We start from the raw sequence: 143500 nt of genomic DNA, 5'->3' as shown, positions 1-143500 counted from the left end.
TGACAAAAAAGAGGCTTCCCTGTTCACTGTGGAAGCACCCTGAGATTACAAAAAACCAAAGAACCTCTTAGAAAGCAAGATTTTACAAAGACCTTCCACTTCTCACATGGGAATCTGAAGCACAGACAAGAAAGACCATCTTGGCCGGAAGAATTCTGGGTGTTGATGCTCCATCTGGTTATTGTATCCATGGTAACAAGTGTGGTGCATTTACATCTCTCTGAATAACAGGCACAGGGAGGTGAAGGCACTCAGAAAGTCACAAGGCAGTAAATGGATCATAAGCCAGGATTCCCATGTGTACCCTTATAAACTTTTTAAGATTGCATGTATTTGTTAATGTAGGGGTGACGGCATGCATGTGTGGAGGTGAGCGGACAACTTACCTGAATCCATTCTCTCCTTCAACCATGTGGGTCCCAGGGATGGAACTCAGGTTTAAAAAAACAAAAACAAAAACAAACAAACAAAAAAAAAACCAGACTTGGTAGCAAGTGTTTTTAACACCAGAATCATCTCACTAGCTCCCAGTTGTATCATTTTGTGTGTGCTCTTTGTGTGAATCTGCATGTATAGAGCTCACGGGTCAGAGTTGGGCATCCCATAAATTGATATTATAATCCAAGTTGACTTTATGGGTTATTGAGCATGACAAGGCAACTCCAAACTTTAGTGTTCTCCAAAATGTACCAACAGAGACCCTAAGGACAGGGCAGGCATGGTTGCTTTCTGTGAATGGCCAAATAGACAAAGTATTTGCTGGCCTATGGGCCAGACAGTGTCTTGTTTCTCTGTGCTGTGAGTAGAAAGGGCCTTGAGTCATTAAAACATAATCTGTGTTTTTCATTGCTGCAACAAATCACATCCCCATAAATTCATGGTTATATTATCCACACACTGCTTTAATTTTCCTGTTTGTCATTCTGGCCCTATACACTTGACCCCTTTTGCAGTTTATTTTACCTGAGATCAAGTTTGAATCCCTAGAAGCTGAATATTTCCGTCCTCAAGAGTCCAACCTAGATGTCAACATTTGATGAACATCAAAATATGATCTGAAATCCTTTCAAGGGTAACAAAATAATTCTATCTTTGAATATTTTTTCTTTCCAAACATTTTAATTTCTGAGGAACATTTTTAGCTTCTGTGGTGTACAAATACAAATTCTGAGTTGGGTCAGCTCCTGTCTTGAATCTAAGACCTGTTCCAAGTGAAGAGGTCCCCCTGTTTTCTCCCTGGCTCAGGATGGCTGGTCATGAATCCCCTACCAGATCACAGAACTTGCCAAAGAATTCTTTATGTCAAATGAGGCTTTGAAGGTGTACCAGGCTATCCTGGCTAGCTCGGAGGAGGAGGAGGAGGAGGAGGAGGAGGAGGAGGAGGAGGAGGAGGAGGAGGAGGAGAAGGAGGCACTGAGATGCCAAATGACAGTCTTGCTGCAGAGAATCTAGTTACTACTGGCTCTGTGAAGCACGGTCAAGTGATGGGACATAGAGCAGGTACTGTACAGAGAGGGATAGCTTGCTGGATCCAGTGTCGGCATGGTGGCCCAGGGACATGCCCCTGCTTCAGCCATCTATGACCACGGAAGGTATAGTTTGATTTAGGTGCAGAGGTGTGTGGTTGTGTCTTGCTATAGATGCAGCTGATGTAAGCCCAGGGCTGTTGAGGACTCAGCACAGCCATTCAGTCTCTATCATTCACCTCTGGAACCTTCCCTAGCCTGTAGGATGCTGACCTGGACTCACCATACACTGAGAAACCAGCCTGGGACCTTACCAGTGGTGCTTAGCTGATTCCTTCATACCATGACTCCCTATACTCTTCCTGTGATTCCCATTACTCTGCAACACCTCACATGTTACAACTTCTGATATGCCACCTACATCACAAGTATTCACCAGGGCGTGTAAGCTCACTGTGAAAGGGAAACATAACCAGTGTAGAACATGGGGTGATGGCAAGAATGGGGCAGATGGGCTCAATATAGGTTGAGTTTCTGGACCCAAAATTCAGTTATGACAATATTTAAATAATCCCAGGAATGTGGCTCAGGGGTATAGCCCCTGAATAGAAAAACCCATGGTATTTTCTGGAGATAGTTCAAAAATAAGGTCTCAGCCTTCTGAAGTATGCAGAAGGTGTGGCCAAGGCTCAGATTGAACTGATGAATGCAGATTATCAAGGGACAGACAAGGTAGCCCTTTGTCACTGGGAAATGCCCTGAGTGGCCCTGCCCGAGGCCCCAGTATCAAATTCAATACAGTCATTCCCTGTCAGCATCAAGACCCCCAGAGTTAGATTACACAATGCTTTATTAATTTAAATTTTAAATGCTAATGAGAATGAACAATAACTGCAGGGAGACATTGTATAGTACAAAAAAAACCTCCTGAATTAAATCAGTTTGTATATTTTAAATGTGTTAACCTCAGAATGGAAACTGAGATATATGTTCCATTGGGGAAGAGATTTTTGCCTCTGTTTTTACAGGAGACGAAAAACAATGGATACCATTGAGATTGATAAAAGATTACATTTGAACAGGAAGGACCTGCTTAATAAGGAGAGGTGATAGTTCATTAGACAGCTTGGTCATTCAATCCAAACTAACCTATAAACACAAACAAATGCCTTTCATTTGATCAGGCAAGAAAAAAGATAGTAAAATTTTTCTTATGATAATTTACCAAAGGCACACTTGCCTTGCTGGCATGAAATGAAACGTTGGTTTTCCTATACTACAAGTCTTAATTCCATGTTCCAGTGCTAGACTGTAGAACAACATTTTGGACACCAGCTTTTGAGTTTTCCTCTTCTTCTTTTTTTTTTTTTTTTTTTTTGGTTTTTCGAGACAGGGTTTCTCTGTGTAGCTTTGCGCCTTTCCTGGAGCTCACTTGGTAGCCCAGGCTGGCCTCGAACTCACAGAGATCCACCTGGCTCTGCCTCCCGAGTGCTGGGATTAAAGGCATGTGCCACCACCGCCCGGCTTGAGTTTTCTTCTTAAAAAAAAAATAAAAAAGGATAAAATAAAGAAATAAAAAGGATATTTTTATTGTTTGCTGTTAAAATCACAGTTAAGAGACTTAAATTTTTAAAAGTAAACTCAAGTGGTTACTACAGTTCAAACTTGTTTCCTAAATCTGTAGGAATTGGAGTGTCTTGGAACAGAGTGATGGTAGCCCATACTTTTCATCCCTGCTGAGACAGACTTTCATGACTTTCTAAATTCTATATGTGGTGGTGGTTCATACCTTTAATCCCATTACCCAGGGACAAAACACAGATACCACTCCTAATTGGTATGTTTGTACACTAGAAAAATCAGATACCATATTTACAGAATATTGTAATAAACCCTCTGTAGAATTACTAGAAAGGTAGCTAATTTCCAGTGGGGACAGGAGGAAATAGCAGCTTTTGCAGCAGCCATTAAGCTCTTCTCTGTGCATGCAACTCTGACCATTATTGAACCAGATGATGCCCTAATGATAGATATCATAGTTATTGGTGAATTGGCAACTAGGGACTCTTCATAAAGCCTATATTACCTTTTGGATTCTATTGCAAACACTTTCCATATAAGTAGGATAAATATCCTCTCTTTGAGAAACAAATCTGGACATTTTATGAGGCATGGAGAACCTGATAGTGAAGGCCAACTATCCTATGGTGATCTGGGCACCCCTTACAATGATAGAATGGATCTCTTCAAAGGCAGAGTCCTTAGCATGGATAGAAAGGCGTTGCATCGGAACTGGTATATATCAAAATTCCTTAGTGACTGGGATATGAGGCACCAAGGGGTCTGTGTCTTCCCACAGTAAAGAAATATTTCCATTGCCTAAAGTGTTCACCCCTCTTCCAAGAGAAGCAACTATTGAACTGTAGGGACCAACAGAATGGTCACATCACTTGGCTAAGTCATGGTTTATTGATGGTTCATCAATCATTGAGGAATCCCAAACTAATGGAAAAATGGCAGCCTCTAGACTTGGGATGGAATGGCCAAGTCTGAGGAATGCACCACAAAATTAGTGAACCACAATTGGATATAAGACCAACAGCTGAGGAAGACAAAAGGAACATCTATCTTCTCCAATTCATGATGCATGTGCAGCATATAGTAATAAAAATGGAAAACCACTAACTGGCAGATAAATGGCAAAGAGATCAGGTCATGGGAGGCAGAATGGAAATGGCAACACCCAGCAAAACTTAGCAAAGATATGAAATTTCATGTATCCCATGCAGGCAAGACAGATAAAACATCTTAAAATAATGAAATAGTGGGCAAATTGGCATAATGTTTAATTAAGACTAGAAAATTAAAATTTGCCAGGTAACAAATTCAGAATAAATAATCAAAAAATGATAGATTACACATTTGAAAAATTTGAACATTTGCCCTTAACATTAAAATATAAGGAAAATGTAGGACCAAATTAAGCCAGGACAGCCCTATGAGAATAACTATTTTAAGAAATCCATAGTGAGGTGGTGGTTTACAACTTTAATCCCAACACTTGGGAGGCAGAGGCAGGCACATAAGAATTAAAATGATTTAAATGTAGAAGCTGCTTGCAAAATGCAGGCTGAAATTCAAAGTGGATGTTGTTGCAGAATATTCCTTTACTGTGAAGATGTGTTACCATGACTGGTTTAATAAAGAGCTGAATGGCCCTTAGATAGAAAGGAAGAAGTTAGGCAGGATGTCTGGGACAGAGAGGTCTCTAGGAAAAAGAAAGGTGGGATCACCAGCCAGACAAAGAGGGACAAAGACATGCAAGAGGAGAGGTAGAAGCCAGAAGTGGCAGCAACACACAGATGAATAAATATGGGTTAAGGTAAGCTATAAGAGTTAGTTAGAAGCCTAGGAAGTCTCCATGTATTTGTGAGCTAGTGGCCCAACAAAAAATATGGCAACTGAACATCCTTTGTGATCTAAAAATAAATACACTTAAATTTTGAATTCATATAAAAAGAGAAATGGGGATATAGAGGGGTATATTTATACATACATACTAAGGCATATTAATTTCAAAAATATTTTCAATTGAAAGATAATACTTTTTTTTTTGGCCTGAAACCATTTTGCTCTAGGAACGATATAAACTGCTGAAAAGGAATCCACCAGAGTTAGATTTGGGGTATGCCTTTGCTTTTATCTTTCCAGGAGAAGAAAAGCATCCAACTAGGGAAACCAGAGACCACTAGACAAGTGAAACATCTGAAGAAAAGATGTCCCATGCAAAAGAGTCAATTGTCCAAGTGATGAATGGACCAGGTGCCCTTTCCACCATGAGGCAGGTGGATGACTCCACATACACAATAATGGTCTATGCATGCTAGAGACAATGTTCTCAGGAGGAAGAAGCTGAAGCATCTACTGAGTGCAGGAAAACTGCAGAGTTGACTTTTGAAGGCCAGGTGCAAATACTAGCACAACGCTGATCCCTGCAGGTCTGAGAGAGTCCTGTGGCTGGGGTGGAAGTACTGTGTCCCTTCACAGCAGTCTTGTCTCTAAGGAAGCTGCTCCTGTCACTTAGGTCTCACCAGCCAAGCAGAGCTTCCTGTCAGAATGTTGGAGGGCAATTTTAACCTGACATGCTGTAGTCTGGGATCTCTGGTTGAGGGGGGCACTAGTGGTCCTTTGTGCAGCTCTATAACCACTGCAGGGAGCTGGAAGTATGGTTTCTTTTGCTGCAGTGAAACTTGTAACCAAAAGCAAGTTGGGGAGGAAATACTTTATCTGGCTTATACTTCCATATCACTGTTTCTCATCAAAGGAAGTCAGAGCATGAGCTCAAATAGGGCAGGAACCTACAGAAAGGAGTTGATGCAGAGGCCGTAGAGGGATACTTCTTACTGTACTGCTCCCCATGGTCTACAAAGCCTACTTTCATAGAGAACCCAGGACCACTGACCCTGGGATGGCACCACTCGAATGGACTGAGTCTTCCCCCACCATTCACTAATGATGAAAATGTCTTCCAATCCTGCTTAAAACCTGATCATATATAGGCATTTTCTGTATTGAGATTTCCTCTTCTCAGATGATTTCAGCCTATATCAAGTTGACACCAAACAACCCAGCCCACTAGACTGGACATGCCTTGTACTAAGTCATTGAGAGTTGCTTGAACCCCTAAAACTGCCTGTGCCACTCAGTGCTGGGAACACAGAAATGCAGGTCAGTGGGAAGGAGAATGAGACCAGGGAATGAATGTCCTCCTACAGCCCTGGCTGTTGTTGTGGTGTTGCAAATGCATAGGGACCTGTGTAAGAATCAGAGTCCATTGTCTACTTGCAAGCTGGTAGAGTCAAGAAAATTAATTTTTGATGAAAAACTTCAAAATGATCTAATTTTATTGATTTTATTTTTGGCTTAACTCCTTTTGACCTCCCAGGAGATTTAAGACACACAGAATTATGCTTGCATTTTTTGCCTCTCATATTATCCAGAAGAACTTTCTTGATTCCTATTGAGTCCTAGTTTTGAAATCCATCCTAAGCCTGTTTATGTTGTTATTATTAATTTTTGGTTATGTTTTAAGAAATATAAATTTAAAAAAACTATGTTTTATTAACAAAAGACATGATAAAAATTCTTTTTCTTAAATATTTATTTAGATGACATTTGTTATTTTGGAATGATCCTATGAATTATTGGATAGATGCATAATTTGATTAAGCAGTCAACTATTAAGGATACTTAATTTTAGGTAACCTTGTTGTGTTTTTAGTTAATTGCTTTAGGCTTAGTTTTGACAGAATATATAGAAAGGCAAATCTTGTCTTTTAAAATGAATCATAGCTGTATGCAGGATGACTGCAAACTTAGTTTTGAGCATATTAGAGAATTTGATTATTTATATTGTAGGGAAAAGGGGCTGGCTAAAGAAACCCACCATGAACCTGGAGCCCAGAACTAGGGAAAGATGACTAAGATCGGGGCTGAAAGAAACACAGTTTGGCTCAGTCAGATCAGAGCCATCTCTGCCCTGGCCAATTGACTTGTGAAACCAACCAATCAGAGCAGGACAGTAGAATCCTGGGCCCCAAGTCAACCCTTGGTTGACTCCACTCCCAAGACTTCTTGTGAAAACTGCCCTGCCTGGTCAATTAGAAAAAAGAGGATGTTCTCTCCACCCTGGTAGAGGTAGCTACTCTGCTGAACTTCCTCCTTCCCAAATAAATCTCTTTCTCAAAAGTTTTGGGTGTGAAGATCTTCATTCAAGGCATAGAGAAGACCCTTGCTTGGACGTCCCTCAGTGGACAAAACAAGGGAGAGCTGAAAGAGCAGAGCAAGGAGGAGCTGAACAGATCTTTGCTGAGTCTCTCAGTGGACAGAGCAAGATAGAGCTGAAAAAGTAATACTTTTTTCTGGAGCCAGAGGAGATTGCTACATTTCTGCAGGGGATTCCCTTCTTGCAGAGTGAAGCAAAAGAAACAACATCTTAGGCCAGAGAAGCAGAATTCTGCTAGGAAGCCCCCTTAAGTGGGAGCTGAGCAAAGCTCAGCTGTAGCAGCTCTCCAGGAGAGGAGCAGGGTTGCTATATCCTGTGGGGAGACCATCCCCCATAACACCAGGTATACCTTGAATTTCCCAAACAGTCAGGATACCCTTCCCTGCTGAAGCAGTTCCAGGCCTGACTTTCCTGAAAAGTCAGAAAAATTTTCCTTCCAGGGTTGGGCTGCTTCTTTGCAGTTCTAGCCATCAAAGCTGTGCTGAACAGCTCCAGGTGTCTGGGACACCTTCAGGGCAGAGCTGTTTTTCTGAGCAGCTGGACGCGTCTGGGATACCTCGCCCTCCAGGGCTGAACTGTCTCTTTACAGCTCTTCAGTCATCAAGAGCTGTCCCCAGAGTTGTTGCAACAAATTTACTTACATTGTTGGTGCTAAAACCCGGGACCAAACCCACAGAGTTGCAACCAATTAATTTATTTACATATATCATGATTGGTCATTAATTTACATGTCTTAATTATCTCTAACAATTTAGAACAAGCTAGTAGCTTTTAAAAGATTAGGATTTTACAGTTGTAGACATACAGCTCTAAGTTAATTTTTGTTAGCTTGAGTATCACTTTGTAACATTAGGAATTTACCTTTGTACAAAAATCCATTCTAATCTAAAATATTTTGGAGATTTGCTGTTGCTTCTAAAGCTTGAAAAGAAGATATAATAATAAGCAGAGAATTCATTAGGACTAAGAAATGTCATAGTTGTGCCCTTTACCAATGACAGTCAGAGCTGCCCCTGGCTTTTCTCCATCTGGAAATGGAGATGCCAGTGGTCTTATTGTCATGCTTCAATAAGGTTGGATTTTTTTTTATTTATTATTGTTTTGAAAGTAAGGAAATAAGGTGAAGGAGTACATTAGGTCTTTTTTCCATTTCTTGTGAGTTATTCCTATTAGGGGAAAATAAAAATCATTTCCCATTAAGGGACCTTTAATATTGAGTTATTCTCACTATGAGGGCAAAACAACAACAAACATTTAAACATATGTTCAGTGAACATACAAAAAAATTCTAAGTTCTGGACCATTTGAGCTCCGATTAATTCCACTGATTGAGAATAAGACCACTACCTCAATTTAAAGCAAGCTTGAGTTTTATTGGGGTGCACCCAAGAGCTGGCCAGTGACTGCCTGCTAAGTTGAGTTAAAGAGAGCAGCCATGAATCCAACTCTCAGGCCCCTTTTGAGTAGTTTTACAGAAGGGAGACAATGGGGCAATAAGGAAATAGAAAAAAGACTTAAAAAAACATGTGGTCACCCACCATGTAATATCCAGGGGTCAGGGAGGGTCTGGGAAAGTCAGGGTGTTCTGATGGAAGCTCCACCTCAGCTCCCACCATCCATATACCCAAGCAGTCTGGAATGTTCTGGTAGAAACCCCCGCTTCAACACTCCTCCTTCATCTCTCTCTCTCTCCCCAAACCTTGCCTCATCTCAGAAAGCCCTCCAAACACAGCTCCTCCCCCAGAGATGCTCAAGACCCCTCCCACAGGGTATTTAAACTGTCCCCCAGAAAACAGACATGTGGCTTTTTGGTCTCTCTTCCCTGTCTCCTCTCTAGGGGCCAGAAAATCTTCCTGGAGCATTTCACCCATTAAACCTTTTTAAAGGCTTTTCCTTAATTTGGTTTGATTTGGTCTGATTTGGATTGCTGCATAGGTGGAGAGGTTCATCAGGGGGTGGGAGCTTTTCATACAGTATTCTTAAAAACAAATCAAGGTCATGGGTTGGGGAAGGCCAGGTTCCAGGAAACAGAAAGCAATTCAACTCTCATTTAAATGGAGTCAGGCAGGTTCCTCACTAGCTCATGCTGCAGCAGTGGGGCCCTGCCGGCTCTGGTGGCCCTGGGCAGAAAGGGGTGACAGGCAGCTCACAGCCTGAGAGCTCTGAGTTCCAGTCAGGTCCTATGTAAGGGCAAGTCCCAAACATGCATGACTGGCCTGGAAGCCTAAAGGCTCTGGAGTCCATTTTGCCAGCAGAAAATTCTCTCTCTTCATTAAGAAAAAACTATTTGACAGGAACTTTATCGCCAGAGTCCAGTTTCAGCAGAATTCTGGTCCAAAAGAGGTGAATCAGGATGGCTGCTGCTTTATAATAGAAGGGTACATATTTTATACTCTACCACTGCACAAATGAGTAAATGGGAGTGTGAGGAAGGGGGCTTGTGCACAGGGGTGGGGCTTGTGAGCAGGGAATGAGGGAGCTAGTATTGACAAGTTAATAGGCACTGCAGTCATATGTTAATGGAAGGGCCACAAGCTCTTTTCCAGAGATAAGGAGAATGATTGCCTTTTTAGCAAGCAGGAAGCTTCTCAAAGCCCTTGTGGAAATGGGAGCTATTGATTAAATGACTGATCATGGGAAAAGAACTTTCTTAAGGGACCAGACACTCCATTGTAGAATATTGCTTAGTTTATCCAAATAGCTAATGCTTAAAGTGACCAAAGAGGAAGCTAGAGAAATATTACTGTGAACCTGAGTAGACCTTAGGACTTTACAAATCTTGATTATCATAAATTCATAAATATACCCTATTTATGAAACAAATCTTTTGTAAATTTTCTAGCAGCTTGGTGTTAACTTGTGTGGGAGTAGTTAGAGTTTCATGGTATATGGTTGCACCGTGGCTGGGATTTATCCAAAGGATTATTTTGTTTAAAGCAGCTCCCATTGTATACATCTTCTTCCTCCACTGAATCCCACACAAAATTTCCCAAAGGAACAGGCATAAGGGAACTCCCAAAACACAGAGTGAGAATTATTAAAAATGAAATCAAAAGGTGCTGGAGGATTGTGATCCACAATCGAAATGCTGGAACTCAGTCAAGCAGCAGCAGCAGTGGCCATGCAGTCCATGCCACCATATTAACCACCCGCCCCCCCTTTTCTATCTTTTCTTTCTTTTGGTTTTTCAAGACAGGGTTTCTCAGGGTTTTGGTGCCTGTCCTGGATCTCACTCTGTAGACCAGGCTGACCTCATACTCACAGAGATCCACCTGGCTCTGCCTCCCTAGTGCTGGGATTAAAGGTGTGTGCTGCAGCCACCCAGCTTTATTCCCCCCCCCTTTTCATGGGCTCTCATTGCTTTAGTTCCTATGCATTCTAAAGTTTGTAGACATGTAGCTCTCAATATTTTGTTCCTCTGGACCCTAACAAATATTTCAATAATTGTACAAAATGCTTTATCTCAGAAAACTGAGAAGAGCCCATATTTAGTTCCACACTCACTTAAAGGTCGAGACCCATTACCAGTGAAAGGACCCCTTATTTCTATTCATGGTAAGCTCTTACATTTTCCAAGGGTCATGTGCCCCACATTGAGCACCAATTGTGGGGTCCCTGCAGGATGAGAAGAAAACCCCAGAGTGATTGACTTTGTCAACCTGGAATAGACATTGGGGAGATTATTACCAACTGGATCATTGTCAGCATATTTAAAACATAGTACAATTTGGGAAAAGGTTTCCAGGCAACAGTCCAATTTCAGGTATATAAAGCTTAAGGTGTAATTACATAGGGACTCCTTTACAAAGTACATGTGACCATGAGGGTGGCTTCTGTGAGTTATTTGTGGCACTCTTACCCTGCAAGGAAACATCACAAAACATGACAGAATCCATTAACAAGAGTTTTATTAAGATAAGGGATAGAGAGACAGATGTGCACAGGCCTGTGGAAAGACACATGAGTAAAGTAGGGCCAGGAATCATGGTGCTGGCTCATAAAGGCTGGGCCGCACCTGTGCACATGGGCCCATGTGGCTATTCCACGCATGTGCACAGATCACATGGTTGTGCTGTGCGCTTTACACAACCAGGCAAAGCCATGGGGTCCTGGCCATGCGAGACATTTTGACCCAGAAATGACTAGGTGGAAGTGACCATGATCAACCTTGGGGGAGTGTTGTGAATCCATATCATCCCAGACTCTTTTTTTTAAAATGGCAGATGAGTGGGTATGGGGCATCGTTTCTCTCAAAGGCTGCTTCTGGCTGAATGGTGGACGTTGGTTGTCTCTTGGGGGACGGGGAGAGTAGCTTCTGAAGTCCTGGGGTGATGGTGGGGGTCCTGGGATGAAGTTCTGTCGTCCCTTGTTCTGGAGCTGTCCATCCTTTGTGGTGTGGCTGGGAACCTTTTGTCTGACAAGATACTGGTGACATAGAAAAAGCTTAGAGAGAAAAGAATCATTATTATTTTGTTTTTTGGAGTTGACATTTATCTGAGTTAGATCCAGCCTGTCCAGATGGAGACATGTTAAGAAGTGGCTGTGAAAGAATTAGTGATTATTATGGTGTTTTAGCACTCTGCTTAATTTTTTACCTGAGACAAGCTTTATTAAAGGTAGTTCATTTAAGGTACCTGTTTCCTTCATTAGTTTAGCATTCAGGAAACACAGGTGATCAGTTGCTGAGTATTTAACAATGGTAGACTGTTACATTACATTTTTCCTTACTGCCTGGATATTTTTGATGGTCCTTCTGCCTCCAGCTCTGTGTGGGAAAGGAAGGGGTGATACCTTATTCCTCTGAAATTGGTGAGAAGGCAGTGAGTCCTGATGTCATCTGGAGCTTTAGAGAACAAGACCCTGTTTGTTTTACTGTATATGAAGAGAGATTTTTTTTGGGGGAAAGCCCTCAAGTTTTGCAGCTGTAGGAGTCACAAGAATTACCTTGAAGGGTCCCTGCCATTTAGGGGAAAGGGGTAAAGGACACTGGCTGGAGGAAAGAGAAGAACCTGATCCCCGATGTGGATTAGAGGTGGGCAAGGATTGTCACACAGCTGAGATAAGGAATAGTCTGCAAAGCTCTACAGGATAGACCTTAGGTGACATAAAAGGGGAGTTAACAGGCTATCTGGAACAGTTGGAGAGTTGGATAAAAGACCTGGTGTTAGAACTGGCCTTCCATACATTAGTTCAAATGGAGAAATTGAAAGAGGCAATTTAGGAAGAGCCCTGAGACTGAGAAGAGCTAGAGGCAATAATCTTACCCAGTCGGGGTGAAGTTCCTGTGACATCTTAGTAAGAATAGTTTTTAAAGACCAGTTGGTAAGCTCCACTCTTCCTGAGCATTGAGGATGGGATGGGATATGAAAATGCCAAGGAATGTTAAGAGCCTTAGCTAGTGTCTGAGAAATCTGAGAGGTGAATTCCAGGCCATTGTCAGACTGAAGAGAAGCAGGAACCCCAAACCGAAGGATAATTTTGTCGGAGAAGGAGGTCTGCAACTGTCTGAGCCCGCTTATTAGAAACCAGATATGCCTCCACCCAATTTGAAAATGAGTCCACCATCACGAGGAGATATTTAACTTTCCTGACAGTGGGCATATGGGTAAAATTGAGCTGCCAGTCAATCCCTGGAAGGGAACCTCTAGCCTGGTGGGTGGGAAAAGGCTGACTCCTGTACTTGGTATTGGGATCTGTTTTTGTTGTTTTTTTTTTGGCAGATCTCACAAGAGGCAGTAATAGTTCTTAGGAACTGTAAGTCCTCAGAGGTGGGCTGCAGGTGGGCTTTTAGGAATTGAGACAGAGAAAGATTATTAGAATGAAAGAGCTGGTATAGATAGGAAGGAATTTGTCTAGTGTCGGGAGTTCCCTTTGAGGGTGTAGGCTGTACTGTATGGATTCCCTGTGGTAGGTGGGGTGAGACTTGGCCTTGGAGGGCCACTGTTCTGGCTTCCTGGTCAGCCCGGTTGTTTCTCTTAGATATGATAGAGCTATCGGTCTGATGAGACTGGCAGTGGACAATTCCTATAGCCTTGGGGAGGTGGGAAGCCTCCAGCACAGCCATTATTTGGCCTGAGTTAGATATGGATCTCCCTTTTGCTTTGAGAAGGACACACTCCCTCCAAATAGCAGCATGTGACAGGAGGATATGAAAAGCATATTTGGAGTCTGTAAACATTTAGAGATGGTTCCTGTGCCAATTGGAAGGCATGAGTGAGAATGATCAGCTCAGCCTGTTGATTAATGGTGGGTGTGGGTAATGCCTATGCCTCTATTATCTCAGTATCCAACACTATGGCATAACTCACTTTATGCGTTCCTTCATATAAAAAGGAGCTGCCATCTGTGTACCAGGTATAAGTAGCCTGAGGCAATGTGCCCTCCTGTATGTGTGAAGGTAACAGTCCCTCTAAGGTTTCAGTGCAGGAATGAGAAGGAGAATAATCAGCATTAGTTTGAGGGAGGAGGTTTGAAATATTAAGAGGTGGACAAGTCCAGAAAGCAAGCATGGCATCTTCTAGTAATACCACCTGGAGAGAAAGAACCCAGGAAGAAGGTAAAGTTTGTAAGCCTTTATAACTTGAGATATGGGACAGGTTATGGTGAGAGAAGACAGTAATAGGTAACCCAAAGCTTAGCTTCTTTAATTCTGAATAAGGAGCTCTGCAGCTGATAAGGCACAGATGCAAGGTGCCCAGCCCTGACTGGTAAGGTCTAGCTTCTTTGACAGATAGGCTACAGGTACAAAGGAGGGTCCCAGATGATGCCCTAGAGTTCCCAGGGCAAAACCCTCCTTCTCTGCTACGTAGAGGGAGATGGGACAGGTTAAGTCTGGAAGATAAAGCACTGGGGCCTGAAGAAGAGCCTGTTGGAGCTTTTGGAAACGTTTAGTGACAGGATGGAGGGGGGACTCATGTGGCAAGGCCTTAGCTGCCTTGTATAAGGGGCGAGCAAGGAGAGAAAAAGATGGAACCCAAGACCGTAGGAAAACCAGCTATTCCTGTTTAGTAGAAGGGAATGCAAGAGACTGGATTAGATGCTTTCTGTCTACAGTAAGAGCCTTGTGGGTTGGAGTAATAGTTAGACCCAAATAGGTAATCTGGGGAGTGGACAGCTGAACTTTAGAAGGAGATACCTTGGCTGGATAAGAAATTTAGGAGAGTAGAGGTGTTAGTTTGGCTAACCTGTAAGGATGGGCTACAGAGTAAAATATCATCTACATACTGTATTAGTTTAGAGCCAGGGAGAGACAGAGAAAGCAGGTCAGAGGCCAGAGCCTGACCAAATAGGTGTGGACTGTCCCCGAATCCCTGTGGCAGAACAGTCCAGGTCAGCTGTGTGGACAGGTGAGTGTCAGGGTCAGTCCAGGTGAAAGCAAAGATATTTTGAGACTGAGGGCTGAGAGGGATAGAAAAGAAGGCATCTTTGAGATCCAGAACTGAGAAATGAGAGGTTCCCGAAAGGATAGTGGATAGGAGAGTATAAGGGTTAGGCACTACAGGATGGAGGGGGACCACTGCAGAGTTAATGAGCCAGAGGTCTTGAACCAGGTGGTAGGTTCCATTATACTTTTTAACTGCAAGTATGGGAGTGTTAAAAGGTGAAGAGGTTTGGCGGAGCAGTTTTTTCCTGAGGAGGTCAGAAATGATAGGCTTAAGTCCTCTTAGGCTCTGGAGTGAGAGAGGGTACTGAGCTGGGTGATATTTCTGGGTTTTGTAGGTGGATAGTAATAGGCTGATGGTGCCTAGCAATAGAGGTGTTCTGGGTATCCTAGACTTTTGGGTCTACCTGAGAGGCTGGCAAGGGAAAAGAACTGTTAGAGTCAGTAGAGTGAGTGGCTAGGAGAAGGAGAGGAGCTGCTGGCATGTCTGGGGTGAGGCGAATGTGTGGAGTGAAAGAAATGGACGCTCCTACCTTAGCTATAAGGTCCCTTCCCCTTAGAGGTACAGGGGAGTTCGGCACCACTAAGAATGTGTGTGTGAGAGCGATGCTTCTGAAAATGCAATTAAGTCGTGGTGTCTGATGAGGTAGGTAAGGCTGTCACCCAACCCCGACAATAGGGAGATGAGAAGGAGAGGTAGGCCCCCAAAACTCAGGACAGAGTAGGTAGCTCCGGTGTCCAAAAGGAACGAGATGGGGCGCCCATTTACTTTTATCACTACCCTTGGTTCCCTGTGTGAGATGGGAGTGGCCGGGGTGGGAACTGGGCAGCTTCAGTCATCGCTGTAGGCCAAGCCTAGAAAGTCAGCCAGAATGTGGTCTTCGTCTGGCATTCCTATGTTGCTTGGGACATTAGGACAGTCAGCTGACCAGTGACCCTTTTGGCAACATTTTGGAAAAGGCCCTATAGGTGCCCTTCATGGGGCGGTGGTGCAAGCCCGGGCCCTATGGCCTTCTTTCCCACATGTAAAACTGGGACCAAATGGCTTTCGGGGAGCCAGTCCATAGTGTTTGCCAGCATCTGGCAGCTCCTTTTCTGGGCCTTCTCATCTCTCCCGTGGTACACCTTAAATGCTATTGCTAGCACATCTGCCTGTGGGGTCAGAGGGCTGTTCTCTAAACATTTAAGTTTAGCCCTAATGTCAGGAAGCTCTGTGAGACAAAGTGGGTCATTAGGAGCTACCTGCCCTCAGGGCTCTCAGTGTCTAAGCTGGTGAACTGAAGTAGAGCCTTGGTGAGCCACTCTAAGAAGTGAGACAAATTTTTGTCCTTATCTTGAATTATCATTTTTAGTTTTTCATAGTTTACTGATTTTAGGGCAGCCTTACTGAGGCCTGTCAGGAGACAGGTAATAAACCTATCTCTGGCTAGAGAGCCACCCTGGGTGTTATAGTTCCAGTGTGGCTCTTGGTCAGGAACCGCCTCAGCTCCTGGAGGGTGTGAGGGGTTAGTCTGGTGAACCTCATCTGCATGAGTCCTAGCCTGCTCCCACATCCGCCTGTGCTCCTCAGGAAGTAAATTATTAGAAAGTATCATGTATGTATCATGAAAGGTGAGACTATAAAATTGAGTTATATACTGAAACTGTTTAATGAAGGAAGCAGAATTAGGGGTATAAGAACCCAGCTTAGTTTCTGAGAGAGTTCTGTGAGAGAGAATGGAACATGAACTTTAATCAGTCCATCCACACCAGCCACCTCTTGCAAAGGGAGAATAGTGGATGGGTTTGGATGGCTGGAATCAGGCACTTTAGCAGTTCGAAAATGGGTGGTAGGAGGAGTGAAGGTTGGATCCAGGGCAGGGTCTTTGGAAACGGCCACTGCCAAGGAAGAATTGGCTTTAGAGGAAGAGGAATCCGGAAGAGGAGCTGAAGGAACAGACACCCTAGGAGTAGGGGTGGGAGTGGAAGGTCAGATAGGTGGAGGTTCGTTAGCAGGATCTAGAGCCAGGGATTCCGGAGTCAGAGAATCTTCTGGTTTAGGCATAGCTTGGAGCATATGAGCAGGAGAGAAGGAATCCAGAAGAGACGGTTTAGCACTGAGAAAGAAGAAAGCTATGACATAGGGCAACTCTTTCCATTTGCCTGTTCGCTGGCAGAAATTAAATAACTCCCATAAAATATTAGGATCTAAGGAGCCACTTGGTGGCCATTTTTTGTTATTTTCTAAAGCATATTTGGGCCATCTCTTAGTACAGAGATGGATAAGCTTAGGAATCTTTAAGTAAGGCATTAAGTTATTAAGTTGAGAGGTTTCAAAGCCTCAAGAAGATAGCCTAAGGGAGAGGTAGGACTGATGGGGTTAGAAGCCTTATTTCCTCTGTCTACAGCAGACAAAAAAAAAAAAAAAAACCGTGATCCGGAGTCAAGGCCCCAGGTGTCCCTAAGACCAAGGACGGATCTTCACCAGGCACAGGCTGTGAGACAGCTCGTCAGCTGAAAGGCAGGGGCCTATGCTGTGTGAAGCAAGGATTCCCTGGGAATTCAGAACAGCGCCTACTGCTTCGTCAAGCCAGAAAAGCATGCCACCTTCACACAGCCTCGGGACGTACCCGATGGCGGTGGTCCAACTCAAGGACTATCTCAAACTGCTGGCATGGGAGATGGCTAGAAATTTAAGCCTGTGATAGGGGCCGACTATAGCCAATAAAGACCGTGGTCAGGGGGTTCCCCTGGTTTCAAGAATACTCAGTGAGATGCTGGACGCTCAATAGTCATTCCCACAGATTCAGGAAACCGTTTATGCTGGCTGAAAAGTGGGGGACTCACCAATTGAAGCAGTGGTGTTCCATGCAGAATCCTGAGGCCAGGCAAATGGACAGTGGTCTGTTGTGGATGGAGCAGACTCCCTGGTTTACAGGTTTCTGGGTGCAGAAAGCCTGGAAGTGCCTGTTTAGTCACAACACCAGATGTTAGGTTATTTGCCATGCTCTTACCCTGCGAGGAAACATCACAAAACATGACAGAATCCACTAACAAGAGTTTTATTAAGATAAGGGAGAGAGACAGATGTGCACAGTCCTGTGGAAAGACACGTGAGTAAAGTGGGGCCAGGAATATGGCAACTGGCTCATAAAGGCTGGGGTGTGCCTGCACACACAGGCCCATGTGGCTATTCCACATATGTGCGTAGATCACATGGTTGTGATGCATGCTTTATGCAATCATGAGAAGCCACAGGGTCCTGGTCATGTGAGACCTTTTGACCCAGAAATGACTAGGAGGAAGTGACTAGGTCCCACCATGCATGCGTGACCATGCCCAACCATGGGGGCATGTTGTGAATCCATATCAGGTTCTATAGCTAAAAGGCCTAGAATCTAGTGTGATCTCTGTCCAGGACAGCATAGAGGTCAGCAGACCATAGAGTACATGTGACATCTCCCCTCAAATGCTTAATGGACTAGGGAGAGAAGACTCTGGGATAATTATTCTAGGGAATATTGGTGAGGTCTGCCTTATAGCAAAAGGTGGGTGATGTCTGCTCCACAGATATCAAAAAAGGTTACCAGGTCATTAACAAAATCCACATTTGGCCTTCTGGATGGAATGAACTTATTTGATTTGTATCTCCTTCATTGAGCAGACACCTCTGGATGATTAAGATTCCCAATTCTATTACTGCTTCTCTGTGAATACAAGGACCTCTGTGCCCCCAACTTCTAGCCATTCTATAATCAGCATTAGCATGTGACACTACCTGCTATTTTCCAAGTTCCGGTAGAAATAAGTAGTCCCAGAAAAGTAGATTACTGAGCCAAAAATCATATGGTGAGCCAGACTGAACATGTCAGTCAAGTGTTTCTGTGGCTTTAAAGAACCCTCAGCGGAAGGCCTGCAGGCAGGACACAGGATAAAATTCCTCCACAGAGCAGTGGAGCACAGCAGTAAAGCAGCTAGACAGGGATTCTTCATGCCATTGCCACTGCTGCTGGCTGCTGCTTCAGCACCGTCACAGATGCCAGACAGGCTGTCAAAAAGTGGACTCTGGACATGGTGACTGACCAAGGTGTCTTAGTCTCATATGGACTCCAGGACAAAGACTGACACTAATGGTTCCAAAAGCTGGGATGTCAGAGGCTGCATATGCTTTGTTATTTGCTCTTTTGAGACAGGGTCTCCCTTATAACCAAGGCTTGCATCAATCTCACAGTGATCCTCCTGCCATAATGTCCTCAGTGCAGAGTACAATTTTGTCACAAAGGAGCTCAGCAATGAGCAGATGGCAGTAGAGGAGACTCAGTCTTCAGTCTGGATGCTGTGTAAGCACTGTCTGAGCAGGCCTGAGACGAAGTCCATACCCAGAGACAGACCCTCCCTGTATTCATTATTCTTGCTCACTTTATTACAAATTTCCTGTTTCTATCTTTTCCTTGTTTCTTTTCTTTGACAATTCAAAGAAGAGTTATTTGTTTAACCCAAAAGAGAGTGCCTAAGAGATAAGAAGTTCCATGGAAAACGCTTTAGTTGTTCTTGTTATCGCAGCCATGCAGCAATAACTTGGTAACATGGTGGGAAGTTAACTGTGAATGATTTGCTTCCTGTTGTCATGCTGACAGTGTAGCAAAGGAGTTCTGTTGTGGTCAATGGTTGGACCAATGCATAATTAGCTAATCTATTGGATTGTTTTAGTATTGGTGCTTCTTTTTCCTTATTATTTTGAGTTTTCTTTTTAAAATTCTGAATTTGGGCTATTGAGACATGTATGAACACACATGCCACAGCACATGTGTGAAGGTCAGATGACAAGTTGGAGTCATGGGTTCTCTCCTGGGTATTGACCTCAGGCCCTCAGACTTGGTTTTAAGTATCTACTCATTGAGCCACCTAGCTGCTCAATGTTAACCACCCCTCCTTTTAATTTTTTGGGGTGTGTGTGTGTAGGGTTTCTCAGTGTAGCCTTGGCTTCCTGGAATTTGCTATTTGGACTAAGCTGATCTCAAACCACAAAGATCCACCTGTTTCTACCTCCTAAGTGCTGGCATCATAGGCCAGTGCCACCATAGAAAGCTGGGGAAGTGTTATAGCTTTGGTTACCAATGTCCACCCAGCTTAGAGATTCTTGAGCAATCCTAGATGTGTCTTTTTAAAATTACTGATTCCTGTTGAATATCAATCAGGGTGTTTAAATTTGACCTAGGTGGACTGGTTGTCCTTTCAGCTATGAGGCAGGGGGATCACTCCACTGGACACTGTTTAATGATCTCTGTATTCAAGAGACCCTGTGCCCAGATGGAGGAGAATTGGAATGGAAGAGCAAAGGAAGCTCCTTTGCTCTTCCATCCCAGCCAGCTAGGGATATCCCTATCTCTTCACTGGACTGAACACGGGGCTGTATGCATACCAGGCAAGATCTTTACTGCTGAGCCATGTCTCCAGCCCCTCACTGGGGGATTCTAGGCAGGGACTCTACCACTGAGGCACACCCCCAGCCCCTCACTGGGGGATTCTAGGCAGGGGCAATGAGTGCAAGAATAGTGCAGTGGTGTCTTCTTCAATTTCTTTCTTCAAACACTTAAAGTTCTTGTCACATAGGTTTTTTATTTTTTTGGTCAGAGTTACCCCTAGATATTCTATATTATTTGTGGCTATTGTAAAGGGTGATGGTTCTCTGATTTCTTTCTCAGTTAATTTTTCACTTATCTATAAGAGAGATATTGATTTTTTTTTGAGTTAATGTTGTATCCCACCACATTACTGAAGGTGTTTATCAACTGTAGGAGTTCCCTGATAGAGTTTTTTGGGTCACTTATGTAGACTATCATATTATCTGCAAATAATGAAAGTTTGACTTCTTTCTTGCTTGCCTTTTGTTGTCTTATTGCTCAAGCTAGAATGTGGAGCACTATAATGAATAAATATGGAGAGAGTGGACAGCTTTGTCTCGTTCCTGATTTTAGTGGAATGGCTTTGAGTTTCTCTTCATTTAATTTGATGTTGGCTGTTAGCTTGGTGTAAATTGCCTTTATTATGTTTGGGTATGTTCCTTGTATTACTGATCTCTCCAAGAGCTTTATCATGAAGGGGTGTTGTATTTTATTGAAGGCTTTTTCAGCATCTAATAAAATGATCATGTGGTTTTTTCTTTCAGTTTGTTTATATGGTGGATTACATTGACAGATTTTCAATATATTGAAACATTCCTGCATCTCTGGGATGAAGCCTACTTGATCATGGTGGATGATGTGTGTGTGTGTGTGTGTGTGTGTGTGTGTGTGTGTGTGTGTGTGTGTGTGTGTTCTTGGATAGGTAGGAACAACATAGCAAAATGGCAATCTTACCAAAAGCAATTTACAGATTCAATGCAATCCCCATCAAAATCCAAACACAATTCTTCACAGACCTTGAAAGAACAATATTCAACTTCATATGGAAAAACAAAAAACCCAGGATAGCCAAAACAATCCTATTCAATAAAGGAACTTCTGGAAGTATCACCATCCCTGACTTCAAGCTCTACTATAGAGCTATAGCAATAAAAAAACAGCTTGGTATTGGCATAAAAATAGATATGTGGATCAATGGAATTGAATTGAAGACCCTGATATATATCCACACACCTATGAACCTGATTTTTTACAAAGAAGCCAAAATTGTACAATGGAAAAAAGAAAGCATCTACAACAAATGGTGCTGGCATAACTGGATGTTGACATGTAAAAGATTGCAAATAGATCCATATCTGTTGCTATACACAAAACTCAAATCCAAGTGGATCAAAGACCTCAACATAAATCCAGTTACACTGAACCTGATAGAAGAGAAAGTGGGAAATAGCCTTGAACACCTTGGCACAGGAGACTACTTCCTAAATATAACACTAGGAGTATGGACACTGAGAGTAACATTTTAAAAAAAGGGACTTTCTGAAACTGAAAATCTTTTGTAAAGCAAAGGACATAGTCAATAAGACAGAACAGCAGCCTATGGAATGAGAAAAGATCTTCATCAACCCCACATCTGAGAGAGGGCTAATCTCCAAAATATATAAAGAACTCAAGAAACTAGACATCAAAATACCAAATAATCCAATTAAAAATGGAACAAGAAGTAAACAGAGAATTCTCAACAGAAGAATCTCAAATGCCTGAAAGAAATTTAAGGAATTGCTCAACTTCCTTAGTCATTAGGGAAATGCAAATCAAAATGAATCTGAGATACCATCTTATACTTGTCAAAAACACTGGTGATAGCTTATATTGGAGAGGATGTGGAGTAAGGAGAATACTCTTTCACTGCTGTTGGAAGTGCAAACTTGTACAGCCACTTTGAAAATCAGTATGGCTATTTCTCAGAAAACTGGAAATCATTCTACCTCAAGACCCAGCAATACCACTCTTAGGCATATACCCAAGGATGCGCAATCATACCACAGGGACATTTGCTCAACTATGTTCATTAGCAGCATTATCTGTAATAGCCAGAACCTGGAAACAGCCTAGATACCCCTAACACGAAGAATGGGTAAAGAAAATGTGGTGGTACATTTACACAATGAAGTATTACTCAGCTGTAAACAACAATGACATAATGAAATTTGCAGGCAAATGGATGGAACTAGAAAAAAAAAATCATCCTGAGTTAGGTAACCCAGACTCAGAAAGACAAACATGGTGTGAACTTACTCATATGTGGATGTTAGATGTAAAGCAGAGGATAACCAGCCTACAATCCACAGCCCCAGAGAAGCTAGGTAACAAGGGGAATCCTAAGGGGGATGCATGGATCGTCCTGGGGAAATAGATGAGATCTCCTGGGTAAACTGGGAGTAGGATGGGGGGCAGAGGGGAGGGGATGGAGGATGGGAACATGGGTGAATGAGATGGTTGAGTTGGGAGAGGAACGGAGAGGGAGAGCAATGAAAGAGATATGTTGATAGAAGCCATTATGGGATTAAGGAGAAACCTGGTTCCAGCGAAATTCTCAGGAATCTATGAGGATGACCCCAGCTAAGACTCCTAGCAACAGTGGAGAGGGTGCCTGAACTGGACTTCTCCTGTAATCTGATTGCTGACTAGCCTAATTGTCATCACAGAACCTTCACTAATGGAAGTAGATGCAGAGATCGCCAGCCAAACACTGTGCTGAACTCTGGGAGTCCATTCAAGGAGAGGAAGGAGGGATTATACAAGCAATGGGGGGTGGGGTGGGGTGGGTGTCAAGATCTTGACAGGGAAAACCATAGCGATAGATGATGACCCCAGCTCGTGGGAGCACACAGATTCTGAACCAACAGGTGGGTAGCTTGCATGGGACAGAACTAGGCCCTCTGCACGTGGGTAATTGTGTGGCTTGGTTTGTTTGTGGGTCCCCTGACAGTGGGACCAGGATCTGTCCCTGGTGCATGGGCTGGCTTTTTGGAGCCCATTCCCTAAGGTGGGATGCCTTGCGCAGCCTTGATGCAGGGGGGAGGGGCTTGGTCCTGCCTCAACTTGATGTGCCAGGCTTTGTTGACTCCCCATGGGAGGCTTTACTCTTTCTGAGGAGTGGATGGGGGTGGGAAGGTAAGAAATAGGAGGGGGAGGAGGGGAGAGAGGGGACTCTGTTGTTGGTATGTAAAATGAATTAAAAAAAAAAAAAAGAACGGTGCAGGGAGACTTTCAGTACAGGCGCAAGCTCTACTGCAAGGCCAATCTCTGCAGGTCTGGGACAATTCTGTGCCTCTGGTAGATGTCAGGCCTGGGAAGCACAGTGTGCTGTATCCCTTCACAACATTCTGTTTCTAAGCGAGATGCTCTTGTCACTCAGGAGTCAGTAGCCAATCAGGGCCTCCAGGTGGACTGCCCGTCAGAATGGGGCGAGCGCTTCCAGTCCGCCATGCTGCAGGCATCAGAAGCCCTGGCCTAAGGGAATCTCTGTGTTGCGAGTGCTGTGCTGTGACCGGCTGCCGAGAGCCGTGAGGAGAGCGGCTGAGCTCGGAATCCGCCATGGTGAGCGATGAGCCGCCTTTCCCACGCGGGGAGGCGCCGTGGGAGCCGGTGTGGGGTCCTCACGGGGCTGTGGGAACCGGCAGGTGGACTTGGGGGCCGGAGTGATTCCAAGGTTGGTCCCCTAAGATTCCTGCAAGTCCTGAATAGAAGCGGGACCTCTAAATGACTTCGCTTTGCGGGATACGCCTGCGCAGAGCATGGGGAGCTGTAGCCTTTGTGTGGAAACATCCTTGGCACTGCACTGCGCAGGGCGTTCGCATGTTGTGCTTTTACTGCCTCCCGGGAAAGCCAATTTGCTAACTCACAGAGCCCTGGTCTCTCTAGTGTCTTCTAGAAGTTCTGTACTTGACACTGAACATTCAGGTGTAGATCCGTTTGCAGCTAATTTTGTGCAGGGTGTAAGGTCTGTGTCATAAACACATTTGCATGTAGATGCCAGGGTGGTCCAGACATTTGTATCATTAAGGCCCCACTCACTGGGTTTCCTGGCCTCGTGTGTCAAAACTGACTCTATATTAATTATGTTTTTTTGTTTGTTTGTTTGTTTTTATTTTGAGACAAGATTTCACTGTTTAGTCCTTGATGTCCTGGAACTCACTTTGTAGACAAGGCTGGCCTCGAACTCAGAGATCCTCCAGCCTCTGCCTCCCAAGTGCTGGGATTAAAGATGTGTGTCATCACCGACCAACATTAATTGTCTTTTTATTTCTAAGTTTACACTCACGTTTTGTTGATCTCTTTATTCTTTCCCAGAGAGTACAGTCTTTTTTTTTTTTTTTTTTGAGACATCGTTTCTCTGTGTAGCTCTAGCTGGAACTCTAGCTGGAACTTACTTTTTTAAGACTACACTGGCCTTAAATTCACAGAGATCCACCTGCCTCTGCCTCCCAAGTGCTGGGTTTAAAGGTATGTGCCAGTACTTCCTCGTTCAGTACAATCTTTTTTGCAGTTGTGTTCAATGTTTGAAGTTAGATGGTGTCACTGTGTGTTGTATTTATTCAGTCGTGTGTTGATCAATTTTTCATTCATGATAACCTTTTCTCATGCAATTTCTGTTGTTTGTAGCATAACTTGTTAGACTTTTTATTGGACTTTTGCCATATCTATGGCTCAAATTCTGTATTGTCGTCATAATATTGACATAATAGACAAGATGACAGCAAACTACATGGTTGCTTTCTACTCAGGGTTAGTCCAGCTCCCTGCTAAGGAAGCCCCTCCTCCATCAGGCACAGTTCCCAGTGGGATCCACACCTCTCCACAGTTAAATGGGCACTGTTACACTCTTTCCTCTAAAAGACTCTTTAATTGGGTTTGCATGTATATAGAAGGAGATGGAGCCTGTGGCCTAGGCAGGTAGGCTCCATGCAACTAGGGAACAGAGGAATGAATTCCATGACCCCAACCAGAGACTATGAGCAGATCCACATGTTTCACCAACTGACTGTAACTGTTGAAGCCAATTGTTGTCATCCAGGTCTTTCAATCTCTCCTCAGTCCCCAAACACAAGATGTTGCTTGGCCCCATTTTCTCCCAATTGAGTCTGGTCTGGGCTGTGATCAGACAGATTTGTGACTCTCCATGTTTACTGGACTGAAGACTTTTGGGTTCAGTTTTTTAAAATAGTTAAGTCAGTGGTGGTGTTGCATGCTTTTAATCCCAGCACTTGGGAGGCAGAGGCAGGAGGATCTCTGAGTTTGAGGCCTGCCTGGTGTATAGAGGGAGTTCCAGGGCAACCAGAGCTACACAGTAGCCAGTAGCTTTTTGTGTAGTTACAGTAGGTAATACCTTCCCAGTGTCAGTCTTTCTTAGTTCCCCGGTCCAGGCCTAAGGGCAGTGCAGGTTGGAGCATGACCCTGTTCATACCAAATATAAGACTCAGAAGGAGGTAGAAGGACAGAGAGCAGAAAGCTTTAGGAGCTAATGGAATCTAATTTTAATGGGTCCACAGTCCTGAGACAGTCCATTTGGCATCATCTTTGGCTTTTACTTTCTTGCCGTGATGTGGTGGGATCATGATGTAATGATAGCTCTCTTCACTGCCATAGGAGTGGAGATAATCACGTGTTAGGGTCCTTCACAGGGTAGTTCCACTGTCCTGCTGGCTACTCACTTGACCCAGATGTATCATTGGACTGAAACAAGGGGAAACTCTTGGTGGACTCGGAGGTCAGCTGAGTGTCTAGAATAATCCAATGAATAGACTTTATGGAGGACTGGAGTTCCTATAGTGACTTGAGAAAGTAATAATTAGACTGTTCTGCAAACTGTTGGTCTCTGAGCCTGGGAAGGAGTGGGGGTGCTTTTCAAATATTCTCTCATAGTTGGGTAAATCCCTCCTTGCATGGGGTGTAGCTGGCAGAAGCAAAGCAAAGTCAGGAGGCCTGTCCATTCTTTGATAGACTGAGAGTTTTTTTTTTTTTTTTTTTTTTTTAAATTCAAGTCGTGTTTATTTTTTTTACCTGGCCAGAACTCTGAGGACTGTATGCACAATGAAAATTTCAATCTATGTGTAAAGCTTTGGCTATTAATTGAGTGATTTCTGGCTATCAAATCCAGGACATTGTTGGACCCCATTGCTAGGGGGAGCCCAAATCACGTGACCAGTTCCTGGAGGAGCTTTTAAAGCTACTACTTGAGTTGTTTTAGTCTGGTTAGGAAACACTTTTACCAACCAGGAAGGGGTAGCTATAAAAACTAGCAAGTACGGTTATCCTCCCTGGGCAGGGTGGATCTTGGTGAAGTCATTTTCCCCAGAGATCTTGTGGGTCTTGCTCAGTCATTTGGACACTTTCCTTGGTAAGGGCTCTCTGTTTTGGATTCACTTGAGCACAAACCTGGCATCTGGCTGAGACATCTCTTGCTAAGCTGCCCAGTCTATCTAGGTATAATATACCTTAATCTGAGCAAGTCAGAAAGTTTTGTGAACCCCACATGAGTAGGCTGGTGAAGGTTAGTTAACAACAGTCCAGTCAGTTGTTTTTGGAGAATGATCCTTCCCTCTGTCATACTGTGGTTTTCAACTATTTTTTCCCATGGAGTCTCAGAGTGTAAAGAGTCATGGTATGTTATCAGAGTATCTATTGCCTCCCCTGGTTTTAGCCAGATTATCAGTAGGCCCCCCTGGTTTTGAGCAGAATTTCAAGAGGCCTCACTGGTTTGGTTGGCAGCCAGGTCAGAAGCCCAGCCATGGAAGACAGCAATTTGTAGGAGAGGCTAAATAGCTTCTAAGAGGGCCAAGATTTTTCAGTGCCCCCCCCCCCCCCCCCGCCCCGCCCAGGGGTGAGAAGCCCTCTTTCTCTGTAGACCGATCTCTGCACATGCCTGACAGTATAAGCATAGTGAATGTTTGTGTATATGATGGAAGACTTTCTTTTCCCCACCTGAAACACTTGGTAAGATTGGTCAGTTCTGCTCTCTGGGCTGAGGTATCTGGTATGGGTCTCAATTTTTTCAGTTAATGGAACTGCTACAGCTCCCACATCCCTGATTTCATCTTTTATCTCTTGACAGTCATGGCTGAGCACCTGTGTCATTATGCAAGAGGGTAGCTGAATTGGTGGTGGTGACTTTCTCAAAATAGACTGGAGGATGTGGCAGGAGTAGGGCCTGGGACTGGGTCACACAGCGTTAGACAGCCATGTTTTGATGCTCCTCAGAGTTGGGCCTCAACCATGTTGTGTTTTGCTTTGAGTGTAAGATCTTGTGGCAGAGTTAACTTGTTTGTTTTCTTTCAATCAACTAGCATCAGCTTCCATTCCTCTTAGACAGATGGGCCAACCTGTGGCTACAGGGTCCAATCATTTGTACAGGTACATCAGGGGACATTTCCATGCCCACATTTTGGGTTAATATTCCTTTTGTCTTGTGTTTCATGGAAAAAAAAAAACAGCTGAAAAGGTTTTGAGACTTCTGGAAATTCTATGGCTGGAGCAGAAATGATAGCTGTTTTTAGTGCCTTAAATGACTTTTGTTAAATCTCAGTCCAGATTAGGGGCTCAGTGTCCCCTTTGTGCTGGTGTATAGAGGCCTTGCCATTTCCAGGAACACTGGTATCCAGAGGCATCAATATCCAGATGCAGCTAGGAACTCTTGAACCTGTTTCTTAGGCTTTGGAGTTGGTGTCTCCAAAGACAGCATTGCTACTCTGAGACAGGCTCCTTTGCCTCCCTCAGCTGGTAGCCAAGATAGGCAGCCTTCTGTTAATTTAAGCTTTTTTAGCCAGTGGTTTGTAGCCCAAGGTCTGTAACTCTTGCAGTAGTCCTCAGTGGCCCTTTACAATCTGTTTTCCTAGGAAACCTCTGGAGGAAGAGCAGGAACTTGACATTAAGTGTCTTTAACTCCTGGGGAAACCTGGTCCAGGTTAGTTGCCCACTGTAACCTCCCACTGGGTCTGTCCATTTAAAAGCAAAGGTGGGTTGACTCACCTCTGAATTGGAGAGGCTAAGGAATGGATCTTTCAGGTCTAAGACAGTGCACACCTGTTTCTCAGGAAGAACCAGACTCATGAGAACTAGAGGTCCCGGGTTTCTTCACAGGCAGGAGAGGCATATTCCAGTGTGACTGGCAGGGCACCAGGATGCCTGTCTCTTCAATCCAGGCAATGTGGACCTCAGTTTCCCCTTTTGTTTCCAGGGTCATTTGATATTTTTTATCTTTTGATTGGAGGCATACCTTTCAGCTAGGAGATATTCTTCTGACGGAGGTAAGATATCACAGTTTTGCTTGGGTATCTGTGAGTTAACTTTTCTCCTTGTCAGAGGAGGTGAAGGGGGCTTTCAGTTCATGTAAAAGTTCTTGTCTTGCTGGGCGGTGGTGGCGCACGCCTTTAATCCCAGCACTCGGGAGGCAGAGCCAGGCGGATCTCTGTGAGTTCGAGGCCAGCCTGGGCTACCAAGTGAGTTCCAGGAAAGGCGCAAAGAGAAACCCTGTCTCGAAAAACAAAAAACAAACAAACAAACAAAAAAGTTCTTGTCTTTATCAGATTGTTGTTAAATACCTTTTTGAACTACCTCCAGCAACTGGGAGCAACTTATACCTTTAAATTTTCAATTTTTATAACATTTTTTTCAAATACCCTGGTTGACTGGGTGACAAAGGACATCTTTTTTAACATCTCTCTTTAATATCTCCAAAAAGTATCTAGTGAAATGGTATAAACTCTCCTTAATAAATGTTTCATAGATAGGAATATCTGTTCTTTCTTGGCTGCATTACCCAGCCCAGGCATAGTGTTTTTACTTTTTTGAAGAGACTGCTGAGTTTCACAGATCAGTCATTGATAAGGAGACATAAACTGTGAAAGAGAAAGTAGTGAAACTTTTTTCTTTTCCTTGGGCAGAGCCCAGGACAACTTTCCCCCTTTTCATGACTGCTTGGCGCAGGCACAAAGTAGAGTGAATGTTTACCTGGGGGAGCTGTTTCCCCCTACCCTGTGTGCATTTGCTTAGATGGCAGGGGAGCTGGGACCTGGAGGAGAGAGGCCCTACCCCTACCTCTTCACGTCCACAGGGAAACCAACCTTCGTGTGAGCAGGAGTCACACAACAAAAGAAGCAAGTGCTTCTGCTCCCAGAGTGGGACAGGTGAAGGATTTCCTCACCCCTCCCAGGGGACCTGGCAGAGCCAAAAGGATTCAGGTCCCCAGCCGGAGGGAGCACAGCTTTCCAGCTGGATGGAGGAGGGTTTCACAGCAGAGAAAACCACTAGTCAATACAGGTAAACAAAAGTGATAGAGACACATAGGAAGACTTACAGAGACAGAGATATAGAGAGTGACAGACGTACAAGAAAAACAACGAGGGTGGCCATCACGCTGTCATACACCTGAACAGACAGGGACCCAGTAACATGTCAAATGTTCCTCAACAGTCTATTAGAATCCGCATCTGACCTCTTCTATGTGTTCAAAGAGAAGGCACCTCAACAAGATTTAACCTCCAAAGGTGACAGAACAAGCGACTTTCTAATTTGTGTCCTTTTGGGTGTGGAGGGGTCAGTCCTCTCTGAGGCATTAGGCAGTAATTGATCAAAGGGTCCCCTGGTGCAGTGGTTTAAATAGGAGTGGCCCCCATAGACCCATGTGTTTGAATGCTTTGCCCATAGAGAGTGGCACTTATAGGAGGTGTGGCCTTGTTGGAGTAGACGTGTTCTTGTGGAAGGGAAGTCTGTCACTGTGGAGGCAGGTGTTGAGGTCTCATATGCTCAAGCTAGGCCTAGTGTATCTCAGTCTTCTTCTGCTGACTGTTAATCAAGGTGTAGTACTCTCAGATTCTTCTCCAGTACCATGTCTTCCTACATGCTGCCATTCTTTTCCCCATGACTATAATGGACTAAACATCTGAAGTTTAATCTAACCTATAAAAAGAAAATGTTTTCCTTTATAAGAGTTGCTTTGGACAATATTAAATACAGACAATACGTTATAGTATACCTGGACAAACCCACTTGTATATACACCAGCATACTCCTGTTACTTTACCTAAGCAGATATAAATGGCTGGTTTTTAAGAATTTAGAAATTTCAGCCAGGCGGTGATGACACACACCTTTAATCCCAGCATTTAGGAGGCAGAGGCAGGTGGATCTTTGTGAGTTCGAGGCCAGCCTGGTCTACATATGAGTTCCAGGACAGGCTCCAAAACTATACTACCCTGCCTTGAAAAACAAAAACAAACAAACAAACAAACAAAAATTAAAATTTAAAAGAAAAAAAAAAGTTGTCATGGTCATGGTATCTCTTCACAGTAATAAAATCTTAAGTCACCTGGGGACCTCAATATCTCTGCTTGCCCATCCCCTAGTAGTCCCCTAATCATCCCCAATTTCTCTGATTTTCCAAACATTAATGCTCTAATCCAGCAGTCATAACTTTCTTTTTCTTAAAAATTATTGTTTGATGATATGTGTATGGGTGTTCTTCCTGCACTTATCACCATGTATTATTTGCATGTCTGCAGTCTGAGAAAGCCAGAAGAGGGCACTGAATCCTCTGGAACTGGAGTTACTGATCATTGAGTCTTCATTAGGTTGCAAAGAATCAAATCTGGATCCTCTAAAAAAGATACTAGTAATCTTTAACCACTGAGCTATCTATAAAGTGCCAGAGATCTGAAGAACAAATTAAGTCATGCTACTATACACATTATTTATTTTCAAAACTGTAGGCCTGACATTAATGTTCCCTGTAAAGTCAACTCCTCCCAAGTCCATTTTTCCCCTAGTTTTCTGTTGATACTGCTTTAAGAATGTTTCAATGCTGTGGGTTGTCAAGCACATTATCACCTCAGGGCCTTTGCACCTTGTTGCATGAATCCTAAATGGTCTTATAATAAAAACCCAGAGCCAGATATTGGGGTAAATACTGAAAAATCAGAGAGACAAAAGAATAAGCCACAGTCACATCTCACCTTGCCAACTTCATGAACCCTCTGACTGGATGCCCCTGAGTCTTCAGTCAATATGGTCTCTAGTTCCTATCTCCTCATGCTTTATGTGCATTTCTCCATCCAGCCATTTTATTTCCTATCTCAACCTTCCTAGTGCTAGGATTAATGATGTGTGTGCTTCCCAAATACTAGGGTTAAATGTTGTGCGCCACCACTGCCTGGCTCTGTTTCTCTCCTAGACTGGATCAATCTCATCTAGCCCAATGTGGCCTTGAACTCACAGAGATCCAGATGGATCTCTGCCTCTTGAGTGCTAAGATTAAAGGTGTGTGCCACCACTGCCTGACCTCTATATTTAACTCTATGGCTAGCTCTGTCCTCTGATCTTTAGGCAAGCTTTATTTCTTAGATTACAAATATCACCACATTTTCCCTGAAGTAAAAGGTTATAACTAGTATGAAAAAAAACCATATGCAATAAATACAATAAGTATATGCAATAAATACAGTCAAGAATTACATTAACAATGTCCAGTCCATTAACATTTGACAAATTCAGAGGAAATACTCCATTATTGATATCATGAAATTTGCAGGCAAATGGATGGAACTAGAAAATATTATCTTGAGTGAGGTAACCCAGACTCAGAAGGACAAACATGGTATGTACTCACTCATAAGTGGGTACTAGATGTAAAGCAAAGGATAACCAGACTACAACTCACAGCTCCAGAAAAGCTAGCTAACAAGGAGAACCTAAGAAAGATGCATAAATCGCCCAGTGAAAGAGAAATAGATGAAATCTACATGAGCAAAATGGGGGTAAGGGGGGTAATGGAGGGCCAGGTATGGGGGATGAGAACATAAGGGAATGGGAGTTTTGAGCTGGAACAGGGACAGAGTGGGAGAGTAAGGAAAGAGATACTATGATAAATGAAGACATCATGGGAATAGGGAGAAACAGGGTGCTAGGAAAGTTCCCAGGAATCCACAAGGATGACACCACCTTAGACTTATCGCAATAGTCGAGAGGGTGCCTGAACTGGCCTACTCCAGTAATCAGATTAGTAAATACCCTAACTGTCATCATAGAGCCCTCATCCAGTAACTGATGGAAGTAGATGCAGAGATCCATGGCCGGGCTCCAGGCCGAGCTCTAGGAGTCCAATTGACGAGAGAGAGGAGGGATTCTATGAGCAAGGGACATTGAGATCATGATGGGAAAATGTACAGAGACAGCCAACCAAACTAGTGGAAATGCATGAACTGTGGATCAATAGCTGTGGAGTCCCCATGACCCTAGACTAGGCCCTCTGGATAGGCAAGACAGTTGTTTATCTTGAACTGTTTAGGGGGCCCCCAGGCAGTGGGACCGGGATCTGTCCCTGGTGAATGCATTGGCTCTTTGGAGCCCGGTGCCTATAGTAGGACACCTTGCACAGCCTTGGTGCAGGGAGGAGGGGCTTGGACCTGCCTCAACTGAATGTACCAGGCTCTGCTGACAACCTATGGGAGACCTTGCCTTGGAGGAGGTGAGACTGGGGTGGAGTGGACTGGGGTGGGGAAGACTGGAGGGTGGGAGGAGGGAGGAGAGAGGGATCTGTGGTTGGTATGTAAAGTGAATAGAAAATTTCTTAATTAAAAAAAAGAAAAAAATACTCAATTATTTATCCTATTTTGGTGAGTCCAAAGTGTACCTAATTCATTTTCTATTTATACTTCTTTAGTGAGTTTCTTTTCTGAATTTGTTAACAAGAAAAACTATAACTATAACTATAACTATCTAATCTTCAACTCCCTCAGAGTCCCAAGAGGGAAATAATATTACTTAAGTGAACAGGAGGTGCAAACAAGTGACTTCCAAACAATGTGAGAAATGACATAAACAGCTGGCTGCCTGGACAGTCACCTAAGGTTCCTCTGCAACATTGGGGCATCCATCTTTGACCTACAGACCTGGCATATCTGACAAACTCATCTGTGAAGCAGGATTTTTTAAAGGGCTGTCCTACCTTGTCTTGACTAAGTTCTGCAGTCTTTTCTTTTGTTTCCTGCTTGTCCATTTGGACAGTATACTGTCAGCAGTTGAAGAAAGGGCACTTTTGCCCAGTGGCTAACTTTTGCCACAAAGAAAGTAAACTCCATATGGAGTTTCTTCAGTTCCCATCATCTTCTCTGAAGTAGATTGGTTCTGCCAAGAGCAGACATGTCTCACTGTCATACAAAAAAGAATGTATGTTATTAAAACATCTTAAATGCCATATTCTGCTGATCTCTGAGGTGTTTGAAGACTATCTAAAATATATCTGTTTGACCTTAAAAACATACCTAACATGACTACACGTTCTATTGTAATAGGTAACTACTAACCTGCATATTTTTATTATCCTAAATAGTTGGTAATAACTTTCAAGGACTAGAAAATTGCATTACATTGTTAAATGAGATATATAGGTACAGTACCTTGAACAATAGTAGAAATATATGTACAGTATGTTTCAACAAAAATAATATCAACTTTGTATCAACATATACAATTTATATATAATATACAAAAATCCAGTCCAATGTAAAATATTTAAAACTAGGAGTTGCTTTTTAAAAGTAGATTCAATAATCTACCTTTTTATCTTATCATATCTATATTCTTTTTTCTTTTCATAGTATATTTAATAATCTACCCTTTTATCATTTCTTTCTCTCTTTTTTTCAGAGTAGATTCAATTATCTACCTCTTATATCTATATCCTCTTTTTTTCTTTTTTTTTTCAAACAAGAATCCTGAATCTAATCTCCTTTGTTTAGCTTTTCTCATGACTATTACAAATAACATGTAATCAAACACCCTAAACAGTGACAAATATCCAAAACTCATTGAACAACCAAAACCATCCACCCCCACCTCTTGGGAATGTGGGTGTCATGTTCTTAAATTTACTTCTTGCTGTCTGGGGGTGAATGTGGAAGACCTGCTCTCACTTTTACCCCAGGGTACTCTTGAGGAGAGAGAAATGAGAAATATTTAGATAGAAATATAGAGGGGAGAGAGACAGACACAGGATAGCTCAGGAAGGCCTGGATCATTATCTACCAGCCCCTTCTGTCTCTTCAAAAGGGCTATTTATAGGAGTGCCAAGGGGTGGAGCAAAGACCTTCCCCTAGCTCAGCCAGGTCTAGACCCTTCCAATCACCTAGTAACCATGCACATGATCAAGCAATTCTCTAATGCAATTCTGCTGGATAAAGTGAGCTCAGATCTCACTAGAAACCTTTGTGGGCCTCCACAGGTGAAGGCATCTTTAGAGGATCCTGAAAAGAAAATTTGGGGTTAATTGTCAAGTCCTGTATCATTTGGTGTCCAGTCTCTGCATAATGGAAAAGTGCAGGGCTTGTCTCAAGTCCTGGGTAGAGTAGTCTGTGAGGCTGGATCATCTCAGCTAGCCATATTGAAATTGTCCTGAGCAGTTTATAGTCCAAAGCCAATCTTTGGGTGGTGTGTGTCATCTTAATGGTATTATCATAGTCCATGTATTGTTGTGGGGCCCCATCATCCTTTTGGAGATTTCAAGGGTTGCTGTTATTAGGCATGGTCATGGTTCACTGCAGAAATTCTTTTTCTTGGGACTTTTTTTTTCTGGATGATTAATCTTTTTTCTTCAGATATCTCATTTGTCCAGTGTTCTTCAGATTCCTTAGCCTTCATTCTCCTAAAAGACAAAAACAAAACCCTTCCCAACCCCAACTTTGGGGAGGTTCCCTTTTGGCAAGTTATATCTAATCAAATGAAAAGCCTTTGTTAGTCATATAAGTTAGTTTAAATTGAATGGTCACACTGGTTGATAAACTACCACCTCTTCTAATTAAGAGGTCTCTCTTGTTCAAACTAAAACTTTATCAATTTTGTTCATATCCATAGCTTTTCTTCTGTAGAAACAAAAGCAAAGTTTTATCCCCAATGTAACACATATCCTGGTTTCCATTCTTAGGTCAGCATATCTTTAAAGTATACAGGCTGATTTAATTCTGTAGTTTTTTCCTATTGTCCAATATCTCTCCATAGCTGTTGTTCCTTACTCATTAGCACTGAGAAAATTCAAAGTTAATAGAGCATTATGGAATCTATTTCTGGGGGTTTTTGTTACACCTTTCTGTTTATTTAGCATATCCTTTAGAGTTTGATTTTATCTTTCTCTGACTGTTTGGCCTGTAGGATTGTGTGGTATACTTGTAATATACTTCATATTGTAATAAGCAAAAAAAGTTTCATTTTAGCAAGATATATGCTGGAGCATTGTCAGTCTTAATTTGTACAGGCATACCCATGATGGCCATAACTTCTAGGAAATGCGTAATTATAGAATCAGCCTTTTCAGAACTTAGAGTAGTTGCCTATTGAAATCTTGAATACATATCAATGATGTGTACATATTTTAATTTTCCAAGTTCTACAAAATGAAACACATCCATCTGCCAGATTTCATTTCTTTGAGTACCCTTTGGGTTACTTCCTGCAGGCAGTAGAGTTTGATTGTATAAAGAAGTAGGGCATTTCCTTATAATTTCCTTGGCTTGTTGCTAGGATATGAAATGATCCTTTTTCAAACCCTTACTACTGACATGATTTTTTTTTAATGAAATCCTGAGGCCTCCAGCACATTTCCTATCAATAGTTGATCAATCTCATCATTATCTCATGCTAGAGAACCTGGCAGACCCATATGGGATCAGATATGTGTTATATGTAAGGGATGCTTCCTATTCCTGATTATTTCTTGTAACTGAATAAATAACAAAGTTAATTCTGACTCATCAGGGATGAATTCAGCAGTTTCAACGTGTAGAACAACTCATTCTGCATACTGAGAGTCAGTAACTATGTTGACAAATTCTGTAACATCCATTAATACCATCAGAATGGCATATGCTGCAGGCAGTCACCAGGAAAAGAAAGATGTGAGAGTACAGGTAATGCCAGGTAGATTAATAGAAATGGATTGAATTAAGTTATATGAGCTAGTTAATAATGATCTTGAGCCATAGGCCATACAGTTTGTAATTAGTATAAGCTTCCGTGTGTTTACTTGGGACCCAGTGGCTGTGGATCTGGGCAGGACATAGGAAAACTTCTGTGTACAGCACCTGTTCTTCCCTTTGCCAGGAATGGTCAATTCTCACGTATCCCTTATTTCTTTTCTGTCATTGAATGAGGATGTTCTGCTCTAACCACTTTAAAAACTGCAACCCTAAAGCCCAGAGTGGTGGATTGTACCCATATTACTAACACTTGGAAATGAGAGGCATTTGTAGTCATGATGTAGTTAAAAAAAAAAACTTAAAGAAAAATCTAGTACAATGCTATCTAGATTACAAATGGCAGTCAAGATCAGCTGGGGCTACAGGACACTCTTTTTCAATGATAATAATAACCTGTAGTCTTAGTATTGGGTCTAGAGCTTGTGGGTCTAGAACCTCTTCAAAAGCAACAGGTGATCTCATCTGTTGACTAATCTTTATATACTCCATCATTTTTGTTATTGTTGTTTTATTGTTTTAGGATCAGCATTTACTTTACTAATGTTTTTTGAGAACTCTTTGATCTGTCAATAGTAACTTCCTAAAAATGCATTCTTTCCTAGGAATAATTGAATGCCTTATAGTTTAAAAGGGGTCACTCTAGTTTATGATAGACAAATATAGAACTGGAATGAATGTTTAACTCTTTGGAGAACTTTTGAGTAGCCTGGAGTATTTTTTGTTTGTTTGTTTGTTTGTTAGAGACAGAGTCTCACTATGTATCTTTGCCTGTCCTGGCAATCTCTATGTAGACCAGGCTGGCTTGGAAACCACAGAGTTCACCTATCTTTGCCTCCTAGTGTTTGGGGTTAGAGGTGTGCACCACCACACCCTTATTGTCCATCCTTTTTTTGAAGTTAATAATTTTGATAAAATTCTGCTGATGTATACTAAATAGTGTTACTCTGTTTGCATGTCTCTCTGTATATATTACTAAGCCTTTCTCCTGCTGTGCCATATTCTATTCTGGGGGCACTGGAATAGAAGGTGTCATTCTCTTTTTGTGTGTCCTTTTAAAATAATTTGGTGACTGCATTTGCTATTTAGTGACCCATGTCATAGACTGTCTAGAGTGCACAGAATTATGTAAATATATTATCAATCATGTGGATCCCAGGAATGGATCTTAGGTAGAAAAATAGCAAGTGTCTTTACCATCAGAATGATCTCACTGACCCCCATGTGTACTCTTTGTGTGAATGTGCATGTGGGGAGGTCACAGGTCAAAGTTGGGCATCCCATAAATTGATATTATAATCCAAGTTTACTTTATGGGTTATTGAGCATTGAAAGGCAACTCTAGACATCTAGACCCAAGATGTGCCAACAGAGACCCTAAGAAAAGGGAAGCATGGTAGCTTTCTGTAAATGGCCAAATAGACAAAGTATTTGCAGACCTGCAGGCCAGTGTCTGGTTTCTGTGTACTGTGGGTAGACAGGGCCTTAAAGCATAATCTGTGTTTTTCATTGCTGCAACAAATCACATCCCCATAAATTCATGGTTATATTATCCACACACTGCTTTAATTTTCATATTTGTGATTCTGGCCCTATACACTTGACCCCTTTTGCATTTTGTTTTACCTGAGATCAAGTTCAAATATCAAGAAGCTGAATATTTCCCTCCTGAAGAGTCCTACTTGTATGCCAAGATTTGATGAACATCAAAATATGATCTGGAATACCTTCAAGCCTCACAAAATAATTCTACCTTTGGATTTTTTCCTTCCCAAATATTTAAATCTCTGAGGAACATTTTCCGCACCTGGGTTATACAAATACAAGTTCTGAGTCAGGTCAGCTCCTGTCCTGAGTGTGGGACTGGGTTCCAAGTAGCCCAATGAAGAGATTCCTAGTTTATCCCTGGCTCAGAGCAGTTGGACATGAAGCCCTTGCCTACTCCAGATTACAGAATTTGTCAAAGATGCCTTTCTGCTAAAGGATGTTTTGAAGGTGCAGCAGGCTATCCTGGCTAGCTGTGAGGAGGAGGAGGAGGTGCTGAGAGGCCAAATGACAGTCTTGCTGCAGAGAACAGAGGTACTACAGGCTCTGTGGCGCATGGGACATAGAGGAAGCAGTTGCTGAACAGAGAAGGATAGCTTGCTGGATCCAGCCTAGGCACGGTGCCTCAGGGACACATCCCTGCTTCAGCCATCTATGACCACTGAAGGTGGGGTTTTGATTTAGGTGCAGAGGTATGTGGTTGTGTCTTACTATAGATGCAGCTGATGCAAGCCCAGGGCTGTTGAGGACACCGTTTAGCCTTTCAGTCTCCATCATTCACCTTGGCAAGCTAAAGCTTCATAGCCTTCTATAGCCTATACGGTGATGACCAAGACTCATCATGCACTGGGAGACCAGCCTGGGACCTTACCAATGGTGCTTAGCTGGCCCCATCACACCATGACTCTTCCTGTGATTCCCACTACTCTGCAACACTTCACATGTTACAACTTCTGGTATGCCAGTACTACATCACAAGTATCCACCAGGGAGTGTAAGCTCACTGTGAAAGGGAAACATAACCAATGTGGGACATGGGGTGATGGCAGGAATAGGGCAGATAGGCTCAGAAGATAGTTCAAGCTTCTGGACCCATAATTCAGTTATGGCAATAAACACAAGTACAGTGCAATATTTAAAGAATCCAGGGAATATTGTGGCTCAAGGGTAAAGCCTCTGCAAAAATAATCTTGTGTTTTTTTTCTAGATATAATTCAAAAAGAAGGTCCCAGCCTTCTGGAATATGCAGAAGGTGTGGCAAAGTTCGTCACTGGTGTGCTTAATGCAGATTATCAGGGGACAGACAAGGTAAACCTTTGCCATTGAGAAATACCCTGAGTGGGCCCTCTGGAGACCCCAATTTCAAATTCAATCCAATCATTCCCTGTCTGCATCAAAACTCCCAATGTTAGATTGCTTTATTAAGTTCAAATTTTTTAAATGCTACTGATTTATTACTGCTTTATTCAGTTCAGACTGCTTTATTCAGTTCAGACTGCTTTATTCAGTTCAAATTTTTTAAATGCCACTGAAAACAGATGATAGGGGCAGAGAGGCATTGTATAGTACAAAAAAGCTGTTGAATTAAATCAATTTGTATATTTTAAAGGTGTGTTAACCTCAGAATGGAATTGGGATATGTGTTCCATTGGGGAAGAGATTTTGCCTTTGTTTACACAGAAGAAAAGCAGTGGATACCATCGAAATTGATAAAGGTTATATTTGAACAGGAGGGACCTGCTTAATAAGGAGAGGTGATAGTTCATCAGACATGTGGGTCATTCAAACTAACTTATAAAGAATAACAAATGTCTTTCATTTGACCAGGGAAAAGAATAAAAAATAATATTTTTGAATAATTTACCAAAGTCACACTTGCCTTACTGGCATAAAATGAAATATGGGTTTTTTTTTGTACCACATGTCTCAATTCCATGCTACAGTGTTAGACTGTAGATTGTAACGTGACCCATGACATTTTGGAGTCAGCTTTTGTGTTTTCTTCTTAAATAAAAAGGATATTTTTATTGTTTGCTGTTAAAATCACAGTTAAGAGATTTACATTTTTTGAAGTAAATTCAAATGGTTGCTACAGTTCAAACTTATTTTCTAAATCTCTCTGAGTTGGAGTGATTGGGAACTAAAATATTTGAGCAGAGCAGTGATAGCCCATGCTTCTCATCCCTGCAGAGTCAGACAGATCTCTGTAACTTACTTGTTTTCTAAATTCTAAATGTGGTGGTGATTCACGCCTTTAATCCCACCACCTAGGGACAAAACTCAGACACAGCTCCTAATTGTTGTGTTTGCACAGTAGAGAAATCAGGTACAGTATTTACAGGTTATTGTAGTAAACCCTCTGCAGAGTTACTAGAAAGGCAGCTAATTTCCAGTGGGGACAGGAGCAAACAGCAGCTTTTGCAGCTGCCATTAAGCTCTTCTCTGTGCATTCCACCATTATTGAACCAGATGATACCCTAATGGTGGATATCATATTTATTGGTGAATTGACAACTAGGGATTCTTCATAAAGCAGAAGGGAGTCCACCTACATTTACCTTTTGGATTCTATTGCAAGCGATTTCCATATAAGGAGAATAGATATCCTCTCTGAGAAAAATAATCTGGACATTTTATGAGACTTGGAGAAACTGATAGTGAATGGCATCTATCCTGTGGTGATCTGGGCACCCCTTACAATGATGGATTGGATCTCTTCAAAGGCAGAGTCCTCAACATGCAAGGAAAGGCATTATAGTGGAACTGGTACATATCAGAATTCCTTAGTGACCAGAATATGATATCAAGGGGGCTCTGTACCTTCCTGCACTGAGGAAATAGCTCAGTTACCTAAAGCACTCATCCCTTCACCAAGAGAGGCAAATATTGAGCTGTAGGGAAAAAAAACAGAATGGTTACATCATTTGGCTAAGGCATGGTTTACTGATGGCTCATCACCCGCTGGTGGATCCCAAACTAATGGAAACTGTCAACCTCTAGACTTGGGATGGAATGGTTGGTTAATACTGAGGAAGGCACCACAAAATCAGTGAACCACAATTGGCTGGAAGACAAACAGCTAAGGAAGCCAAAAGGAGTATCTTCTCCAATCTTTATTGTAATCAAAAATGGAAAACCACTAACTTGCAGATAAATGACCAAGATATCGGGTCATGTGAGGCATAAATGGAAATGACAACACCCAGCAAAACTTAGCAAAGACATAAAATTTTGTATTTCATATGGGCAAGACAGACAAAACATCTGAAAATAATGAAATAGTGGGCAAATTGGCATCATGTTTAATTAAGACTAGAATATTAAAATTTGCCAGGAAACAAATTCAGAATAAATCAGCAAAAATGACAGATTACAGTAAAAGTAATAAGGAAAATGTAGAGCCAAATTAAACCAGGACAATCCTATGAGAATAACTATTATAAGGACTCCATAGTGAAGTAGTGGTTCACACCTTTAATCCCAGCACTAGGGAGGCATATACCTTTAATCTCAAAACTTGGGAGGCAGTGGCAGGCACATAAGAATTAAAATGATATAAATTTAAAAGCTGCTTGCAAAAGGCAGGCTGAAATTCAAAGTGAATGCTGTTGCAGAATATTCCTTTACACTGTGTGAAGACGCGTCACTGTGATTGGTTTAATAAAGAGCTGACTGGCCCTTAGCTGGGCAGGAAGAAGTTAGGCAGGACTTACTGGGACAGAGAGGTTTTGAGGCAGAGGAAGGGCAGAGTCACCAGCCAGACAAAGAGGGATGAAAATATTCAAGAGGAGAGGTAAAAGCCAAGAGTCATGTGGCAACAACACGTAGATGAATAAAAGTAAGTTAATATAAGTTATAAGAGTTAGTTACAAACAAGCCTAAGCCATAGGCTGAGCTTTCATAATTAATAATAAGTCTCTATGCCAGTTTTTGTGAGCTGGTCACCCAAGACAAATCCAGCAACAGAGTGTCCATAGTGATCTAAAAATAAATACACTTAAATCTTTAGTTTATGTATAAAGATAAAGGGGAATGTAGGTATATTTATCCATATATCCTAAGGTATATTTAGTTTCAAAATTTCAAAAAGAATTTATTTTTAATTTAAAGATAATACTTTTTCTGTTGCCCAAAACCATTTTGCCCTAGGACAGATATAACTTGCTGAAAAGTGCACCCCACAGACTTAGATTTGTGCAGGCTGCTCTTCTAAGATTTGGCCAACATTCCATTTTTTTGTGTCACCAACTACAATGCCCCAATGCCAGGAGAAGCTAGTCATAGGTAATTACTGTGGTAGTTTGAAAGAAAATGGCCCTCAAAGAGTGGTACCATTAACAGTTATGGCTTTGTTGGAGTAGGTGTGGTCTTGTTAGAGAAAATGCATCACTGTGGAGGTGGCCTTGAGGTCTCATATGCTCAAGATACAGTCCAGTGTCTGAGACCATTTCCTGTTCCTTATGATCAAGATTTAGACAGCACCATGTGTGCCTGAACAATGTTATGTTTTCCACCATGATGATAATGAACCGAACCTTTGAACCTCTAAGCAACCACCTCAATTAAATGTTTTCCTTTATAACTGGTGGGGTGGTCATGCTGTTTCTTCACAGAAATAGGAGCCCTAAGTAAGACAGTTATATCACCCCTTATCATTCATTTGTTATCAACAAAAGATTAGGATGTTAAGATTCAAGTCTGGGACAAGTGGCTAAGGTGTCTATTTAGCATATCAAAGCTGCACCAGTCACCATGTTCTCCCATCATTTCTCGGTCCCTACCTGTTACAGGGTATGGCTGGCATACTCTGCCCTCTACCCTGAACTCTCCAGCCCAGGTACTAGGCTACACTTCCCCTAAAGGATCTTCCCTATATAATTCAGACATTTGGTCACACACCCCTTTTGGACCTTTGGCTTCCTGGCTGCTCCACCTGGTTCCCCTATTTTCTCTCTCCCAGCACATGGCCCAGGTCAGTGTGATAATGTCCACTCTGGTCTCTCCCAGATATCCCTACCTCTGACTATGCTCTCCCACGTATTTACAATAAACTTGCTTCTCTACCATGCCTAGGAGCAGTCATGACCTTTCCTGTCCTTTTTATTTTTTTTAATTCAAGCATACCCAATAATACAGTTCAAAATTATGAACTTTGCTGTGTTAGTTTACTATGAACATTAAGCATTCATTTAAGCATTAACTAAATGATCAGGAGAAGAGAACATTCTCAATATAATGAATGACTAATGCCTCTGGAAATTTAAACAGCATTGGCTTTGTATTTTAAGTCCTGGTTGTGATTGTTTTGTACTAGAAGTTGGGCTTGCTTTAATTTTTTCCCCCATGAAGGGACCATTAATATTGAGTTATTCCCAGTATGTGTGAAAGGAGCAACCACAACAATGAAAACAAAACAAAACAAAAACATTTAAACAAAAATCAAATGAACATAAAACAAGAAAATTCTAAGTTCTGGACCATCTGAGCTAGCTCATGCTGCAGCAGTGGAGCCTTGCTGGCTTTGGTGGCCCCTGGGCAGAAGGGGGTGACAGGCAGCTCATAGCCTGAGAGCTCTGAGTTCCAGGCAGATCCTATATGAGTGTAAGTTCCAAACATACATGGCTGAACTAGAAGTCAAGAGGCTCTGGAGTCCATTCTCTCTGTCCTGCCATGATGTGTACAGCAGAGAATTCTCTCTCTATTTAAAAAACCTATTTAATAGTACTTTATTTTCAGAGTCCAGTTCCAGCAGTGTTCAGGTCTAAAACAAGAGGTGTGAAGTTGTTGAGGGAAGGAGACTGACAGGATCTGAGGGTGGATCAGGATGGCTCCTGCTTTATAACAGAAGGCTACACATTTTATACTCTACAATTGTACAAAGGAGTAAATGGGAGTGGGAGGAAGGGGCTTCTGACCTGGGGTGAGCCTTGTGATCAGGGATTGAGGGAGTTAGCATTGACAAGTTAATAGACACCACAGACTTACGTTCATGGAGGGGTCCCAAGTTTCTCTTTTCAGAGATAAGGAGAATGGCTCCCTTTTTAGCAAGCAGGAACTTTCTCCAAACCCTTATGCAAATGGGGGCTTTTGTTTAAATGACTGACCTCGAGAAAAAAACTTTCTCAGGGGACCAGAAATTCCATTATACAATATAGTTTAGTTTATCCAAATAGGTAAAGCTTAATGTTAGCAAAGACAAAGCTAGACAAATATTAATGTGAACATGAGTAGACCTTAGGAATTTATAAATCTTGATTATCAAATATATTTTATTTATCAAAGAAATCTTATTTTCAAATAGACCTTATTTATCAAGCATATGTTACTCATTTAATTTTTCTAGCATCTTGGAGTTAACTTTTGTAGGAGTAGGCAGAGTTATCATTCTATATGGTTTCACAGTGGCAGGGAATTTTCCAACGAATTTGTTTAAAGAGGCTTCCATTCATCCTCTGCTGAAGCCCTCACAAAGTTTCCCAAAGGAAAAGGCATAATCGAACTCTCACCACACACAGTGAGAATCATTAAGAATGAAAATCAAAAGGTACTAGAGAACTGTGATCCACAATGTTGAAATGCTGGAACTCTGTTAAGCAACAATGGTCACCATGCAGTCCATGACACTTTTTTATCTCTCTTTTCATGGGCTCTCTTTGCTTCAGTTCCCATGCATTCTAAAGTTTATAGACCTGTATCTCTGAATATTTTGTTCCTCTGGATCTTAACAAACATTTTAATAATTGTATAAAATGCTTTTTCTCAGATAACTGAAAAGAGCCCACTCTCTTTAGGGTCACAATTCCTTATCAGTGAGAGAACCCTTAATTTCTATTTAAAGAAATCTGTTCTTACCATCTCCAAGCATCACGTGTGCCACATGAGGTGCCAGTCGTGGTGGTCTCAGCAAGATGAGAGTGAAAACCCGGTGAAGATTGGTTTCATTTACCTGCATCGGACTTTGGGGAGCCTATTAGCAAGTGGATCATTATCAACATATTTGAAACACAGAACAATTTGGGAAAAGGTTTCCAGGCAACAATCAGTTCAGTTCCAGGTGCACAATAAAGGTTAAGGTGTGATTACATAGAGACTCCTTTACAAAGTACATTTGACCATGAGGGCGGCTTCTATACCTAAAAGGCCTAGAATCTAGTGTGATAACTGCCCAAGAGAGCATAGAGGTCAGCAGACCATAGAGTACTTGTGACATCTGTCAAATGCTTAATGAACTGGGGAAGGAAGACTCTGGGATAATCATTCTGGGGAATATTGGTGATGTCTGCCTCTGTAGCAAAAGATGGGTGAGGTCTGCTCAACAGATAGCAAAAAGTTCACCAGGTCATTAACAAAATCCACTCTCAACCTTCTGGATGCAATGCAGTTATTTGATTAGTATCTCCTCCATTGTGCAGACACTCCTGAATGATTAACTTCCTTGTTCTGTTACTGTTTCTCTGGGAGTACAAGGACCTGCATGCCCCCAATATCTAGATATTACATAATCAGCATAAATATGTGACTCCACCTTCTATTTTCCAAGTTCAGGTGCAAATGAGTAGCCCTGGGAAACTACATTCCCTGAGCCAGAAATCACACAGTGTGCTGTAGTAGGACAGGCCCATAGAATCAAGGAAATTGGCTCAAACCAGTTGCCAAGGTGTGTACATAACATACTTCCTTATGAGCCAACCTGGAGTCTGCCTAAGGGCCTAGCAACAGGCACTGTCAGAGGTCCTGATTGTGTGGAGTCTGCCTGAGGGCCTAGCAACAGGCACTGTCAGAGGTATTGATCATGCCAAGCCAATGAGGGATGACCATGCAATGTCACCAGATTGAGACACAACCTGGGTGCTGGGAGGAGGGTATATAAGGCCTTCCCTGTTACTGAGTAAACAAGTCTGCTGTTTACCTTTTATCTGACTCCTAGTGTCTGTGCTGTTGACACTATGTCTTCTCACCTCCTGCGGGAGCCTTTAGGACCCAGCAACATCTGGTGCCCAGCATGGTTTTGGCCATTCTAACCACTTTCAGCCTGCAATGCCATGATCTCCAAAGACCCTTACTAGCAATGGTCCTCTGGACACATAGAGGACTTTTGGGAGTATTATGGTAATCTGGGCCCCTTCTATGGATACATGAAGCACATTCTGATCTGTACAAGGTCACCTCTAAGTTTTACCAGTCCTTCCAACTCGGCCTTAAGGCACAGATGCTGGCATGGAGAACATACAAAGGAGAGACAGATAAGTTTGTCTTCCCTTTTTCTTTAAAGAATACCCAGTCTCTCTGGACAGATTCTATCTCATTCTAGGAAATGGTTGCAGGATTCACAGGAACTATTGACAATCATTTGCCAAAAACCAAGATCTTAGCAGAACGTCCCACACTTCCAATAAAGATGCAGCCCCATGCAGTCTCCTGCTCCACTCCCATGCCTCATGTCACCCTGGCCTTTTCAGATTCTAATAGAAACAGATATATTGTTCTTATCCAGTGTCCTGGCTCCACAGGTGTTACATATGTTATCCATAACCCTGGTTCTGTTCAGTTGGGTGAGCTATTGGCCCTCCTAAAGTTTTAGTGGGGTGCCAGACCGAGCCTATTAATATATTTTTTCTGACAACCAGTATGCTGTAAAGGCATTTGCAAGCTCTTCTCGATTCAAAGACTCACTGTCCCCCATTGCCAGCACCATACTGCTCATACAAAATGTCCTAAATCAGAAGACTGAGCATTGGTACCTGTCACATATTAGATTTCACTCCAAATTACCCAGAATACTGGCTCAAGGAAATGAGGTTACAGACACCATCATATTAACAGCCACTGTGGATCTCCTAGAGCAAGCCAGGGCTCTTCATCAGCAGTTCCATCTGTCTCCATACAATTTTCATAGACTTCTTCCAGAATTACCAGTTTCCCAATGTAAACATTTGTCCTGGGCGTGTGCAACTTGTGCCCCTCTTGTACCCTTAGGACCACTTCAATGTGCAGGGGTTAATTTTGGGGCTTGTTGCCTAACAACATCTGGCAGATGGATGTCACATAACATGCCCCCTTTGGAAATCTTAAATATGTTTGTGTGATAATAGATACTTGTTCCTCCTTTGTTTATGCCCCCACCCTTTTTTGGGAAGAGGCTGTCAATGCTATCATTTTGGTCTCCTGCCCCACTTGTATCTTTGGCCTCCTGACTGCTCTACCTGGTTCCCATCTCTTTCCTTCCCATCCCACTCTCTCCACATGGCCCAGCTCAGTCTGGTCTTGTCCACTCTGGACTCCCCCAGATATCCCTGCTTCTGACTATGCTCTCCCACACATCTACAAAAAACTTCTTCCTCCATCACACTTAGGAGCACTCATGTCCTTTACTTTTCTTTTTATTTCTTTTTTTTTATTCAAGCACACCCAATGATACCATTTAAAATTATGAAATTTGCTCCATTAGTTTATTTACCATGAAAATTAAGCATTCATTTAAGAATTAACTAAAGGATCAGGGAAAGAGTTCTGAGTTCCAGTCAGATCTTGAGAGAGGACAAATCCCAAAGGTCCATGGCTGGCCAGGAAGCCTAAAGGCTCTGGAGTCCATTCAGCCTTCGTGGCCAAGATGTGTTCAGCAGAAAATTCTCTCTCTCTACTTTTTAAAAACCATTCGACAGGGACTTTATTGCCAGAGTCCAGCTCTGTCGAGGTTCAAGTCCAAAAGTGGAGGTGTGGAGTTGATGAGGGCAGGAGGCTGACAGGATCTGAGGGGGAATCTGAACAGCTGCTGCTTTATTAAAGGAGGCTACACTTTCATACTCTACAATTGCACAAAGGAGTAACTGGGAATGGGAGGAAGGGGGCTTGTGTGCTGGGTTGGGGCTTGTGAGCAGGGATTGAGGGAGCTAGCATGGACCATGAGGAGTTAATAAACACCACAGTCATGTGTTAATGGAAGGTCAGCTAGTTCCTCTTGCCAGAGATGAGGAGAATGGCTCCCTTTATAGCAAGCAGGAACTTTCTCCCAGCCCTTGTGGAAATGTCGGCTTTTGTTTAAATGTCTGATCTTGTGAAAAGGACTTTTTTTGGGGGGCGGGGGGACCAGACTCTCTATTATAGAATATTACTTAGTTTATCCAAATAGCTAATTCTTAAAGTTAGCACAAAAAAGCTAGATAAATATTACTGTGAATCAAAAGACCTTAGCTATTTATAAATCTTGATTATCAAATATACATTATTTATCAGAAAATCTTCTTTGTCAAATAAATCTTATTTATCAAGCATATGCTACTCACCTAACTTTCCTAGCAGCTTGATGTTAACTTGTGTAGGAGTAGGCAGAGAGTTATCATGGTATATGTGGCAGGGATTTTTTTCCAAAAAATAATTATGTTTAAAGATGCTCACATTGTATACATCTTCATTCTCTACTGATGCCCACCCAAAATTTCCCAAAGGAAAAAGCATTAGGAAATTCCTATAACACACAGTGAGAATTATTAAAAATGAAAACCAAAAGGTGCTGTAGAACTGTGATCCACAATGTCAAAATGCTAGAAAATTGTCAAGCAGCAGTTGTCACTGTGCAGTCCATGCAACATTATTATCCTCCTTTTCATGGGTTCTCCTTTCTTTGGTTCCTATGCATTCTAAAATTTGTAGACTTGGAGCTCTGAATATTTTGTTCCTTGGATCTGAATAAGTATTTCAACTATTGTACAACATGCAATAGTTGCACAACTATTGTACAACATGAATAAGTATTTCAACTATTGTACAACTATTGTATAACATCTCAGATAACTGAGAAGAGCCCATATTTATTTTAGTCCCACTCTCAGTTTAAGGTCACAATTGCTTATCAGTGAAAGGACCCCTTATTTTTAGTTATGGTAAACTCTTCTTAACTTCTCCAAGGGTCATGTTCCCTGCATAGGGCACCAGTTTTGGGGGTCCCTGCAGGATGAGACTGAATATCCAGTTCAGATTGACTTCATCAATGTGTATCAGAATTTGGGGAGAGGAAGATCAATGTCAGTATATTTAAAACACAGTACAATATGGGAAAAGGTTTCCAGGCAACAATCAATCCACTTCCAGGTGCACAATAAAGGTTAAGGTGTGATTACATAGAGATTCCTTTACAAAGTACATGTGACCATGAGGGTGGCTTCTATACCTAAAAGGCCTAGAATCCAGTGTGATAACTGACCAAGAGAGTTTTGAGGTCAGCAGGCATAGAGTACATGTGACATTTTCCCACAAATGCTTAGTGGACTAGGGAAGGAAGACTCTGGGATAATCATTCTGGGGAAAAGTGGTGAGGTCTGCTTCTATAGCAAAAGATGGGTGAGGTCTGCCTCACAAATAGCAAATAATTATCAGGTCATTAACAAAATCTACTCTCAGCCTTCTGGATGGAATGAACTTATTTGATTTGTATCTTCTCCATTGAGAAGACACCCCTGGGTGATTAACTTCCTGGTTCTGTTACTACTTCTCCATGTACAAGTACCACTGTGCCTCCAACATCCCATACATTCCACAATCAGCATAAGCATGTGTTCTACCTACTATTTTCCGAGTTCAGGTACAAATGAGTAGCCCTGGAAAACTAGGTTACTGAGCCAGAAATCACACAGTGAGCCAGACTGAACATGCCAGTCTAGTGTTCTTGTGGCTTTAAAGAACCCTCAGTGGAAGGCCTGCAGGCAGGACACAGGATAAAATTCCTCCACAGAGCAGTGGAGCACAGCAGTAAGCAGCTGGACAGGGATTCTTCATGCCATTGCCACTGCTGCTGGCTGCTGCTTCAGCACCGTCACAGATGCCAGACAGGGTGTCAAAAAGTGGACCATGGACTTGGGGCAAAGGCCAGGGTGCCATAGATCCAAGTGGACTCCAGGACAAAGACACTAATGGTTCCAAAAGCTGGGGTGGCGGAGGCTGCATGTGCTTTGTTATTTGCTCTTTTGACATAGGGTTGACTAAATCTCACAGTGGTCTCTCTGCAACAGTGTCCTCAGTTCATAGTCCAATTACATGCCACACCTAGCTTATGTTTATTTCATTAGTAAATGTGCAGATTTAATAGAAGCCAGGCATGGTGCAGGCCTTTAATCTTAGCACTCTGCAGCAGAGGCAAACTTATCTGTATGACTGTTAGGCTAGCCTGGTCTGCATAGTGAGTTCCTGTCCAGCCAGGGCTGCAGAGTGAGACCCTGACAAAGAAAATGAAGCAATTGGAGCATGATGTAAAAATAATTATTCTTTGTTTGGTTTACTTATTTTCACTAATGATGCCAAATTGAGAGGAAAACAAATCTGTAGACTTATATGGCAAGTAGGTAGTAAAATATGTATAATTCATTCAGCATATTGAGGCTCTATAGTAAATATCCTGTATTTACATTGATGGGCCTTTTAAACAGAATTAACAGTTTAAGAGAGTGCATGTTAGTCAGTAGTTTCATAAATTAAACTTTGCTTTTACGAAACTGAAAATCATAACACGTTTTCCACAGCTCGCCTGAGGTATGGCTAGCCCAGAAAATGGCAGGTTTCCTTTGTCCTTTCTCAGTTTCTTAGCAAACCTCACTAATGCCCCAGAAAAGAGTCCTACTGAGTGCAGGAATAGTTCAGGGAAGACTTTGCAGTCCAGCCCCAAGATCTGCAGCAATGCCAATCTCAGGTCAGAGGCCGCTTTGTGCCTGGAGGGAAAGCCAGGGATGCTAATCACTGGGCTCCCTCACTTCACAGCACTCTGTCCCTAAGGGAGCTCTTTAGATCACTCAGACCTCAGTAGCCAATGAGGACCTCGAAATGGACTGCCAGTCAGAATGGGGAGGGCACTTCCGGTCCTCCATGGGGCTTGGTCACAGCTGCTGAGATAGATTCCCGTGTTCTCCTAATCCGCTGCCTGGAGTCTGGAGGAGAACGGGTGAGCGCGGAGTCCACCATGGTGAGTGAGGGGTCGCTGTCCCCACGGGGAGAAGCCGCGGAAGCCGGTGTGGCGTCTCCGGGGCTGTGGACATGGCGTCAGGACAGTGTCTGGAGTGATTCCCTTTGGTGTCCTGAGGTCCCTGCAACTCCCAGGCAGAAGCGGAACCTCTGAGTGATTTAGCGCTGCGGTTTGCGCCTCTCAGAGCATGGGGGTGTGTGAGAGCATGGGGGTGTGTGAGAGCATGGGGGTGTGTGAGCCTTTGTGTGGAACCATCCTTCTCACCATGCAGGGCCTGCGCATGCGCTGTTTTTTACTGTGGTCAGGGAAGGCAGATTTGCTAACTCACAGAGCCCTGGTCTCTCTAGTGCCTTCTGGAAGTTCTGCACTTGGCACTGAACATTCAGGTGTGGGATCCATCTGCAGTTAATTCTGTGCAGGGTGTAAAGTCTGTGTCATTAACGCATTTGCTTGTAGATGCCAGGGTGGTCCATTCTTTTGTCAGTAAGGCCATCCTTCCTGGGTTTCCTGGCCTCCTGTCACATTTGACTCTATATTTATTGTGTTTTTATTTCTAAGTTTGCGCTCATGATCAGTTTATCTCTTTATTCTTTTCCAGACAGTACAGTTTTTTATTTTATTTTGTTTTGTTTTATTTTATTTATTTCTGACATAGGGTTTCTCTGTGTAGCCCTGGCTGTCCTGGATTTCACCCTGTAGACCAGGCTGGCCTCGAACTCCCCAGTGCTTTGTTTAAAGGCGTGTGCTGCCACCACTGCCCAGTTCAGTACAGTCTTTATTACAGTTTCACTCAAAGTTAGACGTCAGATCGTGTCACAGTGTGTACTATTTTTTCAATCATGTGATCATTTTTTCATTCATGATGATCTTTTCTCATGACATTTCTGTTGTTTGTAGCATAAATTGTTAGAGTTTTTAATTGGAATTTTGTGGTATCCATAGCTCAAATTCTGTATTATCATAATATTATTGACATGATAGTCACATGGTTGCTATTCAAGGTTAGTCCAGCTCCCTGCGAAGGAAGCCCATCCTTCATCAGGCAGCCCATCCTCCATCAGGCACAGTTGCCAGTGGGGTCCACACCTCTCCTAGGTTAAAGGTGTGCTGTTATACCCTTTTCTTAAAGACTCTTTAATTAGGTTGGCATGAATATAGGAGGAGATGATTCCTATGGCCTAGGCAGGTAGGCCCACACAGACAAGGAACAGAGGAAAGAATTCCACGACCCCAACCAGAGACAGTTGAGTCCATCCATAAGTTCCATCAACTGCTTATAACTGTTGAAGCCTATTGTTATCATCCAGGTCTTTCAGCTTCTCCTCAGTCCCCAAACACAAGATGTTGCTTGGCCCCATTTTCTCCCAATTGAGTCTGGTCTGGGCTGTGATCAGACAGATTAGTGACTCTCCATGTTTGCTGGACTGAAGACTTCAGGGTTTAATTTGTTAAAATAGTCAAATCAGTGATGTTGGTCTATGCTTTTAAACCCAGAACTTGGGAAGCAGAGGCCAGCCTGGTCTATAGTGTGAGTTCCAGACCTGCCAGGGCTACATAGAAAAACTCGGTCGGGGAAAAATGAAAAAAAAAATATGAAACTTAAATAAAATTTAAAACTTTTGTAGCCTTGTGTGGTACACCTACTCAGTTAGAAATGCAGCTTCCAGATGGCATCATCTATAGCAGTCACACGTCAGCACACCAAGAGACTGACTGCCTTCAATGTTTCCATCAGACCTAATCTAAGGTTTCCCAGGTTTTCTAAGAGAATTGGGTAGGGAGGGAAACGGGATAATTTGAAGAACACAGAGAAAAGATATGGACTTAAACCTAGATTTGGAGGCCTTGAATTGTTTAATATTTTTGTAGATGGGGCAGGGCAGGTTTTATTGAGGAAGACTAATCCAGTGAGAGGATTTGGCCCTCCTTATTTGGAGGAAATCATTTTTGCCTTCTCTGTCTTTCCCTTTCCCTTTCTTTCTGTGTCTTTATCTCTTTCCCTCTTTCTCTGTCTCATTCTTTGTCATCCTTAATATCTTTCACTCCTTTACTTTAGAGCTCTTTCTTCTTAGGTTGTATTACTGTCATGGTTTATGTTTGCTCACAGCATCAGGCTCTGTGGGTTTCCCCTTCATGATCTTGACCCTTGCTCATATACTCCCTCCTCCCTCTATTCAGCTGCATTCCAGGAGCTCAGCCCAGTGCTTGGCTGTGGGTCTTAGCATCTACTTAAGTTACCGTATTGTTCTATGATAACAATTAGCATAGTCACCAATCTGATTACAGGGTAGGGATAGTTCAGGTCCATTCTCCACTATTACTTGGAGTTTTAGCTGGGGTCATCCTTGTGGATTCCTAGGAATTTCCCTAGCACCATGTTTCTCCATAATACCATAATTGCTCCTTCTATGAAGATAACTCATTGCTCTCGATATCTCTTTACATCCCTCCCCCAGGTCAACCATCACCATGCCCTCATGTTTACACCACCTATTTTTCTCCCTCCCCCTCCCCCACACTCCCAATTTACCCAGAAGATCATGTTTATTTCCCCTTCTCAGGGCTTTCCATTTCCATGTGTCTCTCTTAGGGTCCTCCTTATTACCTAGCTTCTCTGGGGTTGTGGATTGGAGCCTGGTTATCCTTTGCTTTTCATCTACTATCCCCTTATGAGTGAGTATATGCTGTGTTTATGTTTCTGGGTCTGGATTACCTCACTCCGGATGATTTTTTTCTAGTTCTATCCATTTGCCTGCAAATTTCATGATGTCATTGTTTTTTTACAGCTGAGTAATACTCAATTGTGTAAATGTACCACCTTTTCTTTATCTGTTCTTTGGTTGAGGGACATCTAGGTTCGTTGTTTCCAGGTTCTACCTATTATGAATAATGCTGCTCTGAACATAGTTGAGCAAATGTCCCTGTAGCATGATTAATCATCCCTTGGGGTATATGCCCAAGAGTGGTATTGCTGGATCTTGAGGTAGATTGATTCCCAAATTTTCTGGGAAGTCAACATACTGATTTCCAAAGTGGCTGTACAAATTTGCACTCCCACCAACAGTAGAGGAGTATTCCACTTGCTCCACATCCTCTCCAACATAGGCTGTCATCAGTGTTTTTGATCTTAGCCATTCTAACAAGTATAAGATGGTATCTCAGATTTGTTTTGATTTGCATTTCCCTGATTACTAAGGAAGTTGAGCAATTTCTTAAATATCTTTCAGCCATTTGAGATTTTTCTGTTGAGAATTCTCTGTTTAGATCTGTAGCCCGTTTTTTAATTGGATTATTTGGTATGTTGATTTCTAGTTTCTTGAGTTCTTTATATATCTTGGAGATTAGTCCTCTTTCACATGTGGGGGTGGTGAGGATCTTCTCCCATTCTGTAGGCTGCCATTTGTCTTACTGACCATGTCCTTTGTCTTACAGAAGCTTCTCAGTTTAAGGAGGTGCCATTTATTAATTTTTGCTCTCAGTGTCTGTGCTACTGTTTTATATTTAGGAAGTAGTCTTCTGTGCTAATGCTTTCAAGGCTGCTTCCCACTTTCTCTTCTATCAGGTTCAGTGTAACTGGATTTATGTTGAGGTCTTTGATCTCCTTGAACTTGAGTTGTGTACATGATGATAGATATGGATCTATTTGCAGTCTTCTACATGTGGACATCTAGTTATGCCAGCACCATTTGTTGAGGATGCTCCGCGGGCCTCCCCCCCCTCGCGCCCCCCCCCCCCCCCCCGCCCCCCACTGTACAGTTTTGGTCTTTGTCAAAAATCTGGTGTTCCTAGGTGTGTGGATTAATGTCAGGATCTTCAATTCATTTCCAGTGATCCACATATCTCTTTTTATGCCATTACCAAGCTGTTTTTATTACTATAGCTCTATAGTAGAGCTTGAAGTCAGGAATGGTGATGCCTCTAGAAGTTCCTTTATTGAACAAGATTGTTTTGGCTATCCTGGGTTTTTTGTTTTTCCATATGAAGTTGAGTATTGTCCTTTTGAGGTCTGTGAAGAATTGTGTTGGGATTTTGATGGAGGTTGCAATGAATCTGTAGTTTGCTTTTGGTAAGGTTGCCATTTTTTACTATGTTGATCCCACCTGTCCAAAAGCATGGGAGATCTTTTCATTTTCTGATATCTTCTTCAATTTCTTTCTTCAAAGGCTTAAAGTTCTTGTCATATAGGTCTGTTGTTTAGAGTTACTCCACGATATTTTATGTTATTTGTGGCTATTGTAAAGCGTGATGTTTCTCTGATTTCTTTCTCAGCCCATTTATCGTTTTTTATATAGGAGGGCTACTGATTTTTTTTTTAGTTAATCTTATATCCTGCCACATTACTGAAGGAGTTTATCAGCTGTAGGAGTACCCTGGTAGAATTTTTGGAGTCATTTATGTATACTATCATATCATCTGCAAATAACGAAAGTTTGACCTCTTCTTTTCTGATATTTTTCCCCTTGATCTCCTTTTGTTGTCTTTTTGCTCTAGCTAGAACTTCAAGTACTATGTTGAATAGATGTGGAGAGAGTGGGCAGCCTTGTCTTGTTCCTAATTTTAGTGGAATCACTTTGAGTTTTCTCCATTTAATTTGATATTGACTGCTGGCTTGCTGTATATTGCTGTTATTATGTAGATATGTTCCTTGTATTCCTGATCTCTCCAAGACCTTTATCATGAAGGAGTGTTAAATTTTGTTTAAGGCTTTTTCAGCATCTAATGAGATGATCGTGTCATTTTTTTTTCTTTCAGTTTGTTTATATGGTAGATATAATTGACAGATTTTCAATATGTTGAAACATTCCTGCATTTCTGGGATGAAGCCTACTTGATCATGGTGGATAATTTTTTTGATGTGTTCTTGGATTTGCTTTGCCAGTATTTTATTCAGTATTTTTGCATCAATGTTTGTGAGGGAGATTGGTCTGTAATTCTCTTTCTTTGTTTCATCTTTGTGTGGTTTGGGTATCAGGGTAACTGTAGTCTCGTAAAAAGAGTTTGGCTATGTTCCTTCTGTTTCTCTTGTGTTGAACAATTTGAGGAGTATTGGTATTAGCTCTTCTTTGAAATTCTGGTAAAATTCTGTGCTGAAACCATTTGGCCCTGGGCTTTTTTTTAGTTGGGAGACTTTTGATGACTGCTTCTATTTCCTTAGGGGTTGTAGGTCTATTTAAATTGTTTATCTGATCTTGATTTAATTTTGGTATGTGGTACCTATCCAGGAAATAGTCCATTTCTTTCAGATTTTTCCAATTTTTTGGACTACAGGTTTTTGAAGTATGACCTAATGATTCTCTGTATTTCCTCATTGTCTGTTGTTATGTCTCCCTTTTCATTTCTGATTTTGTTAATTTGGATATTCTCTCTCTACCTTTTGGTTAGTTTGCATAAGGGCTTGTCTATCTTGTTGATTTTCTCAAAAAACCAACTCTGTTTCACTGATTATTTGTGTTGCTCTCTTTATTTTATTTTACTGATTTCAGCCCTCAATTTGATTTATTTCCTTTCATCTTTTTCTCCTGGGTGAGTTTGTTTCTTTTTGTTCTAGAGCTTTCAGGTGTGCTCTTAAATTACTAGTGTGAGATTTCTCTAACTTCTTAGGCACTTAGTGCTATGAACTTTCCTCTTGGCACTGCTTTCATATTATCCTATAAGTTTGGGTTTGTTAGACATTCATTTTTATTGAATTCTAGGAAGTCTTTAATTTCTTTCTTTCTTTCTTGACCCAATGATGATTCAGTTGAGTGTTGTTCAGTTTCCATGATTTTGTTGGCTTTCTGTAATTTGCATTGTTGTTAAGTTCTAACTTTAGGTCATGGTGATCTGATAAGATACAGAGGCTATTCCAATTTTTTTTGTATCTATTCAGGTTTGCTTCATGACTGAGTATGTGGTCAGTTTTAGAGAAGGTTCCATGAGGTGCTGAGAAGAAGGTATATTCTTTTGTGTTTGTGTGAAATGTTCTATAGATTTCTGTTAAGTCCATTTGATTCATAACATCTGTTAATTCCCTTATTTCTCTGTTAAGTTTCTGTCTGGCGGACCTGCCTATTGGTGAGAGTGGGGTGTTGAAGTCTCCACTGTTAATGTGTGGGATTTGATGTGCGATTTAAGCTTCACTAATGTTTCTTTAACAAATGTGGATTCCCTTGTATTTGTGGCATAAATGTTCAGAATTGAGACTTCATCTTGATGTATTTTTCCTGTGATTAATATGAAATGTTCTTCTCCATCTCTTTTGATTAATTTAAGTTTGAAGTCTATTAGGTTAGATACTAGAATAGCTACACCCACTTGTTTCTTAGGTCCATTTGATTGGAAAATTTTCCCAATCCTTTACTCTGAGGTAATGTTTGTCTTTGAAGTTGGGGTATGTTTCTTGTATGCAGCAGAAGGATGGATCCTATTTTCATACCAATTCTGTTAGCCTGTGTCTTTTTATAGGTGAATTGAGTCCATTGATATTAAGAAATATTAATGACAGTGGCTGTTAATTCTTGTTATTTTTTGTTTTTGTTTTTTTGTTGTTGGTGGTGGTGGTGGTAGTGTGTGTGTGTGTGTGTGTGTGTGTGTGTGTGTGTGTGTGTGTGTGTGTGTGTTTCTCTTCTTTGAGATTTGCTGATGTGAGGTTATCTATTACCTGTGTTTTTGTGGTAACTTCCTTAGGTTGGAATTTTCCTTCTAGTACTTTCTGTAGGGCTAGATTTGTGGATAGATACTGTTTAAATTTGTTTTTGTCATGGAATATCTTATTTTCTGCATCTATGGTGATTGGAAGTTTTGCTGGGTATAGTAGTCTGGGGTGGTTTTGTCTCTTAGTGTCTGCAAAATGTCTATCCAGGACCTTCTGGCTTTCAGAGTCTGTATGCACAATGATGTTTTCAATCTATATGTAAAGCTGTGGCTATTAATTGAGACATTTTAGGATATGAAAGCCAAGCCATTGTTGGACCCCTGTTGCTAGGTGGAACCCAAATCGTATGGCCAGTTCCTGGAGGAGCATTTTCCACTTGAGTTGTTTTAGTTCTCATATGAATTGTTTTAATTCCCACTTGATTTGTTTAAGTCTGGTTAGGAAACACTTTTGCTGACCAGGAAGGTGTATCTATGAAAACTAGCAAGTACTGTTATCCTCCCTAGGCAGGGCGGATCTTGGTGAAGTCATTTTCCCCAGATTCTTGGGGGTCTTGCTCTGTCATTTGGATGCTTTTCTGGGTAAGGGCTCTCTGTTTTGGATTCACTTGAGCACAAACCTGGCATCTGGCTGCGACATCCCTTGCTAGGGTATTCTAGTCTAGGTATACTAGACTTTGGTCCGCTTCAACTCTGAAAGTTTTGTGAACACCACATGAGTAGTCTGGTGAAGGTTAGTTACCAACAGTCCCATCAGTTGTTTTTGGGAGAATAAATCTTCCCTTGGGTGTCCTCCATCATCCTGTGGTTTCAAACTGTCCATTTGTTTTTCCTTTTAACCACCAAGTTTCAAGGTCATGGTATACCATCAGAATATCATTTGGCTTCCCTGGTTTTAGCCATATTATCAGTAAGCCCTATGGTTCCAGAATATCAATAGGTCCCACTGGTTTTAGACAGAATATCTATGGGCTCTCTGGTTTGGTGGGCTGTGAGGTCAGAAGCCCAGCAGTGGAGTACAACAATTTGTAGGGGAAGCCAAATGGCCCTCTAGGAGGGCCAAGGTATTTTAATATCCTTTTCCCTATTGGTGAGAAGCTCTCTTTCTCTGCAGATCATAGTGTGGACATGCCTGACAAAAAAGCTTAGTGACTGTCCATGTGTATGGTGGAGGACTTTCCTTTTCTCCACCTGAGACTCTAGATCAGATTAATCGGTTTCTCTCAGTGTGCTGTGGTACCTGGTATGGGTCCATATTTTTTCAGTTAATGGAACTGCTACAGCTCCCATGTACTTGGTTTCATCTTTCATCTCTTGACAGTCATGGACAATCACCTGTGCCATCATACAAGAGGGTAGCCTCAACCATGTCGTGGTATACTGTGAGTATTAGATCTTGAAAAGTTAAATTGTTTTCTTTCTTTAAACTAGTACCATTGCTCTTAGACAGATGGGGCAACCTGTGGCTACAGAGTCCTATCATTTGGACAGGTATATCACAGGACATTAACATGGCCCCAAAATTTGGCTTAAAAACCCTTTCATTTTGTGTTCTGTGGACAAACAGGTGAAAAGTTTTTGTGATATCTGGAAATTCTACGGCTGGAGTGGAAATCATAGCTGTTTTTAAAGCCTTAAATGGCTTTTGTTCAGTCTCAGTCCACATTAGGGGCTCAGGGCCCCATTCGTGCTGTTGTATATTTTCATTGCCATTTCCAGAGACATTAGTTTCCAGAGACAGCAATACCCAGCTGCACTTAGAAACTCTTAAACTCATCTCTTAGTTTTTGGAGTTGGGATCTGAAGGATGGCAGCAATCCTACTCTGAGACAGCTCCTTTTGTCTCCCTTCAGCTGGTAGCCAAGATAGGTAGGCTTCCACAAAGTTGGGCTTTCTTAGCCAATAGTTTATAGCCAAAAGTCTGTAAACTTCCAGGGTCATTTTATAATTTATAAACTCAGTGGTTCTTTTATAATCTGTTTTTTCAGGAAACCTGTGAAGGAAGGGCAGGAACTCTACATTTAATGTCTTTGACTCCTGGGGCAACCTGGTCCAGGTTAGTTGCCTACTGTAACCCCCCACTGGGTCTGTCCCTTTAAAAGCAAAGGTGGTTGACTCATCACTGCCAATGGGAGGCTGAAGAATGCATCTTTCACGTCTGGATAGTGCACACCTGTTTCTCTGGAAGAACCAGACTCATGAGAATTAGAGGTCCCGGGTTTCTTCATAGGCAGGAGAGGCATATTCCAGGGTGACTGGCAGGGCATCAGGATGCCAGTCTCATCAAGCCAGGCATGTGAGCTTCATTTCCCCCTTTTTTCCATTTGGTGTTATTTATCTTTTGATTGGAGGCATAATTTTCATATATTCTCCTGACAGAGGGTAAGATACCAAAATTTTGCTGTGTAAGTCTCATTATCAGAGAGGTGGCTTTCAGTTTGTGCAGAAGTTCTTGTCCCAATCAGTTTTTTTTCTTGTTAACAAACACCTTTTTAACTACCTCCAGCAATTGGGACCTAGTTTACCTTTAATTTTTTTAAAAACGTTTTTCTAATACCATGGGTGACTGGGTGACAAAGAAATCTTTTTAGCTACTATCTTTAATCTTTCTAAAAAGTACTTAGTGAAATTCCTTAAAGTACCCTTGGTCAGTGTTAGGGTACAGGCCCATAGGAACAAAAGGGAATAACTGTTCTTTCCAGGTTTCATTTCCTGGTAGCAATTCCCTAGCCCAGCCCAGGGGCAGTATTTTTACTTTTTGCAAAGAGAAGTGTGGGTTTTTCAGATCACTGGTTCAAAAAGAGACAAATTATGAAAGAAGTGGAATTTTGTTTTCCTTATGACTCAGCCCAAGAGAACTCTTCTCTTTCCCTGGAACTGCTTAGAGCAGGCACAAAGTGAAGGAAATGTACACCAGGAGAGCCTATTTCCCTCAACTTCGTGTGCATTCAGCTTAGATGGCCATCTCCCCACCCCCCGCTTCCTCACAGGGCCCAACACTTAATGTAAGCAGTAGTCAAGTACAACAATACAAGCTTCAGCCACATGGTTCTGGCTTTAGAATCAAAGTTAGAAGAAAGGGCTTATGGAATCTCCCTCCATTTCTAAGGAAAGCTGCTGAGGCCAGGCATGTTTCAGGGGTGCCTTGGTCCGTTGTTTCCTTAGTATGCTTTTTCCTCTATTTTGGGATGGTAGCATATATGCTGTGCCATTGTATGTTAGAAGTATGTGATCTACTTTTTGATTTTGGTTTTACAGGGGATTACAGTTAAGAGAATATATGAATCTCGGAAGAGACTTTGAACTTTGGACTTTTAAACAAGTTTGAGACTATTATGACTTTAGGGACTTTTGAAGTTGAAGTGAATACATTTCTACATTATGGTATGGCTACAAGCCTGTGTGTTTGAATTTTTGGCCCATAGGAACTGGCACTATTAGGAGGTATGACCTTGCTGGAATATATGTGGCCTTGGCGGAGGAAGTGAGTCACTGTGGAAGTGGGCTTTGAGATCTGTGTGTCTCAGTGTCCTGCTGCTGTGTGTGGATCAAGATAAAGAAGAAGTCTATGCTACTTCTCCATCACCTTATCTGCTTGTATACCAGCATGCTTCTTGCCATGATGATAATGGACTAAATCTATGAACTGTAAGGCAGTTCCAATGAAATGTTTTCCTTTATGAGAGTTGACATGGTTGTGGTATCTCACAGCAATAAAATCCTAACAAAGACACCTGTGGACCTGGAATATCTCAGTTTATGTACCCCCCTAGCAGTCACCTGACTACTGCACACATCTTTCCTCCAAGGGGCTCTGAAACCCCTGTTATCTATCCTTCAGTCTGGTCTCTGGCAATTCTGTGGGATCTCCAGAAATGTGAGTATTCACCAAAGAAGACTTCTCAGGCAGAGATTTAAGCAAATACAATGTCTTTATTAGCTAGCCTCGAACTACACTGGTTGTGAAAGACCCCCGGGTGAGATCTTTCTCCGGGAGAGACCCCAAACCCAAGGAACACACCGAAACCACAGATCAGATGCAAAAGCAAGAGGGTTTATTTAGACCAGGTACCTGGGGCGAAGTCTCTTGGAGGACTTGCGCCCTTTCCTAGGGCAAGGGGGACTTTTTATGGGATCCCAGGGGCAGAGGCGCGGTTACAGAAGCGAGAAGCATAGTTACAGGGTCCCTATTGGTTGTTTCAAAGAAGGCCAGGGTGAACTTGGGGTCATATGTGTGTGGCTGATTTGGCCTTGTCCAGGCCAGCTGCTTATTCCTCAAGGCCAGGGGCCCGCCATAAAATATCAACTGTCTTACTCCCAAGGCTGCTGACCACAGTTATCTCTCTCAAGGCTGGCCATAGCTATCTCTGTCAAGGCCGGGTAGCTGGCTATGGCTGTGAACTCCTGTTTTTCTGATTCCTGCAGAATGGCGTTTCTAAGGCCAAGTTATTGGGGGGGCATAACATCGGCCCAACGCCCCATATCCTCATAATGGAGCGGGGGTCTTTCAGTTGTTCTGGATCCCATTGTAGCCCTGAGCCTTTTTTAGGATGAGCTTTTAAGTACAAAAACCATGTTTTATATTTACATCAGTTAACAAGAACAGTTAGACTGAAATGGAACTGTAGGAGGTAAAAAGCAAGGTTCATACATTTAGAGACTTTCCTATAACTATGGACTTTGATGAAGTAGGCCTTTGTTTTTATTTTTGGCATGTGGTGCTGTTTATGTGCTGAGTTTTACATTCTGAATGGCACTTCCATCATGAAGTCAGTTGTGTTAAGGTCTGAGTCCCTATTACAGTGCTGATGTAAAGGTGTATTCTTTTGTGTTTGGGTAAAATATTCTATAAATATCATTTAGATCCATTTGGTTTATAATGTCTGGTAGCTTCGCTAGTTCTTTGTTTACCTTTTTTCTGGATGGCCTGTGCATGAGTGAGAGTGAGGTACTGACATCTCCCACTATTAGTGTGTGAGTCAATATTTGATTTAAGCTGTAGTAGTATTTGTTTTACAAATGAAGTTGCCCTTGTGTTTTAGGAATGCATGTTAGAAATTAAAGCATCATCATGGCAGATTTTACCAATGGTAAACATGTAGTGTCCTTCCTCATCTCTTTTGATTGATTTTTGTTAGAAGAGCCTTAGATGCATTATATATACTTATGGGAATATTAGATGAACAATGAAGCTACATTAGTTTTTTTTCCCCTGTGATCTAGGGATCAAACCACATACTTCACATGTGATAGGCAAATAATATGCTACTATGTCAGCTTTTATACAGAATTTTCTTCAGCCAGTCATGGTGATTTACAACTGTATTTCCAGCACTTGAAAAGCTGAGGCAGGACACCACTACATTTTGGCCATACCAGAGCACAGAATGAGACCTTTTTTCCAAATACACAAAACAATTTCCTCATATAGGACAAGATCTCTCCAGGACATATGCTGTGCAAATTCTATAGGTCGTCATTTAGAAATAAAAGGCAAAGTTTTCCTAGGCCAATAGCAGAACAAGTGGTGATGCTGCTTACATGGTTAGATTTCCCCCTTGGCAAGAGTTCAAAGGTTTTAAAACTAGCCTGTCACTTTCACTTTCTTTTTGCTCTTCTTCCAAACTTGCCATATATCTCTCTATTATTCTTTGATTTAATCAGTACATTTATTTAGCTGAACATGAAGGCTCACACCTGTCATCCTAGTGGTTTGGAGGAAGTTGGAGAAAGTTGAAGACTAATCTGATCCAAATAGTGTTGTTGCATAACTCAAGGTATGAATAGGTATTATTAAATAGATAATTCCTAGAATGAAAATGAAGTGCTTTTACTAGACACTATTTCTCCATTTCTCCTAGAGCTGATTTTAATCAATTGGGACCTTTGTGTGTCCCTTAGAGATACTTTTTTGAGATAGGATCTCACTGGGCTAATACTGGCCATGAACTTCAAATTCTCTTGTTTCTACCTCCTAGTTTGTGAGATACTGGTGTCAGGTGTCCATGCCTATGTGATAAAGACCTCTCACTAAAGGCTTAATTTAGTGAGAGCTCTGTTCTGCAGGCTCTAGTTGTTAGCCTAATACTCAATATTTTATTTTTAGAGCCATACGTATTTATATACCGAATGACATGGATATAACTTGACAAGGAAGGATTGTAGACTCTTGCTTGTGGCCAGTAAATTCCTGATTCCGTTAGGTACAGCCATTGCTGGGGCATTCTGAAAGTCTTCTTACTCTAAGATATGTGTGTATATGTTTCTGCTGGTAATAACACCCAGAAAGTGAAGCTATATTGTAGTCGTACTTAAAGTTTACAGAGCTAGAAAATGGCTATGTTAACGTGCATATGGAGTTTCCTGAAGACAGAGGTCAGTTCACAAGCCCTAGATGACAGTTCTTTTGACTATGAAGGAAATCAATACCTATTCCAGACTTGTGGCCTTTTGTAACTCTTTTGTGATATATATCCCAAATGCTTTGCTTTTCTTTCTCCTAGGATATTCTTGTGTGATTATTTTTCTGTTCTTGTTTCTTGAGGCAGGGCTTCATAGCACAGGTTGCCCAAAAGCTCTCTGTTTACCCACGAATGACCTTGAACTTCTTATCTTTCTACCTCCACTATCAAGTGCTGGAATGACAGATCCCAATCTGTCTTAGTTAGGATTTCTATTGCTGTGAAGAGACACCATGACCACGACAAGTCTTATAAAGAGAACATTCGATTGGGGTTGCTTACTCACAGGTCAGAGGTTTATTCCGTTATTATCATGGTGGGGCATGGCAGCATGTAGGCAGCATTGTGGTGAAAAGTAGCTGAGAGTCCTACATCTTGTAGGAAACAGGAAGTGTCTGAGACACTTGGTGGTGTTTTGAGCGTACATGATACCTCAAAGCACACCTCCACAGTGACACACTTCCTCCAACAATGCCACACCAGCCCAGCAGTGCTAACCTCCTTATAATGCTGCTCCCTTTAGGGGACATTTTCTTTTTAAGCATCACACTATCCTTGTCCCCTTCATAAAATAGGAATTAAACTCAGGGATTCATGCATTCTGGACACATATGCTTCCACCTGAGCTACATCCTGAGATCCTGTAATCTTTTTCTTTTTAATAGGATTTTAATTATCATTTTACTATATATGAATGGTTTTTTCTCCGTATATGCCTGTGTACAGAGTGTTTTCCGGGTGCTATGTAGACCAGAAAAGAGTCTGATTACCTTGAGCTGGAGTTAGAGGTGGTCCTGAGCCACCATGTGCATGCTGGGAAACAAACCCAGGCCCTTTGGAGGAACATCAAGTGCTGGTAACTACTGAGCCATGCAATGGCTGTAAGTGATCTGATTCTACTCATCCCCCAAATCTCTAGTTCTCCAACCATTTATGTTATAAGTCAGCAGTCAGATCTTTTATTTCATTTTTATTTAAATTATTTTATGGTATGCATATGGGTGTTTTGGCTGTATGTATATTTATGTACCATATGAATGTGTATAGTCTGAGAATGCCAGAAGACAGCATTGAATCCTCTGGAATTGGAGTTACTGGTCATTGAGTCTCCATGGGGTTATAAGGAATCAAACCTGAATTCTCTGGAAAAGCTGACAGTGCTCTTTAACCAGTTAGATATCAGTAAAATGCCAGAGATCTAAACAACAAAGTAGGTCATGTTGCTATACACATTATTTATTCTCAAAACCGAAGTCCTGACAGTAAAGTTCCGTGTAAAATCAAGTCCCCCCAAGTCCACTGTTTTCCCTAGTTCTCTGTTGACACTGCTGTAACCATGCTTCAGTGCTTTAGATTCTCAAGTCTGTTATCACCTCAGGGCATTTCACTTCATTTTCCCTTTGCCAAGAATGGTCACCTCCCATGTGTCCCTTATTTCCTGTGTGTCACTGAATGAGGAAGCCCTGCTCTCACCACTTTAAAAACTCCAGCCATAAAGCCCGGAGTGTTGGGTTATATCTATAAACCTAGCATTTGGAAGTTAAGGCAGAAATACCAAGTTCATGGCTATCTAGATTACAAATGGCAGTAAAGGTCACCTGGGGTTACAGGATACCCTGTTTTAAATATAATAATCTGCAGCCTTAGTGTTGGGTCTAGCATTCATGGGGCCCAGTGAAGAGACTGTGAGACTTCCTTTCATAAAGATGTGAGATAAAGCCTCAGTTTCATTTTGAGGTAACAATATGTTGAGCTACCCAGTCTTTGAGACACATGCCATGAATAGCTGCATGAAGGAAGTGGAAGTAGCCAAAGAGAGAGATGTATGAGAAGTTGCAGAGAGAAAGAGCTGTATAAACCTTTTGAAACTGAAGCCCTGGGTGCCTGACACAGCTGCAAGTGTTGGTGTTTGTCCTGCATAGTTTTTCACTTGGCCTGGTCTAATCTTTCCTTAATTCGTTGAAAGAAAAATGTATATTCTGTGCCATTGTGTTTTGGGTTTTTATGATCCCTATTTTGATATTACATGAGGTCATAGCCAAAGATTGTCTTCTGTGTCAGAAGAATCTGTTGTCATTCAAATAGTGTTGGGACTATCACATAATATGGGGATCTTTGAAATCAGACTAAATGCATTTTGCATCATGGTTTGACTATGAGCCTGTCATGACCTGTGTCAAAATGTTGAGGGTTGAATGAAAAATCTTCCAGGTAGTATACTGAGTTTGAGCATTGTCTTTGGTGTGGGCCTTCATTGGTGACTTACAAAACCCTTATGCGAAGGAGCCTTTCTGGAGGAATATAGTCTCACCACATTTCTTTGTTTTGTTTAAAGTGAGTAGCCCCCTTCCTTCTCATGGAGGCATGCCATCACCAACAGTAAACACTCCATTCTTAAATAATATAAAGTAAAGTAGAAACAATTACTTTTCCTCCCTAATCCATATTTCTTGCCTGATATTGTTATGTTTATATTTTTGGTGGATGGAATCTGGTTTTTGTACATGTAGCATTTGCTCTTGTGCTTAACAACCCACATCATGACTTTTGAACTTTGGCAGGTTTGTCATTTTTCAGAGCAAGAATGTATACATTCAAGAAATTAATAGTGATCTCCTGAATCACTGAATTGCAGGTGTGTAATATTGTCCCTACCTTTGTGTATGTTTTTACATTTTTAAATTGTTTTCAATGGCTGAAATTTTTGCCTAGATAGACAGACAGACAGACAGATAGACAAATAGATATGTACCACTTGTCTTCCTGTTATTTGCTGAAGGCAGAAGAGAGTATTCTATTTTGAGCTGGAGTTAGGAATAGTTACTAACATCCATTGAGTGTTGGGAACTGAGCTAGGTAGGACCTCTTCAAAAGCAACAGGTGATCTTATCTGTTGACCCATCTTCATATACTCCATCCCTTTGGTTGTTTGTTTTCCGGATTTAGGGTCAGCATTCACTTTACTAATGTTCTTGAGAATTCATTGATCTGTCAGTTAGTAACTTCTTAAAAATGCTTTCCTTCCTGGGAATTATTAGTCTTACAGTTCAATAGGGGTCACTCCAGGTTATGATAGACAAGAATAGAACTGAAGTGAATGTTTAACTCTGTGGAGGAATTTTTGTTTGAGACAGGGTCTTACTATGTACCTTTGGCTGTCCTGGCAATTTCTACATAAACTAGGCTTGGAAATCACAGAGTTTCATCTACTTTGCCTCCTGAGGTTTGAGATTGGAGGTGTCCACCACCACACCTATGTTTTCTATCCTTTCTTGAAGTTAATAATTTTGATAAAATTCTGCTGATGTATACTAAATAGTGTTACTCAGGTTGCATGTCTCTCTGTATAAATTCCTAGGCATTTCTCTTTCTGTGCCGTATTCTATTCTGTGGACACTGGAATGGAAGGGTCATTCTCTTTTGATGTTTCCTTTTAAAATGAGTTGGTGACTGTATTTGATATTTATTGACCCATGTCACAGAATATTTTGAACACACAGAATTGTATAAATATATTCTCAATGAAATGTATATTTATAATTCAGTCAATCTCATTTCAATTACAAACATATATGGGACATTTTAGGATGCGGTGACCTATGAGGATGTGCATGTGAACTTCACTCCTGAAGAGTGGGCTTTGCTGGATCCTTCCCAGAAGAGTCTCTACAAAAATGTGATGCTGGAAACCTATTGGAACCTCATTTCTATAGGTAAGAATGTGAGCTTTCTGTCAATTTTTAACTTAAGGGGACAAGCTTTTCTTGGAGATTGGTGCTCTTCTGTGATTTTGAATATGAAAGGGGAACAGTCGTGAATAAATCAGGCATGATACTAAGATTCATGCAAGATAGTAATTTCAAGTGTGCCTAATTTCCAGTAATGTGTCACTACATTTTCTCATACTGTGTTTTAGGGTTCAAATGGGAAGACGATAATATTGAAGAACATTGTCAGAGCTCTAGAAGAAATGGAAGGTAATTTTCACATGCAAGCTGATACATATGTATATTTAAAGAATTGTTAATGTACCCTGAACATTTAATGAAAAGCCACTGTGTAAGTAAGCATAGCTTTGTGATGATTATAAAATTGTCACAACACCATGTACTCCAATGTCAGGTAGCTGACCACTGTTTACTCAGCTTTCCTTTAAGTAGAAAACGAGAAAACAATGCCATAATAGATGTCACAGTTTCAATTATAGCCATGTAAGAGGCATGTTGTAGAACTGTCCATCTACTTACTGCCATACCATTCAGTTATCATATAAGGTATACACATTGATGAGGGGATTAGTGTATGTCCAAGATCTCTTATATATGCAAAGCTTCCATATTAAAGCTAGTGTTACTCATATGCTTGTAGAGAGTGACTTAGCATAGTTTAGTTAGAGGAGCACTTTATGAGAGACCAGGAAGTTGCTGTGGTATGGAAACATTAATCCCTATTCCACATCTTTTGTTTGTTTGTTTGTTTTTCGAGACAGGGTTTCTCTGTGTAGCTTTGTGCCTTTCCTGGAGCTCACTTGGTAGCCCAGGCTGGCCTCGAACTCACAGAGATCCGCCTGGCTCTGCCTCCCGAGTGCTGGGATTAAAGGCGTGCGCCACCAACGCCCGGCCGTATTCCACATCTTTATGGCATATAAAACGTGAGACTATGTGACTGTAACGTGAAAACGCTTTTTTTTTAATTTTCCTATACAAGGTATGCCATCTGTCACTCTGGATACAAGGCATGTGAGCATAAGGGACATGCAAAGAAGCGTTGTACTTCTGTCTTTCGCAGAAAAGCTGGAAGATGCGTAGTAGTCCCATCTATGAGAAGACGTGATGACTGTGATACAAGTTTACAATTAATTGGTTTTCCAACTTCAGGGGGAATTCATCAACAAACTCACACTGGAGAAAAACCTTATGAGTATGAGGAATATGGAAATTCATCTCTCTGTACTGGTTCACTGTGCACCTGTAGTGTGGCTCACAGTATAAGAAAATGTTGTGGATGCAATCAGTGTGGTAAAATTCGCAGTTCTTCAAGTTCTCTTCAAAGATGTGAAAAAACTCATGTGGGAAGAGAATATAATAAATGTGAGTCATCTACTAAAGGCTTTAGCCATTACAGGCATCTCCAAACACATCAAACACTCAATAATGAAGAGGATCTCAGTGAATATTATCAACATGATAAAACCTTTAGTTCTGATTCCTCTTTAAAAGTACACCAAAGAACTCATTTGGAATCTAATCAAAGTTATAAAGCCTCTGAATGTCACAGTCTTCATCAAGTACATAGAATTCAAGCTAAAGAGAAAAAGTATGGATACTCTAAATGTGATAAATCCTTTGAATGTCCCACTAATCTTCAAATACATAATAGAAGTCATACTGGAGAGAAATCTTATGAATGTAATCAATGTGGCAAAGCCTTTGCATATAACAGTCATCTTCTCACTCATCTAAGAAGTCATACTGGAGAGAAACCCTATGAATGTAATCACTGTGGTAAAGCCTTTGCACGGAAGAAGAATCTTCTCTGTCATGAAAGAAGTCATACTGGAGAGAAACCCTATAAATGTAATCAGTGTGGTAAAGCCTTTGCAGAGAAGTATATGCTTCTCAGTCATGAAAGAATTCATACTGGAGAGAAACCCTATAAATGTAGTCAATGTGATAAAGCCTTTTCAAGGAAGAGTAATCTTCTCAACCATGAAAGAATTCATGCTGGAGAGAAACCCTTTGAATGTAATCACTGTGGTAAAGCCTTTGCACAGAAGAGTAATCTTCTCATTCATGAAAGAATTCATACTGGAGAGAGACCCTATGAATGTAATCTATGTGATAGAGCCTATGTATCGAAGAGTAGTCTTCACAGTCATGCAAGAAGTCATAATGGAGAGAGACCCTATGAATGTAAGCAATGTGGTAAAACTTTTGTACAGAAGAATAGTCTTCAAATTCATGAAAGAATTCATACTGGAGAGAAACCCTATGAATGTAATCAATGTGGTAAAGCCTTTGTCCAGAAAAGTACTCTTCACAGTCATGAAATAATTCATACTGATAAGAAACCCTATGAATGCAATGAATGTGGTAAAACTTTTGCAGAGAAGAAGAATCTTCTTGGTCATGAAAGAAACCATACTGGAGAGAAACCTTATGAGTGCAATCAATGTGGTAAAGCCTTTGCACTGAAGAAATATCTTCTTAGCCATGAAAGAATTCATAGTGGAGAGAAACCCTATGAATGTAATCAATGTGGTAAAGCATTTGCAACAAAGGGTTATCTTCTTAATCACAAAAGAATTCATACTAAATAGTACCATATGGATGTAATCAATATGGTAATTTAAGATGTGAGCTGCCATGTGAGTGCTAGAAACTGAACTGTGTTTTCTACAAGAGGTACTTGCTGGAGTCCAATTCCATAGGGGTTCAGGTCCCAAAGAGGTAATCAGTTGTCACCAAAAGAAGGAGACTGCCATGATCTGAGCATGAGTCAGCATAGCTGCTGCTTTATTGAAAAAGGAATACAGCTTTTCTATGCTATAACTGAATATTAGTTTAGACTCAAGCAAGATTATAAGCAGACTTAATGATTCCAGGATAAAAGCAGGCATCAACCTTATCACAGCATTTTTCCTGAGACAAAAAGTGATAGTTTCACCAAGTATCTAAAGACCTTTCTGGATGTGAGCCCATTGTTTCCTTTCATAGTGTGCTCTTATCCCTGGGACCAGGTGTATCCAGTTAGTGCATCTTTAAGTTCTCTATTCTTGGTGTAATCGGGAACAAAATGGGCATTCTTGTGTGAGAGTAGGCATATTTATCATGCTATGTGATTCCATGGTGGTGGAGATTTTTCAATAATTTTTTTTGAAGAGACTACCTATGTATACATTCACATCCTCTACTGAAGCCTGCAAAAAAATATTTCCCTTAGGCAAAATGCATAAGGAGACTTCATAATATATAATAGGAATTATTAAATAATTTATTAAATAAATTATTAAATAAAGGTAAAGGTGCTGGTGAATTAAAAGATCTGCAATGTCAATATGCTCGTACTTGGCCAAACAGCAATGGTCACCGTGCAGTCCACGCCAGGTACTAAACTGCTAAACCATCTCTCGGCCCTTTATATTTCTTTTTAGATTCAGTTTATTCTTGTCTTTATGAGTGCACATGCATAGTGTAGTTTGAAATCAGATAACAGCCTATGGTACTCAGTCCTTCCTTTCTACCATTTGGATCCTAAGGACCAAACCAGGTCCATCAATATTGGCAGCAAGCACATTTACCTGAGGAGGCATGCCATGATTTCCACTGAGCCCTGATATTTTTTTGCTAATCATTTTTTGGTGGGGTTTTTTAATTTGTTTGTTTGTTTGTTTTAAGAACAGTTTTGTGGCATCATTCCCTCTGGGCTATACCTGACCTGACTCCAGATAGTTGGCATATACCTCTAATCCATCTTTTGTTTCTTGGTTACCTTTTGTTTTTCTTGTTGCCCTCTATGTGAATCTTGTCTGAGAGTCTCCCAAGGGTACAAGCCTACGGAAAAACTTAGTTCAGGAAAGCCAGAAAACTGATGAATCGAGGCATTTCCACTTGGCTTTGTATTGTGAGCTTCTTTCAGGTTGTTGAACATATGGAAATCAACTGGCTAAAGTGTAAGTATTGAGAAAATAAAAATGCCCTGAGTGAAGGGAAAGTGCTTCAGTCATGAAAGGCTGGATCCCCCTGTATCTGTGAAAGGTAGATTAATTCTTAAGTGTCTCTGAGTTTTCCTTCAGTGGTCCAATCCCAGGTGTACCCACACCCTCACCTTGACAATTGGTGTCCAACATGACATTGACCCCTGTTGTGTGGCTTGAAGAAGGACAAATGATCTGCTGAAGAAGGACAGAGGAGTTGACCATCTTAACAGGAAGCGCCCTCAGGGTAAGGGGACTCGAAGATCTGCAGGTCATGGGGAATTTAAACTCCCCATCTCAGGAGCAACAAAATGTATATTTGCTAAAATGCTTATCAAAAGAAAAAGTGGTAACTATACAATTTTTAAAGCTAGAAATAGAATGATTCCTAAGACAGGAAGTAAATCAGAGAAAAAGACCTTTATCAATAGAGAAAAAGGAAAGAAAGAAAAAAAGAAAATCCTTCCCAATAGAGAAGAGGAAAGGAAAGGAAATAAAAGGAAAGTTCGCAATAGAAAAGGGTGAAATGGTTAATCAAGAGAAAAGGATTTTCCCTGTAAAAAGATGAAAAATATTAAAACTAGGCCTAAAGATTAAAAGGCCCCATAAAAAAAAAATAAAGAAAAAAGCCTCTTCCCAGTAGACAGAGAGGAAGAAATAGCTCTTTCCAATATAAGAAATTGAGGATAGCTAAAACTCTGAGCTCTTTCTGCCTGTCAGCTCTTTCACAGATCTGCCTGCCAGCACAGAGTGGTAGCATCCGAATTACAAAAAATCAACAGATGAGGCTTCACTGCTGCAGCCTGAACAAGCACAGCAAGCCCAGAGCTTAGAATTGTGTTGTCTGTTTGCTTAACTTTGGTTTATATGTTTTTTTTTTATTTTTCTCTCAGACCAGGAATAATTCACTATTAAAGATCCGTTCATGGAAAACGTTTTCTGTTTTTCCTTAATGGTGGGAATAACTCATTATTAGTAGTCCCTTCATGGGAGAAAGAGGAAGTTTAAACGGGCCCAACTTCTGGTGAGAACAGTTGTGGTCAGGACATGGAATGCTAAGTTGATGGTGTTTGTATTCCCAGAGATATTAATCATTCAGTGTATAGAGGATGTTCTCTTCTTTTGATTATCTAATAAGTGTTTGGATGAATGTTTGATTTTCATGGTAGATAAACTAAAAGAACAGGATTCGTAATTTTAAGCTATATATTGGATATGCACTTGTCTGTTTATCATTACTGAGAGTTTGGCTCTTTAAGTTTCTTTCTAGAAATTCTTGGTTAAATTCTTTAAAATATTAAAACCTCAAACAGATTGAGTTGTTAGCTTATTTAATAATGTGGTTGTTAGGATAAAAACTCATAGAAAATAATCTCTTACTGATAAAAAGTTTTTAAAATTATTTATCCACTAAACAAAATACAGGTAAATTGTTTGATCCACACTGTTAATTATTGGCAAGTTGCATTAATGTGTTACTTGGGATCTATAAAAAAAGGATCAGTCTTTTTTTAAGATTTTATAAAAGTACTCCAGACTATTGCCTAAAATTACCTCTTAAAATTCTATAGAGATTGTCTTTAATGCTATTATATATAGCTTGTGTAAAAAAAAAGGACTATGCAGATAAAGACTGGTGATAGAATTGGTCAATTATTATTGCTTCCATATCTTAAAGGCAAAGTGGCAACTATATGTAGAACTGGAGGCTTTGGAAGTACTGGAAAAAAAGGTGTGTTGGCAAACAGTCATCAATGATAAAAGGCCTAAATTAAAAGTAAAATTAAATGGGATTGAAATTGAAGGATTATTGGATTCTGATACTGATGTGTCTGTAATTTCAAAAGAATCCTGGGATCTCAACTGGCCTTTACAAGAAATCTCCACTCAATTTGTAGGCATTACAACCTTATATCAAGTAAAAAAGAGTGTAGAGTGGATTAAATGTGTAGGGCCTGAAGGACAAGTTGAAATGTTAAAGCTTTATGTGGCTGATATAGCCATGAATTTGTTACAACAATGGGAAGCTCAAATTAATATTCCTACACTGAAGTAGCTTTTAAAATGATGTTTAAAATCGGGATATATTCCTGGAAAGAGTATTGGGAAGAATTATAAGTGAAAGTCACAGGCTAAGGAATTCATAAACTGTCCTGCTTGTTCTTTTTACAAGTTCCTTTACCTGCAGGAACTCATCCTAAAGGTACACAAAGGAATGAAATTTGGCAAATGGATGTATTCCATGTAGTAGATTTTTGAAAATTAAAATATGTTCATGATGTCCTTGACACTTTTTCTGGGTTCCAATGGGCATCTCCCTTAAGTTCTGAAAAGGCAGATTCTATAATTACACATTACATACATACATACACAAACATACAGCACAAATTAAGACTGATAATGCCCCAGCTTATTTTTCCAGTAATATAAAACTTTTTTTTGCATGTTACAACATAAACCATGTTACTAGGATACCATATAGGACAAGCAATGGTTGAAAGATCTAATCACACTATAAAATAGATGCTAAACAGAAGGGGAATATGAGGACCATCAGGCATAATGCCTTACTAACTTTAAATGTTTTTAAATGCTAATGAAACAGGAACAACAGTGAGTTATGAAAAGAATTGCTGAATCAAGTAGGCCCATGTATTATAAATGTTTTAACATCAAAATAGTTCAGGGAATGTGAAGGCAATATGAAGGCCTAGACTTGACTATACAGACTCCATCTTAGGGAAGGACCACCATCTTAGACCACCTGGTTATTGGAGGCTGTACTCAGTTCCAGGAAGATTCTCAGGAATGTGCCATGACTGCTTGAACAGAAATCCTAGAAGCATCCAATTAAGAGATTGGTCAGTAAAGTTTAAAAGATCAAGATAGTCCTGCAGATATCCTATCTGCAGTTTATGGCCCTTACAGATACCCAGATAATCCTGTCAACAGATTGTGGTTCCACGCCAAAAGTTTAACCCAATAGTTTCAAATGTGGTTTGTTGTTGAATGTCTAGACCAATAGTTTCAAAAAATCGCCTTGCCCTATATCCCTTTTACCCAATCTCAAAACGCCAAGGCATGTAATTCCCAGCTTGTGGATTTTTCCTTTAAAAACCCTCCTACCCCTGAGCCCCTGGCTGCTGCCTCCATCTGCTGAGTCAGAGCATAGAGTAATGGTCTGTGTTTGAACCTGAAAATAAAAAGACCCATGTGTGCTTGCATCAGAAACCGGCTCCTTGGTGGTCTCTAGGGGATGTGAGACATGGGCACAACATTTGGTTCGTTGTCTGGGAACCCCCCCCATCCCCTGACTCTGGACTGGAGGGTCTGCCTGTCTGTCTTGTCTGTCTGTGTTTAGTTTCGTGCATACCTAAGTCAGTGATTGTGGTTGGGAATGGTTAAGGTCAGATGTGCCAGAGAATTGTGATCACAAGGAGCTAGATGTTCCAGACTCCTACAGTGGGGATAGAGAGCCCCACATCTGTTTGATCTGCATGGCATTTGGATGCACAAGTGTGTCCCTCCCACATGGCAGCAAGCCATCATTCTGTTTGACCCTGCACTTTCAGTCTCATTGGGGCAAGCTTTCCTCTTGTGTCCTTGGTCTCCTGTGGTGTGTGTTTCTATGTATCTGTGTTTCTGACTGCGACAAACGCTATAGGACAGACACTTCTCTGGACTTATTCTTAACTTATTACTGAGATGTTAACACACATGGTCATAATCTTTTGGTTTTGATTAAAAAGTCTAAACTTGTCACCTCTTGCAGATCAGAATGGCACTCAATGTTTGCTGGCCTCCCAAGGGAACCTTCCACCTAGTCCTTATTGGGGCAGTAGAGGAGATTGTCTTCAGACCATGAGTGGGGCACTCCAACCAAGTGCCCTACATAGTGGCCTGGAGGGACTTGCTAGAGGACCCCCCTTCCTAGGTTAAACCATTCCTGCCCCTACAGGTTAAGGTCATGACTGCTGCTGAGAAAGACGTAGCCTCCAAGGCCCCTTCAGCTCCTAAACCGGAGGTCCTTGAAGGAGGCAGCACACAGAAAGAGATCTTTCCTCTGCCCCACCTCCTGTTATGTCCCCAATCCTGGTGCAGCCATCCCACTACCAGTCCTCCCATCCCCCGTCAATCCAGCTGGGTCCTCCTCCTCTGTCCCTGAATGCTCCCTCCCCTGGGGCAAGAAAGGGACCGGCTCACGGGATGCATAGTTGTAGGAGAGATACACCTAATCCTGGCACAACAGTCCTTCACCTTAGGGCAGCAGGACCTCCACACTAGGATGGGAATCATATCACACCACTACTGACATTTTACCACTAGTGATCTTTACAATTGGAGAGCCCCAAATGCAATCTTCTCAGAAAATTCTAAGGAACTGATTACCTTCTTTGAAACAACTCTTTTCACCCACCTCCCCACATGGGACGACTGTAGGCCATTTTTCAGATCCACTTCATGATGGAGGAGAGAGACTGAATACAGACCAAGGCCTGGAAGCTGGTTACAAGTGCTACTGGAGAGCCTACAGCTAACCAAGCTCTCATAGATGTGGCTTTCCCCTTGATTCACCCAGTGTGGGACTATAACATAGCTGGAGATAGGGAGAGACTCCTGGTCTATCGCCAGACTCTGTTGGCAGGTCTCAAGGCAGCCACAAGGTGACTTGCAAATCAGAGTAGGGTCTACAATGTTAGACAGGGAGCAGATGAAAGCCCAGCATTGTTCCTGGAGCGCCTCCAGAAGGCCTTAAGAAGGTATATGCCTTATGATTCTGAGTCCCAGGAAAATGCCCCTGCAATGATCCTGGCCTTCATTAACCAGTCAGCTCCAGATATCATGAGAAAGCTACAGTGGCTGAAACGCCCCAGAGAAAAAAGCATTAGGGATTAAGTAGAGGTGGCTGAGAAAGTGTATAATTGAAGAGATAGTGAGGAGAAGAAGGAAATCAAAAGGGAGTGGTGCAAGAATTGGCACCTCACTGCTGTGCAGCTGGCTGCTACTGCAGAACGAGAAGAGTGCCAAAGGAGACTGCAGTGCCTTACGTTGGAGAGGAGGATATAAAAAACAGAGGTAAGAAAGAAAGGCCCCAGGTGGGAAAGAATCAATGAGCATACTGTAAAGAGGTAGGGCACTGGGCCAAAGAATGCTGCCAAAAGTCAGTAAAATATGGATAGTGATTAGGGAAGACAGGGTTTGGCCCCCTTCCCTGAGCCTAAGGTAACACTTAAGAGTGGAGGGGAGACCAATTGACTTCATGGTGGACACGGGAGTTCAGAACTCAGTGCTGCTGCAGGCTAATGATCCATGACTATAGACAAAATTCTAAATGGTCTTATTAAATAAGAAACAGCCAAATATAGAGTTAAACCCAAAAAGATCAGAGCACTAACCAAGAGCCAAGACTACCTTTAGCTTACGACTCACTACCATCCTTCCTCTGAGAGAGAGAGACCTTCTTCCTTGTGGTATTTTAATTGTGCTGAAATATGATTTTATTTGTATGTTAATAAATAAAGTTTGCCTGGAGATCAGAGGTCATTAGTGAGCCAGGAATAGAAGTCAGGTGGTGCCCATGCCCTTAATCTGATCACATGGCAGGCAGAGTCTCTGTGTGGTCAAGGACACAGCCAAGCATGGTGACCCTTGAGTTTTTAATCCCAGTACCAACCATAGAGACCAGGAGATCTGTATAGACAGGCAGTGATGAGGAAAGTCATGTGGCTGGGCTTACACCCAATGAGAAGGCAGAACAGAAAAGCAATAAAACACAAGACACACAGGAAGAAAGTCTCTCAGGGGAAGGATGACAGCAAGTGGTAAGCTAAAGGTTGTCTTGGCTCTTTGCTAGTGCTCTGATCTCTTGGGCTTTAACTCTGAAAAAAAAAATTCTGGGCTACATGCTGCTTTGATGGAAGCATAAACCCACTGCTTCCTAGAGTTGGTGGGAACATGGTTCCCAGAGCTGGCTGTAAACATAGTTTTGCAATGTTGGGAAGCTAAGATGGGCAGAAATGCTGCAGTTTAAAGCAATAGATTCACAATAAGACAGATTCAGATGGGATAAACCTCTAAACGGTTTACAATGTGTGTAAAAATGTATGTAGGCTTTGAAGAGAAAAAAAAGTAATATATGCAGTTATATATAGAAATAGATAGTTTGAAAAAATAAAGTCTTCAAAGAGAAAGTAAAACTAATATAAAAACTAAGCCACATAAAGATGGATATCACACAGAGAATCTGGATTGTGTTGTCTCTGGGATTTTTAACTATGGAGAGACATTTGATTGTAACGGCTGCTGAGTTAAACCAATATGTATATTTTAAAGATACCTTGACTTCAAAATTTGGATGTAAGGATATATTGCTTTGGAAAGGAGGCTCTGCTTTTGTTTCCACAGAAAGCAAAGGCTATGGATTTGTTCCAGATTAAGATATATCAGGTTTGACCAGCCAAGACCCCCTGAAAGTTCTCTGATGACACCATGGCCCAGATGATCCAACATCCAGAACAGTTTCAAGGCAATTGACTGAGACAATACAGCTTCACGGACTACCTAAAATAAAATCTTAAAATTTTCTTTATGTACCCATAAGAATACAGTGCCCTCATCTAGCAGGAAGTAGTATGAAAAGCTACGCCCAAATTCCCAAATATACCAAGCTGGCTTTGGAGATGGAATTGGCTCACTCCTTCTCTAAACCCAAGCATATTTGCATATAAAAAAAGTTGATCAGAAGAGTGCTCTGGTGTGCAACAGAGGAAAACCAATATTTTTATTTAAAGCAAGGCGATTATAAATGCAATCTCTTTCTAAAGAAGAAAAGGGGATAGTGTAGACGTGGAAGGATGAAAGGTTATATTAACAAACCTACTTTTAGAGAACAGCAACTTGTTCAGAAATGTTTTACATTGCTATGATTTTAGTTTATTGATACAAGTTTAAACTTAATTTTGTTATACTGTATATATATTTCTACTCTTGTTTGAAGTATTATGTTTATGCAACTCATTTAGATTGTAATGGATAGTTTAAAAATACAGATTAATAACTTGTCTTCTAAAATAGTCAAACTTATAGTCATGTTAAGTTTTTTAGGTATACATAGATATAATTCAGTTAGGTAGGTAATCTTCAAACACTTCAAAGACCTACAGAATATGGCATTTAAAATGTTTTAAAAATTTAGACTTTCTGGACGGTGAGACATGTCTGCTCCTGGCTGCAATGATTTACTTCAGAGAGGAGGATGGGCATCGAAGATACTCTATATAGAGTTTATCTTCTTCTTAACAAAAATAGCCATTTGGGCAAGAAACTTATTTTCTGGACTGCTTGATTGATTGGACATGCAGGACTCATAGGAAGGTGACCACTGAACTTTGCTTGACAAAATGGTCCTTCAGGTTCCTGCTTGACAGAGGAAACTGCCAGACATTCTACAGGACACAGAAGTGACTGAAAGACCTGTAGGCTGAAGACAGATGCCCCAACTTTACAGAGGAACTCTGGATGACTGTCCAGGCTACCAGCTGTCTCTCTCTACTCTTGCAAGACTTCCGAAAGTTGTTTGCATCCTTCTCCTGTTTCTCAGGTAATATTATATCCTTCTGAGGTCTTTGATGTAATTGAAGACTAGATAGTTATAATTTCCTTAGTTATGATAAAAGATGTTAGATATGAAACCTTAGACTCACAAATATAAGATAGATAGGATATCTTCTTTAATTTTGCCAAATACAAATAGACTAGGTATTATAACTGTAATTCTTGCTTGATAATTGTTTTGTCATATGTAATTTACTATGTTAAAGTTAAAGCCTTCCTTTTTGAAAAAAAGAAAAGGGGAAGTGCTGTGGGATGTTTGTATGCTCTGAATGTGTTTCTGATTGATTGATAAATAAAATGCTGATTGGCCAGTAGCCAGGCAGGAAGTATAGTGTAAGAGATATAAGGAGAAAGAAAAATTCTGGGAAGTAGAAGGCTGAGTCAGGAGTTGCCAACCAGACACAGAGGAAGCCAGATGTAGAAGTACCGGTAAGCCACAAGCCATGTGGCAACTTAGAGATTAATAGAAACGGGTTAATTTAATATATAAGAACTAGATAACAAAAAGCCTGCCATGGCCATATAGTTTATAAGTAATATAAGTCTCTGTGTGTTTACTTGGGTCCAAGCACCTGCAGGACTGGTGGGTGAGAGGGATTTGTCCTGACTTTGGGCCCGAGCAGGACTGAAGAAAATTCCAGCTACCCATGACAGACAAAAAGACTTGGGTTCTGAGTGCCACCAGAGTCATACCTTATTCATAGACTATCCAAAGAACAGTAGACTTGGGAATGGGCCAGGTAAACCATTCATTCCTGGTAATTCCAGAATGCCTATACACCTTGTTAGGCCATGATTTACTGACCAAAATGAAAGCTCAGATATATTTCTCTAATGAAGGAGCCAAATTGCTTAATGAAAAGGGGAAACCCATGTACTGGTGACCAGTAGTTTGACTGAAGAGTACAGGCTACATCAGGTAGCCACTGAGCCTGACTTATAGCTGGACAAATGGCTACAGGAATTTTTATTGGCCTTGACTGAGTCTGCCCATACCCCATTCCCCTAGAGGTCAAAAAGGGCATCACACTACATAGCAGGAGGCTACTGAACTTAGGTGTCCTCAGGCCTGTGCAGTGAGCCTGGAACACACTCCTATTGCCCATTAAGCAGCCTCATACCAATGATTACAAACCAGTCCAGGACTTGAGGGATATCAACAAGAGGGTGATTGACATACACCCCACAGTGCCTAACTCATACAGCCTACTGAGCTCATTGCCCTCAGACCAGCAATGTTATACTGTCCTGGACTTAAAGATACCTTTTTCAGTCTGCCTCTGGCCCCTAAAAGCCAACAGTTCTTCACCTTTGAATGACATGACCCAGAGGTCGGGATCAGTGGCCAGCTGACATGGACCAGACTGCCACAAGGATTCAAGAACTCCCCCACCATTTTTGATTAAGTTTTGCATGAAGACCTGGGTGAGTACAGGATGCCCCATTGACTGACACAGAAGTGACCTGGTATGCTGACAACAGCAGCTTTATGAAGGATGGTCAGAGGTATGTGGGGGCGGCAGTCACCACTGCACAGGAAGTAATATGGGTGGAACTGATGCTAACTGGGATGTCTGCCCAGTGGGCAGAGCTGATAGACCTAACTAAGGCATTAGAACTGGGGCAAGGGTGGAAGGTTAATGTCTATATTGACAGTCAGTATGCTCTTGCCACAGCACATGTCCCTGGGGCAATATACAAAGAAAGGGGACTACTAACCACAGAAGGAAAAAAATTACTAAAAATATAGACAAGATCCTGGCCCTCCTTAAAGCCCCATGGCTACTCAAGAAACGGGCACTCATTCATTGCCTGGGGCACCAGAAAGGCGATGGACCTACCGCCAGGGGCAACAGTCTGGCTGACAAAACGGCCCAGCAGGTGGCACTCCAGACTGAGATAGTCTTTGCACATGTACTGGTAGACCCAGGAACACCTAATCTGCTGGAAAGTTCTGAGTATACTAAGGAAGACGTTGTCTGGATTAAGACTCTCCCTATGACTCAGTGTCTACATGGGTGGTGGAGGATTGCAGACAGTAAAATCATCCTGCCTAAACATCTGGGAGAGAGGCTATTCAACAAGATCCACTGATCCTCTCATATGGGAAAATGGAGAATGCAGGACTTGGTTAGATAGTTGGGAATAAAAATCAGAGATGCACAACAAAAAATTGTAAATAATGTCACCAACTGCAAGTCTTACCAGCTCACCAACACACTGACCAACCCCCAAAATCCAGGAACCAGGCTCAGGGGCAAGAAACCAGGGGAAATAGACTTCACTGAGGTAAAATCTGCAAAGTATGGCTACAGGTATTTATTAGTGTTTACAGATACATTTTTCTGGATGGACCGAAGCAAACCTCACAAATTATAAAATAGCACAAGTGGTTGCTAAGAACCTCCTAGATGATATTTTACCCAGGTATGTTTTCCTAACTATAATAGGGTCAGACAATGGACTAGCTTTTGTGTCCCAGATACGAGGCGCGGAATTGGGTATATGTGAAAAGGCACTGTCAGGGGCCATTGCAGCTTACGTGGAAGGGACCCTACATTGTTCTGCTGATTATGCCCACTGCCATCAAGGGTGACTGCATGGCTACCTGGATCCATTATACCCACACCAGGCCAGCTGATCCTTTCACACCCAGGGAAGATTACTGGGGCAAAGGATGCGAAGCTTCAAGGGATCCAGACAACCCTCTCAAGCTCTGGGTGTGACACAGGCAGTAACATGGCTCCTGATGATTCTACCCACCAGGACTGATCTGTGGGAAATCCACACATGCCTTGGAATCAGACCTGGATGGTTGTGAATGCTGAGACAGGAGCCATTGCTAACAACATCTCTTCAACACCCCCAACCCAACCCATACACACATAGTTCCTTAGTGGATTTATGTGACCTAGTAGGGGTAAACTGAAACCCATCCAACCAGCAACCATTTCCAGGATACGGTTGCAATTCCCTAAGTCTGCCTACTGTGCCACCTGGGGGTGTGAGTCCATGGGATGGATTAAATGGACACATCCTATATGGGGAGATCTAATTACAGTAGCCTGTGCAGGAGACATGAAAGCACTGGGGACAAGAGTATGCACTGTGGGCCAGCAGCAAGTTGACTGTGGACCATGTTATGAGAAGGAGCACTTCCCAGAATACCCATAGGCCACCAGCAGGGGGCACTGCAACTCATTAGTCATCAAATTCACTGACCAAGGAAAGAAAACAGACTGGACAACCGGTGAAACTTGGGGACTGAGGCTTTACCGCACATTCAAACACCATTATGGGTGGTAATAGGGCCTAATCAGATAATAAACTCACCATCAGCCGCCAAACCTCAAACCCCTGGAAAGTATGGTAAGTCTTGACACCCCACAACCATCAGATATATCAGTGTTTTTGGCCTCCAGGACCCCAGTAACCAGCCCGACTGCAACCAAGGGAGGAGATCCTCTTCAGGAGCTCCTCAATCAGTCATTTCTGGTTCTAAACTCCACCTAACTTGACTGCATCTTGTTGGCTCTACTATGATACAGCCTCCTGCCCTCCCCCATATTATGAAGGAAGGAATTGTCCTTGTGGTTAACTATACCGAAGTCACTGATCCTAACCAGTGCTTCTGTCAGTCCAAGGCATCGCTGACCCTTCAGCAACACATAGGCCAGGGCCTCTGTGTAGAGATAGTCCTCCAAGGGCAACAAACTCTTTGTAACCAAACCCTTGTACTCCCAAACTCCCAGATTTATCTGAATCCCCACAGTGATGCATGGTGGGCTTGTTCCATGGATTTAACACCCTGCATTCATACCCAAGTTCTCAAAAATACAAAAGGCTCTGTTTGATGGTACTGCTTGTCCCAAAGCTAATTTACCATACAGAAGAAGAGCTACTCTACAAGTTAGAAACTGCATCCCCAAAATGTATTAAGAGAGAGCCCATGGCAGCTCTCACTCTGAGTATCCTGCTGGGAGCCAGCCTGGCTAGTTTAGGAACTGGGACAGCACCCCTGATCACTCAGAGCCAGCACTATTCCAGCTTACATTCTGCCATAGATATAGATATAGAGAGATAGAGATAGAGATAGATAGATAGAGATAGAGATAGAGATAGAGATAGAGATAGAAAGGTTAGAAAACTCCATCTCCCATCTCTAAGATTCTCTGACATTCTTAGCTGAGGTTGTAATGCAGAACAGACAGGGCTTAGATTTGATCTTCCTTCAGCAAGGAGGACTGTGCAGCTCTGGGCAAGGAATGCTGCTTCTATGTAGACCATTTAGGAGTAGTCAAGGAATCTATGGCAAACGTAAGAGAAGGACTGGCTAAGAGAAAGGGAGAGAATGAGGCCAGCCAAGTGCTATGGAATGGTCTGTATGTCAAATCTGTTGCTCTGATTGGTCAATAAATAAAACACTGATTGACCAGTGGTCAGGCTGGAGGAAGTATATGCAGGACAAGGAGGAGGAGAATTCTGGGAAGTGGAAGGCTGAGTCAGAGAAACTGCCAGCTGCCACCATGACAAGTCACATGTGAAGACACTGGTAAGCCACAAGCCACGTGGCAAGGTATAGATTTATAGAAATGGATTAATTTAAGCTACAAGAACAGTTAGCAAGAAGCCTGCCACGGCCATACAATTTGTAAGCAATATAAGTCTCTGTGTTTACTTGGTTGGGTCTGAGCAGCTGTGGGACTGGTGGGTGACAGAGATTTGTCCTAACTGTGGGCAAGGCAGGAAAACTCTAGCTACAGCCAAGGATGGTTTGAGTCCTGGTTTAATTCATCTCCATGGTTAACTACCTTGATTTCTACCCGGTTAAGACCCCTCCTCATATTAGTTTTTCTTCTCACCTTTGGGCTTGCATATTGAACAAATTAGTACAATTTATGAAAAAAGTCTAGGAGCTATTAAATTAATGTTAATGAGATCCCAATACTAACTGCTGTTAGTAGAAACCAGGGAGGCCTTGGTGGAGTTATGGGACATGACAGTCACATGATTGGGACCCTCAGGGTCCAGTCAGAGGGGGGAATATGAAGGCAATATGAAAGCCTAGACTTGACTTTACAGACTCCATCTTAGGGAAGGACCACCATCTTAGATCTCCTGGTGACTGGAGGCTGTACTCAGTTCCAGGAAGAATCTCAGAAATGTGCCATAAGTACTCGAACAGATACCCTAGAAGCAGCCAATTAAGAAATAGGGTAGTAAAGTTTAACAAGATCCAGACATTCCTGCAGATATCCTGTCTGTGATTTATGGCCCTTGCAGATATCCAGATAATCTTATCAGCGGGTTACATTTCCACACCAAAAGTCTAACCCAATAGTTTCAAAAAATCACCTTGCCCCATATCCCTTTTACTCAATCTCAAAATGCCAAGGAATGTAATTCCCAGCTTGTAGATTTTTTTTCCCTTTAGAAACCCTCCTACCCCTGAGCCCCTGGCCACTACTGCATTTCCCTCCATCTGCTTAGTTGGAGCATAGGGTGGTGGTCCAGGTTCATACCTGAAAATAAAAAGACCCTTGTGTGCTTGCATGGGAAACTGGCTCCTTGGTAGTCTCTGGGTGATTTGAGACATGGACACAACAGGAAAGTGTTAAGTTAGGGTTGACATTATGATTATGTTTCCACAGGAGATAATAAATTGTGGATCCCATCAAACTTGATAAAAATTCACATGAGCAAGTGACATCTCCAAGATACTTCAGAAGCAGAGATATCTCTGTCAAACTTGATGCACAGGAGACTTTTGGTGCAAACAACTAATCCTCTCACCTGGGGACAGCTTATGAATTTGTGTGACAAAGGAGAGACAATACTTCACATGATTCACAAGCCTCTAAATGCTACAAACTTATTTCTTGCCATGCTCTCCATGGTAATAGTGCAGGTAAAAGGGATGGATCATAATTATTGGGCTTTTATCCCCAATACTTCAATTAACATAGCAGTAAGTTGGGGAGATATGAATATTCCTGTAGTGGTTAATGAATCTTCTTGGCTACCTGGGCCTTATGACAACTGAGGTCCTCCTCAGTCAACAGAGGAGGGTAAAATGATTGACAATTAGACTGTTGGAGTATATTTGCATGAGAAATAGAATTCAGTGCTTAAATATAACCTCTCAAGTATGGCTATCCATAGACAGTACTACCTAAGATTATCTTAATAATCTTATATGCTTTGTGCATCTCATTTTAAAGGACAGGAGATTAATGCTACTAGTTCTGTAAGTCTACTGTCCTGTGAGATGAGGGTTACCAACAAGGTATCTGACTGGGTACATTGGCGACAATGTAAGAGTGAGAAACCTTGAAACCTTGAGTGCTAATTAATATCTCCTGAGGAGACATCATTGACTGGCGTTCTTACGGCTCCCCTCAAGGAAAATATTCCCACATAGAACTAAGATGGAAACCGTATAATTTGAATGGAACGGTGGAAATCAGTGCTTCTGCTAATGAACCTATTTGGTGGCATGGAGTTGGAATGGCAAGTCCTCTTCTGCAGTTTGGCAATAGAATTCAGACTGACCTATGGAAATTGGCAAGTGCTTTCTACCCTCTTAAGGTGTGAGAAAGAAAATGAAACATTAAGGATGATAAGTACACTCTGTCTTTTAGACTAAATCAAAGCCATCCTTTTATGGCATATGTACCATTACTGTAGATGCTAACATGGACCATGAGAGACTAGTTCCCATGATCAGCTTAGAGTAATACAAGGAATGACTCACAGTAGTGAGGAATAGGAAACTCTTTTATCTGAGGGTAATTAGGAATAAGTTTTAATCTATCTACGACTAGTGAAATAAGGAAACATACATGCTTTCTGATGTTAACTTTCTCTTTTACTTGATATTACAATTGGTCTCTGACTCTGTCTCCACACTTCTAAATATATTCACTGTTGAATATAGCTACATATCTTTACATACATACATCTTTTCACATGGCTACACATCTTTCTTCTACATACATTTCTCTTCTACACCTTTTCCATACAGCTTCATTTGTCTTGCCTCCACACAGTTACAAATCTCTACACAGCCACAGATAAACATTTCATTTATGTAGATCTGTCACCATACAGAGCTTTACACAATTCCTCTGCCTAACAGCAGCTCTTACACACAACTCACTCACGCTCACATATCCCTCTTTTACATTATTCACTCATTCTACTCACTCACTCTTTCACCCATTCATTCCTTCACACTTCTCTCATGCTTCTTCATCTTTCACCTCGCACACACACACTTTACTCAGACTCAGCAGCAGCTCTCACACAGCTCTACACTGCCATTTCTCTCCACACCACCACTGCTGCTCTCTCACAGCCAAACTCTGGACAAGTATAAGTTACATTTTCAGGGTTCTACCCATTCTCACAACCCAAGATAATTTCACATAGTTTCTCTTAGACTAGTAATGTCACATTGACCCATGCAGGTAGCTCTAGGTTGGTGAGGGATCCCAGACAGTAAGTCAACATTTGGCTGAACATTGAACCTGTAGCATTAACTGAGGCTGGGACTACATGCAAAAGTCAATTACTGAGAAAGCTATGTCTGTCTGAATTTGCTTCAAGCTCTGAACTTGAATAAGCAAAATAACACCTGGAAAAATGACCTTCTATATTTGTCTGTAGGGGCAACCAGCCTGCTTTGAATCTGCTCTGAAGTCTAAAAGCTGTCTATATAAAAGGCTGTCCTAGTAACTGAAAATCCTGTGTCAGTCTGAGTAATGTAAAATATCCTAGTATTGTTTCTATACATCAAAATTATGCAGCTGAAACAGAAATCATAACCTTATCATCCACAACTATAAGTGTGACCAAAGATGGAATATATTCTTAAGATAAACACACAAGCAGGGAGAAAACACCCATAGCTGTTTTTAGGAAAGAAATGCAGTTGCACATGAGAACAATTACAGACAGGAGCAATAGGTCAAACACATTCAGTAACTCCATGGCTTTGTCAAGTGGGGCTTCCTACTAGGGAGTTATATGTCTGGTGGTTCAACTTGTCAAACAGTAGTTGTCATCTCTTCTATACTCCCATGGTCCTTGGTAAGTTGCTACTGAAAGGGCCTGTACAATGGTACCCTAATAATTACAGCATCACTTGTGAATGATGCACCCTTCACACTTGTGTCAATTCTAGTATGCTTTTAAATTTGACCTTTGAAAGTTTATATATTCTTAGAGTAAGACCAGCAATCTGGATACCAGTGGAGTTGTCAAGGCCATGGCAAGACTCTCCTGTGATGATCCTGGTACAGAAGTGTTAGAATTCTGCCCTCACTCCTGCTGCATGACGGCACATGCACAGTTCAGGAGTTAAGCAAAGGGTCTTGCATCTTACATCACCAGTGTGTACTGGTGACTACGTGAGTGGTCACTCAATTAGTGCATGCATGGTGTAGCTCTGTAGGCCCCCCTGTGCCTTAAAAAGCCATGACTCAGACCCCACCATCTCTCTCTCTCTCTCTCTGTTCTGTTCCCTCTTTCCCCCACCATCTTTCTCCCTCTCTTTCTCTCTCCTTTCTCATGCCTGGTTCTTTTGCCTCCCCCCCCCACCCCCGGTTCCTCCTAATAAAGCTCTGCTACTAAGTAGTCATGGCCATGGCCGTGACCTTCTTGCACAGTAACCAGTGCCATTTATCTCATTCATTTCAGAAAGAATATTAAAGAACATGTTGAATGGTTGGACTGGTTGTTGGAATTATTATGGGAATCATTGCATTGATAGCTACAGCAGCATCAGCTGGAGTGCCACTTCATAAAGAAATCCAAACCACTGAATTCATTCGAGACTGGCGTAAACATTCAGAAGAACTTCAGACTGAAACAAAATAAGACTGATAATGAGATAGTAAATGAATTAGCTGGGTTAAGGCAAGCTGTTGTTTTGTTAGGTGATCAGTTAGAAATTTTGAAGGAGCAGATAAAATTAAAATGTGATTGGAATGTTTCTTATTGTATCACACACTTAAGATTAAATGAAAGCTAGTATGATTGGGATAAGGTTAAGATGTATTTGTTGGGTCACCCTAATTCTTCTCTAATGGTTTGTGATTTACAGAAAGAAATTAAAGAAACTTGCAAAAAAAGTTTCATGATACAGTAAATGGACACTATGGAAAGTGTAGCAGATACCAATGCCTCATTCAATCCTATGAATCGCTTTAATAGATTTCTTATCCTAGCAGGTGTTGCTCTTATTCTAACAATAGTAACTTTATTGGCCTTAATGTGTGTTTTGGTCTACTTATGTAAGGTTGTAAGACAACTAGTTTAAAAAATGTCTATTTACTTTGAGGCTATATAGCCTCCCAAATAATTTTTATAAAGAAAGGAGAATCTGTGGTAGGGTTCCTGCTGGGCTATACCTGACCTGACTCCAGAGAGTTAGCACCTACCTCTAATTCATATTTTTGTTCTCTTGTTGCCCTCTATGTGAATCTTGTCTGAGAGTCTTGCCTAAGCAAAAACTTGGTTCAGGAAAGCCGGAAAACTGGTACCTGATGAACTGAGAAATTTGCACTTGGCATTGTATTGTTGTGAGCTTCTTTCAGGTTGTTTTGAACATATGGAAATCAACTGGCTAAAGTGTAAGTATTGAGAAAAATAAAAATGCCCTGAGTGAAGGGAAAGTGCTTCAGTCCTGAGAGGCTGGATCCCCCAGCAGCTGTGAAAGGCTAGATTCATTCTTAAGGTCTCTGAATTTTCATTCAGTGGTCCAGTCTCATGTGAACCCATACAACTTTGTCCCAACACAGACTCATGAAGTTTAGGCTGACCTTGAACTCATAACCTTTCTGCTTCCACCTCCAATTACTGGGATGACAGCTTTCACTACCATGCTCTGTTTATGCAGAGGCCTTGTGTGTGCTAAGAGTGTATGCTAAGAAGGCATTATATCCAATGAATGCCATCTGATATGAAAACATTGATGTAGCTGAGTTGTTCATATGCAGGTCTACACTGAGACCTTGTCCCAAAAACAAACAAAAAGTGCAGATAAATAAAAAAAATCATTAGAAGAAATTTTGTGTGTATTTTGAGACTGAATCTGTCTCAGTTGCCTAGGCTGGCCTAGAACTAACACTGTAGTCCTTGACTCCTGCCCTTTGGCTTCAGCTGCCTAAGTACCTGGAGAACAGGGCTGGACTAGGGATTGAGCAAGTCAGAGCACAGAGACTTAACTATGTGTTTGGGGACACAGAGGTACATGATAAGATCAGATTGTTTGTAGTGTTAGCTTGGAATCCAGAACCTTCCTTGAAATGTAATGTTATCAGTTCAGTGCTGAAGGATGGGAAGAGGCCCAGGATCTAATCCTCTTTGGAGTCTAAATTTCCTGAGAATCTTATGTGGGCTAGGACCACAAATGCAGTGTGAGGCATTGTTTATGAAGAGAGAGAGAAAAAGAGATACACTACCAAGGCCCACCTAGTCATGGCTCAGCTTCAGCTTCAGTGGCCTCACATAGAGGGTGAGTGAGCATGCCAGGGCCAGAGCTGTGCCCAGGAGTCCCTGGACAAGGACAAGGAGAGTGATGAAAAGGAGGCTTCCCTCCTGCTTACTGTGGGGGCACACCAAGCTGAGATTACACAAAACTGAAGAACCTTCTAGATAGCAAGATATTGTAAAAATCCTACTTCTCACATGAAAAGCTGAGGCACAGAGGAAAGGAGGAGAGTCTTAGCTAGAACAGTTCTGGGTATTGGTGCTCCAACTGGTTATTGTAACCATGGTAACAAGTGTGATTTGCTTACATCTCACTTAATAGACACAGGGAGGTGAAGCCACTCTCACAAAGTCACAAGGCAGTGATTGGATTATAAGGCAGTGTTTGAAGCCAAGTTTCCCATATGTACACTTATAAAGTATTTAAGATTGCATGTATTTGTTAATGTAGGGTTAAGGGCGTGCATGTGTGGAGGCCTGAAGACACCTTACATGAATCCATTTCCTCCTTTAATCATGTGGATCCCAGGGATGGATCTCAGGTACAAAACAGGTTTGGCAGCAAGTGTCTTTACCACCAGAATCATCTCACTGGCTCCCAGGTATTGTGTTTGTGTGTACTCTGTGTGAATGTGCATGTGCACAGGTCACAGGTCAAGGTTGGGCATCCTATAAATTGATATAATCCAAGTTGACTTCATGGGTTATTGGTCATGACAAGGCAACTCCAGTCTCCAGTGCTCCAGAAGATGTGCCAACAGAGACCCTGAGAACAGGGGAGGCATGGTGGCTGTCTATGAATGGCCAAATAGACAAAGTATTTGCTCACAGTGTCTGGTTTCTCTGTGCTGTGGGTAGACAGGGCCTTGGGTCATTAAAACATTATCCTTGTTTTTCATTGCTGCAAAAAATCACATCCTCATAAATTCATGGTTATATTATGCACACACTGCTTTAATTTTTCTATTTGTCATTCTGGCCCTATACACTTGACCCCTTTTGCAGTTTGTTTTATCTGAGATCTAGTTTGACTCCTCAGAAGCTGAATATCTCCCTACTAAAGTGCAAGTGTGGATGCCAAGGTTTGATGAACATCAAAATACTATCTGCAATCCCTTCAAGGGAAAATAATTCTTTCTTTGGATTTTTCCCTTTCCAAGCATTTAATTTTCTAAGGAACAATTTCAGCACCTAGAGTATACAAATGGAAGTTCTGAGTTGGGACTGCTCCTATAGATGAAAATTTCTCTTGTCCTGCCTTCCCAGCAATCCAGACAAATCTCTCCCACCCATGGTCCCACAGCCTCTTATAAAACAATTACTCAGAGGCTTATGTTAACTATAAACTGTATGGCCTATGGCTTTAACTTCTTGCTAGCTAGCTCTTTCATCTTAAATTAACCCATTCCTATTCATCTGTATGTTGCCACATGGTCATGGCATTATAGGACTGCTGGCATCTTGTTGCTTCTTGAGTTGTGGCTGACATATCTTCCAACTCTGTCCTTCTTCTCTCTGTATCTCTGCTCAGATTTCCCACCTGGCTGTAAGCTTTCTTGCCATAGGCCAAACAGCTTTATTTATTATCCAATGGGAGCCACACATATTCACAGCATACAGGAAGACATCCCACAGCAAGCTCCTGTTTCGAATCTGGGTCCCTGGACCATGTTGCCCAGTGAAGAGGTCCCTGGTTTCTCCCTGACTCAGGATGGCCTCTCAAGAAGCCCCTGCCCTTTCCAGATTACAGAACTGTTGCAGGATATTTGATCACACTGTGAGCCTTGAGATTTTATTATTTACTCGAAAACCTTTTTCAAAATGTGGTATGCTTCAGCCCTACCAGACATCTTTAATCCAAGTGCTTTTTGCTTATTGTAAACAGGGATAAATAAAGTCAACAGGAGGTCAAGTCACTGAGTAAGCAACCAGTTGAAAGGAAGTGAACAAGAAAAAAAAACATAGAGTGTGGTGGTATTGTGTTCCCCAAAATATTGTGTACCTTAATAAACTTATCTGGGGTCAGAGAACAGAAAAGCCACTAGTTAGGCAGTGATAGCACACGCCTTTAATCCTCGCATTCCAGAGACAGAAATCCATCTGGATCTCAGTGAGTTTAAGGCCACATTGGAAACAACCAGGCATGGTGACTCATGCCTTTAATCCCAGGAAGCAAGCCTTTAATCCTAGGGAGTGATGGTAGAAAGCAGAAATGTATATAAGGTGTGAGGACCAGAAACTAGTAGCATTTGGCTGGTTAAGCCTGTGGCTGGTTAAGCTTCAGGCTTTCCAGCAGCAGTTCAGCTGAGAGCCATTGGGATGAGGACACAGAAGTTTCCAGTCGGAGGAAACAAAACCAGCTGAGAAGTTGACCAGGTGAGGTTAGCTATGGCTTGTTCTGTCTCTCTGGTCTTCCAGCATTGACCCCGATAACTGGCCTCAGGTTTGATTTTATTAATAAGAACTTTTAAGATTCCTGCTACAATAGAAAGTAAGGGGGAGTCAGGAGGATAGATAGATGCACAGAAGGTAGAAGGGAGGGACATTCAATTTGATGTATTTTGTTTGAGATGTTGGGGGGAGGTAGGTAGAGCTAGTTTTGATTTTGTTTTTGTTTTTTTCCTGAAGAGGAAGGTCAGCTGGGTATTTTCTCTCCATCTGAGCTATCAGGCTTTCACCCCAACATCTGACTCCAGACTCTTTATTGGTAAAATAGAACAATTGCTATTTAGTTAAACAACATAATTGTTGGTGTTTTTGTGTTATAGGCCAATATGGTTTCAAGTTTTTATACCTTCCCTCTACCTCCCAAATTCTGGCATGATATGCCTGTGCTACCACATAAGGCTGGGAAAGTGTTCATGTTTTGGTTATCACTGTGTAACTGAGAGAGGTGTGAACAGTCTTTGATGTACCTTATCTAAATTGCCTATGCCTCTTGAGTATCAATCAGGTGGTTTAGATTTGACTTGGATGCACTGGGTGCCCTTTCCGCAATGAAGTAGATGGATAATTTCACATATGCAATAATGGTCTGTGCATGCTAGAGACAATGTACTCAGGAGGAAGAATCTGAAGTGTCTACTGAGTACAGAAAAACTGTAGAGCTGACTTTTGGAGGCCAGGTGCAAGGTCTAGCACCAATGGGAATCCTTGCAGGTCTAGGAGAGCTCTGTGCCTGGGGTAGAAGTGCTGTGCCCCTTCACAGCACTCTTGTCTTTAAGGAAGCTGCTCCTGTCACTTAGATCTCACTAGTCAAGCAGGCCTCTCAAGTAGAACTTCCTGTTAGAGTGTTGGAGGGCAATGGTCTGCATGCAAAAGTCTGGTCACTTGGGCTGAAGGGTTGCTAGTGATCCTTGTGCGGCTCTGTAATGCACTCAGAGAGGTATAAGTATAGTGTCACCAAGTTTAAAAGTCACTCGATGGTGAGGAAGGCTCCAGAGTTCCCTCAGAGGGAAGTAGCCTCTAGAAAGAGTGTAGGTATACAAACATGGTTTGTAGTAAGCAGCAGGCACAGTCAAAATCAATGAATTAGTGTGAGTTCCAATGAGGACTTATGAGGTGCAGTGAGAGTTTCCATGATAATCGAGAAGGTCCTAAGAGGTTCCTTCAGGTCCGCTGAGGTCCTGTGATTACCAGTGAAGTTTTTTGGGTTCCCCTGAGGTAACATGAAGTCCTTTGATGTAGGTTTTATGTCTTCAATTTGTCAACACCGACTGTATTTTAATTGCGTCTTTATTTCTAAGTTTTCTCTGGGGTTCTTTTGATCTTTTTATTCTTTCCCAAATGGTAACCTTTATTGTAGATAGATGGGAAAATTTTAAGCTAGTTGATGTCACTTAGTGTGCTATTTATTTAATCTTGTGTGGATCATGTGTTTTTCATGGTGATCTTTTGAAATCACTTTTTGATCATTGATAGCATTAATAGTTGACATTTTGTTGGACTTCTGTTGAATCTAGAGTTCAAATGTCTACTGACATAGTATTGATGCTTCTTGTCTAGAGTAATGGAATTCTATCCTTTTATCTAGTTTCTTGATTCTTTTAATTATGAATTTATAGCTTTGCCTACAGATATTCATCACATTTCTATGTGTTTCTGGCTGTTGTGTCAATGGTGATATATAAGAGATATAGGAGTTGTTTATTTAATTTATTGTATTTACTTATTTTATTTCAACTCTATGAGTGTTTTGCATCCCTGTATATATGTTCTCCATGCCATTGATCCAAACCTCTTCTATTTAGTCTCCTTCAGATAGCAGGTCTCAAAGCAGCCACATTCTTCACCAAAATACCACAGCAATGGTCTCTCTGCCATTTACTAATATTCTCTTCTAAAACCTCTTAAGCAGAACTATTATTATCTACATTTCTCTCAACAACACTGCCAACATGCTCTACTAATATGGTCCATTAAGCCTCACTTAAAGCATTTAGCCACTTTTATAATCTAAAGTCTACAATCTACCAATAAGCAGCATGGTCTGGTGCTGTGGGATGTTCGGTATGTCCTGTGAGAGCCTGTTCTCGGGTTCCTCGTGGCTTTACCCAGCAGGTCCGCATAGAGGATGATTAGGACCACGGGCCTGAGTGCAGGTGTTTGAGATGGTCTGCACTTGGCTGTGCTGCAGGATGGTCTGTATGTCAAGTTGCTCTGATTGGTCAATAAATAAAACACTAATTGGCCCGTGGCTAGTCAGGAAGTATAGGCGGGACTAACAGAGAGGAGAAATAGAAGAACAGGAAGGCAGAAGGAGTCACTGCCAGCCGCCACCCTGACAAGCAGCATGAAAAGATGCCGGTAAGCCACGAGCCACATGGCAGGGTATAGATTTGTGGAAATGGATTAATTTAAGCTATAAGTACAGTTAGCAAGAAGCCTGCCACGGCCATATAGTTTGTAAGCAATATAAGTCTCTGTGTTTACTTGATTGGGTCTGAGCAGCTGTGGGATTGGCGGGTGACAAAGATTTGTCCTGACTGTGGGCAAGGCAGGAAAACTCAAGCTACAGTCTGGCCTGTCACAGCTGTACACTGCCCCTGGCACCAATTTCTGTCTTAGCCAGTGTTCTCTTCCTGTGAAGAGACAACATGACTAAGACAAGTGTTTTAAAGGAAAGCATTTAATTACAGTTTCGTATGTTTACTCTATTCTCATCATGGTGGAGATTGTGGCAGGACCAAGACAGACATGGTAGCTGGTAGTTCTACATCCAGATCCACATGCAGCAGGAAGACAGAAAGGCATTGGGCCTGACTTGGGCCCTTGAAACCTCAATGTTTACCCCCTGTGATATACTTGCTCCACCAAGACAACACCTCACCCCCTAATTTCTCCTTAGTAGCATCACTCCCTGTTGAGTAAGCTTTCAAACATATGGGTAATGGAGGCTATTCTCATTCAAAACACAACATTATCTCTTTTTTTTAATTTCATTTTTGTACATAGGTCACTAATGTTTATTTCCTTCCATTTCTGAATATCTCCCAGTCATTAAGTACTTTTTAAAAGTTTTCCACAAATGGTTGCTATTTCTTTTTAGAGCAATTGTCAGGTAGGTGTCTTAGTTTTGGTTTCTTTTGCTGTGATGAAACACCTTGACATAAAAACAAGTTATGAAGGAAACAGTTTATTTGGCTTACACTTCCATATCACTGTTCATCTGTAGTGGGTAGCCATTTCAGCTTTGATCTGAAAGTTCCAACCCCCATTAAGGCTTTGGTTAACTGTCATGCCTACAAGGTGGAGCCTGAAGACCCTGAAGAACCGAGATCCAGATGTGCTGGCTCTCTTGGTTCCTGGACCCAGGACGTTGAAGGTAGACCGAGCAGGGTTCTCCAGAGAACACCGCCGGACTGTGCTACACCTTCCCCAGACCCTGCAACCTATCCCTTTACTTGTAAGTTACCCCACAAAATAAACCTTCCTTTTAACTACGTGGAGTTAAATAATTTCACCAATATTCATCATCAAAGGAAGTCAGGACAGGAACTTACACAGGGCAGAGACCTGGAGGAAGGAGCTGATGCAGAGGCCATGGAGGAGTGCTGCTTATTGTATTCCTCCCCATGACCTGCCCAGGCTACTTTTGAGAGAGCAAGACACACTCCATTTAAAAACAAAAAACAAAAAACAAAAAACTTCATTTCTAGCAATGCTAAGATAAAAGTTGATCTAAGTCCCAGAGACATGAACAAACAGCTAAGACTCCAGTCAAGGCAACCCTCCCCCAGGATGGGTAGGCTGCTGGCCAAGAAATAGCTAAAACAAAGGCTTATTCCATCAAAGTCTCCAATAGTACTGGGAGAGTCTCCAAATGTATTTTGTCTTCTGTAGTTCTCTTGTCTAAATGTTCCTGTTAACTGAAGTATGACCCTGAAATGCAAAGGCTTGTAGCCCCTAGCTTGCAGATTTTGCCTTTAAAACCCTTCACTCTGAGAGGTCAGGGCCATCCTCCTTTACCTGGCTAGCCAGTGTGTTGGCTGCAGACCAAGCCTATGCTTGCTTGTTTTATTAAACCTCTTTATATTTGCATTAGATATTGGCTCTGTGGTGGTCTTGCTTGGGGGGGGGTCTCTTGACACAGGGACAACACTTTCATATAGAACCCAGGAACACTAGGTTTGAAATGGCCCCACTGAATGAATTTGGCTGTTCCCAATCAACCATTAATTAAGAAAATGCCTTATAACCCAGCTTATTACTTGATCATTTAGAGGCACCTTTTCAATTGAGGTTCCCTCGGATGATTTCAGCCTGTATCAAGTTGTCACCAAACAACCCAGCCCAGTAGGCCAGAACTGCCTTGTACTATTTCACTGAGTATTGCTTTGAACATCTATAACTGCTTGTGCCACTCAGTGCTGGGAACACAGGAATGCAACTCAGCAAGAAGGAGAAGGAGACAAGGGAATGAATGTCCTCATAAAGCCCTGGCTTTTGTTGTGGAGTTGCAGATGCATAGGGACCTGTGTAAGAATCACAGTCCATTGTCTACTTGCAAGCTGGTATAGTGAACAAAATTAATTTTTGATGAAAAACTTCAAAATAATCTAATTTTTTAATTGAATTTTTGGTTTAACTCCTTTTGGCCTCCCAGGAGATTTAAGAAACATGCAATTGTGTTTGCAGTTTTTTGGCCATCATATTATCCAGAAGAAATATTTAAAATTTTTCTTGATTTTTATTTACTCCTATTTTTAGAAATATACCCTAAACTTGTTTAAGTTGCTATCACTCACTTTTGTTATGTTGTACAAAAATGCAAACTTCAAAACAATGTTTGAATAATAAAAGACAAGATAAAATGTCTTTTTAAAAAAGATTATTTATTTAGATAAAATTTCCTATTGAATTATTTGATAGATACATAATTTGTTCAAGCAACTAGCTATTAAATATATCTTATTTAGAGCAAACTTCTTTTGTTTTTAGTTAATTTCTTTAGGCTTAAATTTGTCAACAGATATAGAAGAGCAAATCTTATCTTTTAAAATGAAATATATTTGTACTCAATATGACTCCAAACCTAGTTTTGAGCATATTAAAGGATTTGATCTTTTTTGTTGTTGTTGTTGTTGTTTTGTTCTGTTTTTTTTTCAAGACAGGGTTTCTCTGTTCAGCTTTGCACCTTTCCTGGGACTCACTTTGTAGACCAGGCTGGCCTCAAACTCAGAGATCCGCCTGCCTCTGCTACCACCACCCAGCAAAGATTTGATCTTTATATGTTGATTGGCCATTAATTTATATGTCTTAATTGTCTTTAACTGTTTACAAGTTAATTGCTCATATAGGATTAGGATTTTTCAGTTTTAGACATACATCTCTAAGTTAATTTTTGTTAGCTTGAGTATCACTTTGTAACCTTAGGAATTTATCTTTGTACAAAAATCCATTCTAATCTGAAGTATTTTGGAGATTTACTATTGCTTCAGAAATTTTAAAAGAAGATAGAACATTAAGCAGAGGATTCAGCCAGGCAATGATGGCACACACCTTTAATCCCAGCTCTTGGGAGGCAGAGGCAGGCAGATCTCTGTGAGTTTGAGGCCAGCCTGGTCTGCAGAGCGAGATTCAGGAAAGGTACAAAGCTACATAGAGAAACCCTGTCTCAAAAACACCCAAAAAAAGAGAGAGTGATGTTTTTAGTGATTTGTTATTTATTTTATGTATATGAATGCTCTATTTACATGTATACCTTTATTCCAGAAGAGGGCATCAGAATCCACTACACTACAGATGTTTTTGAGTTACTATTTGGTTGCTGGAAATGGAACTTAGGACAACTGGAAGAGCTACCAATGCTCTTAACTGCTGAGCCACCTCTCCAGCCCCATAAACTGATTTCCTTGATAATACAGTCTGTGGCATGGTTATCACTAGAAAGTCTTTCCTTTATTTCTGTCTTGACCCATTATCTATCACTAGAGAGGTATCACTAGATTCCATGAATTTGCCAGCTTTCTGATGCTTCTGCTGTTGTTGATGTCCTGCTTTAATCTGTGGTGGTCTGATAGGATGCAGGGAGTTATTTCAATTTTCTTGTATCTCTTGAGATGTACTTTGTGTCTGAGTGTGTGGTCAGTTTTGGAAAAAGTTCTGTGAGGTGCCTCTGTGGGGTATTCACCAGAGAAGACTACTTGGACTTGGGTTTAAGCCACTTGAAAGTCTTTACAATATGTCTGAAACTATACTGGATGTTCTGGATCCTGGAGTAGCCCTGAGTCTTTTTCAGGATGAGATTTTTAAGCACAAAAACCATGTTCTGGGTTGACAGACTTCAGTTAACAAGAACAGTATGGTTAGTACAATTTAATGCAATTTGATGGATTAGAGCTTGTTTTCTTTTTGGCTGGTAGTACTTTCTATGTCATGAGTTTTACAGCCTGAATGGCACTTCCATCTTGGAGTCAGTTGTGCTAAGGTCTGGGGGCCTACTAAGGACTTAGGCCTTTTATATTCCCCACTGGATTTAGTGAATGAGTCACATCATGGGTTCATGCTGTTTTAGTTAAGATGCAGGGTCTCACCACTAATATAATCAGAATAATAACTAAAGGACCAGTCAGTACTGATAGTAGAGAAGTTAGCCAGTGGGACAAGGAGAACAGAGACTGGTATTGATTATATCCCCAACACCATGAAAATATTTTTAATTAGTCCTCATCAATTAACATAGAACAAGTTTTTTTTTTCCAAAGCCATATGCAGTTTCCTTTTCCTGAAGAGAGGTAAGTCTAAGTCTGTCAGTTTTGTAGGATCTTTTTGGTAAGGGAATCTAACTGTTGTTTTAATTCGGAAATGGAAGCATTTTAATATCAGATGGTCCTGATCAACCTGTCTGCTTAGGTTTGAAAGCATCAGAAAAGGCACATTTAATCAAACCATTGGTACATGCTCACCAAGTAGACTCAGGGCTTGGTAATATTGTTATCCAGTTGAATTAACCCATAGAGCAGAACATTAATTTGGACTGCCCCTAGTCACATCAAGTTTTGTCAATCAATGTGTTGACAGTCTATTTCTGGCTGCAAATGATTAAGTCTACCCTCAGTGTCCCTTCTTGTTGCATACAGTCTGATTCTGCAAGAATTTCCTGTTTCCCATAGGCCAAAATCTTTTTAGTGAAGTTTTCAGAAGCCGCAGTTTCATAAACCCAGTTTTCGCAATTGAAACTCTGTTTCCTGCAATGAGAGGGCCAAGCCACAGGGCATGCACAGAATTGTAAACTCTATATTTCTATCTCAAAAGCTAGCCCCCCCATATCTTTTGTTTTTCTAAAACAAACAGATACTTAAAATGAATATAGGATGCAGGTCTGCAGTTACTGTCAATCTGACTGACAGGTAGGGCAGAGGAAGGACTGGTCCAGCCTGTCTCTCCCTGAGGCTGAGTCAGATGGTGAATATTGATGGCTCAGACCTCACCATTCCACTGGAGAGAAGCACACTGAGCCAGGAGCCTTGTCAAAGCAGGAAATCACTTTATTGCATCAGGAGTGGACTTTTATAGCTTGGGGGTATAGGGGGATGGGGTAAGGATAACGAGCCAATGAGATGATGCTATCTCAGCAGTTACTAGACAGAGGCAATTCTAGGTTGGGTAGAACTGAGTCACTTGTATGCAGAAGTCATGTCTGAATACAGGTCGCCAAATTTGAGCTAGGCTCAAGAAGTTACACTGGGTCTCATGCCCAGACCTTATGGAACCCAACAGTTACTTAACTGGCATGACTGTAAGTTTGATTATCATAGATGACTAATTATTAATATGTATTTCTTAATTATCCATTACAATTTAAATGAGTTACATAAATATAATACCTTAAATGAGAGTGTATATATATATATATATATATACACACATATATATGCATATAACAAAATTAACTTTAAATTTGTAGTAAACTAAAATCTATAGCAATTTAAAACAAGTTGCTCTTTAAAAGTAGATTCAATAATCTACCCTTTTATCCTATCATATCAGTATCCTATATTTCTATATCATATCCCCTTTCTTCTTTTAGAAAGAGATTGACTATGACCAATAACAATTTGTAATCAACAACCTAAACAAAGACAAACATCCATAGTCCAGTTTTTGGGAATGTGGGTGTAGTTTTCTAGGCTACTTCCTGCTGATAGGGGGCTCTGGTAATCTTAAGGGGATCCTGAGAAAATTCAAGATAATGTTCAAGTCCTGGGAAGACCGGCTATAACCTTTGTTGATAGGTACCATCTGTTAAGGTTCAGGAGGTCTGGCTTGATCAGATTTGATCCATCTTTTTTTTTTTTTTTTTTTTTTTTGGTTTTTTCGAGACAGGGTTTCTCTGTGTAGCTTTGCGCCTTTCCTGGAGCTCACTTGGTAGCCCAGGCTGGCCTCGAACTCACAAAGATCCGCCTGCCTCTGCCTCCTGAGTGCTGGGATTAAAGGCGTGCGCCACCACGCCCGCCAGATTTGATCCATCTTAACCTGGAACAAATCCATAGCTTCTTGCTTCCTGTGGAAACAAAACCAGAGCCTTCTTTCCAAAGCAACATATCCTTAGATCCAAATTTTGAAGTCAAGATATCCTTAAAATATACATATTGGTTTTACTGAGGAGCTCTTACATTCAAATGTCTCTCTGTAGTTAAAAATCCCAAAGACAATATAATCCAGACTCTCTATGATTTCCATCTTTACATGGCTTATTTTTTTATATTACTTTTACTTTCTCTTTAAAGATTTTATTTTTTTAAACTTTCTATTTCTTTATATAGCTGTCTATCCTTTTTTTCCCTCTCTCTTCCAAGCCTATGTACATTTTTACACATAATGTAAACCATTTAGAGGTTTATTTCATCTGAATCTATCTTTTTGTGAATCTATTAATTTGAACTGCAGCATGACTAGGACTGAAATAGCAGCTTTGGCTGCTGACCCCACCCACCTCAGCTTCCCAACATGGCAGAACTATGGTTACCACCAGCTCTGGGGAACCATGCTCTCCACTGACTCTGGGAGGCAGTGGGTCTATGCTTCCATTAATGCAGTGTATAGCCCAGAAACCTCCTTTTTTTGGTACTAGCAAAAGCTAAATCTGCCACACAGTGCACTGTGCAGCTTGGAAACACCACTATGTACTGTGGCAGGAATCCCCCATGCTAACTCAAGCCCAAATGCTGTGAATCTGCCATACCGTAGCTCAAGCCTACATGCCATGGTGTCTCTGTATCACAGCTTTCCTGAGAAACACAACTAGGAAGCTGCTTTTGGCTCCATTTTAGCATCTTTTTTAAAAGCTTTCTCAGGTTTTGGGTAGAAATTCTTGCCCCACATTTTGGCACCACGTAACTGAAGTTTTCTCTGATCCTACCCAGCCCCATGGACCCCAGAGCCACTTAGAAAATAATCACTCAGAAGCTTATATTAATTAAAACTGCTTGGCCATTAGCTTAGGCCTACCACTGACTAGCTCTTACATTTAAACTCAGCCCATTTCTGTTAATCTATATGTTGCCACATGTTCTGTGGCTTTACCTGTGTGCCATTGCATGCTGCTCCCTGAACAGTGGGCTGGTGTCTCCTGTCTCAGCCTTCCTTTTCCAAGAATTCTTCTTCTCTGCTTGCCCCACCTATACTTCCTGCCTGGCTACTGGCCAATCAGTATTATATTAAACCAGTTTACAAAGGTATTATCCCACAGCAATTCCCAATGTATAGTTTTGTCTACAGATATTTTTCATATTTCTCTGTATTTCTGGCTATTTTATCCATGGTGAGATATAAGAGATATGGGGAGGTGTGTTTTTAATTGACTATATTTAATTGTTTTATTTCAACGGTATGAGTGTTTTGCATCCATGTATGTATGTTCCCCATGAGTGTGTTTGGTCCCTATAGAAGACAGAAGCGGGCATCAGATCCCCTGAAACTGGATCTAGGCACAATTGTGCAAATCAATGTTATGTCAGGGGATGAAACTCATGTCTTCTTCAAGAGCAATTGTAGACAACTTTCTAAACAGTCTTATTAATAGAAAACACAGAGCCAGATATCAGGGTAAAAACCTGGGAGAGATCAGAGGAATAGGAATAGCACATGCTAACCTCACCTCACCCACTCCACAGCTTCCAAAAGCAAGATACTTCCTGTTTACCCATACCTATATTGTCTTGCTGTTCTGCCATCTGATTTGCTCTCTCTGTCTAGCTATACCACTTCCTCTTCCTGCCCAGCTCTGTCACTTCCTGTATGTACAGACCTCCAGACATCCATGGTTAACTAGTATTGGAATTTAAGGCATGTGTCACCACACCTGGCTCTGTTCCCAGGGTGGCCTTGAACTCACATAGATCTAGACAGATCGCTGCCTCCCAAGTGATAGGATTAAAGGCACGTGCTAACATTGCATGACTTTTATGTTTACTTATGATGGCTGGCTTTTTTCTCTGATCTCCAGGCAAGCTTTATTTATTAGAGCACAAATAAAATATCACCACATTTTCCCTTTTTTGTCTAATAAAAAATAAAAGTTATAACTAATATAAGAAAAACTATATATAATAAGTACCATAACTATATGCAATATATAAAAGCAATAAATACATCAATAAAGTCTAGTACATTTGCATTTGACAAACACAGAGAAAATATTCCATTATCTATTCTATTTTAGTAAGTCCAAAATCTACCTAATTCACTTTCTATCCTAACTTATATTACCAACAGAAGATTATCTTATGATGTCTATCAATCTTACATACTTAACACCTCTTAGTGAGTTTCTTTTCTGAATTTCTTTTTCTTTTTAAAGATTTATTTATTTATTATATATACAGTGTTCTGCCTGTATGTATTCATGCATACCAGAAGAGGGCACTGCATCTCATTACATATGGTTGTGAGCCACCATATGGTTTCGGGGAATTGAACTCAGGACCTCTGGAAGAGCAGCCAGTGCTCTTAACCTCTGAGCCATCTCTCCAACCCCAAACCTTTATTTCTTTTTCTTTTTCTTTTTCTTTTATTTAACTTTATTTAATGTGCATTTGTGTGAAGAGATCAGATCCCCTGCATCGGGGGTTATAGACAGTTTTAAGCTGCCATGTGAGTGTTGGGAATTGAACCTCTAGATCTTTTTGAAGAACAAGCGGTGCTTTTAACCATTGAGCCATCTCTCCAGCCCCTCTTTTCTAAATTTCTTAACAAGGAAAATTATACCTACAACTATCCAATCTTCAACTCCCTCAGAGACCCAACAAGGAAATATTACCTAGTAAAACAGGAAGTCCAAACAAGTGACTTCCAAAAAATGTGAGTTATGACAGAAACACAACCAGCTTCCTGAACAGTCACTCAAGGTTTCTCTGCAACATTGGGGAATCATCTTTGGCCTACAGGCTTAGCATATCTGATAGACGTATTTGTGGAGCAGGATGTATGCAAGGCGTACAGCTCAACCCCACAATCAGTGCAAGTATTCCATGTACCAGATAAACTTGAATCCTGCCAGTGTCATGTCATGATTCAGGATTTTAAATTCTGGAAATTGCTGGCATTTTTGGAATTTGGCTTCCCATTCTTCTTGGCTTGTGGGTGGCTTCATCTCCTTTATTAAAGGACAGTCTGCCATTGAGAAGCCAGATCCATCAGCCTAGTTACTCCAGTTATGCCAAAAATAACTATTCTAGCTACTATTCCTCTGCACACCAGGAGCCATCTGCTCCCTGCCTGTCCTGCTGCAAAAGGGCATTGTATCCTTTCCAGATTGCAAAGCCACTTCAGCAATGATGCCATATTGCCCTGGTCTCAGAGGATGCCTGTTGCCAAAGCTGCTACCACACTTGTCTTGGCAAGGATCAGTAGTCCTTTGTTTCATGTCCTGCTTGTCCATTTTGGACAGCATACTGTCAGCAGTCAATGCAAGGGCACTTTCTTGCCCAGTGACTAACTTTTGCCACAGTCAAAGTTAACTCCATGTGGAGGTTCTTTAATGCCCATATCTTCTCTGAAGTAGATTGGTGCTGCCAGGAGCAGATATGTATCATACTCATAAAAAAAGAAAAAAATTGTTATTAAAAATATCTTAGATACAAAATTCTGTAGATCTCTGAAGGGTTTGAAGATGACCTGTCTATCTAAAATATATCTCTGCTTGACCTTGAACACATATCTAATATGATTACAAATTTGATTGTAATGACTAACTGCTAACTTTTATTTCTTTATATCCTAATATTTGGTAATAATAACTTTCAAGGATTAGCAAATTGCATTACATTGTTAAATGAACTGTATAGGTACAATATCTTGAACAAGATTAGAAATATATGTTCAGAATTTTCTAACAAAATCAATCTCAAATTTGAATCAATATATATATAATTTGTATACAATGTATACAAATCCAATCTGATGTAAAAATATTTAAAACTACTATTGCCTTTTAAAAGTAGATTTAATTATCTACCTTTTTATCTATATCATATCTATATCCTCTCTTTTTTTTTCAGAGTAGATTTGATAATCTACCCTTTATTCTATCATTTCTCTATCCTTTTTTTCCAGAGTAGAATCAATAATCTACCTCTTATGTATATCCTCTTTTTTCTTTTTCTTTTTTTCAAACAAGAACCTTAAATCTAATCTCCTTTGTTTAGTCTTTTTCCTAACCATTAATAATAACAACTTATAACCAACAATCCTAAACAAAGACAATTATCCAAAATCCATTGAAAAACCAAAAACCACCAGCCCAACCTCTTGGGAATGTGGGCATCATGTTCTTAAATTGCTTCCTGCTCTTTGTGGACAAAGGCATCTTTAGGAGATCCTGAAAAGAAAACTTGGGTTAATTGTCAAGTCTTGTGAGAAGTAGCTGTATCATTTGTTGTCCAGTCTCTGCATAATGCAAAAGTGATGGGCTTACCTCAAGTCTTAGTTCAAATAGTCTGTGAGGCTGGATCATCTCAGCTAGCCATCTTGAATTTGTTCTGAGCAGTTTTTAGTGATCTTGGGTGATGTTTGTCAGTTTACTAGTATTATTGTTGACCATATGGAATCATTGTTAGGGACCCCATCATCCTATTGGAGACTTCAAAGATGCTGTTAGGCATGGACATGATTCCCTGCAGAAAACTGATATAGACTCTAACACAAAAACATGTATAGGTGGGTGATGGTGACACATATTTTTAATCCCAGCACTCAGGAGGCAAAGGCAGGTGAATCTCTGTGAGTTCAAGGCCAGACTGGTCTACAGAGTGAGTTCCAGGAAAGGTTCCAAAGCTACACAGAGAAACCCTGTCTCAATAAACCAAAATAAATAAACAAACAAACAAATAAATAATTTTTTAAAAAGTCCCCCCATCTTTTTGTCAGGCGGTGTTGGCATACACCTTTAATCCCAGCACTTAGGAGGCAGAGCCAGGCAGATCTCTGTGAATCTGAGGCCAGCCTGTTCTACAGAGTGAGACCCAGGATAGGCACCAAAACTACACAGAGAAACCCTTTCTCAAAAAGCCAAGAAAACAAACAAACAAACAAACAAAAATGTATAGGCAGATAAATGAAGCCTTTTTTCTAGAATTAGTTAGTACTCCATATGAACATTAATGTCATAACAAGCACTTAAACTTTATATATAAATAAATATATATATATATATATATATATATATATATATATATATATATATATATATATATATATGAAGTTTGATATAAAATTCATACCTTAAGAAAAGTTTAAAGAATCAAAATAGAACCAAAAAATTGGGATTGGTGACAATAGAATAGTCCCTTAATTTTGGTTTTCTTCTGTCCCATATCAGATGTCTCTTTTGGCATGATACAGAGATTTTGCATATTCCTTTTAACAAACATGCTTGAGTTTAGAGAAGGAGAGAGCCATTCTCCAACTACAGAGCCAGCTTTAATTTTTAATTGAACTGGGACTGTATAAAGACCATTTGTGTTAAGTGTCTGTAGAGAAGAGCAGAAACAAACATTTAGGAGGACTTGTGAAATTTTATATGTGCTATACCAATAGGCCAATTTACTCTTTTTCTTGGGACTTTTTTTTCTGGATGATTTTGTCCTTTTTCTTCAGATGTCTCATTTGTCAAGTATTTTTTAGATTCCTTAGCCTTTATTTTCCTGAAACACAAAAACAAAAACCCTTCTCAAAGCCTAACTTTGGGGAGGTTCCCTTTTGGCAAGTTATATCTGATTAAATGAAAAGCATTTGTTAGTGGTGTAGGTTAGTTTGAAATTGGATGTTCATGCTGATTGATGAACTATCACCTCTTCTAATTAAGAGGTCTTTCTTGTTCAAATCGAGCCTTTTTCAATTTTGATGGTAGCCATAGATTTTCTTCTCCTGTAGAAACAAAAGCAAAACCTTGTCCCCAATGTAATACATATCCTGGTTTCCATTCTGAGGTCAGCACATCTTTAAAGTATATAGGCTGATTTAATTCTGTAGGTTTTTTTAATATATAATATTATCCAATGTCTCTCCGCAGCTGTTGTTCCTTTCTCATTAGCACTGAGAAGATTTAAAGTTAATATAGCATTATGCAATCTATTTCTGGGTTTTTTTGTTACCCCTTTCTGTTTACTTAGCATATCTTTTAGAGATTGATTTAATCTTTTTATGACTGATGGCCTGTAGGGTTATATGGTATACCTATAATATACTTTATATTGTAATAAGAAAAAAACTGTTTAATTATACCAGAGACATATACTGGACTATTGTCAGTTTTAATTTGTGCAGGTATATCTACAATGGCCATAACTTCTAGCAAATGCATAATTACCAAATCAGCCTTTTCAGAACTCAGAGCCCATTGAAATCCTGAATAGGTATCAATGATATGGTGTACATATTTCAATTTTCTAAATTATGCAAAATGAAACACATCCATCTTCCAGATTTCATTCCTCTGAGTGCCCTTTGGGTTGCATCCTGCTGGTAGTGGAGTCTGATTGTAATAAGAACAAGTAGGATATTTCCTTATAATTTCCTTGGCTTGTTAACAGGTTATAGAAAAATCCTTTTTAAACCTTTACTATTGACATGATTTTTTATGAAATTCTGAGGCCTCCAGCACATTTCCTAGTTTACTGATATTGTCATTATCTTGTGTTAGAGGGCCCGGCAGACCCAGATGGGATTGGATGTCAGTGATATATAGGGATGCTTCCTATTCTTGATTATATCTTGTAACTGAATAGTGAAGTCAATTCTGACTCATCAGGGATAAATTCTGCAGTCTCAATATGTAATACCATCCCTTCAGCATACTGAGAGTCAGTAACTATGTTGAGAGGTATTACAATTTCTGGTGGATCTATTCCTGCTAATTGACTAAGTCTCAATTTTTCTTTTAAAATCACGTCAGAGATCTTTTCCACACAAGTTTTTAATTTTTTACTCTGTTTATTTGGTAGAAATATCCATTCCAATATAATCTCTTCCCTCTGCATTAAAATTCCTGTAGGAGAAAGCTTAGAGTGTAAAATAACCAAAATGAAAACAAACTTAGAATCCACATGATCCATATGTCCTTCTTGTACTTTCTTTTCCACCAAGGCCAAATCTTTCTCAGCTTCAGCTGATAATTCTCTTGGACTATTTAAGTCCTTGTCATCTTCTAAGCTTTTGAACAAATTACTCAGTTCATCATTTTCTACCCCAACAATAGTTCATAGAAAGGAAATGTCTCTAAATAATCTTTGAAAGTCATTAAGAGTCCATAATTGATCTCTCCTAATTTGCACCTTTTTAGGGTCTAATTTTTTGTATACCTATTTTATATACTAATTAACTAGTAGAATCTCCTCTTTGTATCTTTTCAGGAGCAATTTGTAATTCCCAACAAGGCAAACTTTTCTTTACATCTTCAAACATTCTAAGTTATCTGCATTTGAATCAGCTAGTAAAATACCATCCGTGTAATGATAAATTATAGATTTAGGAAATTATTTACATATTACTTCCAATGGCTATCATACAAAATATTGGCAGAGGGTTGGGCTATTTAACATTCCCTGTGGGAAACCCTTCATTGATATCTCTTAACTGACTAAGAATTATTTTAAGTAGGTACCATGAAGGAAAATCTTTCTCTGTCTTTTTTCTTGTAAAGGTATTGAGAAGAAACAGTCTTTTAAATTGATAACTATAAGAAGCCATCCTTTAGGTAACAGAGTAGGCGAAGCAATTCCAGATTGTAGAGAGTCCACTGACTGAATTACCTTGTTAATTGCTCTTAGGTCTGTTACCATTCTCCATTTATGAGACTTATTTTTAATAACAAATACAGGAGAATTCCAAGGGCTGGTTGATTCTTTAACATGCTGAGCTTTTAACTGCTCTTGTATCAGCTATTCTAAAGCCTACAGTTTCTCTGTTGTTAAAGGTCATTGCTGAACCCATACTGGCTTGTCTGTTAACCATTTTAAAGGTAAAGCTGTTGGTGTCCTTAAAAGATCAGCAGTTGTTGTACCCTGTTCTTGTAAATTTGGATGGCTGATGACTGCTCTTTATAATAATACCTTCTAATATTTCTCTCAGAAACATGTGCTAGTTTATGCTTTGTTTCTGGGGTTGGTGGAATGTTAATCTGGGTATTCCATTGTTGTAATTGATCACAGCCCCATAAATCCATAGGTATATTAGCCACATATGGCTTTAATTTTCCTCTCTGTCCTTGTCCTTCTGGCCCTATATATTTGAGCCATCTTGTATTCTGTTTCACTTGAGATAATGTTCCAATCTAACAGCTAAAGATTTACCTCCTGAAGAGGCCAATTTGGATGCAAAAATTCTGGTGCAATTATTGTAACATCCACACCTGTGTCTACCAGACCTTCTAAGAGAATGTCATTTATTTGTATTTTTAATTTTGGTCTTTGTTCATTTATAGAAGTGTGCCAGAATATTTGCTTTATGGTTTCTCCTGAATTTCCTGTTCTCTCTGCTACAGCTGTTCTATCACCCCAAGCAGTATGGTTTATTCCAATAGGCATTTTGTTATTTAATTGCTCTGAGAATGGGTTTCTTCTATGATGGCAGGAAAAGTCTGAACTGAATTTTCTGTGAGGGCCTACATGAGGCTCCTCAGGGTATTTCTCGGTGGCAGAGGCAAAGGATTACCTTGTTGGTCCCTTTTCGATCTACATTCACTAGTCCAATATTTACCTTTACCATACGTTCTACATGTTTCAGAAGGGAGGGGTATTCTGTTGGGATTATTCCTTGAACAAACATTGTTTCTAGGAATGCCCTATTTACAATCCCTTTTTTGGTGACCTTGTTTAAATCATTTGAAACATCTGACATTACTATTTTTCTTCAAAGCTTTTGATATCACCTCTCCTATCCACATATCATCATGGTCATGAGACTCAATATTAATTGTGTCCCTGATCCAATCCTCCAAAGGTGCTGATCTAGCCTCTAACAGCCTGATCAACCTCCTGCATGGTGCATTAGTGTTCTTAAAAGCCAAAAATTCAATTATTATCTGTCTAGCTTCTGAATTTGGTTTCATTTTATTTACTGCTGAAGACAACCTTTATGAGAAATCCATGTTGGCTTCTCTCAGGCCTTGTATAACTCTTGGGAATGATTCAATTTTCTTCCCGCTTCCTCAGTTCTGTACCATGCATTCATGGCAGCTATGTGGCATAGAATTAGGGTTTGGTTATCATATAAACATTGTCTTTGTATATATATATCAGTATAATCACCTTCTCCAAGAAGTTGATCCTGGGACATTTCCACATCTTTAGTCCTACATCATTGTTCTATTGTTTTAGCCTCCTCTTTAAACTCTGTTCTCCACTGTAATTGTGCATGGCCTCTAGGACAGCTGTAATTAATTCTTTCCAGTCCTGAGGGATAAGTCTATTACAAATTGACCACGAGTTTAATATCTGCTTTACAAATGGAGAATGCATGTCATATGATACTGTAGTGTCTTTGAATCTCCTTAAATCTAACATTTCCCCTGGAGTCCAGTTAGCTTGTACATGCCCTTGAGTATTAGGCAGTTCCTGTAAGGTAACCAGGTAGATTAAAGTTTTTTTTTCTGGTAACCTGAAGCAGTTTCTCTGTAACCATATAATTCAATCCTGAGATAAGTTCACCTATAAATTCTTCTGTCTGGGTCTGAATTTCTCTATCATTCATTTTAACAGGTTTTTCTAAAGCTTTTATCTTGGCACTTAAATTGACCAACCTCTTAATGCTAAAATAAAAATGATCAAACAAATAATATTCATAATTGATGTTACATACATCCTATCAACATTAATTATCCTCTCATTTAATATTTTATTTTCAGACTGCCTAATGTGTTATCAAACAGAGACCAAATTTCTTCCATTGCAAAAATTGTTTTCCATTTTTTATGTGGGGAAAAATTCTCTTTTAACTAATTTCTCCCTTTAAGATATCTTAATTGACTTACCAAGTCTGTTGACTGTGTAGAACAGTAGAAGTCTGAGGGAATTTTAAAGCAGCTACCTAGTGTTGTAGTAGTCCAAGATGGGAATCCAGAGAGAGCCCACCAGTCACCAGGAGAAGAAAAGCCAAAGAGACTCTGGCCATGTGCTCCGGCCTGAGCCATGCAACTAGGCTTGGGCTAGGGGCCCTGTAAGCCCACAAGTGGCTTTTTAATGAATTTTTTGCCACGTTGGATTGCCAATTGTAGATGAATTTCTAAACAGCCTTATTAATAGAAAGCACAGAGCCAGATGTAGGGGTGAAAACCTGAGAGAGATCAGAGGAATAGGAACAGCCACATTCTAACCTCACCTCACCCACAAGCTCCAGATTTGTATTTTCCTTGGTTGTTTTCTGAGTATAAATTTAAAAGTGCTTCTCATTGTAGTAAAACAGCCATATAATCTATTATATACACACAGTCTTCTGGATATAGGCAAGAGGCCTTGCTCTCATCACCTGTATTTATACTTAAAATCAAGATCAAGTGACCTGCTGGCCTTTCTGCTCCATAGAAGATTTCTGTCCTCTCTGAGATGGCCTTAAAGAGCATTCATGCCATTTAGTATAACACAGAGTCATGAGTGTACTGCTCTTTCTACAATGTGGATTTCAGTACAGATTATAAACAATGGCAATGCTAACATATCTAAAACTTATATTTCTTTTTATAAACTTAAAACAAATATTGTAAGCTTTAGGGAATGGAATTGTATACACTGCTCACATGTCAAATGGACTTCAAATATATACTCCTGCCAATCAACAAGTTGTTTTCCCACTTGCCTGTTTTTGAGGGAGGAATTTCTTCCCCTTTCCCTGGTCTTGGAATTCCCTGCCCCCAGCTACCAGGACCATGGGCCTAAATGTTTCAAATGTACATATATGAAAGAAAATCTCCCCCTCAACTCCTTATCTTTATGTTCTGATCTATCTATCTATCTATCTATCTATCTATCTATCTATCTATCTATCTATCAATCAATCTATCTATCTATCATCTATCTATCTATCTATATTTGATCATATTTCCAATCAATTAAAGACTGCAATGTCTTCCAACTGATGCCTGTACGTCCATAGCTACAGATGCTCTTGCAGAGCCTGTACAATAAATGAAACAGCCTGCTTTTCCCAGATTCAGCCAACATTCCAGGTTTTGGGGTCCCTAACTATGATACTCCAGTGCCAGGAGTGGGTAGTTGTAGATTACTCTGATGGTTTGAAAGAATGGGACTATTAGGAGGTATAGCTTTGTTGGATTAGGTGTGGTCTTGTTGGAGCAAGTGTATAACTGGAGAGCCAGGATTGAGGTCTCGTATAGTCAAGATACATCCCAGTGTCTGAGACCATTTTTTGTTTCCTTCTGATCTAGATGTAGCCAGCACCATGTGAACCCACATGTTACCAGGCTCTTTGCCATGATGATAATGGATAGAATCTTTGAATTGTAAATAGCCACCTCAATTAAATGTTTTCCTTTATGAGAGGTTCCATGGTCATGGTGTCTCTTCACAGAAATAGACAATTACATCACCACTTATCATTAATTTATTATCAAGCCTGGGACAAATGTCTGAGGTACCTATTGAATAAACATATTAAAGCTGTATCTGGTGACCAGGTTCTCCCAGCATCCCGTAGTCATTACCTGTTACAGGGTATGGCTGCCATACCCTACCCTCTACCAGGAACTTCTCCAGCCCAAAGGCTCAGCTGCCCTTCCCCCAGAAGGCTTTCCCTATATAATAAAGACATGTTGGTCACCTGCCCTTTTTGTGCCTTTGGCCCCCTGGCTGCCGCACCTGGTTTCCCACTATCCTCTCTCCCTTCCTCCCACAACATGACTCAGGTCAGTCTGTTCATGTCCACTCTGTAATCCCCAGATGTCCCTGCTTCTGACTATGCTCTACAACATATCTACAGTAAAGTTCTTCCCTACCATACCTACCTAGGAGCAGTCCTGTCCTTTCCTGTCCTTTTCGTTTCTTTTTTTTTTTTTACTCAAGCACACCCAGTGCTACAATTCAAAATTATGAATTTTGCTCTGTTAGTTTATTTACTATGAAAATTAAGCATTCATTTAAGCATTAGCTAAAAGATCAGGAGAAGACATCATTCACCATATAATGAATGACTAATACCTCTGGAAATTCAAACTGCATTGGCTTAGTACTTTAAGTCCTGGTTGTGATTGGTTTGTACTAGAAAGTGCGCTTGTTTTCATTTTTCCCCCTCCTATTTAGCTATTCCTGATATTAGGGGAAAATCATTTTCTATCAAGGGACCTTAATTTTTGAGTTATTCCCACTATGAGGGAAACAGAAAAAAAAAAAAAACATTTGAATGAAAATCAAGTGAATATACAACAAGGAAATTCTAAGTTCTGGACCATATGAGCTAGTTCATGCTGTAGCAGGGGAGCCCTGCCAGCTCTGGTAGGCCGTGAGCAGACTGGGTGAGGGGGATGGGTGTGTGTGTGTCGGGTGACAGGCAGTTCATAGCCTGAGAGTTTTGAATTCCAGGCAGATTCTGTGTAAGGTTAAGTCCCAAACGAACATGGTTGGACTGGAAGCCTGAAGGCTCTGGAGTCCATTCTGCCTGCCCTGCCATGATGTGTACAGCAGAGAATTCTCTCTCTCTCTCTCCATTAAAAACAAGCAAACAAAAAACCAAAACCAAACAAACAAAAAGAAACCCCCACGATTTGACAGAAACTTTATTGGTAGATGTCCAGCTCCAGCATGGTTCAGGTCTAAAACAGGTGTGGAGTTGGGGAGGAAGGAGACTGACAGAATCTGAGGGTGAATCAGGAAGGCTGCTGCTTTATAACAGAAGGCTACACATTTTATATCCTTCAATTGCACAAAGGAGTAAATGGGAATAGAAGGAAGGGAACTCCTGAGCTGGCTTGGGGCTTGTGAGCAGGGATTGAGGGAGGTAGCATTGACATGTTAATAGTTACCACAGTCATATGCTAATGGAGGACCACTTGTTCCTCTTGCCAGAGATAAGAATGGCTCCCCTTTTAGCAAGCAGGAACTTTCTCTAAGCTCTTGAGGAAATGGGGGCTTTTGTTTGAATGATTGACCTTGGGGAAAAAAATTCTCAGGGGACCAAACACTCCATTATAGAATACTGTGTAGTTTATTCAAGTAGCTAAAGCTTAAAGTGAGCAAAAATGAAGCTAGACAAACATTACTGTGAACCCGAATATACCTTAGGAAATTATAAATCGTGATTGTCAAATACACCTTACTTATCAAAGCAATCGTTTTTATCAAACATATCTTATTTATAAAGTATATGTTACTTATCTAAATTTTCTAGCAGTTTGGAGTTAACTTGTGTAGGAGTAGCCAGAGTTATCATTCTAAATGGTTCCACTATTGGAGTTTCTAAAGAATTATTTTGTTTAAAGAGGCTCCAATTGTATACTTCTTCATCCTCTAATTAATCCCACACAAAATTTCCTAAAGGAAAAGGTATGAGGGAACTCACATAACACACAGTGCAAAATATTAAAAATGAAAGTAAAAAAAGTGCTGGAGAATTGTGATCCACAATGTTGAAATGCTGGAAGTGTGTCAAGCAGCAGTGGTCCCCATGTGGTCCACTCCACTTTATTATCCCCCTTTCCACGGGCTTTCTTTGATTTAGTTCCTATGCATTCTAAAGTATGTAGACATGTAGCTTTGAATATTTTGTTCCTTTTGGTTCTCAAAATATTTCAATAATTGTACAAAATGCTTTTTTTCAGAAAACTGAGAAGAGCCCATATTCAGACTGACTCCCTCAATTTAAGGTCAGAACCCCTTATTAGTGAGAGGACCCTAACTTCTCTTTAAAGAAAGCTCTTCTTACCTTCTCTAAGGGTCATGTACCCCACATTGGACACCAGTTGTGGGGGTGCCTGCAGGATGAGAATGAATATCTGGTGCAGACTGACTTCATCAACCTGGATCAGACTTTGGGGAGACTATTATCAGGCAGATTCTTGTCTGAATTTAAAACACAGTACAATTTGGGAAAAGGTTTCCAGACAACAATCACACCAATTCCAGGTACACAATAAAGCCTAAAGTGTGATTACATAGAGGGTAGACTCTAATGAGTGTATTTCACCCAAAGTCCGATGTCCCCAAAGACCACCAAGAGACCGATCCAAATTCAAAAGCAAAAAGTCTTTAATTTGAGAGTTTAAACTCAAGCCTCTCATCCATCTGTGATAGAGGTGGAGTGAGAGGGGCCCCAACCAGTAACAGGACAGGATTTTTATAGTGGTCAGGGTTGGGGACCTAGGGGAATTCCAACTCTATATAGTTACAAGCTCAGGATTGGTGTTTACTTCATGTTAGAGTGCTGTGGATATTGCTCTATATATAAATAAAACACTGGTTGGCAAGTGGCCAGGCAGGAAGTAGGTGGGACAAGGAGAGAGGAGAATTCTGGGAAGCGGAAGGCTGAGGGAGAGACACTACAGCCACCGCCAGGAGAAGAGCATGTAAAGACGCTGAGAAGCCACCAGCCACGTGGCAAGGTATAGACTTATAAAAATGGGTTAATTTAAGATGAAAGAACAGTTAGCAAGAAGCCTGCCACGGCCATACAGTTTATAAGTGATATAAGCGTCTGAGTGATTATTTTATAAGTGGATTGTGGGACTGCGGGGCTTGGGGAACCTGGAGAGAAGCCCTCCAGCTACAAATGGCGCCCAACGGCTCGAATTTCTACCTTAAGCCTTAAAATATTTAATAACCAATTCTAAACAGAGCCAAAACCAGGTTCCTGCTTCTTGTCTCATATGGGCAGCTAGAAGCTGCAAACCGCAGGTTTGAACACTGGCGGGTTCCTGGCGTGTGCGTTTGACCGGTAGTATGGCGGAAATGAGGAGTCTGCCAGCGGCACATTACGCTGTGTAGTAGATTTAGTCTTTACTAGTATTTAAAAAAAAAAAAAAAAAAAAAAAAGGTTTCTGGGCTACACGCTGCTTTGATAAAAGCTTAGACCCACTATTTCTGAGACTTGATGACTCCCAGAGCTGGCGGAAAACGTACCACTGCTATGTTGGAAAGCTAAAGTGGGCGGAGCCAGCAGCCACACCGCAGTTTCAGTCTTAAAATGGTGCAGTTTAAACCAATAAGCTCAAGGTAATATAAAAAATAAGCCACGTAAAGATGGCTACCACACAGAGAATCTGGATTATGTTCTCTTTGATATTCGTAACTGAAGAAAAACATTTGATTACAAAAGCTGTTGAGTTATGCCAAAATGTATATTTTAAAGGTACCTTGACTTCAAAATTTGGATTTAAGGATATGTTACTTTGGAAAAGAGGTTTTGCTTTTGTTTCCACAGAAAGCCAGAGGCTGTGGATTTGTTCCAGATTAAGATACATCAGGTTTCACCAGCCAAGACCCCCTGAAAGGTCTCCGATGACACCATGACCCAGATGATCCGACATCCAGAGCGGTTTCAAGGCAACTGGTTCACACAATACAGCCTCACGGACTACCCCATAGGCCTAAAATTTTCTTTGCTTCCCCATAAGATACAGCTCCCCCCTCCAGCAGGAAGTAGTAAGAGATACTACGCCCAAATTCCCAAATATACCAAGCTGGCTTTAGAGGTGGAATTGGCTCACTCCCCCTCTAAACCCAGACATACTGCTTTAAAAAAAAAAATGGTTAAGAGATTCTTGTGTCCCAAATCAGAAGAGCCCTCTGATGTGGGACAGAGAAAAAACATTATTTTTATTTAAAACAGGTTGATTATAAATGTGATCTCTTTCTAAAAAAGAAAAGGGGATATGATATAGATATATAGGAGAATGTGGAGATGATGAGATAAAAGGGTAGATTAATGAACCTGCTTTTAAAGAAAACTTGTTTGAAATGTCTTACATTGGTATAGATTTTAGTTCATGTTTAAAATGTTTTACATTGGTATAAATTTTAGTTTATTGATACAAACTTTAAGTTAATTTTGTTATACTATATATATATGTTTCTATTCTTGTTTGAGGTATTATGTTTATGTAACTCATTTAAAATTGTAATGGATAATTAAGAAATAGATTAATAATTAGTCATCTATGATAATCATATTTGTAGCCATGTTAGTTAAGTCTTCTAGGTATACATAGATATATTTCAGATAGATAGGTAATCTTCGAACACTTCATAGACCTAGAGAATATGGCATTTAAATAACTTAGAATTCTGTTGACGTGAGACACAATTGCTCCTGGCTGCACCATTTGATCCCGAGAGAATGTTGGGCTTCTAAGACATTTCCATTGGGAAGTTTGTCTTCTTGGCACAAAATGGCCTACTGGGCAAAGAACTGCCCTTGCCTTGATGGCTGACAGTACAAATGCAATGCTGTCCTTTCTGGACAAGCGGGACACAAGGAAAGCGACCACTGTACTCTGCCAAGACAGGGTAAGATGGTCTTTCAGAAATCCTGCTTCTGAAAATGGTCTGTCAGATACTCTAGGCCTATAGCCAATTTGAATGCACCAACAATGCTGAGAAACATTAGGTGACTGTCCAGGCTGCCAGCTGTCTTGGTCTACTCTTGCAAGATTCCCGAAAGTTGCTTGCATCCATCTACCATTTCTCAGGGACCATTATGTTCCTTCTCAGGTCTTTGATGTGGTTGAAAACTAGATAGTTGTAATTTCCTCAGTTATGATAAAAGATAACCTTAAACTCACAAATATAAGATAGATAGGACATCTTCTTTAATATTGTAACTATAATTCTTGCTCGGTAATTGTCTTGTTATATGTAATTTTACCATGTTAAAGTTAAAACCTTCCTTTTTAAAAAAAGAAGAAAAGGGGAAGTGCTGTGGATATTGCTCTATATATAAATAAAACACTGGTTGGCAAGTGGCCAGGCAGGAAGTAGGTGGGACAAGGAGAGAGGAGAATTCTGGGAAGCGGAAGGCTGAGGGAGAGACACTACAGCCACCGCCAGGAGAAGAGCATGTAAAGACGCTGAGAAGCCACCAGCCACGTGGCAAGGTATAGACTTATAAAAATGGGTTAATTTAAGATAAAAGAACAGTTAGCAAGAAGCCTGCCACGGCCATACAGTTTATAAGTGATATAAGCGTCTGAGTGATTATTTTATAAGTGGATTGTGGGACTGCGGGGCTTGGGGAACCTGGAGAGAAGCCCTCCAGCTACATTAGAGACTCTTGGTTTTGAACTGATTGAAGAGTTGTAGCTGCAAGGAAATTGCCATATCCTCTAGCAGTTTATGTCATCAGATCTATATCACCAGCAGACCCATTTCCTCTGGTGGTTAGACATCCCATTTTTATCTGCAGGAAACTCATCCCCTCTGGCAGCTGTGGTATACAATCTACAACAGTAGAAAACATCTTACAGGATATATCAGGTGCTTTGTTTTATTATGCCAGTTATGTTGTATCATATCCTTTAGGTTATGGCAGGAAATGTCTGGAACTCATTTTTGTATAGCTGCTAATTGTCTGGGTCCAGGGGTGGAGGGGCAGCACATCCTCCAGTGGGTCTAGAGGTAGAGAGGCAGCAAATCCTCTGGTGGGTTTTTTTTTTTTAGAATAATTTGTTCAAAGGCCTGTTGCCCCTTGTGTTGATTATGCTGCGGCGCTGCCCCTTGTGGCTGATCGCTGCCAGCGGCAGCCATGCCGGTGGAGGAGTGTGCTGATTAAAAGAATCATAGCCATGGTTACCTTTTTAGAGCTTTATTTGTGTGGGGGGGGCAGAGAGACACAGAAGGGGGAGGGGGAGAGAGGGGGAGGCTGACGGAAGGAAGGAGCAGAAAGGAGAGGGGACAGAGAGCCCACAGAGGGAGCACCCACTTTTTAGGCTGGGAAGCCAGAGAAGGTTGATGATGTAATTAAGGACGTAATTAAGAACCAAATCCTTACACCTTGCCCATTCTCTAAGATGGCTGCAACTCTGTCATCCTCTCAAGTGTTTTGTTAAACTTTTTTTTTATGTCCTGTTTATTCTTTTTACCGGGTCACAACTCTGAGGTATGTATGTACAATGAACTTTTCAATCTATGGGTAAACCTAAACACATTACAAAATGGAATATAGCCAGTGGTAAACTCAGCACAAGATCAGAGGAAGCTAAGCTTCTACTTTGTAAAAAGGAATTAAAGAACAGCTTCAGTCCAGGCATGGTGGTGCATGCCTTTAATCCTCTTACCCAGAAGGCAGGGGTTGGCCAATCCAGGCTAGCCTGGTCTACAAAATGAATTTCAGGACAAACAAGCTTGGGCAGTGTAGGGAAGCATGGAAAACAGAAAGCTGGTGAAGATGTAATTGAATGAGGGGTCCATGTTGTAGCCCTGGGAAGCAGCAGAACTTGGCAGCTTCAGCCACATGGTTCTGGCTTTAGAGTGAAGGATAGAAGAAAGGTTTTACAGAAACTCCTTCCATTTCTGAGGCCAGGCATGTGTTGGGGTGCTTTGGTCCAGTATTTCCTTACTATGCCTCTTTTCTCCCTTTTGGAATAGTAGCCTACTTTCTGTGCCATTGTATATTTAAGTATGTGTTCTACTTTTTGATTTTGGTTTTATGGGGAATTACAGTTAAAAGAATACACAAATCTCAGAAGAAACTTTGAACTTTGGCCTTTTAAACAAGTTTGAGACTGTTAGAGACTTTAGGGACTTTTGAAGTTGGACTGAAGGAATTTCTACATTATGGTATGGCTACAAGCCTATGGGGACCAGGGGTTAGAATATGATGGTTTGAATTGGAATGGCCCCCTTAGACTAATGTGTTTGAATGCTTGGCTCATAGGAACTGGCACTACTAGGAGGTGTGGCCATGTTGCAGTAGATGTTGCCTTGGTGGAGGACATGAGTCACTGTGGAGCCACTGCACTCCTCTTCCCTCCAAGGGGCTAGGTGACCCCTGGTGTCCTTAAGTCTAGTCAAAGAAGACTGCTCAGGCATAGTTTTAAGGCAATAAAATGTCCTTAGTAGTCAGCTGGGACTGCTCTGAATGTTAAGGATCCCAGTATAGCCCCATGCCTCTTTTATGATGAGCTTTTAAACACAAAAACCACATTTTGGGTTGACATACTTTAGTTAACAAGAAATGTTAGTATGAAGTGGAACTGCAGGAGGTAAAAAGCAGGGTTAGTACATTTAGAGACTTTCCTATAACTATGGACTTTGAAGTATTAGGCCTTTGTTTTTAATTTTGGCATGTGGTGCAGTTTATATGCTGAATTTTACATCCTGAATGGCAATTCCATCATGGAGTCAGTTGTGCTAAGCTCTGGGGACCTTTTACAATGCTGATATGAAGGTGTGTTCTTTTGTTTTTTGGTGAAATGTTCTTAAATATCACTTAGATACATTTGGTGTATAATGTCTGGCAGTTTCAGTATTTCTCTGTTTAGCTTTTATCTGGATGGCCTGTCCATGGGTGAGAGTTGGATATTGACATCTTCCACTATCAGTGTGTGAGGTGAATATTCGATTTAAGCTGTAGTAGTGTTTCTTTTGCAAATGAAGGTGGCCTTGTTTTGGAGGAAGAGATGATAGATATTAATCTGTCATCATGATGGATTTTACCTTTGATAAATATATAGTGTCCTTCCTCATCACTTTTGACTGATTTTTGCTTGAAGAGCTTCAAATACATTTTATATACTTATGGATGTATTGGATGAGCAACGAAGCCACATTAATTATTTATTTCCCGTTGTGATCTAGGGATCAAACCCATGCACTTCCCATGTGATAGACAAATAATCTGCCATCGTGTCCAATTTTATATGGAGTTTTCATCAGCCATTCATGGGGACTCACAACTATACTCCCAGCATTTGAAAAGCTGAAGCAGGAGGTCACTAATTTGAGGCCAGACCAGAGCACAGAATGAGACATTGTTCCAAATACATGAAACAGTTTCTTCATATAGGACCAATATCTCACCAGGACATATGCTGTGCAAATTCTACAGTGTGTTATTGAGAAATAAATACAAAGTTTACTTAGGCCAATAAGAGACTAAGTGGTTCCATGGTTAGCTTTTCCATTAACAAGAGTTAGAAGATTTTAAAACTACTCTGTCTCTTTCACTTTATTTTTGTCCTTCTTAAAGAAGTTGCCATATATCTTTCATATTTTGATTTAATCAGCACATTTAAGTAGCTGAGCATGAGACTTGAAATTGCTTCTTATTCTAAAAATATCCAAATAGTCCATAAACATCCAGTCTTCTGGATAGAGGGAAGAGGCCCTGCTTTTTTCCATATTTAAAATCAAGATCAAGTGAGTTATTGCCCTTCTGCTCTACAGAATGTTTCTGTCCTCTTTAGGCATGCCTTAAAGACTGTTCATGCTTTTAACCCAGAATCATTTTTGGTTCTCCAAGCTTTTTTTTTTTTTTTTTGGTTTTCCAAGACAGGGTTTCTCTGTGTAGCTTTGCACCTTTCCTGGAACTCACTTGGTAGCCCAGGCTGGCCTCGAATTCACAGAGATCCGCCTGGCTCTGCCTCCCGAGTGCTGGGATTAAAGGCATGCTCCACCACCGCCTGGCTCCCCAAGCTTTTAACATGACACAAAAACATGAGTCTACTGCTCTTTCAACAATGTGGATTTCAGTATAGATTACAAACAGTGGTAATGCTAACGTATCTAAAACTTGTACCTCTTTTTATAAACTTAAATTTTTTTTATAAACTTCAGGCCATCGACTCTGATCTACCTCTCACAGGTCAAATGGATTCCAGGAATATACTCCTGTCAATCAACAGCCTGTTTTCCCACCTTACTATTCCAAAGGATGGAATCTTCCCCTGTCCCTGGTCTTGGAACTCCCCTCCCAGAGTGACCAGGACCATGAGCCTAAAGGTTTCAAATGTACACATAAGAAAAAACTTCCCCCTAACCTACTCAACTTTATGTTCTGCCCCTGATATACATCTCTTCCAGCAGATTTCCCAGCAGTTAAGGGCTGCAGACTGCTCTAACTGCTGCCTGCATGTCTGTAGCCACAGATGGTCCTGCGCTGCCTAGAAATGAGTGAAACAGTCTGCTCTTCACAGATTCCGCCAACATTCCAGATTTTTGGGTTGCCACGTAAGATGCCCCAATGCCAGGAGGAGATATTCATAAAGGATAGCTGTAGTGGTTTGAAAGAAAATGGCCTCAAAGGGAGTGGCAATATATTAGGAGATATTGCTTTGCTGGAGTAAATGTGGTCTTGTTGGAGGAAGTGTGTAACTGTGGAAGCAGACTTGAGGTCTCATATATACTCAAGATATAGCCCAGTATCTGAGACCATTTCCTATTGCCTTCTGATCATGATGAAGCCAGCACCAAAGAAATAGAAACCTTAACTACAATAATTATTTCACCCCTTATTATTCATTATCAACAAAAGGCTGGGATGTTAAATTTCAAGCCTGCTGCAAATGGCTGAGGTGTCCATTTAGCATAAAAGTCTGGACTTAGACACCAGTTTCTCCCAGAATACCTCAGTCCCTACCTGTTACAGGGTATGGCTGGCATACTGAACCCCCCACCCTGAACTCTCCTGCCCAGGGGCTGGGCTGTCCTTCCCCCAGAGACTCTTTCATATACAGTTCAGACATTTTGGTCTCCTGCCCCTTTTGTATCTTTGGCTTCCTGAATGCTCCACCTGGTTCCCATTTCTTCCCTTCCCTCCCACTCTCTCCACATGATCCAGCTCAGTCTGTTTATGTTCACTTTGGACTCCCCCAGATATCCTCCTCTCTGACTATGCTCTCCCACACATCTACAATAAACTTTCTCCTCTACCATACTTAGCAGCACTCGTGTCCTTTGCCTCTTTATTTCTTTTTTTCCAATTCAAGCACACCCAATGATATATTTTAAAATTATGAAGTTTGCTTCAATAGTTCATTTACTATGAAAATTAAGCATCCATTTAGGCATTAAATAAAAGATCGGGGAAAGAGTTCTGAGTTCCAGTCAGATCTTGAGAAAGGTCAAGTCCGAAAGGTCTGTGGCTGGCCTGGAAGTATGAAGGCTCTGGAGTCCTTTCTGCCTTCTTGGCCAACATGTGTCCAGGATAAAATTCTCTCTCTCTGCCTTTTAAAAACCATTTGATGGGGACTTTATTGCCAGAGTCCTGACATGCTGTTGAAGTTCAGGTCCAAAAGTGGAAGTGTGGAGTTGGTGAGGGCAGGAGGCTGACAGGATCTGAGGGGGGATCTGAACAGCTGCTGCTTTATTAAAGGAGGATACACTCTCATACTCTACAATTGCACAAAGGAGTAACTGGGAATGGGAGGAAGAGGGCTTGTGTGCTGGGTTGGGGCTTGTGAGCAGGGATTGAGGGAACTAGCATGGACCATGACAAGTTAATAGACACCATGGTCATGTGTTAAAGGAAGGGCAGCTAGTTCCTCTTGCCATTCTTGAGCCATATTAAATGGCTCCCTTTATAGCAAGCAGGAACTTTCTCCAAGCCCTTGTAGAAATGTTGGCTTTTGTTTAAATGTCTGATCTTGGGAAAAGGACTTTTTGTGGGACCAGATCCTCTATTATAGAATATTGCTTAGTTTATCCAATAGCTAATGCTTAACGTTAGCAAAGATAAGCTACACAAATATTCCTGTGAACCTCAGTAAACCTTAGCTATTTATAAATCTTGATTATCAAATATACCTTATTTATAAAAAAATCTCGTCAAATAGACCTTATTTATCAAGCATATGTTACTCATCTAACTTTTCTAGTAGTTTGGTGTTAACTTGTGCAGGTATAGGCAGAGTTATCATGGTATATGTTTTCACACTGGCAGGGATTTTTATCCAAAGAATTATTTTCTTTAAAGCAGCTCACATTGTATACATCTTCATCCTCCACTGAAGCCCACCCAAAATTTCCCAAAGGAAAAGGCATAAGGAAACTCCCATAAGACACAGTGAGAATTATTAAAAATGAAAGTTAAAAGGCACTGGAGGATTTTGATAAACAATATCAAAATGCTAGAAAATTGTCAAACAGTAGTGGTTGCCATGCAGTCTAGGCCACATTATTATCCCCTTTTCATGGTCTCTCTTTGCTTCAGTTCCAATGCATTCTAAAGTGTGTAGACCTGTAGCTCTGAATATTTTGTTCCTCTGGAGCTTAACAAATATTTCAATAATTGTACAAAATTCTTAGTTGTAGATAACGGAGAAGAGCCCATATTTAGTCCCACTCTCTCACTTTAAGATCACGACCCCTTATCAGGGAAAGGATCCCTTATTTCTACTAACCGTAAACTCTTCTTACTCTCTCCAGGGGTTATGGGCACCACATTGGGCACCTGTTGTGGGAGTCCCTGCAGGATAAGAATGAATACTTAGTGCAGATTGACTTCCTCAACCTGGATCAGAGAATATTACCAGGTAGATCATTGTCAGCAAATTTAAAACACAGTACAATTTGTGAAAAAGGTTTCTGTAATGTCCACGTCTCAAGACCCCTGAACAAGACCACCACAGAGCTGATATATCCGATGCAAGCACAAAGGGGTTTATTAATAGCAAGCAAGCCAAAATAAATTAAAAAAATAAAAAATGAATGAATGAATGAATGAATGAATAAATAAATAAATAAATAAATAAATAAATAAATAAATAAATAAATAAATAAAATAGCAAGCAGGCCCAGGCTTGGTCCATGTCCAACACTCAACACAGTGGGTGGAGGAGAATGACCCTAAGCTCTCAGAATGAGGGGTTTTTTAAGGAAAAAACTGCAAGCTGGGAGGTACAAGCCTTTGAATTACAAGATTGGGTTACTGGTTGGGGTCCAGGGGAATTTCCATCAACAACAGCTGTTGAAGGATGTTTGGAGCCCGCAGACATTGTCCAAGGACATTTGGGTGCAGCAGATGTTGTTTTTCATAACTAATCCTTGGCCAACAGCCTTCCCACCCTGGTGGGGTCACCTTGACTGGGGTCCTAGATGGTTGTTTATTTCTCTAGGGACTATTTTGAAGGCTATTTTAAAGTTTTGCTGGAACTTAGTTCAGCTTCTATCTTAGTACTATTAGAAATTTTTCTTTAAAATGGTGTTTGTCTTGCTCTCTCAGTTTCCAGGAAACAATCAGTCTAGTTCCAGGTACAAAATAAAGTTTAAGATGTGATGACATAGAGTCTTTACAAAGCACATGTGACCATAGGGTAGGTTCTATAGTAAAAAGGCCTAGAATCTAATGTGATTTCTGACCAATGTAGCATAGAGGTTAGCAAACCATAGAGTACATGTGACATCTCCCCTCAAATGGAGTGGACTGTTATGTCCAGATCACGGGAACCCCCAAAAGACCACCACTGAGATCGAATTCCATATGTAAAAGCAAAGAGCCTTTATTTTCAAGCTCCGGGGCTTGGTCTGTCTGTCCCATGCAGAGGTGAGAGCCCAGGCAGGATAGAAGTTTTATTATAGCAGAGGTTGGGGTGAGAGCATTTCCAGGGTTCAGAACCCTGCTTGGCTAACATTTGTCTAGGGGTATCTATGAAACAAAAATAGGTGTGTGCTAGACTCAGGGACATCTGGCCACCTTATGTAATGGTTAGGATATTTGGGATGTTAGGTACTTCCCCATCCCTGGGTAAGATCTGTGGATGGTGTCAGGTTAGGGCTTTTCCTGGATCTGGGTGTTGCCTGCCAGTAAGCCTGTCACAGAAGCTGTGTCTTGGCCCCTGAGCTTGTCATGGCAGCTGTGTGGTCAAGCTGTTTTGGGGGGGCCCTTCCACATGGACTAGAAAGGGAAGACTCTGGAATAATTATTTGGGGGAATATTGGTGAGGTCTGCCTCTGTAGCAAAAGGTGCATGAAGTCTATTGCATAGACAGCAAAAAGTTCACCAGGTCATTAACAAAATCCAGTCTTAGCTTTCTGGATGGAATGAAGTTATTTTATTTGTATCTTCTCCATTGTGCAGACCCCGCTGGGTGATTAACTTCCTTTTTCTGTTACTGATTCTTTGTGAGTACAGAGACCTCTGTGATCCCAACTACCCAGCCATTCCCTAATAAGCATTAGTATATGACTCCACATGCTGTTTTCCAAGTTCAGGTAGAAATGAGTAGCCCTGGGAAAGTAGATTATTGAGCCAGAAATCATATGGTGAGCCAGACTGAACATGCCAGTCAAGTGTTCTTGTGGCTTTAAAGAACCCTCAGCGGAAGGCCTGCAGGCAGGACACAGGATAAAATTCCTCCACAGAGCAGTGGAGCACAGCAGTAAAGCAGCTGGACAGGGATTCTTCATGCCATTGCCACTGCTGCTGGCTGCTGCTTCAGCACCGTCACAGATGCCAGACAGGGTGTCAAAAAGTGGACAGTGGACTTGGGGGCAAAGTCCAGGGTGCCATAGAACCACATGGACTCCAGGACAAAGACTGACACTAATGGTCCAAATTGTTTGGGTGTCAGAGGCTGCACAAGTTTGCCTTTTGCTCTTTTGAGATAGGGTCTCCCTTACAACCCATACTTGCCGCATTCTCTTAGTGGTCTCCCTGTAACAGTGTCCTCAGTGCATAGTATAATTGCGTGCCACACTTAGCTTCTGGTTATTTCATTAGTAAATGTGAAGAATTCGTAGAAGTCAGGCAAGGTTGTGCAGGCCTTTAATCTTAGCACTCTGCAGCAGAGGCAAACTGACCTTTATGATATGAGGCTAGTCTGTTGTGCATAGTGACCTTCTGTCCAGCCAGGGCTGCAGAGTAAGACCCTGACAAAGAAAATGAAACAACAGGAGCATGATGTAAAAATAAGTATTCTTAATTTGTTTTACTTATTTTCAATAATGATGCAGAATTGGCAGAAAAACCAATCTGTAGACTCCTATGTCAAGTGGACAGTAAAATATGTACAATTTAGTCATCAGAGTATTGAGGCTCTCTAGGAAATATAGATATAAGTAAAAAGCTCACTCTGATCCCATAGGGTTTACTTCTCTAAATCCAGTATTTACATTGATGGGCCTTTTTCTACAGAATAACAGTTTAAGAGAGTGCATATTAGTGAATAGTTTTTTAAATGAAACTTTCTTTTTCCATAACTCACCTAAGGTATTGCTAGCCCAGACCTGTTAGGTTTCCTTTGTCCTTTCTCAGTTTCATAGCAAAACCTGACTAATTCCCCAGAAAAGAGTCCTACTGAGTGCAGGAATAGTTCAGGGAAGACTTTGCAGTCCAGCCCCAAGTTCTGCAGCAATGTCAATCTTTGCAAGTCTGGGGCAGTTCTGTGCCCGGGGTGAAAGCCAGGGCTGCCAATCATTGTTCTCCCTGACTTCACAGCACTCTTTCTCTAAGGGAGTTGTTCAGATCACTCAGGCCTCAGTAGCCAATTAGGACCTCGAGATGGACTGCCAGTCAGAATGGGGAGGGCACTTCCGGTCCATTATGCTACAGGCTCTGAGCTTCCACGCTTGAGGGCGGGTCTCCTATTCTGTGTGCTAGGCTGTGACACCGTTGCTGGCAGCCCTGAGGAGAGCAGGCGAGCTCCTTATTCGCCATGGTGAGTGAGGGGCCGCTGTCCACACAGGGAGAGGAGCCGCGGGAGCCAGTGTGGGGTCCCTCCGGAGCTGTGGACATGGCGTCCGGTCGCGGTGTCTGGAGTGATTCCCTTTAGTCCCCTGAGGTCCCTGCAACTTCCAGGCAGAAGCGGGACCTGTGAGCGAGTTATCGCTGGGGTTTGCGCCTTCACAGAGCTTGGGGGAGTGTGAGCCTTTGTGTGGAAACATGCTTGTCACTGTTCAGGGCTAGGGTATGCGCTGTTTTTACTGTCGCCAGGGATGGCAGATTTGTTAACTCCCAGAGCCCTGGTAACTCTCATGCCTTCCAGAAGTTCTGCACTTGGCACCGAACATTCAGGTGTGGAATCCGTCTGCATTTAATTCTGTGCAGGGCGTCAAGTCTGTGTCATTAACATATTTGCTTGTAGATGCCAGGGTGATGCAGTCACATAAGTCGGTAAGGCCACCCTTCCTGGGTTTTCTGGCCTCGTGTCACATTTGACTCTATTGTGTTTTTATTTCTAAGTTGGCTCTCATGGTCTGTTGATCTCTTTATTCTTTTCCAGACAGTACAGTCTTTCTCTTCCCCCGCCCCCAGGTTTTCTCTGTGTAGCCCTGTGCTGGAACTCACTCTGTAGACCAGGCTTCCTCAAAATCCCAAGTGCTGGGTTTAAAGGTGTGTGTCACCACCACTACCGCCCAGTTCAGTACAGTCTTTATTGCAGTTTTATTCAAAGTTAGAAGTCAGATGGTGTCACAGTGTGTACTGTTTATTCCACATGTATTGATACATTTTTCATTCACGATTACCTTTTGTCATGTGATTTCTGTGTGTAGCATAAATTGTTAGACTTTATTAGACTTTTATTGTATATATGGCTCAAGTTCTGTATTGTTGAAATATAATATTGACATAATAGACACATGGTTGCTTTCTACTCAAGGTTAGTCCAGCTCCCTGCTACGGAAGCCCATCCTCCATTAGGCACAGTTCCCAGTAGGAGCCATACCTCTCCAAAGTTAAATGTGCACTGTTACACCCTTTCTTAAAAAGACTCTTTAGGTTTGCATGAATATAGGAGGAGATGGTCCCTCTGGCCTAGGCAGGTAGGCCCCATGCAGCTAGGGAACAGAGAATTCCATGATCCCAACCAGAGACAGTTGAGTCCATTGACATGTTTCACCAACTGACTGTAACTATTGAAGCCAATTGTCATCCAGGTCTTTCACTCTCTCCTCAGTCTCCAAACACAAGATGTTGCTTGGCCCCATTTTATCTCAGTTTGAGTCTGGGCTGGGCTGTGATCAGACAGATTTGTGACTCTCCATATTTGCTGGACTGAAGACTTTTGGGTTTAATTTATTAAAATGGTGGTGGGTGGTACATGCTTTTAAACCAGGGACTTGGGAGACAGATGTCAGCCTGGTATGTAGAGCGAGTTACAGAGCAGCCAGGGCTACAGAGAGAAATTCTGTCTGGAAAAAATAAGTTAAATAAAATTTAAAACTTTTGTAGCCTTGTGTGGCACATCTACCTAGTTGGAATGCATATTCCAGATGAGATCATCTACAACAGTCACACTACAGTCCACCAAGAGACTTCCTTTATTGCTTCCACCAGACCTGATCCAAGGTTTCCCAGATTCTGCAAGGAAACTTGGTAGAGAACGAAACAAGGGATAATGGCATGCATTCAGAGAAAAGGTAGGGACTTAAACCTAAGTTTGGAGACCTTGAATTGTTTAATCTCTTCTTAGATGGGGTAGGGAAGGTTATATTAAGGAAGCCTATAATCTAGCCAGAGGAGTTGGCTCCCTCTATTTGGAGGAAATATTTTTCCCTTTTGTTTCTCTCTCTGTCTCTCCTTTTCTCTGTCTTCCCCTGTTCCCATCTCTCTGTTTTCCTTATTATCTTTCACTCTTTTGCTTTAGAACTCTTTCTTCTTAGGTTGTATTCCTGTCATCTTTTATATTTTTTTACAGCTTCAGGCTCCTGTCTTTGAATGGTTGGCCCCAATTAGTGGAAGTAAATGTATAAATAAGGAGATACGCCCTTGTGGGAGTAGGTGTGTCTTGTTTGTATAGGTGTGTCACTATAGGCGGGCTTTGAGGTTTCAGTAGGCTGGTGCAAAGCAAGTGTTTCTTTTGTCCTGCTGGCCTGTGTATCAAGAAGTAACTAACACTCAGACCCATTCAGAAATGGAACCTTTTAATACCATCAGGTCCTGATCAACTTGTCTGCTTAGTTTGGAAAGCATCAGAAGAGGCAAATTTAGTCAAACCATTGGTACATGCCTACCAAGTAGTCTCAGGGCTTTGGAAATATTGTTGTTATCCAGATGAATTAATCCATAAAGTAAAAAATTCATTTGGGCTGACCCCTAGTCATAGCAAGTCTGTCAGTCAATGGGCTGACAGTCTGGTTAATTCTTATTCCAAGTAGTATGACAGGGGCAAGGTATCTAAACATAACCAGCAATCCTGGTCTATTTCTGGCTAGGAATGATTTAGTTCATCCTCAGGGTCCCTTCCTGTCGCTAGAGTCTAATTCTGTAAATATTTCCTATTTCCCAAAGGCCAGACTCTTTTTGATGAAAATTTCCAGGAAGCATTAGTTTCACAAACCCAGTTTTTGTAATGGAAACTCCCCCCTACCTTTTTTTTCCCTGGCAACCATGGGGCTTAACACAAAAGTATGCATAGCATTGTAAACTGTATTTCTTTCTCAATAGATAAACTCCAACATCTTTCCTTTCTCTGGACATTCAAAGATAGCATCAGTGAGCAGAGGTCAAATGAATATGGGTTGGTGCTCTGTACTTACATTAGGTAATACCTTCCGTGTATCTGTCCTTCTTAGTTCCCAGGTCCAGGCCTAAGGGTAGTGGGGGTTGCAGCATGACCCTGTATTCATACAAAAGACTCCAGAGAAGGTAGAGGGATGAGGAGTAGAACGGCTTTGGGATCAATGAAACCTAATTTTAATGGGTCCATAGTCCAGAGACAGTCTATGTGTCAGTATCTGTGGCCTCGGCTTTCTTGACCTGGGTGTAGTGGATCCATGGTGTAATGCTAGCTATCTTCACTGCCATATTAGTGGAGAGAATCACTTTTTTAGGTCCTTTCCAGGTTAGTTCCAATGTGGCTTTGTCTACTTGCTTGACCCAGACAGTATCATTGAAATGGAAAAAGGGTAAACTGGTGATGGACTTCATGGTCAGTTACATCTCTAGGACTGGAGTGCCTGTAGTGACAAGAAATTAATGATTAGATTGTTCTGTGAACTATTGGTTTCTGAGCCTGGGAAGCATTGGAGAAGGTTTTTCAAGCATAATCTCAATAGGGGAGCAAATCCCTCCTTATGTTGTGTGCAGTTTGCCAAAGCAAAGAAAGGTAAGGAGGCCTATCCATTCCTTGGTAGACTCTAATGAGAATTTTGTTAATTTTTTTTTCAATTTATGTCCTGTTTATTCTTTTTACCTGGCCAGAACTCTGAAGTCTGTATGCACAATGATATTTTCAATCTACGTGTAAACCTTTGGCTGTTAATAGCTAGAGCTTTGGCTGTGAAAGACTGGCCATTGTTGGACCCTATTGCTAGGGGGATCCCAAATCTTGGGACCAGTTCCTGGAGGAGATTTTTAAGCTACTATTTGAGTTGTTTTAGTCTGGTTGGGGAACACTTTTACCGATCAGGAAGGGGTATCTATAAAAACTAGTAAGTACCATTATCCTCCCCGGGCAGGACAGATCTTGATTAAGTCATTTTCCCAGAGTTCTTCGGTGTCTTGCTCTATCATTTGAATGCTTTTCTGGGTAAGGGCTCTCTGTTTTGAATTGACTTGAGTACAGAACTGGCATCTGGCTGAGACATCCCTTGCTAGGGTACACTAGTCTAGGTATACTGGACCTTGGTCTGATTCAACTCTGAAAGTTTTGTGAATGCCACATGAGTAGTTTGGTGAAGGTTAGTTACCAACAGTCTTGTCAGTTGTTTTTGGGAGAAAGAATCTTCCCTCTGGTGTCCTCCATAATTCTGTAGTTTGAACTGTCAGTTTTATCTTACCATGGAGTCTCAGACAGTAAGAAGTCATGGTACGTCATCAGAATATCATTTGACTTCCCAGGTTCCAAACTATCAAGAGACTCCACTGGTCTGGTGTGTAGCCAGAAGCCCAGCAGTAGAAGACAATTTATAGGGGAAGTCAAATAGCTTCTAGGTTGGGCAGGATTTTTTTTTTTTTAAAGACCTTTTTCTACATCATGAAAAGCCCTCTTTATAGATCATACTGTGGACATGCTTGACAGTATAAACATAGTGATTGTCCATGTGTATGGTGGAGGACTTTCCTTTTCCCCACCTGAGACCCTAGGTCAGATCTATCAGTTCTGCACTCTGGGCTGAGGTACCTGGTGTGGTTGCTAATTTTTTCAGTTAATGGAACTGCTACAGCTCCCATGTACCTGGTTTCATCTTCCATCTCTTGACAGTCATGGATGAGCACCTTTGTCAACACAGAAGAGGGTTGCCTCACACATGTCTTGGTGTGCTGTGAGTGTAAGATCTTCACACAAAGTTTACTTGTTTGTTTTGTTTCATTAAACTAGCATTAGCCTTGATTCCTGTTAGACAGATGGGCCAACCTGTAGCTACAGGCTCCAGTCATTTGAACAGGTACATCACGGAACATTTCCATACCATCAAAGTTTGGGTTAAAACACCCTTTGTTTTGTGCTTTGTAGACAAACAGATGAAAAGGTTTTGAGACATCTGGAAAATCTATGGCTGGAGCAGAAATCACAGCTGTTTTTAAAGCCTTCAACGGCTTTTGTTTGGTCTCAGTCCACATTAGGGCCTCAGGCCCCCCTTTGTGTTGGTGTATAGAGGCCTTGCCATTTCCAGAAACACTGGTATCCAGTTATACCTAGGAACTCTTGAACCTGCCTCTTAGTCTTTTGTGTTGGGATCTGAAGGATGGCAGCATTACTACTCTGAGACAGGCTTCTTTTGCCTCCCGGCAGCTGGTAGTTAAGATAGTCTTCTAGCAATACTGGAGAGGGTGTCTGAAATACCCATTCCTGTAATCAGATTTGTCATTACCCTAATGATGCTAAGACCCATAGCCAAGCACTAGCCCGAGTTCCTGGAGTTCAGTTGAAGAGAGGGAGGAGGGATTATAGGAGAAAGTGGGCATCAAGATCATGATGGGGGAAACACAGAGACAGCTGACTTGAGCTGGTGGGAGCTCATGAACTCTGGAATAACAGCTGGGGAACCTGCATGGAACAAAACTAGGACCTCTGAGTATAGGTGACAGTTATGTGCAATTTCTACAGTGTGTGATTTAGAAATGAAATACGAATTTGTCCTGGGCCAATAGGAGACCAAGTGGTGATGCCTGTTACATGGTTAGCTTTTCCACTGGCAAGAGTTAACAGATTTTAAAACTAATTTGTCACTTTTACTTTCTTTTGGATCTCTTTCAAGAAGTTTCCCTATATCTCTGTATTATACTTTGATTTAATCAGTACATTCATTTAACTGAGTATGAAGTCTCACACCTGTTATCCTAATATTTTGGAGGGAGATGCAGAAAGTTCAAGACTAACCTGGTCCAAATAGTAATACATAACTCAATGTATGAGTGGATATTATTAAATAGATAATTTGTAAATTAAAATGAAGTGCTTTTACTTGAAACTATTTCTCCAAGAGCTCATTTTAATCATTTGGGATCTTTATGTGTTACTTAGAGACACTTTTTGAGATAGGATCTCACTGTGCTAAGACTGACTTTGAACTTCTGATTCTCTTGTTTCCTCCTCTCAGCAGGTAAGATCACAGGTGTCAAGTCTCCATGCCTATCTGACAAAGACCTTTCACTAAAGGCTTAATTTAGTGAGAGCTGTTCTACAGGCTGCAGTCTTTAGCTTCATACTCAATGTTTTATTTTCAGAGCCATATATAATTATATAGGGATGTGATGGCTGTAACATGACAAGGAAGGACTGTTCATTTGATCCTATGGACTCTTGCTTGTAGAAGGAAATTCCTGATTCCTTTAGGTATAGCCATTGCTGGGGCTTTCTGTAAGTATTCTTACACTAAGGTAAACACGTGCATGTCTTCTACTGATAATAACACTCAGAAACTGAAGCTACATTGTAGTTGTACTTAAGCAGTTTACAGAGGCTGGAAAGATGGCCAAGCTCTGAGTGTGCATATGGAGTTTCCTGAAGACAGAGATCAGTTCCCAAGTCCAGGATGACAATTTGACTATGAAAGAATCTATACCTGTTTCAGACTTGTGGCCTTTCATAACTCTTTTGTGACAGGGATCCCAAGTGCTTTGTTCTTCTTTCTCCTGGGATATTCTTGTGTGAATCTTTTTGTGTTCTTGTTTCTTGAGGCAAGGTCTCATTGCACAGGTTATCCAAAAACTCCCTGTTTACCCATGAATGACCTTGAGCTTCTGATCCTTCTACCTTCACCTCTCAAGTGCTGGGATGACAGGCATTCCAGTCTGTCTTAGTTAGGGTTTCTAGTGCTGTGAAGAGACACCACGAACATGGTAATCCTTATAAAGGAAATCATCTAATTGGAGTGGCTCATTTATAAGACAGAGGTTTATTCCATTATCATCATGGTGGGACATGGCATCATGCAGGCTGACATGGTGCTGGAGAAGTAGCTGAGTCCTACATCTTGCAGGGAACAGAATGTGGTCTGAGATACTTAGTGGTAATTTGAGCATATATGACATACCAAAGCTCACCTCCACAGTGACACACATCTTTCAACAATGTCACACCTACTGCAACAACACCATACCTCCTAATAGTACCACTCCCTTTGGGGGACATTTTCTTTCTAACCACCACATTGTCCTTGTCCCCTTTATAGAACAGGATTGAACCGAGAGATTCATGCATGCTAGGCAAATATGCTTCCAACTGAGCTACATCTCAGATCCTATAATCCTTTTCTATTTAATAGGGTTTTAATTTTAATTTTGTTATCTATGGATGTTTTTCCTCCTTATATGCCTGTGTACAGAGTGTATTCCTGGTGCCATGTAGACCAGGAAATATTTTGATCACCTTGAACTGGAATTATAGGTGGTCCTGAGCTACCATTTGCATGCTGGGAAACAAACCCAGGTCCTTTGGAGGAGCATCAAGTGCTGGTAACCACTGAGCCCTGCAGTGACCCTAAGTGATCTGATTCTACTCATCCCTCAAATCTCTAGTTTTCCAAAACATTTATGCTTTAGGTCAGCAGTTAGATCTTTTATTTCATTTTTCTTCAAATTATTGTTTGATGGTATGGGTATCGTGTTTTTCTTGAATGTATTTCCATGTACCATGTGCATGTCTGCAGTCTCAGAATGCCAGAAGAGGATATTAAATTATCTGGAACTGGAGTTACTGATTGTTGAGTCTCCATGGGGTTGCAAGGAATCAAACCTGGCTCTTCTTGAAAAGCTGGCAGTACTCTTTAATCACTGAGCCATCTGTAAACTGCCAGAGATCTAAACAACAAAGTAGGTCATGTTGCTATACACATTATTTATATTCTCAAAACCTAAAACCTGACAGTAAAGTTCCTTGTAAAATCAACTGCTCCCAAGTCCACTGTTTTTCCTTTCTCTATTGATATTGCTATAACCATGTTTAGGTGCTGTGGGTTGTCAAGTACATTATCACCTCAGGACATTGCACCTCATTTTCCCTTTGCCATTAATGGTCACCTCCCATGTGTCCCTTATTTCCTTTGTGTCACTGAATGAGGAAGCCCAGCTCTTCTTACCACTCTAAAATCTGCAGCCATAAAACCCAGAGTGGTAGATTGTGTCTATAATCCTAGTATGCTGTGGATATCACTCTATATAAATAAAACACTGATGGCCAATGACCAGACAGGAAGTATAGGCGGGACAAGGAGAGAGGAGAATTGGGGAGAAAGGAAGGAGGGAGAGACACTGCAGCCACCGCCAGGACAAGTGACATGTAAAGATGCCAGTAAGCCACCAGCCACGTGGCAAGGTATAGATTTATAGAAATGGGTTAATTTAAGATAAAAGAACAGTTAGCAAGAAGCCTGCCATGGCCATACAGTTTATACGTAATATAAGCGTCTGAGTGATTATTTTATACGTGGATTGTGGGACTGCGGGGCTTGGTGGAACCTGGAGAGAAGCTCTCCAGCAACACTAGCACTTAGAAATTAAGGCAGGAGTATCAAGTGAAGGGCTATCAAGATTACAAATGTCAGTTAAGGTCACTTGGGGCTACAAGTACACCATGTGTTAAATATAATAATAACCTGCAGCCTTAGTGTTGGGTCTAGAGCTCATGGGGCCCAATGAAGAGACTGTAAGACTTTATTGCATGAAGCCATGAGATGAAGCCTCAGTTTCACTTTGGGATAACAATATGTTGAGATACCCAAGCTTTTAGACACATGCCATGAATAGCTGTATGTAGGAAGTGGAAATAGTGAAAGAGAGAGATATATGAGAAGTTGCAGAAAGAAAGAGTTGAGTAAACCCTTTGAAACTGAAGCCCCAGGTGCCTGACCCAGAGCTGCAGGATTTGGTGTTTGCCCTGCATGGCTTCAGACTTGGCCTGGTCCAGTCTTTCCTTAATTCCATGAAAGGGAAATGTATATTCTATGCCACTGTGTGTTGGGTTGATAGGATTCTTGTTTTGATATTACATGAGGTCATAGTCAAAGATTGCCTTGTGTGTCAGAAGAAACTGGACATTCAAATGGTATTGGGACCATTACATAGTATGGGAATCTTTGAAATCAGACTAAATGCATTTTGCATCATTGCTTGACTGTGAGCCTGTCATGACCTGTGTCAAAATGTTGAGGGTTGAATGCAAAGCCTTTCAGGTATTGTGCTGAGTTTGAGCATTTGTCTTTGGTGTGGGCCTTCATTGGTGACTTACAAAACCCTTATGAGGAGGAGCCTTTCCGGAGGAATATAGTCTCACCACATTCCTTTGTTTTGGTGAAAGTGAGTAGCCCCCTTCCTTCTCATGTAGGCACGCCATCACCACCAATAGAGACTCTATTCTTAACTAATGTAAGAGAAAGTAGAAGCAATTGCTTTTCCTGCCTAATCCATGTTTCTTTCCTGATATTTTTGTGTTTATATTTTTGGTAGATCAAGTCAGGTTTTTGTACATATCAAGCATTTGCTCTTGTGCTTAATTTTGCCCACTTGATGACTTTTGAATGTTGGCGTGTTTGTAATTTTGCAGAGGGAGAATGTGTGCATTCATGAAATTAATAGTGATCTCTTGAGTCACTGAATTGCAGGTGTGTAACATTGTCCCTATGTTTTTATATTGTTTTGAAATGTCTGAAATTCTTGAAGAGATAGATAGATAGATAGATAGATAGATAGATAGATAGATAGATAGATAGATAGACAGACAGATAGACAGATAGAGATAGATAGATAGGTAGATGTGTACCATTTGTCTTCCTGGCATTTAATGAAGCCAGAGGAGAGCATTGGATTCTCTTGATCTGGAGTTAAGAATAGTTGCTAAAAACCTGTGAATGCTGGGAACTGATCTAGGACCTCTTCAAAAGCAACATTTGATTTTTTTTTTCTGAGACAAGGTTTCTGTGTGTAACAATCCTAGCTGCTCAGGAACTTGCTTTGTAGACCAGGCTGGCCTGGAACTCACAAAGATCCACCTGCCTCTGCCTCCCAAGTGTTAGAATTAAAGGAGTGCCAGTAGCACCCAGTATAACAGGTGATCTTATCTGTTGACCCATCTGTCTATACTCCATCCCTTTTGTTGTTTGTTTTACTGTTTTAGGATCAGTATTTACTTTACTAATGTTCTTGAGAACTCATTGATCTGTCAGTCAATAACTTCTTAAAAATGCTTTCCTTCCTGGGAATTATTAGCCTTACAGTTCAATAGGGGTCACTCCAGTTTATGATAGACAAGTGTAGAACTGGTGTGAATGTTTAACTCTAAGGAGGAATTTTGAGTGAGGCCTGAGTGCTTTCTGTTTTTTAGTTTGAGACAGGGTCTCACTATGTACCTTTGGCTGTCCTGGAAATCTCTACCTAGACTAGGCAGGCTTGAAAAATCACAAGGTTTCACCTGTCTCTGCCTCCCAAGGTTTGGGATTAGAGGTGTGCACCACTATACCCTTATTGTCTATCCTTTCTTGAAGTTGATAATTTTGATAAAATTCTGCTGATATATGCCAGTGTTACTCTATTTACTTGTCTCTCTGTGTATATTTCTAGGCATTTCTCCTGATGTACCGTATTCTACTCTGTGGGCACTAGAATGGAAGGGTCATTCTCTTTTGATGTTTCCCTTTAAAATGAGTTGGTGACTGCATTTGATATTTACTGACCCATGTCATAGAATGTTTTGAATACACAAAATTGTGTAAATATATTCTCAATGAAGTGTACATTTGCAATCAGTCAGTCTCACCATTTCAATTACAAACATATATGGGACATTTCAGGATGCGGTGACCTATGAGGATGTGCATGTGAACTTCACTCATGAAGAATGGGCTTTGCTGGATCCTTCCCAGAAGAGTCTCTACAAAGATGTGATGCTGGAAACCTACTGGAACCTCATTTCTACAGGTAAGAATGTGAGCTTTCTGTCAGTTTTTAACTTAAGGGGACAAGCTTTTCTTGGATATTGATGCTCTTCTGTGATTTTTGAATATGAAAGGGGAACAGTCGTGAATAAATCAGGCATGATACTAAGATTCATGATAGTAATTTCAAATGTGCTTAATTTTTAGTAATGTATCACATACACTTTCTGGTACTATGTTTTAGGATACAAATGGGAAGACCATAATATTGAAGAACATTGTCAGAGCTCTAGAAGAAATAAAAGGTAACTTTCAATGCAAAGTGATATATACATATGTCTGAAGAAATGTTAATGTACCGTGAACTTTCAATGAAAAGCCACTATGTAAATAAGCATAGCTTTGTGATGATTATTAAATTAACACCACACCATGTACTCCAGTGTCAGGTAGCTGATCATTGTTTGCAAAGCATTCCATTAAGGACAAGACAAGGAAATAATGCCATAATAGATGTCACAGGTTCAATCATAGCCATGTGAGAGGCATGTTGTAGGACTGTCCATCCACTTACTGTCATGCCTTCTAATTATTATATAAGGTATACACATTGATGAGGGGATTAGTGTGTGTCTTAAGACCTTTTATAAGCAAAGCTTCCATACTAAGCTAGTGTTCCTCATATACTTGTAGTGAGTGACTTAACATAGTTTAGTAAGAGAAGCACTTTATTAGAGACAGGAGGTTGTCTTGGTGTAGAAACATGAATCCCTATTCCACATCTGTATGACACACAAAATGTTACTATGTGAATGCAATGTGAAAACCTTTGTTATCTCCCTTTACCAGGGATGTCATCTGTCACTCTGGATACAAGGCATGTGACCATAAGGGATATGGAAAGAAGCATTGTACTTCTGTCTTTGTCAGAAAAATTAAAAGATATGTAGTAGTTTCCACTATGAGAAGACATGATGACTGTGATACAGGTTTACAATTAATTGGTTTTCCAACTTCAGTGGGAATACATCAACAAAATCTCATTGGAGAAAAACCCTTTGAGTACCAGGAATATGGAAATTCATCTCTCTCTACTGGTTCACTGTGCACATATAGTGTGGCTCACAGTATAAGAAAATGTTATGAATGCAATCAGTGTGATCAAACTCTGAGTTCTTCAAATTCTCTTCAAAGATGTGAAAAAGCTCATGTGGGAAGAGAAAATAATAAATGTGAGTCATCTACTAAAGGCTTTAGCCACTACAGGCATCTTCAAACACACCAACCAACCAATAATGAAGAGGTTCTCTATGAATGTAAGCAATGTGATAAAGCCTTTATATCTGATTGCTATTTAAAAGTACACCAAAGAACTCATTTGGAAGGAAAACCCTATGAATCTAATCAAAGTTATAAAGCCTCTGAATGTCACAGTCTTCATCAAGTACATAGAATACAAACTAGACGGAAAGGGTATAAATATCATCAATGTGATAAAGCCTTTGCATGTCCCACTTATCTTCAAGTACATAATAGAAGTTATACTGAAGAGAAATCCTATGAATGTAATCAATGTGGCAAAGCCTTTACACGTAACAGTCATCTTCTCACACATCTAAGATGTCACACTGGAGAGAAACCCTATGAATGTAATCAATGTGGTAAAGCCTTTGCTCGGAAGAGTAGTCTTCACATTCATGGAAGAAGTCATAGTGGAGAGAAACCCTATGAATGTAATCAATGTGGTAAAGCCTTTGCACGGAGGAAGAATCTTCTCTCTCATCAGAGAAGTCATACTGGAGACAAACCCTATAAATGTCATGAATGTGCTAAAGCCTTTGCAGAGAAATATAAGCTACTCAGTCATGAAAGAATTCATACTGGAGAAAAACCCTATGAATGTAATGAATGTGGTAAAGCCTTTGCAGGAAAGAGTAATCTTCTCAGTCATGAAAGAATTCACACCGGAGAGAAACCCTATGAATGTAATGAGTGTGGTAAAGCCTTTGCAAGGAAGAGCCATCTTCTCTGTCATGAAAGAAGTCACAATGGAGAGAAACCCTATGAATGTAGTGAATGTGGTAAAGCCTTTGCACAGAAGAGTTATCTTCTCAGCCATGAAAGAAGTCATAGTGGAGAGAAGCCCTATGAATGTAATCAATGTGGTAAAGCCTTTGCACAGAAGAGTAGTCTTCTCAGCCATGAAAGAAGTCATACTGGAGAGAAACCCTATGAATGTAATCAATGTGGTAAAGTCTTTACACAGAAGAGTAGTCTTCACAGTCATCAACGAATTCATACTGGAGAGAAACCCTATGAATGTAAGCAATGTGGAAAAGCCTTTACACAGAAGAGTAGTCTTCACAGTCATGAAAGAAGTCATAGTGGAGAGAAACCCTATGAATGTAATCAATGTGGTAAAACCTTTGCAGGGAAAAGTAGTCTTCGCAGTCATGAAAGAATCCATACTGGAGAAAAACCCTATGAATGTAATCAGTGTGGTAAAGCCTTTACCCAGAAGTGTAGTCTTCACAGTCATGAAAGAAGTCATAGTGGAGAGAAAGCCTATGAATGTAATCAATGTGGTAAAGCCTTTGCACTGAAGAAGTATCTTCTCAGTCATGAAAGATTTCATACTGGAGAGAAACCCTATGAATGTAATCAGTGTGGTAAAGCCTTTGCAACAAAGAGTAATCTTCTTAGTCATGAAAGAATTCATACTGGAGAGAAACCCTATGAATGTAATCAGTGTGGTAAAGCCTTTGCAACAAAGAGTAATCTTCTTAGTCATGATAAAATTCATACTGGACAGTATCATATGGATCTAATCAATGTGGTAATTTCAGAAGCAAGCTGCCATGTGGGTGCTGGAAGCTGAACTTTGTTTTCTACAAGAGGTACTTGCTGGAGTCCAGCTCCATAGGTGTTAATGTTTCAAAGACAATATTGGGCATCAGCAAGGGAAGGAGACTGCTATGATTTGAGGGTGAATCAGGATAACTGCTGCTTTATTGAAAAAAGGACTACACCTTTATACTCTATTAGTTTCAGCTCAAGCAAGATTTAAAGCACACTTAATGATTCCATGAAAGCAGCCATCAACCTCATCCCAGCATTTTTCCTGGGGCAAAAAGCAATAAATTCAGCAAGTATCTAAATTCCTTTCTGGATGTGAGCCCATTTTTTCTTTTCATAGTGTGCGTTCATTCTTGGGACCAGGTGTATCCAGTTAAGTTCTGTAATCTTGGTGTAATCAGTGGGATACTATGGGGATTCTTGTATGGGAGTAGTCATAGTTATCACACTATGATTTCATGGTGGTGGGGATTTTTTTCCATGAATTTTGCTTAAAGAGACTGCCATTGTATACATTCCCCTTCTCCACTGTTTTAGCCCACAAAAAAATTCCCACAGGAAAAGGCATAAGGAAACTTCATAACATATTTGTGAGAATTATTAAAATGAAAGTAAAAAGATGCTGGAGAATTACGATCTGCAATGTTGAAATGCTGGAACTTTGTCAAGCAGCAATAGTCATGGTGCAGTCCATTCCAGGTACTAAACTGCTAAACCATCTCTTATTTCTTTTTATTTCTTTTAAGATTTAATTTATTCTTATCTTTGTAAGTGTACTTACACAGTGTAGTTTGAAATCAGATGGTAGCCAGTGGGACTCAGTCCTTCCTTTCTGCCATTTGGGTACTAAGGACCAAACCATGCCCATCAGTCTTGACTGCAAGCACCTTTACCTGCCAAGCCATGCCAGGACATCTACTGAGCCCCCCCACCCCCAACCCCCCTTTTTCTTGTTAATCATTGTTTTGGGTTTCTTTTTTTAAAAATTTATTTATTATGTATATAGTATTCTGCCTACATGCCAGAAGAGGGCACCAGATTGAATTGTAGATGGTTGTGAGCTACCATGTGGTTGCTGGGAATTGAACTCAGGACCTCTGGAAGAGCAGCCAGTGCTCTTACCCTCTGAGTCATCTCTCCAACCCATGTTTTGGGGTTTTTTAAAAAATAGGCTCATGAAGTTCAGGCTGACCTTTAACTCATGACCTTTCTGCTCACAATTCCAATTATTGGGGTGGCAGGTTTCACCATCATGCCTTGTTTATGCATAGGACTTATGAATGTTGAACAAGCATTCTATCCAATGACAGCCATCTGATATGAAAATATTGATGTAGCTGAGTTGTTCATACACAGGTCCACACTAAGACTGTCTCCCAAAACTAAACAAAAGCTGCAAACACACACATTTGTTAAAAGAAATTGTGTTTGTGTTTTGGGACAGTCTGTCTCAGTTGCCTAGGCTTGCCTAGAACTCACACTATAGCCCTTGAATCCTGACCCTTGGCCTTGGCTAAGTACCTAGAGAACAGGATTGGGCTACTGAATGAACAAGCCAGAGCACAGAGAGACGTAACTATCTGTCTGGGGATACACAGCTAGTAGCCTGAGGTACATGACAAGATCAGAATGTTCCTAGGGTCAGGTTGGAATCAAGAACCTTTCTTGAGGTGGAGTGCCACCAGTTCAGCATGGAAGGATGGGAAGAGGCCCAGGATCTAATCCTCTTTGGGGTCTAAATGTCCTGAGAGTCTTACATGGGCTATGGCCACAAATGCAGTGTGAGGCATTGCTTATGAAGAAAGAGATAAATACTATGGAAGCCATGGTTATAGCTCTGCTGCAGCTTTAGTGGCCCCATATAGAGGGCAAGTGAGCATGCCAGGGCCAGAGCTGTGCCCAGGAGTCCCTGGACATGTACAAAGAGAATGATGAAAAGGAAGCTTCCCTCCTGCTCATTGTCGGGGCACACTAAGCTGAGATTGCACGAAACTGAAGAATCTCTTAGATGGGAAGATTTCACTTCTCACATGGGAAACTGAGGAACAGAGAATAAAGACAATCTTGGCAGGAGCAATTCTGAGTATTGATGCTCCAACTGGTTATTGTAACCATGGTAACAAGTGTGCACTTCTGTCCCTCTGGATAACTGACAGAGGGAGGTGAAGCAACTCACACGAAGTCACAAGGTAATAAATGAATCATAAGCCAGGGTTTTAATCTAGTTTCCCATGTGTACCTTTATAATGTTTTGTAGATTGCATGTATTTATTAATGGAGGGGTGAGCTCATGCGTGTGTGGAGGTCAGAGGACTACTTACAGAGTAGAATGTAACAGAGTGAGAGGCTGGCTCCCAGTCTGCTCTAGGGTAGCAAAAGAATACCTTAGAGTAGCCAGGTCTCAGGAAAGAATTCTTACATATGTAAAAAAGTCGTTAGGAAAAAACAGGCTCGCATGTTCTGAATGTAACTTTATTACTGTCTCTTGTAATAATTCTTCTCTACAGGAAATATAAGTACAAGAGCTACATATTGAAGGTTATACTACATCCTTTAAGTAAACAATAGACAGAGCCCTTCTATAAACACATAAGAAATCACAAGGTTTTTCTCTCAGGTGAAAAAGTTTCACTGACCAAAACCAAGACAATGCTTGGGTGTCAGCCAGATTCCCTGATGTATGTCTTTGAAGGTGGTACAGAGGCACAAGATAAGAGACAGTGACCTAGAAAGCATTCCAAATCTTAAAGATATATTCTTCTACTTTATACAAAAGTAGCTATATCTAGCTGCTATATAGCTAGACCTTGAATTTTATAATGTAAAAAATGAGGTTAGAAATCCGTGCAGAAAGTCAATTATTGAAACTCAGTTTTGTCTTTAAATGTTATCTACCAGGCTTTTGTTGCAAGCACAAAAACTGGCACTGAAGTCGTTCCATGCCAGACCTTGTTAGCCACTTGGAAACTTGTCCTCGAGCACTTTGTCTCTGGGGCAACTAGTCTGCTTTGAATTTGCTGAGTTCTTTAGCTAAAGGCCTGGCTATGAAGATAGATTTTATTCACCAAAATTACATAATTTTG

General features: G+C 41.0%; 2 protein-coding genes across 18 annotated transcripts; both read left to right on the top strand.

The window, feature by feature from the left end:
- The first annotated feature begins 23499 nt into the window (after nt 1–23499).
- On the top strand, nt 23500–84844 carry LOC102912127 (uncharacterized). Of its 15 annotated transcripts, none has more exons than XM_042269811.2 (7): nt 50413–50532; nt 58487–58547; nt 59154–59221; nt 66188–66261; nt 67213–67339; nt 67543–67603; nt 68334–74553. In XM_042269811.2, the coding sequence occupies exons 5-7, from the start codon at nt 67306–67308 to the stop codon at nt 69943–69945; spliced, it is 1707 nt and encodes a 568-aa protein (XP_042125745.2). In that variant the 5' UTR covers nt 50413–50532; nt 58487–58547; nt 59154–59221; nt 66188–66261; nt 67213–67305; the 3' UTR covers nt 69946–74553. The 15 variants fall into 15 exon arrangements, 12 of the variants coding, with proteins under 12 accessions (XP_076415191.1, XP_042125740.2, XP_076415187.1 ...); XM_076559071.1 differs by lacking the exon at nt 66188–66261 and adding an exon at nt 56402–56465 and having other exon boundaries at nt 50426–50532; XM_076559072.1 differs by lacking the exons at nt 50413–50532; nt 66188–66261 and adding an exon at nt 23562–23619.
- Nucleotides 84845–126828: 41984 nt separating this feature from the next.
- LOC102903408 (uncharacterized) lies at nt 126829–140731 on the top strand. Of its 3 annotated transcripts, none has more exons than XM_076559052.1 (5): nt 126829–126964; nt 131453–131513; nt 137478–137604; nt 137806–137866; nt 138411–140731. In XM_076559052.1, the coding sequence occupies exons 2-5, from the start codon at nt 131499–131501 to the stop codon at nt 140437–140439; spliced, it is 2232 nt and encodes a 743-aa protein (XP_076415167.1). In that variant the 5' UTR covers nt 126829–126964; nt 131453–131498; the 3' UTR covers nt 140440–140731. The 3 variants fall into 3 exon arrangements, with proteins under 3 accessions (XP_076415167.1, XP_076415168.1, XP_076415169.1); XM_076559054.1 differs by lacking the exon at nt 131453–131513 and adding an exon at nt 128584–128666 and having other exon boundaries at nt 126858–126964; XM_076559053.1 differs by lacking the exon at nt 131453–131513 and having other exon boundaries at nt 126831–126964.
- The last annotated feature ends 2769 nt before the right edge of the window (nt 140732–143500 follow it).

Source organism: Peromyscus maniculatus, chromosome 22 (assembly GCF_049852395.1).
Source record: "Peromyscus maniculatus bairdii isolate BWxNUB_F1_BW_parent chromosome 22, HU_Pman_BW_mat_3.1, whole genome shotgun sequence".
NCBI classification, from domain to species: Eukaryota; Metazoa; Chordata; class Mammalia; order Rodentia; family Cricetidae; genus Peromyscus; species Peromyscus maniculatus.
The sequence above is the reverse complement of the archived record's forward strand: the minus strand, read 5'-3'. Positions and strand labels throughout refer to the sequence as shown.

Coding starts and splice junctions, on each gene's coding strand:
- LOC102912127 (XM_076559070.1), top strand. Junction 67,340..67,542: donor TTGGAACCTCATTTCTATAG/GTAAGAATGTGA, acceptor ACTGTGTTTTAG/GGTTCAAATGGGAAGACGAT. Junction 67,604..68,333: donor AGCTCTAGAAGAAATGGAAG/GTAATTTTCACA, acceptor TTCCTATACAAG/GTATGCCATCTGTCACTCTG.
- LOC102903408 (XM_076559052.1), top strand. Junction 137,605..137,805: donor CTGGAACCTCATTTCTACAG/GTAAGAATGTGA, acceptor ACTATGTTTTAG/GATACAAATGGGAAGACCAT. Junction 137,867..138,410: donor AGCTCTAGAAGAAATAAAAG/GTAACTTTCAAT, acceptor TCCCTTTACCAG/GGATGTCATCTGTCACTCTG.